Source organism: Neovison vison, chromosome 2, assembly GCF_020171115.1.
Source record: "Neovison vison isolate M4711 chromosome 2, ASM_NN_V1, whole genome shotgun sequence".
Classification (NCBI taxonomy): Eukaryota; Metazoa; Chordata; class Mammalia; order Carnivora; family Mustelidae; genus Neogale; species Neogale vison.
The window spans coordinates 107,010,183-107,137,598 of record NC_058092.1 but is presented as its reverse complement, the minus strand read 5'-3'; the positions used below and the strand labels follow the sequence as shown (position 1 = coordinate 107,137,598).

Sequence of the window (127,416 nt, the reverse complement as noted above, 5' to 3'; positions counted from 1 at the left end):
ATGAAATAATATGGTATCTGGGATCTGCCTCAAAATGATACAGGACAGACAGTCTTAAGTTTGGTAATTGATCGAGTTGGATAACGAGTACCTTGCCCTCTCTGTATATGTTTTAATTTCTCAATTATTGAGAATTAAAAATTCAGGGATACCTGGGTGGCTCAATCTGTTGAGCGCCTGTCTTTGGTTCCTGTCACAGTCCTAGGGTCCTGGGATCAAGCCCCACATCAGACCCTCTGCTCAGGGGGGAGTGTACTTCTTCCTCTGTGCGCTCTCTCTCAATAAAAAAATAAAATATTTTTTAAAAAGAATTAAAAATATATTTTAAATAAAAAGTTGCTATTTACCATCCCTGCATGAATATCTTGAAGTCTTTTGTTTTGTATTTGTATATGAAAAGGGAATTATGATAGTTATTGTCATATTACCCACTAAAACATTTGCACCACATTCTTCTGCCACTAACAGTGTATAAGACTACCCCATTTCTCTAGCCCTAACCAGCACAGGGCATTAGCAAACCTCTACATTTGACCAATTATAAATCTCACAGTCCCCTCGGAATCTCACGGTCCTCTCTGAGCACCGTGTGGCTGTTATCAGCCTGGAAAGCCTGATGGGGCCATTTCTACATTCAGGGAAGTCCCATTGCAGTGACTGGATACTCATTTGAGGATCAAGGTGCCATTGGCCCCACACGGTACTTGAATAGGCATACAGCCTGTGGTCCCTGAGATGGGTTTTCCTGTTTTCAATGCCATTCGGCTCCTTTCTGTCTCCCAGCAGACCACCTGGTATCTAACAAATACTCAACAAATTACTGAATGAAAAAATGACATAATGAGATCATATCTAGCAATGCTTAGGAGTCAGGAAAGAGGAATGGTCCTAGAGAGACTGTCTTACAGAACTTAATACTATCACTATCAATAGATACTTAAAAACTTTTACACAATTAGTAAATACAGATTTCCCATCACCCATGTGAATGATGAAATGTAGTCTCCCCAGGCACAGGGACAGTCTCCCAGTTTAGGGTCACTTACTGAGAACTAAACAGAGCTGGCCCTCAGGCTTACCCTCTTTGCAGTAAATTCTGATTGGCCATATTGTGAGCTATGCGGTCCCCAAACCACGCTGCAAAGCCAAATATGGCATAAGAATTACTGATAAAGTTTTACTTTTTTTGTTTCTTTTTTTTTTTTAAAGATTTTATTTATTTATTTGACAGAGAGAGATCACAAGCAGGCAGAGAGGCAGGCAGAGAGAGAGGAGGAAGCAGGCTCCCTGCTGAGCAGAGAGCCCGATGCGGGCCTCGATCCCAGGACCCTGAGATCATGACCTGAGCCGAAGGCAGCGGCTTAACCCACTGAGCCACCCAGGCGCCCACTTTTTTTGTTTCTTTTATTTTCTTGTGAAAGCCCAACTGAGGCAGTGAGGGAGACCACTGGAGGTTTATGAGCAGGTGGGTGATGAAATCAGCTCTGTGCTTGGAAGGCTGTGCTAGCTGTGGAACCTGGAATGGATGTGAGAGGTGTGAGCCCAGGAGAGGGGAAGTGTAACCCTAACACTTTCTCCCACTCGAACAGAATATATTTGTGTATAGGTCTCGTGCCCCATCTGAGATCCTTCCCAATTGAGGGCAAAAAGTTTATTGTTCATCTGTGGAACTATTACGATAGAAAATGGGAGTGTATTACAAAGTGGAAGAACTGGAATCCAGCTATCCATCAGCAAGTGAACTGAGGGTGCCTGGGTGGCTCAGTTGGTTAAGCATCTGCCTTGGGCTCAGGTCTTGGTGCCAGGGTCTCGGGATCAAGCCCCTCATTGGGCTCCCTCCCTGCTCAGCGGGGAATCTGATTCTCCATCTGCCCCTCTCCCTGCTCATGCTCTCTCTCTGTTTCAGAAGTAAATAAATAAAATCTCTTAAAAAAAAAAAAAAAAGAAATTTGAGTGAAAGAAGCCAGACACAAAGGATACACGCTGTAGGATTCTAGTTACATAAAACTTTAGAAGTCCAACTATCTCTAATAGCAGTGGATATTATATATAATAACCAGTGGTTGCCTGAGGGCAGGGATGGGGGCAAAGTAGGTCATTGGTGAAGAGGGAAGAGAGAAGAATTATGAAGGGAGACTAGGAAATTCTGGGGGTGGGGTGATGCATATGTTCGTTATTTTCAGTGTAGTGATGTTTTCATTGGTATATAATGTATGTATGTCACAACTTAGCAAATTATACTTTAAACATGCAGTTTATTGAATGCCAATTATAACTCAATAATGTTTAAAAAAAAAAAGTACAGGTGGATATGGTAGAAAAATGAAGGAAGGAAGGTAGAAAAAAGAAGGTGTCCCTTGGGCTGGAAGATAGAGCTTTGGCTTGAAAGAATGCTCTGGCCAAGCCAGAAGGAAGGGGCAGTCCAGTCCAGACCTGAGCAAAATAGTCTTAGTGGAAGGTGAGCAGACCCTTTTCAGTAGAGCAGAAAACCTCCCTAACCTCACAGGGGACCAGTAGGAAACAGAGCTATAAAAGCAGAGAGAGGTGGATTCTGGAGAGTTTTGAACATTAAGGTTTTTTGTTGTTTTGTTTTGTTTGTTTTCTCGTTTTGTTTTGTGTTTTAGGGGCCGGTGGAGAGGAGCAGAGGGACAGGGAGACAGAGGAGAATCTTAAGCAGGCTCTGTGCTGGGCATCCCGGGCTCGATCTCACAACCCTGACATCAATGACCTGAGCAGAAATCAAGAGTCAGATCCTTAACAAACTGAGCCACCCAGGCACCTTGAATATCAAGCTTTTCTTTTTTTTAGATTTTTATTTATTTATTTGACAGAGAGAGAGAGAGAGAGAGAGATCACAAGTAGGCAGAGAGAGAGGGGAAGCAGGCTCCCTGCCAAGTAGAGAGCCCGATGCGGGACTCAATCCCAGGACCCTGAGATCATGACCTGAGTCGAAGGCGGAGGCTTAACCCACTGAGCCACCCAGGCACCCCGAATATCAACCTTTTTAAAAAGCATACATTGGACTGCAGTTCCATCACTCACTTCCCCACTGATCCAGGACAAGTTCACTTCTCTGAGACTCTGTTTCCTCCAACTATAAAATAAGGATGATAATAGCGGAACCTACTTTCACAGTGGTTGTGAAGATGAAATGAGGCAACGCAGGTAAAGCCCTCGGCTGAGGACCCTGGAAACAGTTAAGCACTCAATAAGTAGAAGTAATTAGTATTATAACAATGACTGTTATTAACCCTAATATAAGCAAATGTATACAGATGTTTGACAGGAGGAAAAAGTGATCAAACAAGATCTTTAGGATTAAACTCACCATCCCTAAATTAGCTCCCCTCCAGAGTTAAAATTCCAAATTCAAAATTCACCTTTTCCCCCTTCCCCGCTCTACAACTTCCTTCCTAATAAACACTATGCCCAGATGGAGCCTGAAACCAGTGACCAAGACTCTCTCATACTAGTAAAGGGATTCCAGCAGGTAAGTAAGTTGAGGTATGGCCTCTGGGTTGGAGACCCAGAACCCCCCAGTCCCAACCCCAGGGATTTCAGCCACCACCACTGTCACCACCATAGATTTATACACAGAATGCATCCTTAAGAGAATAAAGCAGGTGATATTCCTTTTAATTTTCATTTTAAAGCCTAAACAGTCCCCTTCCCCCACACCAAACTCCAGGGAGGGGTCCAAGGCGTCTGGAGATTGATCTTACTTTCTCAAATCCCTTAAACCCTGAACTAGGAGTTTATTCTCTGGAGCATCTGAAGAGAAGCCTCTCTGTGCCTCAGTTTCCTCGTCTATAAAATGGGAGATAATAATGTGACTATTTCATGAGGTTCTTGTGAGGGTTAATTATGTATAAAGGCCTAGACCTGTTGTCTGGTCCATGGTAAGTGCTCTATAGATGTTAAACATTTTTAAGGACTTCATTTCTTCTGTCTTGTTTATAATGCTTCTTATTTGCGGTAATGTCTTTTTAAGTGACTAGGCCTCATAACAAGCTACTTCAGCCCAAGTGCACCTCTTGGGTAGAAGTAAGTTTGGCCAATGGCTTATAAATCCACCAAGTCAGAGGCAAACAGCTTTTCCACAGACCCAGCGGTAGTTTTATCTAACTTCATTTAATGAGAGAATATATCGCAGATAAAAGGAATCCAGGCAAGCTTTTAAATTAATGGGTAATTTTATTAATAACAGCATCTACACATATTTGAAAACACATGTAGGAAACATAAGATTAATTCAGTTTACGATAATGTTTGGAGTCCACTTGGATTTGTGAAACCCTGAGGATCAACTCCAGGACCCCTTAGCCAAAAGTAGAGTTGAATAATTGATCAGACCATCAGTGTCTTCATCAGCAAAAATCAAGGCTTGGACAGAAGGAGTGAACATTCTGTAATTACACGAAATAAAACTAAAATGCAATTGTCTGCGCATTTAAGGATACAAAGGTGAACAATGTTAACTGCATGACCAGTGAACCAATTCCTTTGCTTTTCTCAACCTCCTTTGTAAAAAGGGGTTATTTGGCCTTGATGCTCTTGCAGGGTCTATCTTTACAGGGTTTCCTGATAAGTGAGAAGATGAGTATAAATTGAAAGCTCATCTTCCATGGGGAACAGAGTATCAGGATGGAGATGGTGGGTGTCAGAAAAGGAGATGGGAAAAGGATCTTTCCAGTGACCAAGACTCTGAATTTAATGAAAATCCAAAAGAGGATACACTACCAGAAGCATAATGGGAAAACCACCACAACCACCATTTTGGTGCAGAAGAAGAATCTTAACCTAGGCCTCCTCAGAGCTAATGCCCTGAAGGGACCCTGGACTGACTTGCCAAAGAGCTCCAAAAACATTTCTGCTTTCATCTTCACATTTATCGAATGTGATAAATGAACGGCACACATCATCCACGGAAGCGATTAAGAAAGGGATGGGGTGGGAAAATTAATTTGACAAATATTAATTAAGAATTTAAGTGTCCACCATGTGCCAGGCAGACTGTCGCTGATAATTTAGCAGAAAACCAGACCAACAAAGTCTCTGCTAAGGGCTTAAGGAGAAAAACCATAACTAAGAAAATAAACGAACCGGACAATTTCTGACAGCTGCTAGGAGGAAGAGAAAACAATGAGATCAGATGATAGGCAGGAACGAGACGCAAATTCCTGAGTGGGACGTGGAAAGGTCTCTGAGAGGTGACTTTTTGAGCCCAGCCCTAAATGACCAGCGCCTTACAGTGACGCAAGGCCGGGGCGTTCCGAGACTAGAGCATTAAATGCAAAAACGATCCACAAACCGAGAAATAATTGGGATGTCAAAGCCCCAAAGTAAGCGTCGGAAACCAGAATCTACGAATTCCGGGGAGGGCGCGCGATTTTGAATATTCATCTCGTCCAATCAGGGAAAGGCTAAGACCCAGCAGCGAAGGCTCCACCCTCAGTGCCCAGACAGCTGGTATCCACCGGAGGCCACACCGCAGGGCAGAAGTGGTGACTGGACGCCCGGAGCTGCCAAACGCTCAGAATTCTTCAAGGCTCTGACGCAATGTTCTCGGGACCTGGGTTTAGTTGTCCTGGGGCCCTCCTTAAAAGTGAAGATGACCGAAACCACTCATTTCGTTTTAGAACACCGATGGAACGTACACCCAACAGAGTCACCAGGACACAATAGTCTGGGGATGGAAGTTGAGAAGCAGACTTCCATATTCTAACTCGAAAAGGACTTGTAATAAAACTAAGCACAGTTGCGGGGTTAAGACGCGCCCCAGATTAAAAAGCAAAGCCAGTCACGCGCCAAGGATCTCGAGTAGGAAAAGCTTAAAAAGCTACGTGTACCATCTTCCAGGATCTTTCACAAGTAGCGTAACTTACTTTGTGGGAGCAAGTGAGGGGAAAATAAGTGAACAAAGCTCTTTTCTGGTGATTAGGTGGGTGGCTCTGAAAAGAGCCTTTGGAGTCAAGCGGCCGGCGACTCATACGAGCGCCGTGTCCCGGCAGGGACTCACTTAGAGCTGGTGTACTTGGTGACCGCCTTGGTGCCCTCGGACACGGCGTGCTTGGCCAACTCGCCGGGCAGCAGCAGGCGCACGGCCGTCTGGATCTCCCGCGACGTGATGGTGGAGCGCTTGTTGTAATGCGCCAGGCGGGAGGCCTCGCCGGCGATGCGCTCGAAGATGTCGTTGACGAAGGAGTTCATGATGCCCATGGCCTTGGACGAGATGCCGGTATCCGGGTGCACCTGCTTGAGCACCTTGTACACGTAGATGGAGTAACTCTCTTTGCGGCTGCGCTTGCGCTTCTTGCCGTCCTTCTTCTGGGCTTTAGTGACAGCCTTTTTCGAGCCCTTCTTGGGCGCGGGAGCGGATTTGGCCGGCTCAGGCATTATAAAACACCACTCGCGTTAGCAACGAAAAGAAGTGCGAGAATGGGCGGGCCTGATCCTTTTATAACCACCGTATGCAAATTAGGGCTCCAAAAGCCCTTAGTTTCTATTGGACCTTGTAGGAACCTTGTGTTATCAGCAATAACTACGTAACAACACCTACTCTTGCCCTCATTGGTCAGTTCTGGAGCCAATTTAGGACCAATGAAAAGCTCGTTCATGACCCCACCCCTAGCAAAGCTTATAAAGGCTTTTCAATCGGAGACCTTTCAATTTTGTTTTGTTGTGAGGTTCCGTGGTTCGGGTGTTTTAGCCTACAGTCAGTAATGTCTGGTCGTGGCAAGCAAGGAGGCAAGGCCCGCGCCAAGGCCAAGTCGCGGTCGTCTCGCGCCGGCCTGCAGTTCCCGGTGGGCCGAGTGCACCGGCTGCTGCGCAAGGGCAACTACGCCGAGCGGGTGGGGGCCGGCGCGCCGGTGTACATGGCGGCGGTGCTGGAGTACCTGACGGCGGAGATCCTGGAGCTGGCGGGGAACGCGGCCCGAGACAACAAGAAGACGCGCATCATCCCGCGCCACCTCCAGCTGGCCATCCGCAACGACGAGGAGCTCAACAAGCTGTTGGGCAAAGTCACCATCGCCCAGGGCGGCGTCCTGCCCAACATCCAGGCCGTTCTCTTACCAAAAAAAACTGAAAGCCACAAAGCCAAAAGTAAATAAAACCCTCACAAGCCAAAGACCAAAGGCTCTTTTTAGAGCCACCCAAGTTTTCAAAAAAAGAGCTAATGCGCTATTTCGTTATCAGCCCCTCCGTTGACGTTTTGGTGGCTCTTAAAAGAGCCTTTGGGGTTAGTGGGGATGGTCTCGACCTTCCTAATTATTTGTTCTTGCCAGGCTTGTGACTCTCCGTTTTCTTGGGCAACAAAACCGCCTGGATATTGGGCAGGACGCCGCCCTGAGCAATGGTGACACCCCCAAGTAACTTGTTGAGCTCTTCGTCATTTCTCACGGCTAGCTGCAAATGGCGAGGGATGATGCGCGTCTTCTTGTTGTCTCGGGCCGCGTTCCCCGCCAGCTCCAGGATCTCCGCCGTCAGGTACTCCAGCACCGCGGCCAGGTACACCGGCGCGCCGGCCCCCACCCGCTCGGCGTAGTTGCCCTTGCGCAGCAGCCGGTGCACTCGGCCCACCGGGAACTGCAGGCCGGCGCGAGACGACCGTGATTTGGCCTTGGCGCGAGCTTTGCCTCCCTGCTTTCCGCGTCCTGACATTACGGCCAAAATTGCAGTCTCAGCTTCTTATTCAAGGAGAAGGAAGTGGAAAGGATAACCAATTTGGTGTAATTTATAAGAGCTACCGGGAGGGGTGAAGGGAAGTAGCCCAGTGAAACAGCCAATAGGAAGGCGGAAAGCAGCTTCTTCGTTTGCATCCTGCACTACGAGGAAATGACGGATTTCGTAAGTACCTACCAATCGCGGGGAGCCACATTAAAGCCCCTTATTTGCATGCCAGGATTTTTAAAGAAAGAAGGCTTTCGGACCAAACGCTGTTTTGTTCTGTGTTTTACTGAATGGGCATTTTCTTGTTTCCAATTTAGAGAAGGGCGGGGGTCGTTTTCTCCGCCCCCCCCCCACAGTTAGAGCTAGAAGAACAATCATAAGAAGGACCCACAGTGTCTCCAGAGAGCCTTCAGCAAATTGCTCCCACTCAAGGATACGGATTCTGAAGCTGATTATCCCCCTGAGCTTTAAGTTACCCTCCAAGTCTCGCCTTTTTTGTCTGCACAACCAGACTTCCAAAAGAATATGTTACTAAGGCCGTCCGCTTTCTCTGCAATGGAATCGTGGCCTTTGGTGTGGTTTTGCCTCCCCCCCCCCCCCCCAGCCGCCTACGCTCTTCGGAATCCACGTAACCAAGGACGGGACGACATCTGTCTTCCTGCTCTTGACCTCCAGGAGGCAACCGATACCGCCTTGAAACTTGCTTCCTTGGCTTTCAAAATGTCTTCCGATTTCCCTCCTCCTGCTCCTTTTTCTCTGCCCGTCCCTACAATCCGGTGTCCGTCTGGGCTCTGCCTCCTACCCAACACCTCCCTCCACCCTTCACTCTTCCCGGGGAGTCTTCCCACTTCCATGCTTTCAATTATAGACATCCAGATTTGTTCCGGAAGCTCAGACCCTGACCCCAAACTGCTTACCGGGTACTTCAGCCCATTTGTCCCAACAGTTCCAACTATCCAAAAGGCCCCAGTCGCCTCTGTTTGCTCTTTCTCTGAATACAACCTAAGCCAGAGTCTACCTTTATGTGCATCTCAACAGCATATCCGGTCACTTCCCTAACGTCTCTTCAGCCTTTTCTCCGTGCTCTTGTCTGCCTCCCCATTGCTCTCTTAGACTTCAGCAACAGCCCAGCAGATTTGTTTTCCTTCTAGAGAAATCTTTACTGAGAATCTTGTTTCCTTCTCCTCAGCTTCCCACCCTGGAGTGTTCTACACCTCTTACACCATTTGCACCCTAGAATGCTACAAAGAATAGACAGGGCGCCTGGGTGGCTCAGTGGGTTAAGTCTCTGCTTTCGGCTCAGGTCATGATCTCAGGGTCCTGGGATCGAGTTCCACATGGGGCTCCCTGCTTGGCAGAGAGCCTGCTTCCTCCTTTCTCTCTTTGCCTGCCTCTCTGCCCTGCCTACTTGTGATCTCTCTCTGTCAAATAAATAAATAAAATCTTTTAAAAAAAAATACACTTAAACCCTCCTCCTTGAGCCCTTTTCAGATGTTCTCTCTTTCATCCTCGCCTTTATTGAACTGACCTTTATCAAGTACGGTCTACCTGCAAGGCAAAGGGGATAAAGATAGCTGAAACTGGAAAATAGAGGAAATTTAAACTCTGTGCTATTTGTAGAGGTTATCTCTGGTAAGAATACTGGTGTAGATTTGTGAAACACCCATGTCCAATCAAAGGTTTTTTCAATAGCAGAATGTACCCGAAGGTGATTCTAAACCCATCAGCTGTATCACAGTAGAAGATGCATGTGTTAATAGAAAGAGGTGGTCCACACAGAGTCTCAACAGGGCAATTAGAGTAGGAATGTGTTGTTCTTCCAGCACTAAGAATGTATATTTATATGTCTGCTAGACACAAAGGTTTAGGCTATTACAGAAGGGTCTTTGGGAAAAGCTCAGCGTTTTCTCACAACCTGGGTGAAATAGTTCTGACTGTCTCTCTTAGCTCAGATTCTAGGTTCAATTAACCACGTTCCGATTATTCTACTTCAAGATACAAATATGAGACTGAGAAGGGGTGAGCCAGTTATGAGAAGATATTTCACTGGAGGGTAATGACTTTGCATTCTAGACTATTCCTAAGTTTCTTGTGTTGTTTTGGTAGTGTAAGTTCTCTCCCCAGTGAGCCAGTACCCTCTGGAAGTTCTGATCGTGTCAACTTTTCAGACCTATAGAGTCTGAACCCAGAGAGTGGGACCCCACCACAACTCTGGCACCTTGAGAGGCCCTGCTTGAGGGGGCAGCTGACCTCCCCCTCTCTTTGACCTCTGGTCTCATTTTTACTTCTATGGCAGTGACCCGCTGCTATTAGGAAAGGTGAAGGGCAAAGAGATTTACACGGAATCTTATTATGTGATAAGCTCTACGCTAGGGGCTACCTGTGACAATTGTTTGTGTCACAGATAAGGAAAGTGAGACTCCGAGAAGTTAAAGCGCTTGCTGAAGGGGACACAGCCATTTACTGAGACGTGATCTGAACTTGGGTCTGCCTGACTCAAAACCTGTGCTCTTCAGGGCGTTCACGCGGCCTCACTCACTAGGTGTCCAGCTGCAGGAGGCCACTTCACTTACACAGCCACCCTTTCTTCCTCTATTAAACAAAGGAAGAGAATGAGAGAAATTAGATTTAGTACATGAGATTCCATCCAGCTATAAAACCTTGTTAGAGAAGTCTAGATAGGCCAGTATCCTACAAATTATACGAGACTCAATTACTGTCTATCGCTCCCCAGAGCTCTTTGCCCAGCGCTCTCACTAGAGCTAGTAAAACAAGAAATAGAGCAGGCCATCCGTAAAAGTAGTGCAGCAGCACAAACAGGCTGGCTCTTAGTTCCTTCAACAAAAAGGCAACTGGGATTTTTATTCTTAAGATTTTTTTTTTTTAAGATTTATTTATTTGAGAGAGAGAGAGAGAAAGCACAAGCAGGGAGGAGAGGGAGAAACAGGCTCCCAAGCAGGCAACTGGTATTTTTAGACAGGGAACTGAGTTCCTTTCCAGGCAATCTAGTTAATCAAATATTTACTTTGTCTTCTGGCTCCATTCCACCATGTTCCTCTTCCTTCCCCTCTACAGCCGCCTTGCTCAGCACTACCCTCAGCCTCCTGCATACTGAGCCGCACACCATTCGAGCAAGGCCTGTCCGCAGTTACCTGCCATCACACGTACAGTGGCCTCTGGCTAGAATGCTTTGTCCTCCTCTTGACCTGGCAGAACCCTCCCCATCCTTCCGGGTTCAGCCCAGATACCACCTGCTCCTTCATGAGGTCTTCCCTTCCCACACACACCGCCTCAGTGTGTACCCCCTCTCTGTTCATATCCTGCTGCTGGCACTTACCACTCTGTAAGGTGCTTTGACTTTGCTCTCACTTCCTTTCTGTGACCCTCAAGGGAGAGACCATGTCTTCTTTGAATCTGCATCCTTAATTCCTTCTATACGTGGCTCTATTAAATGATTTCGGCATGAATAAATGGCATAACGCTCTTAGGGAATTAGCATCTTCTTTTCAAAAATCTTTCTCTTTACTCAACAACCACTCTCCAAATGCCAACTATAAACAGTACGTGGGGATAGCCAGAGTGATGGAAGATAGACCAAAAGCTCATCAATTACACAAAAATACATCCAACCATAATAGAGTTGTTAGAATAAATGAGAACAAACGTAAAGAACCTAGTATGGAGCCTGGAACCCGAGAGGGCCCAAAGCTGTAGTAGGAGGCTGAAAAGGTTAACATCTGAGAGCCCAAATTCTACAGCCTGACTCTGCATTGCTTTCCGGATCTGTGACTGTGGGCAAATTACCTCTCCTCTAAAGGTCTCTACTTCCTCACTGGTAGAGCAAAAGTAATAATAGTAGCTACTTCATGGGGTTAGAACAGTACCTAGCACCAACATTAACAGGGACATCCCCAAAATTCTTTGGACTGATTTATCATTTCAAAAATAAACATTAGATTTTTCAGATAACCTAGCAATTCCATTCCTGGATATACATAAACAAACAGAAATGAATGCATGCAATGAAGAGCACATACCAGAATGTGGTATATTTGTATCCTGCCATACTACACAACAGTGAGAACGAGCAAATTGCTGCCACACTATCAGAGACAATAGTGGATGAAAGAATGCAAACACAAATGAATTCATGCTACGTGGCTCTTTTTATATGAAGTTAAAAATGGGCAAAACTAATCTATGGTGATAGATGTTAGAATAATGGTTACATGTGGTGGGGTGGTATTGACTTCCCTGGAGCCTTCTAGGGTGCTGGAAATTTTCTGTATCTTGATATGGGTGTATTCATAAGGAGAATTAAACTATATTTATAAGTTCCTTATGTATAAATTATACACCAATAAGCACAAATTAAGCTTTCCAAGAACAAATATTGAAGTAATCATCATGGAGGGAAAATGAGTATTTTGCGGGACATCCCAATCCTCATGTCACAGATTAGTGTTTACTGTTTTTTTGTTTTGTTTTCTTTAATTACGCATTAGGTGGCCACCCAGGCGCCCCTCTCTTGGTGTTTAAAGCCTCTAAAAGTCTCAGTCTGGCCATGACAAACCTTCACTACATAATGGATATTATGATTATGTTTTTATTAGAATCAAAGATACTAAGCTTGCCCTATGGAGTTTGCAATTTACAAAGCTTTTACAAAGCTTTCGTTCACTTTTGCAACAGAAATAATGATGTCATCAGCCCTCTCTTCATACATTAGTTCACGTATCCATCCAATACATTTAATTGAACACCCAGGTATGCCACTACTGACCTTGACATAACATATTTAGAACATAATGACTGTAAGGGCAGGGGTGGCTCAGTTGGTTAAGCGTCCAACTCTTGATTATGGCTCAGGTCACATCTCAGGGTCCGGAGATCAAGCCCCAAGTCAGGCTTGTGCTGGGTGTGGAGCCTGCTTAATATACTCTCCCTGTGCCCTTCTGCCCCACTCTCGTGCTCTAAGAAAAAATAATAATAAAAATAATTTTTACAAAGAACATAATGATACATTTTCTCTGCCCAGATCTCTTCACATGGTTAGTTCCCCCTAGTCATTCAAATCTCTGTTTAATCACCTCCTTAGCAAGGCCTTCTTCAACCACAGCCTCCCATCATTCCCCATCAGTCACTGGATTAGCAAGCAGCAAAGGCCTGACCAAAAACAACTCCTAGAGATTCCATCTCTTTAGCAGTATTCTGATCGTTTTACTTCTCTCTAGCCCATCTCCTGCCTTCACTCAGATTCTTTCACCAGATTACTGCCAACGGCTTTTCTATTCTTCCTATCCCTCTAATACATTCTTCACACGCTAGCCAGAGCTATTTAGTAGAAAATCGGATTCTCTCTCATCATATACTCTCTCCTGACATGATTCTACCACCCCTACCCACTTCCCCACCCACCTATCCCAAGATAACCTCATTCCATCTTCAATAACCCCTGCTTCAGATACCTTCTCAGATGCTAAAATCAGTAGACAAAAACTTAATAACAAGATAACACATAGATTCAAAGTATCACCCACAGTTACAAGTGGAAAAAGAATAAATTTATAATGATGAAACCTGAAATATACCAGTTTAATAAATGATCGGAATTATCACCAGCCATGACATATCAAGTTACATGCCCACTGCTATGGTTCACTGAAAAGGGCTCAATATCACTTCTCCAGTATTCCTGCCAAAAATGTGTATCCTGAGTCTGAATCCTAGAGAAATAATAGACAAACCCAAATTGAGGGATGTTACAAAATAAATGGTCTGTACTCTCCAATAATGTCAAAGTTATAAAAGACAAAGACTAAGGAACTATTCCTGATTAACAAAAACCAAAGAGACATAGCAGCTGAATACAACATGTGACCCCAGATTGGATCCGGAACCAGAACATGTTTTTTTCATTTTATACAAAAGAAACATTAGTGGGGAAATTAACAAATTTTGAGTAAGATCTGTATATTAGATAAAAGTACGGTATCAATGTCAATTTCCAGGGTTTGACAATTCTATTGTGGCTATGTGAGAAAATGTCTTTTTTTTTTTTTTAACTAAATACACATCAGTAAATACAAGAGTTCTCCAGAGACGGGCGCCTGGGTGACTCAGTGGGTTAAGTGTCCAACTCTTGATTTCGGCTCAGGTCGTGATCTCAGGGTTGTGAAATCAAGCCCCACGATACCCCCTGCACTGGATGTGGAGTCTGCTTAAGATTCTCTCTCCCTCTCCTTCTGCCTTCCCCTCACTTAAAAAAAGCAGGGAGGAGGAGCTCTCCAGAGAAACAGACGGACAGGATATATATATATATATATATATAGAGAGAGAGAGAGAGAGAGAGAGAAGGATTTATTATAAGGAATTGGCTCACATGATTATGGAGGCTGACAAGTCCCAAGATTTGGCAGATGGGTCAGCAAGCTGAACACCTGGGAAAGCTGATGAAGGCCTGCAAACAAGGAGAACCAATGCTGCCGTTCCCATCCGAGGGTCAGTAGGCTGGAGACCCAGGAAGAGTCAATGTTTCAGTCTGAGTCCCAAAGCAGGAAAAAAGCCATAGTCCCAAGTCAAAGGCATCCAGGCAGGAAAGAACTCCTCTCTTTCTCAAAGAGGACCGCCTTTTTGTTCTATATTCAGGCCTTTGACTGATTGATGAGGCCGGTCCATATCAGGAAGGCAATCTGTTTTGCCCATTTAAATGTTAATCTCATCCCCAAAAACCCAGAATAATGTTTGACCAAATATCTGGGCACACTATAGCCCAATCAAGTTGACACATAAAATTAACCATCACAGCTGCTTAGAGGTAAGTGGGGCTTTATCTCTGAAACTTATTCTCAGATGGTTCAGAAAAAAATTATTTATGTGTAGATAAATACATAGAAATAAAGCAGACATAATGAAATGTTAATATTTGGATAATCTGAGTATCAGAGGAGGGATTATGTATTGGAGACACTCCATTTTTCACCCGTGTTGCAGAATACCTCAGTTCAGTCTGTCTCTTGTGTGTTTCTTCCCTGTGAGTCTCCTCTACTGGTCACATAAAACACGTCACTTCCAAATGTGTGGTTTTCCCCCAACACTAAACAATCTTCCACAACACCAGCTGGGTGGCCTACAATTTAATTCATTTCTGACACCATCCACCCAGGGACAGTATCACATCTCGCAGGTTACGGGGCTCAGTCCCACAGGACTATCCCCCCCCACACACACACACACACATACACTTCAGACACCAGCTGTAAGCCCAGGCTGTCTGTCACCCATCCTCCTGACCAACTGACTATAAATTAGGGTTCCAATGTTCCCCTCCTTTGGGTTCTAATAATTTGCTAGAGCAGCTTACACACCTCAAGAAAACATTTTACTTACATTTACCAGTTTATTACAAAAGGATATGATAAAGGATACAGAAGAACACCCAGGTGGAAGAGAAAGGGCGAGGTATGTGGGACGGGGCTCTCCTACAGGCTGCTCTCCCAGTACCTACATATGCTCGCCAGCCCAGAAACTGCCCAAGCTCCATACTTCTGGGATCTTATGGAAAATTTATCACATCGGCACGATGGATCATTAACTTCATCTTCAGCCCCTCTCCCTTCTCAAGAGAATGGGAGTGGGACTGGAAATTCCAAGCTTCTAATCATGACCTGGTCTTTCTGGAGACCACCCCTCAGGCAGGATCCCCCCTCAGAGTTGCCTTATTAGAACAAAAGACACTCCTATCACCCATGAAGTTGCAAGGGTTACAGGAGCACTGTGTCAGCAACTGGGGTCAAAGACCAATATTAGAACAAGAGTTGCTTCCAGTTAAGATCTTACAAGGTTTTTAGGAGTTTTATGCCAGGAACCTGGCCCAGGTACCAATATATATATATATATATTTTATTTTATTTTATATATATATTTTATATATAATTATATATATTTTAGTATCTCACAGGTATATATAGGAATTATTTGTACCACTTTGGGGATTTCTATAACTCTGAAAGTACTTCAGAAGGAAAAGTTAATAATAAAATACACACACATAGAACCATATATCCAGCTTGCTATCTTCTAGAATGCCATAAAGACACTTCAGACTCAAGCCCAAAACTGAACTGGGTGCCTAATCTTCCCCTTCTCCACCCTTCAAACCAGGTCTCCTTCCAGCATTCTGTATCCTACAGAACAAACGCCATCCAACCGGATGTACAAGCCTGATAGTCATCCTTGACACGTCCCCTCCCATAACTAACCTATCACCACATCCTGGGATTTTACCCTGCTAATATATGTATCTTGTAGTCACAATTTCTCTCCACTTTCACCTTCACCTCCACCACCACCACCATCCAAGTCATCATCATCACTCACTGAGCCCGCTACAAATAACTCTGCAGCCAGCCTCCCTGCCTTCACCCTTACCTCTCCGCCCATTCACATCATCTTTGCAAAATATAAAATTAAAGACAGCTTAATGCAATGCATGACCCTTGATTGGTTTCCCAAAAATAAAAAGTTATAAAGGACACTAATGAGACCACTGGGGAAATTTGCATGCCAGCTGTGTATGAGATAATAATATTGTATGAATGTTCAATGTCTTGCGTGTGGTAATGTTATTGTGGTTATGTAAGAAAATGTCCTTGTTTTCAGAAGAAAGATGCTCAAGTTGATAGTAGTGCAATATAAAGATTTTTGCAACTAACTCCCAAATGACTGAGCAAAAATAACAATGATTTTATTATTGTTATTATAGACATACGAAGTCAAAGAGAGACAAAGCCAGTCTGGTAAAATGTTGTCAGTGAATCTGGATGAAGCGTAAATAGGGAGCTCACTTTACTAATCTTTCAATTTTTCTGAAAGTTTTTAAAACATTTTTTAAAGGCTAGGAAAAAATATGTCATTATGTTCAATTTCTTGAGCGAGATAAAGATATTATGGTTATACAGGAGAATATACAGGTGATACATGTTGGAGTACTTGATGGTGAAATGCCTCTACTATCTGCAACTTATTTTCAAATTTGATAAGTATATTTTTAAAGTATACAGGTATATAAAAGTACTTGAATATATATTTATAAGCATATACTACACATAAATGTAAAAATATTGAAAGGTAGCTATTGCTTTGGATTCTATTTTTCTGCAGGTTTGACATTTTTCAAAATTAGAAGCTGGGGAAAATACTTGGGAATATATGGAGAAATAATCGACAAAATATTAAAGATAAAAAATAAAATACAAATTGAAAACTTACATATCACCTCGGAAAAAAGCTCATCCCGTTAAAGCCCTACTTAAAACCTTCACTAGCCTCCCACTGCTACCAGGATAAAGACAAAGCCACCTAACGAGGCCTACAAGGTCCAGTATAGTCCAGCCCCTGCCTTCTCCCAAGCACGCCTACCTACTCACTCACTCCCCATCATCATTATCTCTGCCCCTCCCCCCGCCCCCCTCCAGACTCGGACTACACCTAACTAGACCCTAAGTAACCACTCCTCCAGGGTTCTCTCTCCTGACCTTTGCGTTTGCGACTACCACAGCTTGACTCTGAGGGACTGAGACAGCGGCTTTCGAGCTGTCTCTTCTAAACCGTTCTCCTAAAATCTCCTCTCTGAAGTTTCTTCTGCGCCCCAGGTCTGGCTGACATGATCCCTTAGCACCCTGTTCTCCGTCCCATCATAGCACTTAGCACACAATATTGTAACTGCCCGCTTGCTTGTTCATCCTCAGTGCTATCGAAAATTCTCGAGGACCAGACCAGCTTTATATCCCTGTCTTCGGGACTGGTCTGCGCACAGTAATTATGTGTCCAGTAAATGTAACAGATTCCATTTTCTTGTATGTAAAGTAAAGGAGTTCAGCTCGATGGCAATAAAATGTATCAAATAACAGCAGTCCCAAATGAGCAGGAATTCCCGGATTTTTTCCAACTCTGCTTCACAACCTAAAAGCACGAGTCGCAAACGCTCCTAGACTACAATTCCCGTTAGCCCTCGGGGCATCACGTGGCGCCTGCCCATGCCTTTGCCGCGTAGCCAGGACTCCATTTCCCAGCGTGCCTCAGGACGCGACGACAGCATTTGTCCGAGAACTTCGGGAGTCCGGTCCCTGAGCCACAACTGCGGTAGCCAAGGCTGAGCGGAAGGTAGAAAGGGCCCAGCCTGGGGTTTAAAGGGGACACTGGCTCAACCACAAACCCCGAGTTGCGCGTACCCTGTGTTTGCAACCCCTGCACTCCCTGCTAAGTGTGCCTGCTAAATGTGCCTTGCACTTACTGCTAAATGTTCCTGTTCGCTGGCCCTTTCGGATCCCTCCTCATAGGCCCTCTGCTGCCGGCGGCAGGAGGCCAAATTCCCCCACGTCACACAGAGGGGAGGGTTGGTGTCTGGAGTTGAGGCGGGCACCCTGCAGGAGCGGAGTGCGGATGTGGGCGGTTTGGGGTGGGAGGCCCTGACCCTCACTGCTCTGGGCCTTGTCTCTGCGGTAGCGGATGCTGAGTGGGCAGCTGGTCCGGCGCCTGTTCTCCATGGCTGGTCGCGTCTGTTTGTCCCGGAGCAGCGCAGGACTGGGGACTATCGGTCCCGTCGAGGCAGCCATTCGCACGAAGTTGGAGCAGGCCCTGAACCCCGAGGTGCTGGAGCTGCGTAATGAGAGCGGCGGCCATGCGGTCCCACCAGGCAGCGAGACGCATTTCCGCGTGGCGGTGGTGAGCTCTCGCTTTGAGGGACTGAGCCCCTTACAACGGCACCGGCTCGTCCACGCTGCCCTGTCTGAGGAGCTGGCTGGGCCAGTCCACGCACTGGCCATACAGGCGCGGACCCCGGCCCAGTGGAAGGAAAACCCTCAACTGGACATGAGCCCCCCTTGCTTGGGTGGGAACAAGAAAACTCGGGGAACCCCTTGAGCCCCAGGAGAGGGAAGACCAGGATGCTAATGCTTTGTGAATAAACTACGGGCTTTCTTCGGGTCAATACAGTCTGGTGTTTGTAAGGGATAAGGATTTGTGGGTCCCATTTAGCCAGCATATATATATTCTCTGGAGATAGCAACTCGTTTCAGATCAGAGCTTATCCAAGGAAAGAGTAGCCTCGGGTGATCAAGGAGGGCTTCCCTGGGGGGAGGGATCTAATTGGATCTTTAAAGGAAAGTTTACTTAAACCAGAAAGGAGAGGAAAGATGTTACAAGTAGGAGGAAGAGCTCAAGCAAAGGCAGAGAAACTGAACAAGACAGTGACTTGCTTGGACAAGACAGGAGTTACAAATACATTTGAATTTCATACCAGGGAAATGTTTGGCTTTCTATCAACCTGTCCATTTCCAAAAGGATTTGCCTTTGTTTTTGAGAAAAATCCTTAACAAAACAAAAACTAAAACACACTAAGGCAGTGCAAAGATGATATTACAAAAAATGGATATAGAAGGAGAAAACTTTATATATAGTCCTTTTCTTTTCTTTTTTTTAAAGATTTTATTTATTTATCAGAGCGAGAGAGGGAGAGCGAGCGAGCACAGGCAGACAGAATGGCAGGCAGAGGCAGAGGGAGAAGCAGGCTCCCTGCTGAGCAAGGAGCCTGATGTGGGACTTGATCCCAGGACACTGGGATCATGACCTGAGCTGAAGGCAGCTGCTTAACCAACTGAGCCACCCAGGCGTCCCTATAGTCCTTTTCCTTAGGAGTCTTTTAAAGTTGTATTTCTGAGGGGAGCTGAAGTGATGTCCAGATAAACAACTTTAATGACCTCAATGTGGTAATAGATAGACTCTAGATACTAAAGAAAAAGATGAACATAAATCTTGATCATTTTGAGCTATAGTTTAGACTGCATCTGGTTGGACAATAGGAAGTCAGAGTTTTGAGGAAGGGCATACCACAGAGCATTCTGGGGCAGAGTGACCTGGCAGTGATGTGTAAGTGAATTGGCATAGGAGATGAGAGGCACAGAGATCAACCAAGAGGGAAGGTGGGACCCTGACTTCAAGGTCAGCTGTAGGCATGGAAAGGATGGAGTTTTATTAGCTACCGTTAAAAAAAAAAAAAAAAAAATCAGAAAATGGCTTGATTAGAACAGAGCACAGACATAGCCATTTGGGATTTTAAGGATTTCCTTTTTATTTTTCATCGTAATTTTTCATTTCATTTTTCACATCAACAGAGTTGAGTTTAGGGGGGTTCCCCAGGAGAGGAGAGATGGATGGGTCCCTTCAGAGGGCACAAGGGAGAAGGCTGCGTCCAGCAAATGAAGGGTGAGGAAAGGGGGTACACACTTGTACACTGGGCACTGGAGAAGGCGGTCCTTTGAGCACAGACACCAAAGAGTTAAACAGTCCCCACCTGGTTCAGTGTTACAAAATGGGGGGAGTGACCACAGGGTGGGGGCACCAGACGCAGCATGAGGAGGGTGAATTTGGATTTTCTTGTTGTTGTTTTCACTTTTTTCCTTTTAACTTTTTTTTTTTTAACATTTTACAAACAGCTAAAAACTACAACACGTCACAGCTACAGTGGGGGGGAGGGGGAGCAGGAGGGCACCAAAGAAAGCAGCCACACAGTGGGGTGAGACAAGGGCAGCTTAACTTACCGGGGCTATCATGTAGAAAGGGTGAAATGGGGAAACCGAGGCTTCTGTCCCACATTAGGGGGTCCCTGGCTTATTGCCCAACCTCTTCCCACTTCAGAGGAGTTGCTAGGAGGGCCCCTGCTTTCTGCCCCTGCCCCAGCTCCTTGTGCTTTTTGATCTGCTGGTTTGACCCCATGCCTGGTTTCTTTCCCTCCCCTGCTACCCTGCCTGTGAGGGGACAGGTTGGGGGCGGGAGGGCAGCTGTGCCGTCCCTGTCTGTGCTATTGTGGGTAGAGCCTCTCACTCCAGAGGCCTGTGCTTCTTGAGAGGAGGCGAGGAGATGGACCTCGTCAGGTGCCCTTGGTCCGGCTAGACTGCAGGACTCATCCTTGCCTGACCTGGGGCTCCTCCCTCCCAGGCCTGGCCCAGAAACAAGATTAGGGGAGGGACTATGGGAGGCAGGTAGTGTGTGTATCCACAGAGATCACTCTTGGCTTATATCTTAGGACAGTGACACCCTGCCCCATGGCACATACATACACATACGTGAAGTGTTACACACACACATTGACACACACACAGTCCTGCTGAGCTGCCTCAGAACTTAATATATAAATAAATAAGAATCAGCTAATTTCATAAAACTCAGGCTCCCTACTTGTAGCCCAAATTGGGGGGTTGGGAGTGGAGGCCAGGGGGCTGAGGTTTATTGCTACTCCCCCAGCATCTGACAGCTGTGAGAGGGCACTTGAGGCCCTTCCAACTCTGAGAAGTTCTTTTGGTCCATGGACTACACAGAGCCCCAGCCCCCAGCACAACCACATGTCCATGGTCTCACCAGGGCCCAGGTAGAAGGGATGAGGGGAAGGGCAGGAGGCCTGTTCTGGACCCCCTAGAGCCGGGAAGAGCTAGGATCCCTCACTAACACTGGGGGAGAAGGGGGAGCCCAAGCCTTCTCCTGTGCAAAGTCAACGGGGGGGTAGGAGGTGGGGAGGAGAGCTGCATCCCCAAATGGGGATGAAAGAGCCTTCCCTGTAGTTCCTGCCCACGGGGTCACACACATGCACACGCGCACGCGTACACACAAACACACGGCTAAGACACGGAACACAGGGGAGTGGGGAGTGAGGCTGCTCGGGCCGGGATGGCAGGGCAAGGAGGGAGAAGGAGCCGTTGGCCTCACAGTGTGCCTGCCACCCTCGAAAGCCTGGCGGCCCTCTCACTGCAGCACCTGCCCCCGGGTCTCAGGCAACTTCAGGGCCAGAGAGCTCCCGAGGGCAAGCGCGGCCGAGGCAAAGAGGATGGGGGCAGCCTTGGTGATTCCCACAAAGGATGTGAAGATGCTGATCCCCAGCACGGCCGCCAGTTTACAGAGGGCGTTCAGGAAGCCGAAAGCTGTGGTCCTGCTCCAAGTCCCCAGGGCAGTCCGAAGAGGAGATAACGAAGAGGCACGGGAGGATTTGTGGGGGATGGGCAAGTAGGTGGGAGGGCATTGGAGAGATGGCAGGTGGTGTCCAAGAAGGAGAGGAAGGATGGAAGGAGAGGTGAGGCATGCACATCAGGGAATAGAGATTGGGAGGCAAGGTGAAAAGAAGACCAAAAAATTTGGTTAATAGCTAAGACTTCAAGGAGCGAATACTAAAGTTAACAGCCCTTAGAGGAGAAACTCCATGGGAATGTGCATCCTTCTAACCCTAAAGATGATCTCCCATTTAGCCCACTTCCTTATCCCACCTCCCCCAAAACCGGCGGCCCTGCCCCCATGACACTCTGACTACCTCTTGTCCGAGGGGTAGAGTTCAACGGTCAACACGTCCAGCGCGTTCCAGGATGCAATGCTGACCCCCCCAAAAAGGCAGAGCAGGGCGATCATGGCTGACTCGCTGTTCCCAAAAGACAGGAAGAAGCAGGAGACACAGGACATCACGCTGGAGCCAGCTGGAGCCAGGAAAGGAGGGAACATGAACCCAGCCGCAGTGATGCCCATCCATGACCCACCCCATGCCATCAACCAGGCTCAAGGGTAGCCCAGGATGAGACTCTTCTTCCCAAAGGACTCAAAACGAAGGCTCCTCCCTCATCCCCAACCTCCCTTATAATTCTCTTTCTACTAGTAACGTCAGTAACAACCATCTCTTCAATGACAGCTATAGACCAGCGAGCCTAATCTTTACATGCATTGATCTAGTGCATCAGGCAGATACTGTCATCACCCCCATTTTGCAGACGAGACACCTGGGCTCAGAGAGGTGAAGTAACTTGCCCAAGGTAGGTGGCAGAGCTGAGATTCAAAACCCATAGCCTCCAAGCCTGCGTGCTCGCTCTTCTCCCTACTCCTTTACCCCCCCAGAGACGCTTCCACGCCAGGCCCCACCCCATCTTGCAGCCAAGACCTAAACAGAAGAGAGAACCTTCTCTGGCTAAGCTTTTCCTTCAGAATCGGGGGAGAAGCGTGTTGACAGCCTCGCCCTGGGTCCCCGGCCCCGGAGTCAGTTCTGACACACCACCACCCACCAGCCCCCTTACCAAGCATCCGGAGCCTGCCAATCTTGTCCATAAGCAGGGCAGACACGATGTTCCCGGGAAGCACAGCCAGCGTCCCCAAGAAGCTGACAAAGTACACCATGTAGGCGCCTTCGCCGGTCCCTGTCACGTCCAGCGGGCAGCCCTCCTTGTTGTGCAGGAACGTGCTGTTCACCAGACGGCTGTTCACAAACTTGTACTCAAACAGGTCTGGGGGCCAAGACCAAGGAAGGCAGGTGATCAGTGAAATGTGATAGGGAGGCTCAAGGCAGGGCTCAAGGCACTACCTTTGTGGGGTTAGTGGGGCGGGGTGGAGGGGGTAGTGGGGGGCAGGGCTCTCAAACTTGCTCAGGGCATTCATTATAAAATCAAATGAGAGCACCCTGGCAACCAGGATTGTTCCTATGGTGCAGGAAATGACCACAGTCTATGAAACGGAACAGTGGTACCGGCTGTTTCCAAGTTATCTCATTAATAATCTTTGCTTCTTAGTCATTCCTTTTGTCTGCCCTAGCTGACTTTAAGCAGTAGTGGTGCTGTGGGTCTAGGAAAAATTCCTGAGCCAGATATTAAAAATCATTATTTTTCCATTATTTTTCCTTGCAAGGTGGGAAAAACTTACCCAGTACTCCATTAGAGGTAGGATCCTCAGTCTAGCTGACAAAGCAGCAGTTCATGTTTGAGAATCACTGTTTTAAAAACTGGACTAATGTGGGGTGGGGGCTCACTGAGTTAAGCAGCAGACCCTTGATTCACCTTCAGGATAGTGGGGTTGAGCCCTTCGTGATGCTCCCTGCTTAGCAGGAACTCTGCTTAAGGCTCTTTCTCTCTCCCTCTGCCCCTCCCCGCCCCACCCCTCAAATAAATGTTTAAAAACAAAACAAAAATAAAAACAAAACAGGGTGCCAGGGTGGCTCAGTTGGTTAAGCAATTGCCCTCAGGTCAGATCATGATCCTGGAGTCCCAGGACCGAGTCCCACATCCGGATCCCTGCTCAGCAGGGAGTCTGCTTCTCCCTGTGCCCCTCCCCACCCATGCTCTTTCTCTCATTCTCTCTCTTTCAAATAAAAAAATAAAATCTCTTTTTTTTTTAAAGATTTTATTTATTATTTCTTTGACACATAGAGAGATATCATAGGTAGGCAGAGAGGCAGGCAGAGAGAGAAGGGGGGAAGCAGGCTCCCTGCTGAGCAGACAGCCCGACATGGTGCTTGATCCCAGGGCCCTGAGACCATGACCTGAGCCGAAGGCAGAGGCTTTAATCCACTGAGCCACCCAGGCGCCCCCACAAATAAATAAATAAAATCTTTAAAAAAAAAAAACAAAACACAAAAAAACAGGCACTTAAAAAAAAAAACACAAAAAAACAGACTAATGCAATGATTTCCAAACTTTTACCCACCAAATATCCCTTTTATGATTTTTTTCCTGAAGACCCTGTTGGAATGAGTTTTGCCCTCTTCAAAAGTGCATTCATAACATCACACAGTTACTTGAATTCCAGCTCAAAGGCAAAGAACTTTGATGTTTTTGCCAGGTAGTCTTAAAACTATTACAGAGAACGTTCCATTTCCGTTCGATTTTTTGAATTCTTGGTAGTAGCTCACAGGCCCACGTACCACCTTCCTGCAGGGCCCCACAGATCTCAGCTTGTGAACCCTGAGCTAGGGAATGAGCAAGGCTCCTTCTCCCCCCTTCAGGGTCCACCCAGCCCTTTGGTCTGACAGCCACCGGCCACACCACCTTACCAGTGTTATAGAACACAGTGTTGATGAACGTGCAGTTGCGGAAGAATGTGTTGCTCGAAGTGACATCCTCGAAATAACACTCCTCAAACAAGGAATCCTCAAAGGACACTGACTTCAGACGCAGCCCGATGAACCTGGAAGGCCAGGATGATGAGACATACTTTCCCCTCATCCTCATACCCTCCTCCAAGACTCATTCCTTGGAAGTGAGGAGAAACCCCAGGTATTTACCCCCCCAAACGCCCTGTCTCCGAACTCCCAGACTCATACAAGAGGTAGAAAGGACAGGGACAAAGTGACATGGAAAGCTCCCCACGTACTTGTCATTGAAGTACTGTCCCCCACGATGGATCTGATTCTCCAGCGTGAAATTAAAGGTCACGTGCTCCACACGCTCCCCAGAGAACAACTTGGTCCGGGCTGCATAGTCCACCGCCTGGAGATGGCGGATCATATCAGGAAACCAGACAGTCAGGCCGTAGTAGCTGGAGAGTCAAGGACGATGGAAATCAGACAAGGCTCAGGATTAGGACCAGAGGGTCCAGAAATGAGGGGGGAGAGAGTCAGGACCTTGCTCACCTCTCTAGCCCCATCCCTCACCCCTCCTCCCTTCACCAACTGCCCAGGGTCTGGGGGGGACTTCACATTGGTCTACTCACGTGCTCGCTTCGGCAGCACATACACATTGGTCTACTCACCCACCGCACTCTTATCTCCCATGCATCTGCTCTTCCCTCGGCCTGGAACAGTCTCCCCACCCCACCCCCAGCCTAACTTCCATCTGGTCTTCAGGACTCTGATCCCCACCGCCCCCACACACCCCCTCACCTGAATGACATGGTGAACCACACGCCCATCATCATCAGAGTGATGCGTCGATATTCGGGACCAAAACAGGAGAGGAAATTGCCCCAAACCTAGGTGGAACAGAAGAGTCAGACAGAGGCTGCACTAACATCTAGTACCCCCAGGTCCCCCCTTCTCCGACTCAACCCCTTCCCTTCAGGTCACCCACCATCCCCACACACAGGCTCCAGCCCTGCCTTCACCTCCACCTCTCCCGCTCCCTTCTGTCTCTTCACGGAACCATCCCTCGTTACCTGCCCCCCCAGGCTCAGGGCCCGGACCCCCCAGCGCTGGTACCAAGTCCCCGTGTCTGACTGGATTTCGATCAACTCATCCTCCTGATGAATCGTCTTAATGTGGGTTACCTGGGGTCAAGAGAGGGGATTAGCTATCATCTAGTCTATATTTCCCAACCCCATTCTGGTGCCTCGATTTCTCCGGGAGCAAAATGCAAGCAGGGGGCGGGGGACAGACGTGCCACGATACCCCGAGAGAAGACATCGAGGGAGGGTGTGGGGTATGGTTGGCGAGGTCAGGGAAGGTAGAGAGGGGCTGATGGGGCTGGGGCCAGAGTGCTATGGAAGATCATGGGGAGAGCTGTGGCTTACAGAGAAGACTCGCTCAGGATGGCCCTTGGCTCGCATGTTGGTGTCATGAACCTGCTTCAGCACCATCCAGGCCTCATCATGCTTCCCGTTCTAGAGCCACAGACATAGTTCCCATATCTGGGTTAGCTCCTGCCTGAGCCAGGGCCACAGGCCCCCTCCCTGTGGCTTCTCTAGTCCCAAGATACAAAAAGGCTCCCCCCACTACCTCCAACCTCTGGGCACAGACATCACCTGCTCTGAACGAGGCCCAAGAAGGGATACGGCAAAATATAATTGGACTTGGGCCATAGCAGGGGGAGTCCAGGAGACAGATACAACTACAGGTCCTAGGGATCCATGGGGACAATGAAAAGAGAACTGAAAACAAGGGAATTGATGAAGGCAAGGAGATGGTCAGAGGAAGAGCAGCTTCCTAACCTTGCTGGACCAAGATCTACTTGGAGAGGGAAGAAGTAGAGGATAGGAATATCTCTTGAACTCTAAAGTCGGGACCAGGCCCCCTGCCCACAACATCTTAAGCCACTCCTGGGTGAGGAGGTACCCTCGTTTCTCTGTGCACAGAGACCACCCCCTACAGAGATACAGCACCAGACAAAGGAAGCAAGCCAAAGTCCCCAGAAGTATGGACCCTGCGAGGGTCCCCCAAACCAAACCCACTGTGAGTGCTTGAACACAGAACCCCCTGCCTCCCCTCCCCCGGGCCACCCCCCACCCCACTCACCTCCAGGAAGAAGCGGGGGCTCTCCGGCTGTGTGGTCAGTGCACCAATGGCAAACACGGAAGGGAAGGCGCAAACAAGGACAAACACCCTCCAGCTGTGGAACTGGTAAGCGGACCCCATCTGAAAGCTCCACCCTGGCAGGGACAAGTCAGCATCAGCAGAGAGGCCTGAGGCTGGGGGGGCTCCCACCACCAGGCACCCAGGCGAAGAGGGAGACACTGGGGCACGTTCCCTGGGGGCTGCTCACCGTAGTGGGGGATGATGGCCCAGGCCATGGCAGCGGCATACACTCCACCAATCATCCAAAACATGCAGAGCCAGCTCAAATGCTCCCCACGTTTCTCCTGGGCCAGAAACTCCGAGAAATAGGAGAAGACAATGGGGATGGACCCTCCAATCCTGGAGGGCATCGCAAGAACTGAGCATTAGAAAACGGCCCGTTCCTGATCCCTTGCCCCAGCGCTCTGCATCCCTGAGCGCCTTTCATCTGCCACACCTTATTAAAAAGATTTCTCCCACAGTGCCCTGCATACTCCCTCCCCAGGAGCCAGCGAACACCCATCCTGGGGACCCTGAGAGACAGGCAGGGAGGCCTCAGGGGCAGAGGAGGCGCAAACGTTGAATCTTGAAGATGACTGCAAAGTTGCATGAGGGAAGATAATTATGGAAAAGAGGGGAAATGCCCAGAGGAGAAAGATGGGAAGAGTCTGAGGGCAGGTCTGTGGGGAGCAGGCCAAGGACAAGAGCTTGTGGCCCGGGCAATGAACACATGCTGGTACCTCAGGGAGTGTGGGAGTGTGATGGGTCAAGGCTTCCAAGTTCTGGCCGCTGTGGGTGTTAGCAAGGTCTTTTGTCAAATGCAGGAAATATGTCAGTAGGAAAAGGGATAACTCAAGGGTTTGCAGGCACCCAGGGCTAAGGCTGAGACCCACCAGGCCTCTTCATGAAGCCAGTCTCAGAATGGAATTAGAGGGTGGGTGGCAGACTGAGGAGTGGACCAGACAAGGAATGGTGTTCTGGACAGGCGGTAGATGGGTCCTGGACAGGGGGAAGTGGGCCTGAAGTTGGTAGGAGAAAGGAATTCATTCAACGCGTACAGATTGGAGGGACATCTGGTATGCCGGCACTGTGTTGGGCTCTAGAAATACAACAGCGACCATGGACCGTCCTCCTTCAGGACTCCTCCAGGGGCTTAGGAAGTGGCCACTCACCCAACCCCGGAAAGGAGGCGGCAGAAGAGGAAAGTGCCATAACCCTGGACGAAAGATGAGAAAAAGGCGAAGACGCTGTTGACCGAGAGCGAGATGAGCAGACACTGCCTCCGGCCCAGCCGATCAGCCAGACCTCCCCAGAGGAAGGCTCCCACCATCATGCCCAGGTAGACTATAAGGCCTGAAGGAGGGAAACAGAGGCAGCAGGGGTATGAGAGGACATGCTTCCTTTCTCGCACTTTGTGAGCATTAAGTGAGATAGAGCTGCAGCAGAATGGATCGAGGAGCTGGAGGACTTCTAGAATAGCTAAGTCTACCCAGAGATGAGAGCAAGTAAGAGAAGGTGAAATATGAGCGAAGATGGAAGGCCATCCCCGCAGGCCAGGGATTCAAAGGCAAGAAGGCAGACATGAGAGACCCCAAGAATTCTTTCTTTCTCGTCCCACCCCCCCAACCCCTGCTCTCTCTTGCTTGCTCTCAGCTCTTGCTCTCTGTCTCTGTCTCTCTGTCCCTGTCTCTCTCTCTCACACACACACACACCATCCCCATCTCTGGCTTGCCTGGAAGGAGCAATGGATTGTCCCACTCTCCCAAATCCTCCTAGGGTCACCTCTCCCCTCCCAGCCTTGATGCCCTCAAAGCAACAGGAGGGGTCTCTCATGTACCTGGGAAAGCAGCTCCATTCCTTCTATCCCCCCCATGAAATCCCCCACACAGAACCTGTCTTTTACTCCTCCTAGCTCTAGGGCTTCTGGACCTAAAACTCTCCTGTTTCTTACTTCTTTCCTATATTCGGAGTTGGAGCTGATCTTAAAAATCATCTACTCCAAACTCTGCATTTTAGCCATGCTTCAGCCAAGCCCCAAGGAGTGGGGATCTGCCCAAGGCCTCATGGCAACTTGGGAGCAGGGCAAGAACGAGAGATCCTTTGTGGGTGAGTCTGGGGAGTTTCCTCCCTCAGGGTTCACATCAGGAAGGGCCATTAGAGACCACTCACTGGTCCTTGAACACTCCCAAGCCTGGCCAAGAGCAAGTGTGGCCCATCTTCTCTGGCTGAAGACAGGCCTAGGATTGTTCCCCTATCCTAGTCAGCCTAAATGGACTTCCCATCTAAACTAGGAAGTTTAGACACTGATTTCTTGTTTCCCAGATCAGGGAAAGGGTCAAGTTGACAAAAGAGAAGTGTCCAAAGAAACATGGCCACCTCCTGGAGAACTAAGCAGACCACCACCCAAGCCCCAGCCCAGCACAAACGACCTCACTGTGACCCAGCCTCAAGAGGAGGGTGTGTGAGGGGAGAGTGTGCAGAGGAACTCCAAGCTCTCTGGGGACATCTTGGGACCAGGCTTCTAGGAGCCCAGTGGTAAGGACAGGGGTTCTCACGACCAGAGGTGTTTCTAGAGTTTGGGGCAGGACAGGGCTGGAGTGCCTCCCCAGTGTGTCTTACCTAGCATGCCTTTGTTGGAGTCTGACAGGCACATGTCTTTTTCAGCGCTGGGCAGCACAAAGCCCACCACAAAGACTTCGACACCATCAGCCATCAGCGCCAGGCCAAGCACGAAATAGAGTGTCCACTGGAAGCGGCCATGGCCACACTCCCGGAGGATGGCTTCATACTGCTGAGCTAGTTCTTCCCGTTCTTTCCGCCGTTGCGCCTCCCCCCGGCCGCCAGGGGGGCCCTCCCCGTCACCCAAGCCCCCCCTCCCTCCAGCCAGGGGAGCCCCATCTGCCATCCGCTCGCCTTTGCCCCCAGACTCTGCCCGGGGGATGCCCTGATATTCCCCCTCATAGATCTCATCATCCTCATCGTGGCCTTCAGTGGCATCACTGGACGCACCACCTTCCTCCTCGTCCTGGGCCCCTTCCCCGCGGTAATAGCCATCAGCAGGGGCAGGGAAGTCATCGTCATCGTCCTCCTCCTCAAAGCGGGAGTAGGATCTACGGGAATATTCATCCTGGACTCTGTCCAGGCCCTTCACCACCTTCTTGGCCGCATGCTTCTTGACCTCCTTGGCAATGTCTTTGGCCCCACGGATGAAAGCTGCCCGGTCTCTGAAGCCTTCTTCCATGATGTCTTTGGGAATACTTCACTATACCTCCTCCACTCCCTGCTCCTTATTCAGATTTTGTTCAAGGATTTGTGAAGTTAGAAAGCCTCCTTCCTCCAGGTACTTAGATGAAGTGTGTTCAAATATCTCTAGCCACGGAATGAGAAAATAGGAAAGTCTAGGAGGGGAAAAGAGGGTGAGGAGTGCTGGCCAATTCAGTTGGATACATGGGGAAGGGAGATGGGGAGCAGGGGAATAGGAAAGGAGAGGGGAGCCAGTTTGTGGGGGCTAAGACGAAGAGCCAGGATAACTCAGGAAAGTCCGCCTATTTTTCTTCTAGAAGCTTCAGGAGATCTAGAAAATATAAAAGGGGGGAAAAAGGAGGTTGTGAGGCCTAAGATGGTAAAGAAGGCCAAGATAGAGCTCCCATCAACCAGAGCCCCTCTGGGGCCACGTATTACAGATGGTCTCCTTGCTTCAAGCCCACGCTCAGTAAAAAGGGGTGATTTCCTGGACCAGCTGTGGACCATTCAGTATAAGGCCCCTTACTTTGACCTTGGAGATCAGCCCTATGAGATTTCTCTAGAGTCCGGGTCACCTAGAGCCCTCCTCCTGATCCCCTGTCCCACATAAAGATCAGATTTCTTGCTTTACCACCAACCTGCAAAGAACAAAACAGGAAATATGGGAAACCAGAATTCTTTATTCTAATCCGCTCTGGCTTTCTAACTTGGCGCAGAGCTTGGAAAGAATGTGGATAGGGACCAAGTCCTCCCAACTGTTGACTTCAGTCACCTGAAGTGAGGCTTCTGTGCTCCTCCCCTCAAGTTCTATGTTTGTAGGCCTCACAAGGAGGGGTCTTCTCAGTGGGTAAAAGATGGGTACCAGAGTTGGAGAGACTTAGGTTTGACTTTTTGGCTTCAACACTTACTAGTTAAGTGACCTCAGGCATAACTCTGAACACCCAAGCCTCAGTTTCCTCTTCCTTAAAAAGGGGAAAGAAAGGACTAAATGACACAATATGTAGAAGTTCCTTAGGATAGTACCCAGCACATACAAAGTGATGAATAAATACTAGTCATTACTCCTTGCAATGATGATAATATGGTGAGATCCTCTCCACTCCATCACGAGACCCCAGGACAAAAGCCACCTCTGAATGTTCATGGAGAAAGCTGGTTTGGGGCAAAGCACACGACAGTTATATGACCTCAGTTGAAATCCCAGCTCTGCCATTTACTTTACTGACTGCTTTTGGGAAAATTATTTAATTTCCCTCAACCTCAGTGTCCTTATATTTAAACTGGGGATAATTTTATTTTTCTGAGTCCACAAGAGAATTCAACCTCATAGTAGATATTCTACAAATATTAGTTTCCCTCCTTCCTACTAGATTAAAAAAAAAATGTGAAGGAAGCAGGAAGCAGCAAGGGAAAAACTGAAGGTTGTACTTGGAGGTTGTTGTCCAGTATCCTCCCAAAACAGAGTCCAAAGACCCCTCTGTGTTCAAATTAATTGCAGCAGATGGGCCCACATGTCTCTCTCCAGACAAACTAGGAAAGACTCAAAAAAGGGGAGACCTGGAACCTGAGGTCATGGAGAAGAGGCAATGTCTGGCTGCTGCCACTTTCCCTCAGGACATCATCCATGGGCTCCTTCCCTGGTGTGGGCAGGAATAGAAATGGCTGATCAGATCTATACTTTTCCAGCATGGGGGTCTAATGTCCATAGCTGTGACTCTTTTCTCCAGGGCCTCCCTTCCTAATCTCCCTTAATCCTTTCTGCTCCTCCTCCAGGAGTCAAGGAAAAAGGAGTCCACAAATACCGCACTGCGTAGGAGGCCAGGAGAGAATGAAGGGGGCCTTGGGCCTCCCCCCAAAAAAGACATCCTCCAGAGGGAAGCACAGGAGAAACCCCTTTCCTTCACAGAAAAGGAGGAAGCAGGATGAGATTCTGATCAGAGAACATTCCCCTAAAAATATCCTGCCTCCTGCTCCCACCCATCTAGGGCCTTCCTTAAATGTCACACATGCATACAGAAGCTTGGGTAGAAGGGGTAAGTCACACTACGTGGCTCAGAGAGAAGCACTGACAAGCAGGGCCTTAGCCCCTTGGGCCTGATGAGGGCAGTGGACCACAATGACCAAAACCAGTGACCCCTAGGTCACCTTCTTTTCTTTGTGATTCAAGTCCCCAACCATCCCCCATGCAAGAGAGGGAAATGTGGAGTCCCCTCACTGCATGTCCATTTGCTTTCATCTCCTTTGATTTCCATCTAGGATCTCCCGCAACCCCCAAACCCTGAAGGAGACAGATGGACCCATCAGGAGCCACATCCTGTGTTTGTCAACACTAGTTACCCCTGAGAAGGTACATGGAGGGTAGGTAGATAAGGCCCCCAGAACCACAGCCAGATATGATGGCTCAACAGTCAGCTCCCCCAGGGCCAATGAGCCCAGGAGGTCAGAAGGGAGAGAAAGAAGACAAATTCTTCGAGTTGGTGAGGAAGTGGTGCTATTTTTAGCCCCCAAAGCAGCACAGGGTGGCTAAGCCTGTGGGAGAGAGACAGGACTTGAAGAGGTGGAGGTTATAGGAAACAAGATTCAGGGTTACACGGCCCTTTAAGGTTAGCTGGCTCCTCCTGACCGGGAAAAAATGGGCCCAGGAGATTTTATGCAGAACGGGGGAGGGGGGCTCCCGAGCAAAGTCTTCCCTTCTGGACGATAAGGAGAGGGTCCAGAAGCTCCCACCCCGATCAAAATTCCTGACTTTGGGAGTCACCCGCATTCCCCAACCCTCCCTAGCCCAGGTGACAAGGTCATTAAGAAGCAGTCAGTTAAAACATCCACCAACCGGGGAGGTGGGGGGTAAGACAGGAGCGGGTGGGGGGGGGTTGGGGGGGGACAGGGCTGGAGCTCCCCTTCTTGTTACAGCTGGGTGACTGAGCCTCGGCTCCCACCCAAGATGCCCCAGGCTGCACCTCCCCTCCTTACATCCTATCCCAGGCTTAGGAAGATGGAGCATTCACAGTTCGGAAGGGGGAAAAGATGAAGGCACAGCGGAGGAATACGGAGACGCTGGGCGGCAGGGAGAGACCTCCACAAGCACAGGCATAGAGACCGCCTCTACCGGCATTTGCAGCAATAGCCAACCCCTTAGCACCCCCCACCCCATCTCGCCTCTGCTCTGGCGTAAGAGAGGAGCCCCTAGAATTGACTGAACCTATTCTCTGAGTGCCTCCCACCCCCCACCACCACCCTTAGTCCTGCCTCTGGGCAAGTGCCCATCTCGCTCAACACCCCTTCCCCCCTCCTCCCGCACTCGGGAGCAACGACCCAAAGCCCCCTCCATGCGCGCTTCAATCCCGGTGGTTTACCATCTTTCTACCCAGCATCTCCATTCTTCCTTTCCCTTCCCTCCCTCCTTCACCTGCCCTTCCTCCTCTGCCCCCACCTCCCCAACTCCAGGCAAGCCGACTGAGGCAGTGTCCATTCTCTGGCCCCAGCCAAGGTCACTTATCATTGCGGGGGGGGGGGGGCGGAGGGTGTGCAAGGTGAGGAGGGCATTGGACTTTGAAGGAACGCTAGCCCACCTAACAAACCCCCCACCCCGTCCATATCTGAGAGGTAGTAGCGACTTGGCTAAGGTCGAGAAAAACACCCCTACTCCATATATGTATTCTGATCCTCAGCCACTGAAATAAATATCCATTCAGACCACCACCAGCCCCCTCAACCCTAAAGTGGGGACGGTCAACCCCCCTCCCCACCCCACCCCCCACCCCCCAGCAAAGCATCGGAGGATAAAATGGCTGCAAGGCAAAGCAAGGATGCTTCTGCCCCGGGTGAGGTGGAGGTAAGAGACTGAGAGACGGGTCTCACCTGGCCGGTGCGCCCCGGGTAAGGGGAGACCCGGGTGCGGGCGGGGGTCCCGGGCGCAGGGCTGGCGGCAGCGTCGACTGCTGCTCCGGGTACCAGGGGAAGCGGCAATGCAGACCTGCCCCCCCCAATACACGCTCCGGCCCCGCCTCCGCCCGCCTCCTCCCTCCCCCCCCCACCCCCCGGCGCCACTGAGCACCGGGAGAGACCATTGTTGGGGGGGTGGGGAACGGCAGAAGAAAAAAGGAGGGGATGGCCTCAGAGCATCGGGGAGCAACGATGGAGGGGCTAAGGGGGTTGTCACAGACACAGCTGGAGAGGACACACAGCACTTCCCCAGCCCGCTCCCAATAAAAGATGAAAGGAACTAAGGAAGGAATAGTGATGTTAGGAAGACAAGTGGGCAGACAGAAAGGGAGGTGGGGAACAAGGCAGCCCCTTTCCCAGCGCCCCATTCCTAGTATGACAGGACTTGGGAATTTCAGGGCTTCTCTCTGCCTCCAAAACACCTCCCTTCTTCCCCTTCTCCACTAATCCCAGCCATACCCTTTTCCCACGACCCTCTCCCCAGTCTGGGTGCTCAGAATCCAAGTTTACCTGGCCCTTTTAGAGAAAGCAAGAATAGCAAGGTTTTTTATTCTGAACTGCCAGAGGTGAGACTCCTGGATAGATCCCTGCCATCTTTTCCCAGAAACAGAAGCAGCCCTCATTAGTTATTTCCAGTGCAGACCTCCCCGTCCTCCCTTCAGTTGGTGGCAGCAGAGGTGAGTAGGAGAAGTTGAGGGCGATTTACAGGCCTAACCAACTGGGCATTAACCCTTCTATTCATTTGCTCCAATGACTTAAGAAGGGACTCCTTTGACGCCCCATCCCATTCCTTTTACCACACGTGTACACACACACACAGTTCTGCTTTGGGGGCAGGAGATCCAAGACATACCCCTTAGTGACCAACCCTGCTTCAGAAGTGAGGGGAGCCCTGTGGTTTGGGGATATGCATACTGAATATCTATTCTAAGAGGTGAGGGCTTAGGATATTCTGGACAGAGCACTGACCAGAGGCTCCCACCTGAGTTCTCACTTCGGTAAGCTGCGGACTCTTGCTCAGGTTCTCTGCTTCTGGGAACCTCAGTTTCCTCATCTGGAAAATGGTGCGCTTGGCACCCTTTCCAATCTAGCAGTGTGTGATTCTACTTTACCAAACAAACATGGCAGTTTGAGAAGGTGGGAATATGATGGATGGAGAGGCCTAGCCGGCTGCGCCCTGAGAGAGCACTAGGAAGGATTTGCAGTGTTGAATGTACCACTAACAAGAATGTCCATCTAAAAACAAGAAACCAGTTCAAAAGTCAGAGTGTTTCAGATCAAAGAATTACAATCCAAAAAAAAAAAAAAAAAAAAGAATTACAATCCAGGGTACATTATTTCGGTTGAAACCCAAACAGTGTCCCAGTTACAGGAGGTGGACTCCAAGTTTTTATTGGGGGCAAAAGGAAGATTAGATAAGTTGCTTTTATTTTTTTTTTTAAAGATCTTATTTATTTATTTGTCAGAGAGAGAGAGAGCGCGCACAAGCTGGGGGGAAGGACAGGCAGAGGGAGAAGCAGGTTCCCCACTGAGCGGGGACTTGATCCCATGATCCCAGGACCTCAGGATCATGACCTGAGCTGGAGGTAGATGCTTAACTGGCTGAGCCGCCCAGGCGCCCCTGGACTTCAAAACTACATCTTGGAAGTACTTGACTGTGCCAGTGAAGTTTACAATCAACTGAAATACGAAGCTTAATGTAGCAGTATTAATACCATGAGAAATTTTACTGTTGCTCAGACTCATATCCAGTAATTCTCTTCTTTAAACCAAATCAGAATCAGAATGTCAACATATAAATGCACAATGACATAATTGAACAGGAATATTTTTATCTTTAATGGCATCTGGCCATCCCCAGTAAGGAGTCGTGCCAATGGGTTCAGAAAACTCTTCTTGGCTACAATTCTCCACCCCCATCTCTGTTCTATGGGCAGCTTTGCCAATACTCCCGGACTACTCTAATTCTGTTGGCTAAAGCACTCTTTCCAGGATGGTATTTAGAAAGGCGGTGCCCGCCTGGGCCTCAGGGACTCTCCCTTTACTAGGCTTCCATCGCTGACCTCTCTTCAGCTTGATACATTCTTTATTTAAATATGTTAATATTTTCAATTAGGTTACAGCCAAATCTTACTGGCAGAGAGCTGGTTCTTCTCTTTAAGGTGACTTTGCATACTCTCCACTTATCCATTACTTGCTAAAATAGAAATATTATAGTCATACAGAGAAAGATTGTATATATTTTCCAGTTCTCAGGAAAGATTTGATTATTTTTCCCAGGAACTACAGACCCATGCACCCCAAAAGCTACTCCTTCACTGTCTCTCCTTTGCTGGGTCCATTAACACAAGAGTTCCTAGGGGATAGGTCCTGGGGGATAGGTTTTTTTTTTAATTTTTAAAAAAGATTTTATTTATTTATTTGACAGAGATCACAAGTAGGCAGAAAGGCAGGCAGAGAAAGAGGTGGAAGCAGGCTCCTTGCTGAGCAGAGAACCCAATGTGGGGCTTGATCCCAAGGGATCAAGAGATCATTGACCCTGGGATCATGACCTGAGCGGAAGGCAGAGGCTTTAACCCACTGAGCCACCCAGGTGCCCCGAAAAATTTTAATGAGATTTTACCACTCCCCTTTCTTTAAATCCTCCAATAGCTTCCTACTGTACTAAGAATTAAATCCAAACTCCTAATCATGGCCTCAAAGGCCTTATAAGGTCTGGCCCCCAGCTGCCTCTCCAACCCTCTTCCTCATATCTCTGCTTCAGCCTCACTGATCTTCCTGCTGTGCCACCAACATGCCCAGTGCAGACACAGCAGAGGACCCTGGCACTTGGGGGTCCTGCCGCTAAAACTCCCTTCTCCCAGATCTTTGTCGCATCATTCAGGTCGCCACTCAAAAGTCACCTCTTCAGATGGCCCTCTTAACTCCACAGTCACTATCCTATCACCCTGCTTTATTGTTTTTTCTTACAAGATATCCCTCTCTAAAATTATTATTTTTCTTTATTTACTTTTTAAAAGTTTTGTCTTCTCCTACGTAGATTGTTGGTTCTCAGGAAGCAAGGACCTCATCTGTCATATTTACTGGCTGACTATACCCCAGTATCCATCAAGTAAACATGTAATGAAAGAACATTCCAAATAAGCTAAAGACTATTACCTTTAGTGCCAGTGATAGGTGTTGAACTAATAGATAAAGAATTTGTTTGATGGGGTGCCTGGGTGGCTCAGTCAGTTAAGCGTCTGCCTTCAGCTCAGGTCACAATCCCAGTCCCACATTGGGCTCCTTGCTCAGCAGGGAGCCTGCTTCTCCCTGCTACTCTGCCTGCTTGTGCTCTTGCTCTGATTAAAAAAAAAAAAAAAAAAAAAAAAAAAAAATATATATATATATATATATATATATATATATATATATATATATAAAAGCTTTGGGAAAAAAAAAAGAATCTGAAGGAATATAAGTTAATTGCCTACTGAGAGTTGCCCCATTTTTAGTCTCTTTTCCACAACGGCTTGTACTGGGTGGGGGAAATAAGACTATGGCCCAGGAGGTGGTGAGTGGGTATGTGGTAATGATGGTTAACCTTGTTAGAGCCTGACATGGGCAATTTTCTGACCACTTAACATTGATGAACTCACCCCACCTCCCCATTGACCCTATGAGATAATCACCATTTACAGGTGATGAGATTGAGGCCCTGAATGGCTAAGCAACTTGACCTTAATCACACAACTCAGAAGTGGCAAAACGAGGATCAGAACCCAGGCAATAGGGCGCCTGGGTGGCTCAGTGGGTTGAGCCGCTGCTTTCGGCTAAGGTCATGATCTCGGGGTCCTGGGATCGAGTCCCACATCGGGCTCTCTGCTCAGCAGGGAGCCTGCTTCCCTCTATCTCCCTCTCTGCGTGCCTCTCCATCTGCTTGTGATCTCTCTCTGTCAAATAAATAAATAAAATCTTTAAAAAAAAAAAAAAAAAAGAACCCAGGCAATATTGACTCAGCGCCCTAATGCTTTCAGAAGGCACCCACCTAAAGCATACGGTTCAATGGGTTTTAACAAAAGTCTGCACCCATGTAAGCGCCCCTTTGATCAAGATAAAGAACTTTCCCTTTATCCCCCCAAAATACCCTCTACAGTCCATATCCCCATCCCTGGCAACCATCGATCCCCTTTTGGTGACCATACATTAGATCTGTCCTTTCTAGAGTCTCATAGAAGTAGATTCATACAGTATCTAGGTGTCTGGCTTCATTGTTCTGGGTCTTAGAGCTTCCCAGGGTTTTTAACCACTGCCTTACATAAAGCTTCCTGGAATGGTTTCTTTGCCCACTTACCTACAAATTGGCTCCTTCACATTAGCAACCCCCCTGCATTCCGTCAGCCTTCTCCCCACCACACTGTAAGTACATGAGATTGTCAGGATGGGGAGAGTAGAGGGACAAAACAGGGTCAATGACGGCACCTCTAAGATACCAGAAAGTTCCAGGACAGATGCTAAAAGCACAAAAAGAGCTCCGATCCTTTAGGAATTTATAAACCGGTTAAAAGGGAATGTCTTGGGGCACCTGGGTGGCTCAGTGGGTTAAGCTGCTACCTTCGGCTCGGGTCATGATCTCAGGGTCCTGGGATCGAGCCCTACATCGGGCTCTCTGCTCGGCGGGGAGCCTGCCTCTCTCTCTGCCTGCCTCTCTGCCTACTTGTGATCTCTGCCTGTCAAATAAATAAATAAAACCTTTAAAAAAAAAAAAAAGGGAATGTCTTATAAGAAGAGTGTAAGTGGGTACCTGGGTGGCTCAGTTGGTTAAGCGTCTGCCTTCGACTCAGGTCAGGATCCCAGGGTCCTGGGATGGAGACCCGCATTAGGCTCCCTGCTTCGCGGGGAGCCTGCTTCTCCCTCTCCCTCTGCCACTCTCTCTCTTTCTCTCTCTCATGAATAAATAAATAAATAGTCTTTTAAAAAAAAAAACTGATAAGTACCAAAGGAAGAGATTCATTCATTCAGCAAGTAGTCAATAAGCATAATATAATATGACTACGAAAGTGGCTCTAGGGCTGGGGCAGATCTTGGTTCAATTACTGCATTTCTCACTTCTTAGCATGTGACCGTGGTCAAGTAACTTAATATCAGTTAGTTTCCTGATCTTCAAATGGGGGTAATAACAAAACCTAACTCAGGGGATTGTTACGAGGATTAATGGAGATAATGCAGATAAAACACTTAGGACAGTACCTGACGTATTAGTAAAAGTTCAGTAAATATTAGCTGTTATTCTTTTTACGATTATTATTGTATAGGCCAGGTACCTTTCAATATTCTCAGGAGACAGATTAATAGAATGAGATTCCTTAAGCGTTCAGTGTCATACAGGGATACTTAGATTGGGATCCATGAATTTTATGGAATTTTTGCTTCAGGGTATTGGATATATATGAAAATGTGTATTTTTCTTGGGTAGGGTCCATAGTTTTTGTTATATTCTCAAAGGACTGTCTGTGGCCCACAAAATATTAAGGACCCATGGTCTAGAGCATGCATGCATTCTCAATTGACCCCAAGGGGTCAAAAACTGGTTTGCGCAGCAGGAATCTTAGATATAACAATGGTTTGTGTTCCCCTGAAAAGGGCCCTAGTACATAAACAGATACACAGCTTATCTGTGATATTAAAATTTCATGCAGGGCTGCCTCGGTGGCTCAGTGAGTTGAGTCGCTGCCTTCAGCTCAGGTCATGATCTCAGGGTCCTGGGATCAAGTCCCGCATCAGGCTCTCTGCTGAGCAGAGAGCCTGCTTTCTCCTCTCTCTCTCTGCCTGCCTCTCTGCCTACCTGTGATCTCTCTCTGTCAAATAAATAAATAAAATCTTAAAAAAAAAAGAATTAAAAAAATTTCATGCAGGGGGGTGACCAATTTGAAAACAATGTCTCCTGGTGGGAGAGGTGGGGGGGCAATAAAAAAATTGTTGAAAAACCCTGGTTTGGTGAGTAACAAACAGATGTGTGGAGTGAAGTAAGCAAATGTAGGAACAACACTGGTTCTGCACAGAGAACCACTGAGCACTGGCATCTGTAATGGTAGGGGAGTGGGTAGTTAAACTCAATGACTGGAGGAGGCACTCCAAAATTAGCTCTGACTGAATGAAAGCTCAGAGATTCTAAGAGTGAGCGCCTGAGGAAACAGTCGTTCCGAAGAGGGAAGCAGGGAATTCAGCAAAGGCACAAATTCACTCTGTGAGGGTGGTGAATTCATCCACATGCCATCTATCTATCAGGTAACAGCTGAAAATGCCACACAGGAGCTTATATGAAAAAACAAGCAGGTAATCATCAGCACGAGGGTAACCGTCATTGATGTCCTCATGGATGATCAGTTAGAAGTCTGATGCCGTGGAGGCAGAAAGGACACAGAGGCTGAGACAAAGCCTCCCACCACCTGGGGCTGCTGGAGTGCCAGCCTGGGGAGCCTGGGGCCAGGAGCCAGCTGCTAGCTGTGCCGGGTTCCCAGCATAGCCAGGGCCTCAGCTTCTGGCCACAGCAAAGCAATTGTGTGGCAGAGCTCTGTTGGCAATGAAGAGGTCAATTTATCCCACTGGGATTTAGAAGCCTGGCATTCTTAGTCATCCACGGTGTGAAAGCCGGAACTTCCCCAAGCTTTTGACAGCTGTCCACTAGATGACCCCACTTGCCTATGTCCATTCACCTCAAAGTTAACATACCTGAAACTGAACTTACCATTTCCATCTCGCTCCCCAAAATTCTTCCTGCTGCATACCCTCATCCTGATTCCGCTCTCCGTCATTTCACAATACCCATTCTAACACCTCATCCTGCTACTTCGCCTTTTAATAAAATACCTCCCGGTGTATCCCTTCCTCTGCATCCTGGCTCCTTTCACAGCCCTCGTTTAGGACATCGTCTCTCACCCGAATTATTGCCAAATGCCCAGCTTGGCACCTTGCCCCCAGTCATCTCCCTCAAACTACCTCGTTTCTAAAATGCAAATCTGTCCTTCCCTTGCTTAAATCCCCACTGTGGCTTCCACTCATGGAGAGCAACTTCCTGCAACCTGTGTGCGTGACAGGGGTGCTCACATGGGAATTCCCTCAGCATGTTGGGCTGCTAAACAGGGCCTGGATGGCAAGAATCCCTGAGCCATTAATAGCTTCTGGCCTGAAGCTGCCTTCTCTGTCAGTGCGGTTTCAAATGTTTCTCTGCCATGTGAGAAAGGACAGAGAAGCACCGATCCGTGGGAGCCCCCCCGCCCCACCTCCGCTAGTTCCAACACTGAATCCAGTGCGTTTTCTGTTGTGCCATTCAGCAATCTCTGCTTCCACTCAGGAATATTCCATCCATCCATCTGGAATGAGCTTTCCTTTCTTCACCTGGGAAACTTCTGCCCTTCCTTTAAGATTACATGCAAATGTATCACTTTTTTCCCAGGAATTTTCTTGGACTTTCATGCTCGGTTAGATACCCTTTCTCATGCTCATAATATTTTGTTTCATAACAATCTCTTATGTGTCAGCCTACTCCCTTGGTAAAGAGCAGAACAGAACAGCCTTGCTTGGCTGTGCATTACTTAGCAGCCAGCAGCCGAGGTTGCGTTGCCATCAAGTCACGTGAACGAAAACAGTGCAAGAGAATGAGGGCCAAGCTCATCTTTTTCTACCTAGACTTCAGGAAAGTTCATGATCACATAAACCAGAAAAAGAGCTTTAGGAAGGGTGCAATATCAGGGGATTAAATGCAGCAAAGAACAGAAAGAAGGCCTTTGGATTTGGTCTAATTACTGAAAGTCTTTGAACACAGATTTAAATGGGATGGAAGTCAGGTCTGGAATGACTGGGGAGAAAAAAACAGGGATAAACCCAAATACCTTATTCCTGATGTCTAAAGGTAGACAACGTAAGAAAGTAAAGGTTTACTGAGTTCCTACAGTCCCAATTTCAACGGTTTTGCAATTATGTAAGACACTTACATATATGGCGTCAAAGGAAACCGAGTTTAACACAGTATGCTCAAAGAAATCTGGCTTCCTTCCATATCATTCCCCTCTCCTCCACCCCTGCAGTGGGATCAATTTCCATTCATTTTTATCTGTTTTTAAAATACAAACAAATGGGGGCACCCGGGTGGCTCAGTTGGTTAAGCACCTGCCTCAAACTCGGGTCACAGTCCCAGGGTCCTGGGGACCAGCCCCTCATCTGGCTCCCTGCTCAGCAGGGAGCCTGCTTCTCCCTCTCCCTCTGCTGCTCCCCCTGCTTGTGTTCTCTCTCTCGCTCGCTCTCTCTCTCTCTCAAATAAATAAATAAATTCTAAAAAATAAAATATAAATAAATGTAGAGATCACATACCACCTCTTAGATGTGGTGGCATACTACACTTTCTGTTCTGGTACTTTCTTCACCTGATGTATGCTAGAGAGCTTTCCAAAACACCATGTAGCCTTTCCTCACTCCTCTCTGCTGCTGCTACACAGATTTACCAGTTTATTCAACAAGGTCCTTACTACCGATGGATAGGAAAGTTGCTTCCAGCGTAATGTCATTACATACAGTGCTGGGATGGGTGGCTTTGCGCACGTTACCTCGTATTTTTGCCAGCACTATCCCCAGGAACTTCACTTCTGTCCTCGCGTCATGGTCACAATAACCTGTGTCATGGCTTCTGGGTCTCAGCTTACAAACTAAACGGAGCCTTTCAAAAATGTGATAAGCACCCTCACTCCTACCTTACCATTCTTCTCCCAACATACTTCCTAGAGAAAAGAGAGAAAGTTACTCTGCCAAGGAAAATAGCATGAAGCATAAACAAGGAATTTAGTTTTATTTTCTCTGTGCATTTGCAAAATACTTGGGACCAACATAGAAAAAAAAATAAAACCTCCTGTTTTAAAAAAATAATTACACCTAAGGAAAAAAAAAAGGCCTGAGAGGGATTAGTGCCTTAGCCCTACGGAGCTACAGCAACTCTGATTGGTCCAAGGAATTGAGAAGATATTGGGAAGATAGAACAGGAGGCAAGACAATGAAAAATTATTGCGGAAGAGGGCCTCGAAGTGGGCCACGAGGGGGAACTGGAGGACGGGGGGTGGGCCGGGGTGGAGGGAGGGGCCCCCGCTGGTAGCCATAGGGTGGGGGTCGTGGAGGCCCAGTGTATCCATGAGGAGGCATCAGCGGAGGAGGTCCACGCATCCCATGCGGAGGCATAGGACCTGGGTGACCTGCACAAAGGAAAAGAAAAGTCAGTCAAGGCAAGAAATAGGAAGTGTTGATGTGGGGTGAACGCACAGAGAACACCGACAGGGAGACCATGAGCAGAAATGCAAATAAAAGAAAAGGCAGGGGACAGGGCTGTGACAAGGGAGTTGTAGGACTCTGACACTTGAGGATGACGGAAGTGGCTAGAGCCTACTCACCCATGGGAGATCCGAACGGAGGCCCTCGAGGGGGCATGCCCATTGGAGGAGGTCCAGGATGAGGCATTCCAGGTGGTGGTCGCGGTGGTGGCTGCCCCCCAGAGCCTGGAGGCCCAGCATGGGGGTGTCCTAAGCCATGAGGGCCGTGGTGGGCCAGCTGCATCTGAGACATCCCTGTGAGAACAAAACAGACACAAAGAGAAAGGAGACAAAAGGAATACAGAGAGCACAGAAGATGGAGAAAGGAAAAGAACAAAATTGAGAATGAAGTCACATCAGGACGTCTCGAAGAGAAGGCTGGTATGAAGTGCCTTTATCCTCAACCCCATTCCAAGGGTACAAATAAGTCAACCACTCCCAATCAAGGGTCACCTACTCCACTTGTTCCTTCCACGATTTAAGACGCTCTAATAGTGCTGCAGAAGTCTGTAACAAGTGGAATGATTATTCCACTGACAGGATTTGGGAAGGTAGCAGTGATCCTGTCCAAGCCAAGATCTAATTCTAAAGAACGAGTAAGAATTTTTCAAGTGGACAAGAGTGGACTAGAATAACCCAGGCAGGAAATGTTAGCATGTGTAATTCACAGGGGCATCAAACAGCTAGTTATGTTCAGGGAAAACCAGTAACCCAGGAATGAAGAGCAGCATGTAGTCAGGGGGGTAACTGGCAGGCACTGATCACGAAAAGCCTAGAATGCTACGGTGACAAGTGTGGGTTTTACTCTGTAGGTCAAAGGGAGCAACAGAAGAATCTTGAGCAAGGGTGTGTAAATGTCTGTGTTTTAGAAAAATAACTCTGTGCAAGTGGATCAAAGATAAGAGAAACGGGAGGCAAAACATTAGAAAATTACTATAATAAATTCAGTGTGAAATAATGAGTACAAAGGGGCCTGAACGAGGGCATTGGCAGTGGGAGCCAATGCCAGAAATATTAGTAAGACTTGGTATCTACAGTGGGGTGATAGGAAGTAGTTAAAAATAGTTCCCAGATTTCTGGGACGCCTGGGTGGCTCAGTTGGTTAAGCGGCTGCCTTTGGCTCAGGTCATGATCCCAGCATCCTGGGATCGAATCCCACATCGGGCTCCTTGCTCGGCGGGGAGCCTGCTTCTCCCTCTGCCTCTGCTGCTCGCTCTCGTGCTCTCTCTCTCTCTCTCTGGCAAATAAATAAATAAAATCTTAAAAAAAAAAAAAAAAAAAAGTTCCCAGATTTCTGAATTAAGCATCTGAAAACAAAGAATACCAGAGGTAGAATGAGTTTGAAGGGGAGGGTAGAACAGTGGAGCTGTCAGGTAGTAGTTGACTTAAGGTCACAGACCAGGGATACGTATCTTGGAGGCATCGGTGTACAAGTAACAGCACTATGTGGAAAAGAGAACTAAATACAAAAAACCTAGCTACATGGAGAGAGAGAAAAGCCTATTAAGGTGGCTAAGATTAAGATATTAGACATAGATGAAGACTCCAGAAAAACCAAGGAACAAGATTTTCAAAAAAGGATGACATGCCCAGTTTCAGGTACACCAAAGGGCAAACCAGATAAGGAATGGAAGCACCCCCTAGATCTGGCAATCAGGTTACTGCTTTGGGGTAGAAGTCACAGGAGAGAAATTAGTAAAAGTTAAAGGGGGAAAAAAGCAAGTAGTTATAGACTCTGGGTAAATTTAAATAAGAAATGGAGACAGAGTGGTAGCTGTTAAAGTAAACAGAGAGCAGTATTTTGTTATGTTTTTATAAACTAACGTCTGAAGAAAAGTAGAGCTCTGGAACTACCTATTACTATTATGGCTGAGCAACAAGGGCAGCACCATATGCAGCAATAGAGCTCCTCCACCAGGCTCCTCCCTCCCTTCCCCAGCAAAGAACACCCACCTGGATGGGGCATCCCACCCGGTGGGAATGGGTGAGGATGTGAGTGTCCATGTCCAGGATGTCCAGCCCCTGGGGTTCCTGCTGATGGTGGGCCATGCCCTCCAGCCCCAGGAGGCATAGGTGGCGGGGGCATGGCTGGGGGTATCCCAGGTGGAAGGGCTCCAGGAGGCGGCACTGGGGGTGGGAAGGACCCAGGAGGAGGCATGCCTACAGAGGAAATGGAAGAAAAGTTAATGAAAGTAAGGAGAGAATGTCTTCAGAGAGCCTGTTCAATGCAGCCTCTTTAGGCAGGATAAGCTCTTTTCCCTTCCTCCCTGCCCTCACAAGTCAGAAGCAATACTAGACAACTCTGAACAACTTTCTTCCCCACCACAACTGTCACCCCTCACTCCTTTTCTCATCACCTGACCCCACATCCCCCTTTATCTGTTCTTTTTCCTTCCTCTTGCCCCACCCTCACCACACCCCAAACCCAAGACAAAAATATTCTGAGTAAAAGCTTTACCTGGAGGAGGAAGCCCAGACCCCAATGATGATACCACAGGATTGGGGGCTGAGGGCGGAGGGGGTGCATCTGCAAACAGCTGATGAGGACGGTCAGCCTGGGAGAGTGGGTTCTGGGCTGCCAGAAGTCGTTCAGCTGCTGAGCCATGGCGCTCACCCTTGGAGTCCTTCTTGAAGGCATAGGACACAGTGATAGGGCGGTTACAGAGATACTGCCCATTCATAGCCTCAATAGCTGCATCTGAAGCATCAAATGAGGCAAAATTAATAAAGGCATAACCTTTGGAGTTGCCTGTGTCAGGGTCCCGCATAATCTTCGGGGTTTGTAAGATGACCCCAAAAGCGCTGAAAGTATCATAAAGCAGCTTCTCATCAATCTCCGGGTCCAGATTGCCAATGAAAATGTTGGCCCCCACGTCCAGGTTCTTGTTGTGAGCTGATGCCTTGTTCACCCGTATTGGTTTCCCATAGAGTTTGATCATGTTCATGATCTTAATGGCATAGTCAGCATCTTCCTCACTCAAGAATTCCACAAAACCATACCCTGGGAAGTAGAAGGGTGGAGATTAACAACTTAAGTGAAGTGATTTAAAATGGGGTATAACTCATTCACCTCCCAAAGCACAAAGAACATGAAATAACAACCTCACTTCAACTGGAAATGGTCCCCGAAGCAAACTGTGAGCTACCCTTAAAGGAAAGAATCTGCAGGTGATTTATTCCAAAACAGATATGAAAACTGCTGGAACCCTCCAGGGGCAGTCTGTCTGGCAACGGGTAAACATTCCTCTTGTCATGTACTCACCTTGGTGCTGACCTGTGACTCTATCCTTTGGCATGTGGGTGTTGACTACCGGCCCTGCCTGGAGAAATAGCTCCCACAGCAGCGGTTCGCTAACCTTCTCATCCAGGCCCCCGACATAGACAGTGGCATCTAGAAGATAGGAGCAGATTAGGGGAGGGATGAGATAATGACAGGAAAAAAGAGGTGACAGGCGGGGGAACTGCGAGTGCACATGGGGTGTAAAAAGCAAAAAAGCAAGATTAAGCCCTTACATCTCCCTCATTCTAGAACTAGAGAACCTTAAGTCCAACTGAAGGTTCTGCTGCAAATTCTCTGTGAATTGCTTTGTTTCTGGTTTTTGTTTGCTCGTTTGTTTTTGTTTTTTTTTAAAGAGAAGGCAGAAAGAATTGGATAGAGCATCACACCTACAGGCCTCAGTCTGCACCCGGCTCCCCGCCCCCAGCAGGCACAAGGGCCGGTCTCCCGCCCTGCGGGGGGATCCGATCTCCCAACCCCGCGGAAACACTGCTGGCCCTAGTCGAGGCCTCCCAGCTCCCCTGGGCCCATTCCCGGCTGGTCCCCTCCAATCACCCTGGTTCCGCTCGGAGATCGGCCCGGCCGCCATGGCGAAAGAGCTCCCGCCGTCTCCAGGCAGCGATCCCACCCCCTGACCTTAGTCACTACTTCCACTTCCGGGGCGAAGGCGGTCTTGAGAGCGGCGGGCGGGGCCGCAACGGAGGAGGAGCCGGAAGCGGCTGCGGCCATCTTAGGAACCGCGGGGACTACGCGATTTGTGCGACCAGCTATTCCTGTCCTTGGTTTTGTTCAGAGTCGCCGCTGCGGGCGATCAGAGGGAGGAAGGCGGACCGGAAATGCCCAGACCCTCTTAACGCAATGCTAGACGTTAAAGGACCACAGTTCTCCCAAAAATGTAAATTCGACAGCTAAAACAACAAAACTGTACTTTTTAAAATACTGTGTTGGCAAAAGATCCTTCTTTCTGTTCCCGGGAGAAGGGTGTGCTGTGGAAACCTCCCCTTCCCCCATCCCAAGGATTCGGCTACCTTAGGGCATGGAGGCAGCCCTCCACTCTGGCCCGCAGTCTTTAGGAAGCGGCGGCTTCAACAGACCCTGGGCTTGAGGCGAGGATTGTGGAACGAGGATTGCGGCCTCAACAGACCCTGGGCTTGAGGGGAGAGGATTGTGGAACGTCTGAGCTGGGTTCATGTCCAAGCTCACCTAGTCCTATTGCATGAGGGGTGATGGAAACCTGAGACTCAGAGGAAGTGTGATAAAAGCCGAGGGGTGGTTGATATTAGAGCCCAGAGGCCTCAGTTTCAACCGCCAGAACACCCCGGGCCCAGCAACCAACGTCTCAGACGGTATGCTCTTTGCTGCTCTAAGAAGATGCATGTGGACTTTGCCTGGCCTATCCCCGTATTTCCTTAAGAATAATGTGGTGGGTCGCTTCCTCTCCTGGTTTATACCCAGCAGTTTCTTACCTAGGATCTTTTATTCAGACACAAGAGATAATGCCAGCAACATGTATAAATAACTGTGCTTTAATGAACTCCTTAAATAGAAATGTCACTACAAAATATACAGTTGTCAGAGACAGGGTGCCTCCCCTACCCTCGACATACCCATAGGAAAGAAAGGGAAGAAACAAACTGGGATTAAGCAGCAGGAGGAAGTGAGAATGAGTTCTGTAGACCATCTTTTTAGAACTGACAAACAGCATCTCACGTTTAACAGCTGGATATCCAAAGGGATAGAATTGCCTTGAAAAAAAACAAAGGTAATCGTATTCAGGATTGCTTTTGTTTCTTAATTCCTCAAATCCTAAGAACCATCTTGAGCAACAAAACAGGACAGGGCAAGAGTTGGGAGGTTAGCACCACCCATCTGCAATGGAAAGTTGATCAGTGAGCTTGTTGAGGGCTGGAGTGTCAAAAGCTGAGACAGCAAGAGCAGATAATAAAAATTGGAGAATTAAAAAGAACCCTCCCTCATCCCAGACCACCCTCTGCCAGGCCCATAAAAAAGACAGCAATTTCAATGGGATTGGGAGAGAATGGTATGTGAATCTCTTTTCTTGGAATGATCCTCAGGAGATGCTCTTGGTGTCCATTTCCTTAAAAGTTCCTGAAGATGGGATAGCTCATCCTGGAGGCCAGAGATTGTGGGAGCTGAGAGGCCTTTCTGGGGTGACGAGAGGCAGAGAGGAATATTATTATAGCTTTAGTTGTCTGTTTTATGAGAGCTGTCCATTACTTCTGCCATCTTTTTCTATTATTATTATTACTATTACAATTGACATACAGTATCCTGTTTCAGGTGCACATCCTAGTGATTTCTTCATACTTTTATAAGATTTTGTAAAATTATACTTTTATAAAATAGTACTTTTATGCAATTTTTATCAAAAAGTTGATCTTTTTATATATTACAATGTGATCCCCGTGATAAGTCTAGTTCACATCACCTCTGGCATCTTTAATTCTCTTTCCCCCTCCAACTATCCGCCTCTCAGCTCTATGTTCTACTTGATCTGAACCACAAGCAGTCTTTCCCATACATACACACATACTCCCAAACCTATCTACTCTGATACCAACAACAATGGTACTTCAACCTCAATCCTCCTCAGTCTCTTGGTTTTCCAGCTCCTGGACACACCTGGTTTCTCCCAGAACATTTGGTTTAGCAGTCAAGCCCCTTCTCCCACTCCTAATCCCTATTCCTGTCTTCCCTCCTCACCTGGACCTCAGGCCTTCCCCTCAGGTAGCAGCGTCTCCACAGCCTGATCTGGGGTCCCAGATATCCAGGCAGCAGCAACCCCGGGGGCAAAGGGCAAGCTCCCCAGTGTGAGGGGAGCCCCCACTCCTGATCAGCCAGGCTTTCAGAGGAGATAGCAGGTCGAGGGAGCCAACGAGAAGAGACACCCAGTAGGGAGGGGCTGTCCCGCCAAGGACAGAGCTGATTCAGGGGGGTCAGGGCCCCTCTGGAGAAGAGCCACACAGAACTGGGGGGTCCAGGAACCAGGAAGCTTGGCTAAAGGGAAAAGAGAAATCAACTGGCAACCTAGAAACCAGATGACCCCACTTTCACCAAACTGGGTCAGGAAGGAATATCTAGCTGCCGCCTGCTCACACTGCATTAGTGATCAACCTACCAGACTCCCCCCTGAGGACTCTTTTATCTACTCTCCTCATTAGGCCTCAAACTAGGCCTCAGGTCTGATTAAAGTCAATTTAAGGGAAACTTATAAAATGTGTGTAAGAAAGGGGTTACCGGGTGGCTCAGTCAGTTAAGCATCCAACTCTTGATTTCAGCGCAGGTCATGATCTCAGGGTTGTGAGATCCAGACCCACATCGGGTTCTGCGGGTGCTCAGTGGGGAGTCTACTTGAGATTCTTTCTCCCTGTACCCTCTCCCCAACCCCACCACCGCTGGCATTCACATGCTCTCTCTCTAAAATAAATAAATCTTTTAAAAAATGTGTGTCAGAGGTAGAAAAAGATGAGGACAAGAAGGACCCCCTCTGTGCTATTCTAGGATTTCTGCCTTCCTGGGGACAGTCAGGGACTCTGACAGCTACAGAAGTGTAGGGAAGCTTTCCCTGGGGCACTCAGACACCATGTCTTTCCACTTCTCCCTACCTAGTAGGATGAGCCTGTGAGAAAGTCAAGGGAACCTAGGAAGTGTAGACACCTCACCTGCTGTCTAGGGAGCCAGGAATCTGGGCAGTATTCCGGGTCATAGCCAGGATTATGGAATTGTAGTATCTGTTCACTGCTGTAACGTAAATCCCAGTCCCAGACGGAGAGTTGTGGGTTAAGAGAGTTCCCAGCAAGGGGTTGAGAGTACCCTGGGGTACAGATTTGTGTATAGGAGTTGAACTGGACAGAGAAAACAAGAAAACGGATGGTTAAGCAAAAAGTAATCCTTTTCCCAAGTCTGGAGAGAAATCGTAAAAAGCTCACCTCTTCCTCTGGGAAATCAGATGTGGGGTGAAAGTCAAGTCATGAGAATGAGCACCAACTCCCCTCTTCCCCCCGGCCCCACAAATTTCACTTTCCATAAATCAAGACTAAACAGAGGGTATTTCTCAAGAAGAAGAAAAGACAGCTCAAAAATGGAAGTCACTGACTGACCTGTCCGCTCTGCTTTCCGCGCTCCCAGGGAGTATTTCTCAAGAATGTGAGAGTGTCAGGAACTCTGGCACTGTCGTGAAGAGCAAGAAGGAAAAATTCTGAGAATTCAAACTCAGCTGGAAACTGCTGGAGGAGTTGCCAGACACAATCAAGGAAGAGAAGAAACACTGGAGCCTGAGAAGAGGGAAAGTGAGAAGTTAGAAGGGATTGTAGGGGGAGGATGACACCTAAAGGGGAGGATGACAAAATGATGAGGGACAAGGGACACAGCCAACAGGGCCACTAAGGTCAGGGAATGGAAACCTAGATTGAGGGTTCTAGGGGGTTGTGGTGCCTCATTCATCTAGGTCTCCCTTCAAGCTCAACCTAATCTCAGGATCTTTCTAACCCAATTTTACTTCCAGTGGATTATACTATATAGTTTTCTCCTTCCCTTATACCTTTAGTAATAATCTCCCCCCAGTACCCTCCCCAAATGATCTTACCTCTTCACTGGCTCCAGTTACTCCAAGTCGGGTCAGGAAGGGATGTCCAGCTGCCACCCACTCTCGCTGCACTAGTGATTGGAAGCCAAGCAGTGTTCGGGCTCCAGGGGCTGAAAGCAGCTGGACGAGTGAAGAGAGGAGGCCATTGAAATCACGATCACTGCGCTCTGGGTGACAAAGAGGGAGAAGGGACAAAGAAGGAGGGGCCAAGAAACTAGGGCAGAAGAACATGAGAAAAAGAAATGTGGCAAGAAGAAGAGAGGGACACAGAGGAGAAAAGTGTGGGTTATGGAGGATTGAGAGGTCAAACAGAAGTGAAGAGAAAATAAAGACCTTGAATGATTCAGTTCATAGACTCCACCTAGATAGCAATACCCAGCTTCAGTGTAGGATGCAGAATCATAAATCTCAAACCAGCCTCCTCATTGTCCTTCCCACCCCAACCCAGTCACCACCTACTGATGGAAGGACAGGAACAGCAGGCAAAGAACCCTGCTATTAGGGACCACAAGCTTTAGTAACACTACAGCTAGTAGTAATACTACTGCTACTGGGAGGCAGGGTAGCACTGAAGGATGAGTTAAGGCCCATGGGTAGTTCTTAACGACAGGAGAGGAGGATTGTAGTGCTAGCTGGGGACAAGGAAGACTTAAAGATCTTCCTCCCATTGGGTGGGTAAAGGAAAAAGGAAGGCCTGGAATAGGTTAACCCAAGAAACTCACCTTGGAGTACTACAGAGCGAACCCTGGATGTCACTAAGACTGAGATGTCACTGGCCTTTCGAAGACAAGACCTGAGGGGGCAGATAAGGAAGAGGAGAGAAGAATGATAAGCCTGGAAGAAAGGAGTGATAGGTCATGGGATGGAAAAGAGGCAGACTCCAAAATTCTGCCTGTTCTTCTAAGGAGCAGCAAATAAGAGTTTTCTTGGGAAATCAAAAAAGCTTATGAAAGGCCATTTAGGAATTCAAGTTAACAGAAAATTGGGGTAGGTTGAATTATATAAATTGTGGCTGGAAAATGCAGGTGTACCTGACATAATCCAGCCATCGTGTTCCTTCCAAGGCCGAGAGCCATTTCTCCTCAGCTGCAGATGAATCTGAGAGAGAGGAGAGGGGTCAGAAGGACAAAGAGATCCAGAGAACTCAGAATTTATGATTCAGGGTCTGCAGCCTGAGGTTTAAGAATAAGTTGGGTAAGGGTTACTCAGGACTGGGGATAGAAATAAACAGTAACTGTAAATGGTCATGAGGCTACTACAATTAAATTGTGGGGACAGTTGTACAACCACATAAATGTAATAAAATTCACTGAACACATAAGATGGGTGAAGGCTAGATTTTATGATATGTAAATTGTATCTCAATAAAGCTGTTAAGAAAAAATACACTAGGGATAAGAAGACAGGGAATCAGTGAGTCTGTGGGAGATGAATAGAAAACTGTGGATCTTTGGCCTGAAGGGTTGCTCATACTGTGACAGGCAAAAGGGTAAACCAGGTTAGGGTGAGCAGACCTAAGGGTGGGGGTAAGGGTCAGAGGTCATCTCACCAGGCAGGCAGAGGGCCCTCAGCTTCAAGTGGGCAAGTTGAACATCTGTAAGACTAGGCAGTTCATCCACAGCGTCCACCAGCACAACATCTGAATGCCCAGCCTGGAGCATTGACTCCACTGCTCTGGAGAGGAAGAAGTCACAAGGTAAAGGAACAAGTGTGGCCAAAACCTCCAACGATTCTTCTGCTCATCAAACCTCCCTTCACCTGATATCCTCTTTGTTAGGGTCGCTGGCTGTATAGAAGCCTCCACAGCGGAGAAGATCACTGCCCCCAGGGTGATGCCAGGACAGGCGCTGCAGATGGTGGGAGGTTAGGATCACCATGGGAGAAACTCTTAGCCCCACCCTATCCCGCACCCATCCTGACATCCCTCTACAACGACCCCCCTCTGACCTCCCATAACCATCTAATCCCCAACCACCACCCTGGTCCCCACACTGACCGGTCCACGGCCCTGACGGAAGTGGCCAAATGTTCTCCTGACCTCACTGTCCAGAGTTCGCTTTGGGACCCAGAAATAACGGGGGAGGCTATGAAATTGAGAGTTATAGTCACAGCTTGCTCAATGAGCTCATTATAATGCAGACCTGTCATTACAAGGAAGTTGCTCAGGAGGGAATTATTTCAAGGGATCCCAGGTTTAGAGATCTAGGCAGTAAGGAGGATAGCTTTATGGATCTCGTAAGAGGCTAGGGTCTGTGGGCAGTCCTAGCTTTAGAGGATCTGAGAACTGTGGGAAGATTGGGAGGGCAGCGGCAGTTGGGGTGGACTGGGGGATCACCTGGTGGCTACGTCGAACCTCTCATTGACAGTGCTGACTCTCCAGCCCTTGGCCCCCTGCTTTTTCCGCTCAGTCTCCCAGTCTTCTGATGTCTCCAAGAGGGGGATAGGTGGTTTTCTGGACCCTGAACTCTGGCCTAGGGCAGGAATGAAGCACAGAAAAGAAGGAAGAGGAACCAGACAGAGAGAGCTTCTCAGCTCTACTGTCCTCAGCCAGCCTCTGCTCTTCCCGATTCTTTACCCTTTCCTACCCTAAAGCACCTTCACTCACCAGCCTTGCTCAGGGATATCCCTGCATACTGTTGGGCTTGACTGCTCTGAGCTCTGGCTCGGACAATGGCCATGGTCACCTGTGGAGGAAAGGGCATCCCAGCCTTTTGGCTCAGACTGAAGAAGTGAAGAGGAGGACATTGGTCCCATGTGTTGCTCAACTGCCTTTGCCACCAATAGGGAACAGAGAATACCGTCCCAAGGAAGGGAGCGTCCACAAGTGGTGGGGACTAGGATTAGGAGAACACATCCAGAACCACAGAATCATGGAATGTCAATTCTGGGAGGAATTTCTGAAACCATCTCATCCTGTTTTTCAAAGGAAGAAGCTGTCACACTCCTGCTAACTGGCAGTGCCGGGTTAGAATTAAGGCCCCTTACTCTCATTACAGTATCCTCTACCCTAGCCTTTTAGCCTCTCCTTGAGGAGAGAAGCAGATAGAAGGATGAGGGGGGTCCTAGGAGATAGGGGAGTAATAGGAATGCCAAGGAAAGGATCCCAAGGTTCTAAGGGGAGGAGGAGTCTTTGGGTTGAAGGCCTCTTACCTGAAAGGCCTGAGGCTCTAGTCCTCCAGCCTCAAAAGCAACTCTGAGCAGCCGGAAGTCTCGGCCATGAATGAGAATCTCCTCAGGGATAAATTTAAGTGGGGACCCTGGATGGAGAAGCTGGACTCTGGACAAGCCACTCACTGAAACCAAGAATTAGAAAGCAGTGTAGCCATGGATCAGGGTCCCTCTACAAGGAAGTCTTCCAGCCCATCCCACTCCATCCCTGCTGCCCTCTAAGAATAGAGGAAGGATGAGGAAGGGTGAGCCCCCAGTAAGCCCCTTCACCAACACCTCACTCCCCACATCCCCCCACTCACCAGCCTCTAATCGCCCAATGTTGACCAGGACAAAATCATATTCACTGCTCAGGGGAGTCTCCTAGAGGAAGCGCATGACTGATGCTCAAGACATCTGAAATCTTGCTCATTATCCTACCTTGGCAATCCCTAACCTCCCTAGAGACAACCCCTTAAGCATAAGTCTCCCTGTCTCACTTATCTAAATCCTCCTAGACTCACCAATCCATTTTTCACTAACTGTCCTTTCCATTGGCTTAACCATCTCACCTGACTCCGTTGCCATCCACAGGGCTGGAAGGTGACCCTCAAGTTGGTGCAGATCAGGGTTCCAGGCAATTCAGGTTCCAGCCCCTTCCTTACCCCTGGGGCCCATGCTAGGATCTGCTCCCCTACATGGGAAGGGGGAGGCCAGGTTATGACTATTCCCAGTGTCACCCACACAGGTATACACTACTCCTCTGAGACAGAAGGCTGTAAAGAAGATAGATTAAGATCCTCCCCTAACTCCACTAGAACAAAGGCTTAGGAGGAGGTCATTTGTATTCTTTTACTCTAGAGCTTAGAGCAGTGCCTGGCACCGAGTAGGGAACTCAAATAACTCTTGAATAAATAAATGAGGAAAGGGAGTAACAGAGTCAGGACTGTCAAGGTCCACACTCCTAGCCAGCTCTGACAGAGAAGAGAGCAAGCCTCAGCCAGAAGCACTTTGAGCAAGTAGAGGAATACAGAGGTATCTTTGGTGAGGTTTGAAGCAAAAGTTTGAGCATGATGAAATCTGGAAGAGTCTTTGGAGACTGGAAGTACTGGAAAGGAAGTTATTACCTGGGAGGCATCCCGTGGCCAGCTGACGGCCAAGCTGACAACTCCGGGACTCCAGCATCCCAGTCCTCTGGGCGGACTTTGGTCCAGAGAGCTGTGAAGGGTGTAGGATTAATCCCCAGGCCAGTCCAATCCGGGGATCCGGGATTACCTCAGCAGCCACAGTTGGAGGCCTACACTCAGACTCTCAGGGGAAACTGAGATCAGCGGTTGTGAGGAGCTTAGGACCCAGTTGGCAGACAGTAAAGGGAGGGGCTGGTTAATGGATAATGAGACAATGAACTTGAGACTGTGAAAAAGACAGACCAAGCTCCATCAAGAAAAGTTGATATGGGACACACCCTCCTCCTCTTCTAGCTCCTTTCTTAGCTCCTCTTTTATCTCCATATCCTTCTCATTCACACCGTCCTGCCCATGGTGCCCTTCCCTCCCAAGCCCAAGTCTCCCCTCCTTACCCCCATGTCTGGCTCCGCCTTCTGGGGGGCGATGTTGAAACTCTGGCCCCGACCCCCCCACCACATTTCTCTGGCTCCATCCGGGGACGGAGCAGTGAAGGGTGGGAGACCTTGAAGATGCTCAAACCCCTTAGGGAGAGGCTGAATCTTGTAGTTGAGAAGAGGAAAGTCGGGGAGAGGCGCAGGGGACAGCACCAGGGAAAAGAGCGTTTGAGGTGCACGGAGCACGATTAGGGGTCTTTTGAAAGGTGTGTCCAACCCAGCTAGAGGAGGCTCCTCGGAAACTTCGGTCGACTCTGGAGAGGGCGGGAGAGATGCCCAGCCCCTTAAAGGGGAATACGCACAGTTTTGGAAAAGTGGAGGAGCCTGGAAAAGGAGAGGAAAAAATGGATAACTGGGGGGAAAAAACCCAGATTCTTTCCCCAACCCTAGATCCTATGCTGCTTCTGTTCACAAGCACTGGAAGGTATTTGAGGGGAGCAGTAATACCGAGTATTAACCCGGAGTAATTTGGGCTGGTTTTTGTTTTGTTTTGTTTTGTTTTTGTCTTCTTGAAGTGGGTGGTGCAGTGGGAGGAATGCAAAAGCAGTTCAGGCTTCCTTGCTGCCTCCCCTGACACACCTGTTAAAAGTAGTAGGGATTTGGGACTCAGGGGATTTTTTGCCTGGGGAGGCCCAAGAAATGAGGGAGAAGAGTTAAAGCATGTTGTATATGGTTCTCCGGGGAGCATGAAACATACCTCGTGTGGAGGGTGCCCTGAGAACTCTGGGGAGAGAAATGGAAATATCTCTTGGTCTCAGACAAGTACTGGAGGGTATGTGCAAGTTCTGGGAGTAGAGGGAGGCCCAAGGAAGAGATCTTACTCCAAAACACACACACACACACACACACACCCGTGGGAAACCAGAGCCCATTCCAGGTACATGATCCCTCCCTCCAACCCAGACATCAGATCTCCAAATTAATGATTCATGTTCTGGACCTGCAAAGCTGAGGGCTTAAAACCTCTCTCAGTTCAACAGCCCCATCCCGCCATGATCCCCCCTGCAACCCCCCCTGCAACTGGAGAAGCAGAGGTGGGTGGGGAGGACCCTAGGAGGGAAATAAAGGAATTGCAGTTAATGGCGCCTGGGTAGAAGGCTAAAGTCTGCATTTAGATGCAGAAAAAGACAGGAAATGCAATACAAAATAAGGGTTAACGAGCTGCTGTTTTATTGATGTTTGAGTCTATACAGAGGCCGCAGACCTTAGGTGGGGGCCCCAGTTTTCCAAAGTGACACTCAACTCTCCCCTCAGCACACACACCCTTCCGGCCTCAGCTGTAAAAGTTCCCTGTCTTGGCTGCTACTGTGGAAATAGTGAAGATATTGGGCCACAGGAAGTTAATTTGGAACAAAGAGTCATATACCTGCTAGGAAGGTGGCCCAGAAGCCTTATTCTAGAAGTCCTAAAAGCTCCCAAGCACCCCCAACCCCACCTACTTCCCATGGTCCTCAATCTAAGGGAAGAAATACTTCCCAAGGTCTCTTGCCATAGGAAGAGCTGTGTTCCACAATTTTAAAATCCCATTCCCCATTTTCCTTCTCCCCACCACCCTTCATTCAAGAGCCTCATTCTATTCTTCATATTTTGAGGTATAGCAGAAGCAGCAGAGGAATCTAGAGTGGGGGGGGGGATCAGGGGAATGGGGGAGGTGGAAGCCAGAAAAAAGTTGGTGACTTGGATGAGCAGGGGAATGAAAAGGGGAAGCAGCTGAGGGCTGGCTAATGGGAGGACCACCTCTCCGTATCCCCCACACCAGCAGGTTTTAAGTGGATGAAAGGATGCAGAAGCATGGGGCTAAATCAGATTTTTCCATTTTCAGGATCCTGGTCTGGTTGCAGGTCTGTGCCAAGAGTGAAGGCTGCTGGGAGGGGCAGCTGGGGGGGGGCGGAGCTGAGTGACTCACTAGATGAGTCATAGATCCAGTTATAAGCACAGAAAGAGGCCATCGTCCTCCCCACCCCTACCGCGCTGTGGTTACCGTCAGCCAGCTTCCGTTCCTCTTTCCTACCGCCCCTTACCCACGTAGCCAGTGAAGGGCGGTGGCATGGAGAAAGTCTCCATGAAGACTCATAATATTTTGTTAAGCTACTTAAGTACAGGGCCAAAACACCCTGAGATTTGCAGGCTGGGTATTGACAAAGTGAAAGAGACAGGAGTGCCTGTGTGACTCACTGAATCTGCAGTTGAAGGGCCTAGAGGGAAATAGAAATTAGAAAAATCTGGGGTGCAGGTGATTCCAGGCCGGGAAGGGCTTCCAATGCCGTCATCCCATCTGTGCCTGGGGCACTGACTGGAGAAAGACGACGACCCAGAGTCTACAGTCACTGGTGTCTGAGTAACTCAGAGACCGTTGATCTCCAAAGTGCCTTCATGGGAAAGACAAATGTGGCTGGAATCCTGGATGTGTGGCTGTTTAGAAAGGAGACCATTTGGAACCAGCTCCATTTCTTCTACTTCTGTATCACTTCCCAAATACGAAGGCATTGCTAACTTTTGTTTTATTGGTCTGGGAGCTTTAGTCTCTCTTGAGAAGAAACTGAGCCAAAAAGAGTGCTTCCCTCTAGGCCCTATACAGCACCAAGTTTCACACCATCCCCACTCCACAGAGAGACTGAATCTTTAAAAAAAAAAAAAAAAAAAAAGTTTTGATATAATCTTTTTATTTTGTAGATAGAATCCAGTATGGGGGAAAAACTTTTTATTAGACCTTGTAACTCCCAATAAAACGAGCACAGATTAAGGTAGGAATCTGGAGACCTATCCTATAGAATATCTGCTCCATCAGGGCGGGGGTGGAGAATGTAGGGTGGAAGGACAGCACTGTCTTAAAAGGGGAAAAATAAGAACCCCAAATATTTCCCCTCTCCAATAAAAACCTCAGTAGGTAGCCCAATGCCCTGGATTAAAGGAACTAAGTGCACTTATTTAAGACCAAGAGATCCCATCCCTCAGCCAGGATTACAGGATCTGCCTTCCCCTTCACCCAAATACCCCTCCTTAACCAAGGAATTCTTGCTCATTCTGGGTGCACATCATGTCCCCCTCTCCTTCCCTCTCCCCAGCACAGTAATTGCACGGGCTTGCCTCTCCCACCCCCTCATCTTCCCAAAATACCACAAACCAACCAGAGTCTGTTTTCATTTCCCAGGCATTATTTCTTCACCCTCCATCCCACACAACCCCTCAAAGAATAAAGCAAAACAGTCTTTACTCATCCCTACAGAAAAACATCCATTGACTCAGGGCCCCTCATCCTTAGAACGGAGAATTTTTTTTTTTTCTAATGCTTCAATATATAGTTACCTTCCCAAATTAAACAAAAATAATTTCATTCTGAATAAAAAGCCATAGGGCCTAAATAAAGCCCTATTCTATCATATTCACCCCTAGACAACCCCCCAGAATTTCTTTTATTTGAAAAGAGGTCAAATAAACTGGGATTGGTTAGTTTAGAAATCGAAACAAAAACAAACATGACACATGGTTTCTGTTTTTGTTCATTTGTCCTCAGTTTTTAAAAACAAAACTATTAACTAGAATCTAGTAACAAATCAAATCCAAACACAGCAGTCCAAAGGAGAATTAGAACTTTCCTGGTTTTACTCTCTGGGAAAACCCCTGGTTTGTTCCCATTCCTCTTGGTCCAGGCCAGAATCCTGTGCAGCAGACAGGCGCCGATGGGAAAGCTCGGTGAGCTGTGCCAGGTGCGAGCTGGGGCCACCTGTTGTTTGGGTGCACGTAGGGGATGGGGATGGAGGCTCAGAGGTGATGGATGGTCTCACCAGTGTTGTTCTAGCCCCAGAGTGAGGTGAGAAGGCACTCACTTCGGGCACAAAATTTAAGTGGTGCCCCAAAACTCAATAACCAATATACCATTTTAACACAGTTATTTTTTGAACATCAAAACCAATGTAAAACATCCACAGTGAACTAGCTATCAAAATTGTAAGGACAGGATTCAACCCCATACTTGCTCAGTTCAGCTTATTTCCCCTACCCTAGTCTCAATCCCATTTGAGTCTTAAGATTTTGATATTTTATTCATCATGCAGGTTTTTTTTTGCATTGTATTTTAAATACTGCATTAAAACAGTATTTATCTTAATCACTGAGATTTCAGTACCCCTTAAAGTTCTGTACCTGAGAGAAGTGCTCATCTTGGACTAGTCCCAGCCCTGTCCAGAAATATGTACATCCCCCTCCTTTGGAACTGATTTCCTTTAACCTCAGTGCTTCCTGAAAACCATTCTATTTTCAAATAAAAGCCCAAGAATTAATAGCCATAGGAAATCATTAAGTCAACAGACTATCAGATTTGAAAAATGAGTGACTTTCGAGTCTGCTGAGGAGAGAGGAACCGTTCTAAACTCTGAGCAGTTCCAATGAAGAGGATAGTCTTGACAGGATTTGTTACCAAGGGGGAAATGGGATGACAACTTTCCTGATTGGGCAGAAGCAACATATGGCAATTACAAATGTCCCCAACACACACACACACACACACACACACACACACACACAACCAGCCCACATCCAGTTTAGAGCAAATGTGGGGATGACATTCCATGAGATGGGTTAGGAGTACATACCTCAAAAGAGAAATCCACATACAGGAAAACAGCCCCAATTAACACTCTGAACACTTAAGTACACTTATTCCCCTTCTTCATAGTTACCCAGGAGTGTATACAATTGCATAGTTGATTTTTCCCCCCCTAGGGGGGGAAAAAGGAAAGAAAGAAAAAGGAAAATTGGCCCAGGATAGGTCCTCCAGTTTAAAGCTCTTAGAAGTGGTGCTGGACAGAGTGAAGGCTGTCCAGACTTGTGCTTTGTGCAAAATGCAAAGGCGCTCCCCAATTCTGTGTCCATAAGCCCATTCCCACCCTCTGGGGAAAAGGGCTGAGTCAGGGAAAGGGGGAAACCCAAAGACAGATCAGCTCATTGGGAGTAATCTGTGATCTGTGGTTACAGTTCACTAAAATATATTTCTCTACCTTTTTATAAACTGCCCCTGTGTTTCAACATCAATCCTATTATCAAAAATATGTCTTCTTACAAAGTATTTTTTGTCTTATTTTAATAAACTAACCACAGATTAAGGTCAGCTATGGCTTAACAAAAGAAGCCGGGATGTTAAGTACATTCTCCAAAAGTAGATAGGAAGGAGAAAGAATCACTTAAATAGGAAGGAAAAAAAATCATTTTTTAAAATGTTTTTGCTCACTGGGGTTCTGTTTCTTCTCCTTTAAAAGAAAAAAAAAACCAAAAAAGTTAAAATAAGTTGCTTCCTACAGAAACACAGCAGCAGAGGATGGTAGTACTCTATTTAGGTTTTTGGTTTTGTTTGAAACAGTCTGGCCAAAGGTCTGTCCTGCTCCTGGCCCTCCCAGAGTGCACTCACACCCCAGTGTGTGGTTATTGCTAAGTAGTTACAAATGATCCCCTGTGCACCCACTCACCTGGAGAAGATTCAGCCCACACAGCTGTTCTCCTCATCACTCTTCCCTTCCCTTAGGGAACTTTTTTTTTTAATAAAATTAAAGTCATTAAAAAAAAATCACAATCTTAACTTAGCTGAGCTCAGCCCTCAAAAAGGATGAGCAAAAGATACAGGGCAATCAGCAATCTCCTCTCAAACTAGAACAGATGACAGATGGCTGTTTAGAAGGAAATAAAACTTGAGAGGAAAAGGATTCCCCTTTTAAATTCTTCCCTTTCCCATCTCAATAAATGGATGTAAACTAACCCCCCTCCTAATACGCACCCGTGAGCACACATTACTGCCTTGTCTTTCCAGATCCTTCAGGAGGAAGAACTGATCCAACCCTAATTTTTACCTTAATTCAATTCAATAGCAAATCCAATTCCCCAGTTTCCCTCCACACTCCCAACTCCACAGTCATGTGCTTTTTTCCAACCTACAAGAACTTTGGTCTGTTTTCTCTTTTATTGACTGAGAACCTCCTTTGCCTGTTCCTGCCCTGGACGTCTGCCTGCCTCCCCACCCCCACACACTAAATCTTCCCCTCGTTTCCCTTGGTCTTGGGGTGTACCCAAGCAGTTATGAGACAGAAGCATTGCCTTTTCCCCTTGTACCTCCTCAGTCCCAGCAGGACTGACGAAGGACGAGCACGGCCCTCCAGGCACCGTCCAGCCCTGACCTGCTCTGCCCAGCCTGGCAGCTCTCCAGCGCGCACACACTTCAAAAGTTTCCAGCCAGGCTCCCACCATCACTGCATTTGCCCCATCCGCATGGGGGCTGGGTCTTGATGAGCTAATTCTTTGAGCTTAACTCTCTTTGTTTAGCCCCCCTTGCCCTCCAGGGCCCCCCCTCAGAACCTGTGCACCAGCAGCTCCCCACCCGGTTCACGCTCCCTCCTCCGCAGTTCTTCCCTGTAACAGCAGGAGCAGAAGTTGTTTGTCTCCGGGTGTCCATAGAAGCTGCAGTTCGGTTGTTTGCATTTGGTCTGGGTTGGAGGAAGCCCCCGAGGACCTCCAGCCCATCCATCTGGCTCAGGGGGCTCTCTGTAGCCGTTGCTATAGGAATCAGCCACGCGGAAGGAGGGTGGTAGCAGTGCACCCCTGTGCCCGTCCTTGGAGTGGCTGCCTGGCTCCAGAGACGGGATGCAGTCCTGATGGGGGTAGGGTCGCCCTGGAGGGCACTGTCTGGGGAAGGTGGCATAGGGTGGTAGGCCCCCCCCACAAGGACCTCCTGCCAGCTGCCTCCGGGGTTCCTGGCAGTGGACTCCAGCCCCAGCAGGGCGAGGGATCGTAAAGCCCCCAGGATAGCCAGCAGAGAACGCCACTGGCTTGGATTCTGCTGGGGGTGCAGGCAGCAACTCCTCTCCGCCATCTGGCTCTGGCTTCTTGGCTGGAGGAGGCCCACTCCCTGACCCCCCATTCAGGATCTTCCTCTCCACTTCCTTCTGCTTCTGCTCTGCCAGGAATCTCTCCTCAGCATCAGAAAGGTAGCGCTGGATCATCTCCTCCTGGTACTGATGACGGTGACCCATCTTCAGGGTGCCAACAAAAATAAACTTCCCCTCCCCTTGCATCGCAATCCTCATAATGCTCAAGCTCTGCATCACCTCCTGGCTATACTTGCTCCCTCCATTACCCACAGACTCAGACGTGGGCTTCTCAGACACGGCCCCATCCCCCACTGCCTCCTCCTTGCCACCCTTCCAGCTCTTCAGCGAGTTCTTCTTCTTCTTCTCCAGTGTCTCGGTGCCGCTGCTAACCCCTGACCCCGTCCCCACCCCTCCCAGCTTAGAGCCCTTGCTGTGCATCAGGCCTCCCATGTTCTTCTTGAGCTTGCTGCCCAAGGTTTTGCCGAAGCTGCCCAGTTTGTTGGCCACAGAATCGGCTCTCTTCTTGTCTTTCTCCCGACCTCGCTTTGACTTCTCTTTCCGCTTGCTGCTCTCATTGCTCGTAGAACTGCTGCCAACTGACTCCTTGTCTGAGTCCCCAGACTCAGGAGTGGACCGGGGTTCATCTCCAGCTGAGGCTGTGGGGGACTCAGGTTGTGCCAGGGGAGCCTGGAGGATGTAAGAACAGGATTAATGGTTCTAGTCCCTTGGAAAAGGACCAATAACATCAACCCTGTGCACTCCCTCTCTGGAGTGCCTGCCTAGTTCCAGTGAAGGGCGGCTGTCATGGTGGGGCAGGGTCACCCAGGAGGGCACTGTCCTTCCCCAGCTCCAGTCAGCTCTCCCATGGACCAGGGAAAGATGTACCTACTATCTAAAATGCAATCTGACTCCCTTCTGTAATAAGGAGATTAAAAAAAATGAAGCCTGACATTCTTCTAGAGCAACAGGAAACTATAAAACACATGGAGAGGAAGAACATTCCACAGATACTAGAATATTCTTTATTATAAATTTGTCTCTTTTTTTAAGTTTTTATTTATTTGGCAGAGAGAGAGTATACAAGTAGGGGGAAGCGGCAGGCAGAGGGAGAAGCAGGCAGAGGATCAAGTGGGACTTGATCCCAAGACCCTGAGATCATGACCTGAGCCAAAGGCAGAGGCTTAACCATCTGAGCTACCCAGGTACCCCATTACAGATTTCTCTATGCCTGGGATGCCTAGGTGGCTCAGATGGTTGGGTGTCTACCATTGGCTCAGGTCATGATCTCCAGGTCCTGGGACAGGTCCTGGGATCGAGCTCCCTGTCAGGCTCCCTGCTTCTCTCTCTACCTCTCCCACTGCTTGTACTCTCTCTGTCTCTCTCTCAAATAAATAAATAAAATCTTAAGAAAAAAAATTTCTCTATGCCAGAATCTGCCCCAAATTAATCTCCAGGAAGACATAACTAACCACAACCAAGCCTAACCATTCTGCAACCCCTCAACTTTTAGATATTCAGCACTTGGGTCTGGCTGTTTGCCCTGTTCCTGTGTTCCTGTTCTATGAAGAATGATGACCTTCTCAGAACCTACTGGATCAGTCTCTTAAGGAGACTTAAGCAATTCTCTCTGGTACCCGCACAGAGGTCTACATATGTAAGGCTTGGAACAAAGTAATGACGATCCAAAGTTCACCAAAAAGTCTAGAAAGCTTTTCTTGAAGAATGTGTTTTAGTATCAAAAAGCAGAGCTGGAAAGGAGCTATGGAAAATAGAGGGCACTAACAGGTAAAAAGGCAGGAAAAAGTGTCTTTTGGAACTCATCTGGTATTTTCCAGTTATTCCTAACCTTGAATGATTAGCTATCACTCAAAAGCGATTTAGAAGACCATCGCCAAATCATCTTGCTAACCAGTCACTGAAATAGAGGCCAGACAAGGGTGGGGTGGGAGAAGTCCTCACCTGTGCATCAGAGGAAACTGGGATCCACTTCACATTCATGTAGCCATGTAGCAGATGCAATTTGACCTCTAGGGACAGGATTACACTGTGAAGAAAAAGGAAGAATTAAAAACATCCCATTAGGGGCGCCTAGGTGGCTCAGTTGTTAAGTGTCTGCCTTTGGTTCAGGTCATCTCAGGGTCCTAGGATCGAGCCCACATCAGGCTCCCTGCTCAGCAGGAAGCCTGCTTCTCCTTCTGCCACTCTCCCTGCTAGTGTTCCCTCTCTGTATCTCTCTCTCTCCATCAAAGAAATAAAATCTTAAAAAAAAAAAAAATCCCATGACCTTTAAAAAACAAAGTGTGTGATCCAGTTGGGAGGATGGAAGAGAGCTACATGGCTTGGGACTCAGATAAGGTTGGGTCTGAATTATAGCTCCACCAATTAGTACTAAGCTTTATGATCTTGAGGCAAGTCACTTCATCCTCCCTGAAACTCAGCTGGGGTTGGTAATGGACATAGATAATATCTACCCTGTAGTGTTGTTGTGAAGATTAAAACAGTATTGGAAGGGACCCAGCATAATGTCTGGAAAACAGGAAATATTGACTGAACAGTAGCCACTATTGTTGTTGGTATAAATATTATTAAGACAGAACTTTTGATATTTAGGTGAGAACTTATTTTGAAAGCCATGAATTCTGAGTTTTTAAATCAAACCCTCTCCATTAGATCCCAATGTCAGGAGCCCAAAGAAGGAAACACTGGACAGGAGGTAAGAGAGGAGCTTTTATACCCATACCCTCTGTAGGAAGCCGTGGAAGGCAAAGGCCGAAGACTAAACCTGTTTTGGGAGGCCGCAGGGAGGGGGGCTGTCAGAAAGAACAAATGTTTCTTGCTATTTAAATTCAGAAAGGCAAAAATCCAAAGCAGACTAATTATTTTGGTCAATTACTTAAAAACCCCTCTCATGGACTGCCTGGTTGGCTTAGCTGACAAAGTGCACTACTCTTGATCCCGGGGTTGTGAGTTTGAGCCCCATGTTGAATGTAGAGAGTACTTAAAAAATAAAATCTTTAAAAAAATTTTAAATAAAATAAAAACCCTCTCACTTGGGCTGGGATTAAAAAGCGTGACTTGATTATCTTGATTTTCTGAGGACTGTTTTGGAGATTCTGGGATGTATCAGTAGACGACCATTCCTCATATTATAAAGAAAGAACAAGTTGCAGTCCCAGGATTTCCCTCTCTTTCATGGGGAGAAAAAGCATGTTCCAAGAATCCTAGTGCCCAACCTGTCCCCCATGTTTCCATCTTCCCAGAACTCCAGAGCTAGGATGTGACTGTCTTGCCTCTAAGCTGAGAAGAGTCTCGGGGGAAACAGATGCTGAATGTGGAAAAGACACTTCGTAGGTGGGAAGGCTACGCCTGCCTCACCTGGCCAATCGGACGTTGTCATTGTCATCTTTGCCCCACTCCCAGCCCCTTCCAGGGTCCACAGCAAAGTGCAAGGGCAGCAGCTTATGCTCTGAATCTGTAAGTGGGATCACAGCTGAGGAGAAAGAAACATGTCATCAAGGAGTCTCCTTAAGAAGAGAGGAAGGAAACTGAACACAAACTGATTTCACTAAAAAGGAGGCTGGATCGTATCACAGGTCTCAAACCGAGCTCACTCCTCAGTTTTCACATGTGAATTACACTGGCATCAAAAACAGACAGACTGGTTTTCCCTTACTAGCCAACACACAATTTAGGCCACTAATCTCCATGACTCCCCACCAGTCAGTCAACGAACACTCATGATGTTCTTGCCAGTTAATGTGGATTCAAAAAATTCAAAGTCATTACGAAGACAAACACAGCAAAGCATCACTAGAAAGGTTCTATGACCTTAATACACACACTCTTCGCTCCAGAACAGGAAGCAGCAAATACAGGCAGGCTACTGTTTTTTCCCCAAAGTTCTTTGTCAAAACGTTTTTATGTTTAATTTAAATACCCTGGAGTATCTCTGGCTTAAAAAAAACGTATCAGTGTGCACTGCCTGGGCTTGCATGTCACTTAGTTCTTCCCTCCTATACTCTCTCCCATTTCAGGTTTTCCAAGTGAAAATAAAGCACACTCAAAGACAACACCGCATTCAGCACCTTGGTCCTTGGCGTTCTCCTTCTGTTCCATGGACACAAGTGCAGAGAAGTGGGCCTGATCATAGGCGAGCACCAGAGGGGAGCGGTGACACTGGCTCGCTGGGACCTCCAAGGGCAGATAGATTCCCCCAAAGGGAATAGGAGCGAATGCTGCAGCAAACCACAAAGACTGTTATTCAGGATGTCTTCTTGCCTAGAGGGCAATCCCCATGCTCCACTCTACCCAGTGAGCTCCCCTTTCACTCACTCTAACCCCTGGTTAATCATTCTTTCTTAAGTTTCTTAAGAATCCTCATCAATTAACCCCAACTGCTTTGCATTCAATCTCTATAGAGAATTTTGCAACATGTATATCTTGTCTCTCCCCAAGGGTCCATATAGCCCCTTCCTTCCCTCCTCCCAGTGCTTAGCCCAAGGCTCTGCAAACAGAAGGTGCTCAGGGCAGGGAGGACTGACTCACCTTCCCCTCCAGAGTCCCTCAGCATGGTGTCAGCCACGACGACTATGGGCCTCCTAAGCACATGGGCAAGGACAAAGACGTGGAATTCTTCTAGGCTCTCATATACAGGCTCCTCTGAACTCTCCACCCTGGAGTTGCAGGAGGGGAGACAGTGGAAGGGGTACAGCGGAGGGGAGAGGGAGGAAAATAAAACAAGACACCCCTGAAGACCAGTCCCACAAAGAGGAATGTCCTTTCCTGGTTTTCTAATCTTAAGGCTGCCATGGACATAGCTGATTATTTTATGCTACCATGGCTATTTCTATTCCTATTTCAGAGATGAGGAAATCCAAGAAAGATTTGAAGGCCTGGGCTAAAGTAGTGTTAGGAATCTGGAAGTAATCCCTTGGTTAAAACCAATCTTGCTCAATAGCCTTCCCCAATCTGCTTTATCCTATAGCTCAGGACACAACTGTGTAGCCTCACTTGACCACTTTATCACTTCCACCACAACCGCCCACACATGCATCAAGTCCTACCAAAAAAGGGGGGGGAAAAAAAAAGGAAACAAAAATTCCTCTTCCTACGTTCCCTTACGTGAAAAAGAGCATCTCACACCTCACCATATCTACCTAGTAGCCTAATCACAAGTCTGAAATAGTTACTCTTCTTTATCTCTCATCTTAATTAATCACCTAGCTTGACCAATTCCACCTCTTCTTACCTGTCTCTTGCGTCTCTCTCCTCCCACCTGTCTGCAACCCACCACTCTTGATCACACCCGTGGCCTGTCTCCTGGATTACTACAACCACACCCAGTCTCACTGTCCTCTTCTTCATCAGCCACTCTGCTAGCAGTGTGTTCAAATACACGAATTTGCTCCTATCACCCACGTATACACAATTCAGTGGCTTCCTGCCGCCTGCAGCAACATGATTCAATATGGAGTATTTGGTACAAACGCAGATTTCTAGGCCATAGCTCAGTCCAACTCAACTGAAGTTCCTTAGGGTGGGGGCCCCCAAATCCACAACTTTAGCAAGCCTCCCAGATTATTCTTATGCACACTGAGGTCTGGATAGGTTATAATTTTTAACTTTGTGTTACAGAAAATTTCAAAAATTTAAACATTCAAAACTATAAAGAATATTATACCTAAACTCTCATGTAACCATCACCCAGCCTCAACAATTATAAAACACATGGTCAGTGTCGTTTCATCTAGACCTTGATCTATTTCACTATAAACCCCCACTCCAACCCATCAGATTATTTTGAATCAAATCCTAAACATCATATCATTTCATCCATAAATTTTTCAGTTTCTATCTCTAAAAAAAGAGAGGACTCCTATTAAAAACAACTACATAATCATTAATATCAGACTTTTTAAAAAATTTAATAATAATTAAACACATAGACATTGTTCATGTTTCCCCAACTATCTTATAAACGACCATATGTTTCCACTGGCTGATCTGTCTAAGAGTGTTTAAACTTGGGTTCTCTCTCCTTTATTATTTTCCTTGCAATATATTTATTGAGAAAACTGAGTCATGTCCTGCAGTTTCTCCAAGTCTGGACAGGACAGGGTACAACAGAACCCTCAACATGGCACACATGACTCTAGTTATCCAGTCTTGTCTAGCGCTCTAGACCATGTACCCTGTATACTGCAATGCCCAACTACTTGTAGTTCCCAGAACATAGCATGCCATTCTTACACCCTTCTGTATCCTTGCCACAGCCCCTCTCTTTCCTTCTGATAACCTCTTGGCACGAAGTTCTTTGGATGCTGAGGACTCAGTAAAGACTACTTCCTGGGGCACCTGGGTGGTTCAGTGGGTTAAAGCCTCTGCCTTCGGCCCAGGTCATGATCCCAGGGTCCTGGGATCGAGCCCTACATCAGGCTCTCTGCTCAGTGGGGAGCCTGCTTTCTCCTCTCTCTCTCTGCCTGCCTCTCTGCCTACTTGTGATCCTGTCTGTCAAATAGATAAATTAAATCTTAAAAAAAAAAAAAAAAAAAAAAGACTACTTCCTTCCTACTCCCCTGCTGAGCCACACTTACCCACCACAGTTGGCTCCATTGGTACCTAGATGCATGCGGGGTTCACTTGAGGCAAGCTTGATCAGCTCATTCCATTCCTTCTGCCATTCGTCCTCTGTGTACACCAGCCCTGACTGTGAAAGACAAGCAGGGGAGAACAAGCAGTTAAAGACCAGGTTCATGAGGCAGCAGCAATTCTAACTCACTCACACTGCCCCACTCCCTATCCTCTTAGCACTTGGCTTATAATATGTACTACAAAGTCAAGTCTCTTCTCCCTTTCCTAGTCAAGGTCCACAATTTCTCTCACAGTTCTTTTTCTTCCATTCTTTTCCAGCCCACTTCGGTCCAGCTTGTTTCTGTCCTCCAGCCTATACGCCTTACCCCACTTATACCACTTCATCTAACTGACTCTGGCAAAGGACAATGACCTTCTAATTGCCAAACTCAGCAGACTCTTTGGTTTTCATCTTTCTTAGTCTTCATGTAGCATTTCAACTCCTCATTAAACTTTTTTCTCCCTCAGCTTCTATAACTTCTCTCTCAACTCTGTCCAACCCTAACAATATTGGGTTTGTGTCAACAATATTAGCAGCCTTAGCTCCTTCTGGGTGATCTCTTCTACTGCCATAATCTCTTCTACTGCCATCTATACTCAGAATGCTAAAATCTCCCTCTCCATCCCAGGCCTCCTCTTAATTTCTATATTCACATCTAGCTGCCTACTGAAGATTGCCAACTGCCCTTGACTGCCTCAAAGTCTATACAGTTGAAACTGAACTCTTGGACGCCTGGGTGGTTCAGTGGGTTAAAGCCTCTACCTTCGGCTTGAGTCATGATCTCAGGGTCCTGGGATTGAGTCCAGCATCAGGCTCTCTGCTTGGTGGGGAGCCTGCTTCCCCCTCTCTCTCTGCCTGCCTTTCTGCCTACTTGTGATCTCTGTCTGTCAAATAAATAAATAAAATCTTTGAAAAAACCAAAAACTGAACTCTTGCAAAACCCACTCTTCTTCCTGTATTCTTGCCTTAGTGAAGAGCACTGAATATCACCCACCATCCAAGCCAGAAACAAGGGACTAACTGAAGACTCCTCTCTTTTACCCACCCCACACCTGATCTCTTAGTCAACAATTATTAAGCATGAACTACTGCAATGGTCCTTAACTGGTTTTACTACTTCCAGTCATGCATTCCACTGATCCATTTTCTACAATATTACCAAAAAGATTTTTCTAAAATTAAAATCTGATGTTTGCTTCCTGTTATAAATCATTTTAAGAATCATCATGACCTGGGGTGCCGGGTGGCTCAGTTGGTTAAGCGTCTGCCTTTAGCTCAGGTCATGATCTCAAGGTCCTGGGATCATGTCCCACATCAGGCTCTCTGCTCAGGGAGTTTGCTTTTCCCTCTGCCCCCTGCCCCACCTCATGCTCCCTCTCTCTCTCAAATAAATATAATTTTTAAAAAAGAACCATCACGACCTATTAAATATAGTTCAAAATCCTTAAGCAAAGCATACGAAGTCCACTTCCTGGCCCTACCCACCTCTCTAATACATCATTTACTTAACTGTAGTTCCCTGAATGCACTGCACTGCTTTATACTTGAGCCTCTGTCTAGCTTGTTCTTTCTGCTTGGAGCAACCCACCCCCTATCCACCTGGTGACCAATTTCACAACTGTCAGGGCAGAACTCAAGTATTTCTTTCTTTCTTTTTTTTTTTTTAAGATTTTATTTATTTATTTGACAAACAGAGATCACAAGTAGGCAGAGAGAGAGAGGAGGAAGCAGGCTCCCCGAAGAGCAGAGAGCCTGATGTGGGACTCCATCCCAGGACCCTGAGATCATGACCTGTGCCAAAGGCAGAGGCTTTAACCCACTGAGCCACCCAGGAATCCCTCAAGTATCTTTTCTATAAAGCCCTTCCTAAATCTTCCTGGTAGACCCACTCTTTCCTTTGTGCCCTCCCTCCTCAACTGCTATACAGCCTTTATCACAGTACCAAAGTAACCTATTACTTTGGTACAATTATGTATTTACATGTCCATCTCCTCCTACTACTCTTAAGGGCTGGGACCATGTTTCAGGCAATATGCTAGTGTCTACGATGTGATCAGTAATTAATAAATAGATGCTGAGCAAAACTATAATTTTTATCAAAGGAATGGGAAAAGTGGTACAAACAATTTAAAAATATCATTTGCAGGTGCCTCGTTAACGCAATAGGTAGCACATCAGTCTCATAACAATATCATTTGCCTTTAGGATGTATATGGTAATATGACAGACAAGTCTATGTTATTCATTGTATTCAGCTTACATTGGTATTTAAATGAGCTTATAAGGCTTAAACACACTCTGACAGTAGAAAGAATCACACTGAAAACGTGAGGGGCATGAGCAGCAAAATTTAAGAAGAATTAAAGAGCTGTTGTAAGCACATTTTAGTTTATGTTTTGTTTTTTTTTTTTTTTAAGATTTTATTAATTTATTTGAGAGCTAGCACATGAGCAGAGGGCAGAAGGAGAGGGCGAGCTCCCTAAGCAAGGAGCCCAAGGCCAGGCTTGATCCCAGGACCAAGGGATCACAACCTAAAGGCAGATGTTTAAGGGACTAAGCCACCCAGGCGTCCACATTTTACTTTAATAATAAAAAAAAGACAAAGCTATGTTCTCTTTGTAAAATGCTGTATCGAAGCTTTTCAATTAAATATTGAAATACACTGAAAAAAAAAAAGAAATACACTGAAATATACTGTATATTTATGTACAGTATATACTGTATATTTATATACAGTATTTACTGTACATAAATATACAGTATATACTGTATATATTGATTGGTCAGTACATACTGACTAGGCACTCTGGTCACTCTTCCTCTCACCTATTTCAGCTTCCTGTTTTCATACACAAAGCCACTAGGTGGCGTACGCTGCCAACATGAAACCTTCCCTACTGGGTTTTTTGTTGTTGTTGTTATTGTTTATTTATTTAAATAATCTCTACACCCAACATGAGGCTTAAATTCATGACCCTCCCAGGTCAAGAGCCACATGTTCTATCTACTGAGCCAGCCAGGTGCCTCCATCCTCATTGGGCTTGACCACTAATTTCAACAAAAAACAAGGCCTGGGAAATCAAAACCAATTTAGTTTGTTTGGTGTTTGGTCCTTATTAAAAGAAGACCCCCCCAGTCCCTCATGCCTCCCTCTATTCTCATGCCCAAGGTGCAGTATAATGCCATAAACAGTCTCAACTAAATCAATTCTCTAGGCTACATTTCCAGTATGGAACTTTTAATGTGCTGAGCAAAAGGAGTAAAATATTGTTCCTTTGACAGCCGCTATTCTCTATGCATGTATTTCCACTGGGGACTTTGAGGGGGAACAGGTGGCTGACCAAGAACAGAACTTGGGTATTTCTAGGTCTCCTAGCTAAATCCATAATAATCTAACCCCACCTTTAAAATTACTACAATAGCTTAAGAGCTGGAATTGGGCATGCCCATTCTCTGACTGTTGCTGTCACTTTGACTTAATAGCTGAATGCTCTCGTTTGGTCTTTTCTTGACTGTGGAGTGGTCAAATGTAAGGTTAGGGATGGTGTGAGTTAAATAGTGAAGAAGGCAAATTTTCAGCTGGCTCTAGTTTAAGCAAAAGAAGCTCTCCACAAGGTCCAGGCCAGCTCACCGGGAAGCCATGGGACCTGGCAATAATAAAGAATGCCATCTACTTGGCCTTGCCCCTGTGCATTTATTTCCCCTCAGGAACCCTCTGGAGCAGACTAACTGATCAAACACACCATTCTGAGCTTAATACCATCCCAATTTTAACAATTGGGTTCTTTGTTTTTAAGACAGAAACAGGACATGTTCCACCTTCGTATTTTAATCTTCAGGATATAAAATTCTAATAACTTAAAAGAAAAAACCTCTTAGTTCTATATAATGGCCAGTTATGACAGAGCAATAAAAGGTGACAAGAAAGACGATGGAAAGAAAGAGGGCAGTATCTGAAGAGACAGTCCCATATTTATGCTAGAGCACCCAGCTATATACATGGCAAAAAACCACCAGATACTCACAAAGAGCACAAGATAAACACAGAAGACAGAGCGAGAACCAGGAGAAAAGAGGAAGACCTGTTATCTTTATGTAAGTGGACAGTGTCATTATTAAAGTGAGGGGTCAGCAAACTCTTTTATTGCTCTGTCATAACCGTAGCTAGTAAATCTTTTAGGCTTTTTGGGCCACATGCAACTACTTGACTCTGCTGCTCTTCTAGTCTCCACAAGGCAAGCATTAAACATAAACAAACATACATAAATGAATGGGCAGGGCTGTGTTCCAATAAAACTTTTTTTTTTTTAAATAAAACTGTTGGTGGGATTTGTCCTACAGGCCATAGTTAGCTCAACCCTTGTTACGGGGATGGAAACAAACAGTCTATTGTTACTTTCTTATACAAAAGCAGTCTCAACATCTGCTAAATTTCTGAGAAGTACCATTCAAACTCAGTGTAACAGGCACATTTTTAAAATTTTTAAACAAACAGGGTATGTGAAAAGCAAGTAGTATATACAGCCAACGGAATTTTTAAGCATTTAGCATTTCTATAAGAATTGAAAACATAGGGCGCCTGGGTGGCTCAGTGGGTTAAGCCTCTGCCTTCAGCTCAGGTCATGGTCTCCGGGTCCTGGGATCAAGGCTGGCATCAGAGCCTGCCTCCCCCTTCTCTCTCTGCCTGCCTCTCTGCCTACTTGTGATCTGTCTCTGTCAAGTAAGTAAATAAAATCTTTAAAGAAAAAAATAGAATAGAAAACGTTAAGTCCCTAAAAACTGGTCTAGCATTATCATAAGCAAAACACCCCCAAACAATACAAAAATCCTGTGGACCTGTCAGATCTTATTTTGTAAAAGATTACTACTGGAGACTTGCTGAGCATCTTTCAGGTGAGAAGCACATTGTTAGCTGCCTCCTCTATGGGTCTCAGCTTCTCCATGCTAGTTCTCAGGACTCTATCAGAAAGGCATGGGCCCTGTGGTGTCTTCTGCATTTCCTACAACTTCCAGGATTACAAGGGGAGTGCCACCAATTAAGCACCAGGAGACACTGCCTGTTGGTACGCACTGAACATTTCCTATAGCCAACTCTGGAGGACAAGGTGCTCCCACCCAAACTCCCTCACCTCTTTGTTCTGCTGTGTCTGCTGCCACCTCCAGCGCCGTTTTAATGCCTCCTTCTCAGCTCCCTTCTCCATCAGTGCATACAAAGCTTTCCGCAGCATCAGGTCCCTATCGTGGAAACCCCACATGCCTGTGGCAAGGAAACATACAGCAGGATACCTTACCTTTATTAATTATGATGCACATACCCTAGTAGCAAGGATATCAGGCTTAAGGCCAGGTTCAAAGAAACCCCTGTGACTTAGGGGAGAGGTGAAAAGATGTTCCTACTCTGGAGGTTCAGAAACTTCGGGAACTTACAAGTGGGGGATACACCACATCCTACAAACTCCTGACAGAAAGCCCCTTACTAATATGCAAGTCTAATAAACTAAAATCCAGAGTAACAGCAGAAAAGATGGGTCTGGCACATGACAATCAGCATCAAAGCTAGAGGGAGGGTTGGAAAATGAGGACTTTTTTAAAATCTAAGGCAAAAAACATATTAAATTATAAATAAGTTTTATAATTAAACAAATCTCACAAAAACTGATGAAAACATCTTTTTTAAATACCAAAAGAATAAATATTAAGGAGAATAATATACACATAGAGCTTTATCCTGCTTACATACTTGCTGCTCAATACTTCTGCAGGGTAGCTCTCCAAGTGGGACCCCTGCTAAATCCTATGTTCTACATATGTTCCCTGAACAAGAGACTGAAAAGCCAGGGCAGGGCTCTCTTCCAACCCCTCCTGCATGCCCACGCCCATGCACACGCACACACACACACACACACACACACACACATGCTATACGATCACTTCTGCCTATGATCAAGGTTAGTGGATTAAATCCTGCACATGAGATCTAAATTCTGTTGCTTTCTTTCTGAGGGTGTGGAACACCATTTTCAAGACTCACCCAGAGAGGCTGCATGCAGGAGGCAGTTTCCATCCCCAGTAGTTGCCAAAGGAAGCAGCCTCTGGCAGGTAGGCTCGACACTCACCCACCAGTTCAAACGCCCTACAGAAACAGGAGGAAAAGGAGAGGAGCAGATTATCCATAAAGCCCTTCCCACTTCCCGAGCTCTCTAACAGACTCCAAACTTGCCTCCCCTAGGAAGCCAACCCAGAATGCTGCTACTCCTTCTATCTTCTTCACTTACACCTAGTCAATCAGAACCTGAAGAACATGATTGGTGAGATCAGCAGTTCTTACATGGGGACCCCTGATCTAACCAATATCCAAGGGGACATTTGGCAATATCTAGAAATATGTTTGGTTGTTACAACTGGTCGGGGGATGCTACTGGCATCTAATGGGTAGAGGCCAGAGAGATTGCTAAACAAAATATAATGTACCAGGCAGCTCACACAATAAAGAATTATCTGGTCCTAAATGTCAACAGTGCTGAGACTGAGCAAGTCTGGGTTAGATGATGGGGCCCAGGTCATAGGTTGAAATCTGTGTTGGTCACCTGGTCTGACTCTGACTCCTTCACTCTGCTCAGGAGACCAGTAAACATCATAACAATGAAGCTCAGCACAAATCCATCATCAGTAAAAGAAAAACAACCCAAAGCATGTATTCACAGGGTCACGTAGGTATCATCTGCACATATGACAGCATGTCGGCTTGTATGTAGTAGGACTTTAAAGACATGTGCAACAAGATAGCACATGAAACACCTTAGAAAATGAGCCTCGGGACGCCTGGGTGGCGCAGTTGGTTAAACGACTGCCTCCGGCTCAGGGCGTGATCCTGGAGTCCCGGGATCGAGTCCCACATCAGGCTCCCAGCTCCATGGGGAGTCTGCTTCGCTCTCTGACCTTCTCCTCGCTCATTCTCTCTCTCACTGTCTCTCTCTCAAATAAATAAAATAAAATCTTAAAAAAAAAAAAAAAAAAAAAAGAAAATGAGCCTCGATTCTGTCTAGTCATCCCTCTTCCCATTATTCACATGAGGAAAATATTTTGTGAATCACACTTCAAAGTCTCCTTGAATTACTGAAAAGTCAACAGAAAGAAAAACTGACCTATAATCTCACTAGCTAGGTAACTTGCTAACTTTTTAAAAAAGTATAGAGAGGCACACAGTTACTACAGAAGGGTGCAAAAGAAAAATGCAAGCTTCTTTCCCATGCCCCCACCTACCAGCCCCCAGCCTTTCTTCTAAGAAGTTTAACACCTGATTAGCTTTTCCCAGAATTCAAGCAGCCTCGCCCCACCATATTAACTAATTTTAACAGTAATTTAAGACAAATTTAACTGTAAAGGCAGATAAATCTTTGGGGAAAGCTCATGTAAACAAATGGGACTTTTAAATTAATCACCATTGTGCATCATCTGTAGTATTGGTTCTTTCTGGTCACAAGGGTGTTCCAGAGCCAATTATAATTTATTTCTATTTTTTTCTCCATGTATGGATTTTTGGGTACTAATTCCTGGGCCTTTCATGTGTATATCTGGTTTCCCTTCCATCATATGGGAAATTTCTGGGGTAAAGTGTCTAATTTTATGTGATACGGTGAGTGCTGTGAAATGTGAAAGCCTCACAATTCACAGACCTGTACCCCTGGGGCAAATAATACATTACATGTTAATAAAAATAATTTTTTAAAAGAAGTGTCCAATTTGTGTCCCAAAAAGAAGCACCTAGCTCAGTACATGTTGATCTGACCAACTCATGACTTTGCAGTCAGCTCCCAGACTTAAACTAGAAGCTACTGGTCAAGGCCAGCCCCTCCATGTGGCTGCCTACCAGTGCAGAGCAGAGGGAAAAGCCCATGAAAAAGAGCACTCACTGACCTGCCTGTTCCAAGGCAACCAGCATGGACTGTTCAATAAGGTCTCTCTCTATGAAGCTGCGGAAGTCTTCATTGTACACAGTGAGATCTGGAAGCTGGAAGGCACAGATGGGCATTTCCAGGGGGTGCTCACTGCTCCCCCCACCCCCACCATTGGAGGAGACATGGGACCGGGCCAGGGAAACAATGCTGGAGCTGGCGTGGGAGATGCCCCTAGACAGGCGTTTTTCTGCAATGAGAAACGGAGTTACCTTAGAACATACACAGCCCAGAGAACATTCCACTCATGTGGTGATGATTACCCCTTGACAAGGCAGGGAAAAACTGTGAGTCCAACTAGCTACCAAATTTCCCAACCCTCTTTCTAAATCCAAATGTAAGTAGGGAAATATGGAGAGTATAGTATTTTTGCAGGCACTTATATTAGCACCAAATATACATTCCTCTTTCCACCCTTTTTAAAAAATTTGCCTGAACTTCTCCCCATGACTCTGTCTTCTTTCACTTCCATTTCCCAACATAATAGGGACTCATTCATTTGGCAACTTGGTCACTGATAGGAAAAAGAGGCAATAAGGGAAATGGGGTTTCATTTTGCTAGACTGCATCAAATAATCACTCTGATAATTTTCACAGTTTTGGAGAATATAGGAAAGACTTTCCATTACAGAAAATTAATGATAAGGGTGCCTGGGTGGCTTAGTCACTTAAGCATCTGCCTTTCACTCAGGTCATGATCCCAGGGTCCTGGGATTGAGCCCTGCATCGGGCTCTCTGCTCAGCAGGAAACCTGCTTCTCCCTCTGCCTCGGCCTCTTTCTCTCTCATGAATAAATAATCATAAAAAAAATTAATGGTAAATCTTACACATCTGGAAACTTTCTTATCTACCATTAATAGCATTTATTTACATTATTTACTATAACTTCTCTGGATTCATATTTGTCAGAAATGTATAGGTACAGTCATTCTCAATATACTAGAGAAAGACAGTAATGTACACAGTGCCCCAAATTATTTTTTTTTTAAAGATTTTATTTGTTAGAGAGAGAGCACAAGCAGGGGGAGTGGCAGGCAGACAGAGAAGCAGGCTCTCCACTGAGCAAGGGGCCTGGAGCCTGGATCCAGGACTCGGTCCTGGATGCAGGACTTGATCCCCAGACCCCAGGATCCTGACCTGAGCCAAAAGCAGATGCCCAACCAATTTAGTTAGTCTGTGATCATAATCTGCCCAGTGTCACATTACAATCCATTTGCATGACTTAAATTTATATATAAAGATTATCGAAAGCTAAAAATTGTGTTGGGAAGTAGTTCTTAATCCAGTACTTGCCAGAGATGGCATGCAAAGTAAGTCAAGAGTTGTCTAAAGTTATTTTATAGTGATGTTATTTTTTAAACAATTTTTTTAGGTATTTAAAAAAGTATCATAAGCCCATGGTAAAAAAGCAAAACACTATCAAAAGATATAAAGTATTACAAAGAATCTCCCCTTTATTCAAAATTTCTGATTCCTTCCCCAGAGGCAACCTTTTGGATCCTTCTAGAATTTTTTATACACATAAAAACACACATAGCTTTGGGTGCCCAGATGGCTCAGTCAGTTAAGCGATGGACTCTTGGTTTCAGCTCAGGTTGTGATCTCCAGGTCATGAGATAGAGCCCTGCATTGGGCTCTGCACTTGGAGTGAAGTCTACTTGGGACTCTCTCTCCCTCTCCCTCTGCCCCTCCCCCTGTGCGTGCCCTCTCTCTCTCTCTCTTGCTCTCTAAAATAAATAAATAAATCTTTTTTTTTAAAAAACCCATATAGCTTTTAAAATCATTTTTAAAATGATTTATGTTTTAAAAACATAAATAAGAACATACTATATAAACTGCACTGCATCTTACCCTTCTCAATAGATTTTAGAGACTTTAAAAACAGCACATCAGGTTCTACCTAATTCTTTCCAGTGGCTGTGAGCACTCCGCAACATAAACGATTTTATTTAACTACTCCTCCACTAATGGACATTAAATATTGTTTTCAAGCTTTTAACTTTCAAGCTTTATGCTGCATATGTGTATGTGCCCACTGAGGTCTATTTATTTAAAGGAGATATATATATATATATATATATATATCTCCACGTGCACATACACATATATGATAAATTCCTAGAAATCAAATTGCTAAGTCAAAGTATACATGCATTTCAAAATTTTGATATATACTAACAAATATTAACCTCAGAGGTAGATGGCGTGATCCTCTGAATTCTACATTTATGTACTTTATCTCGACAACTAGATTGTTCTCCTTTATCCATTTCCCTCTCCGTACGTGAAAAAGGCCTTCACAGAGGGGAATACTCAAGAAACAGTGGGACAGTGCAGGGCTCCTGCACCGAAACAGACTGAGGCCACCTCTGAACAGTTTGTCTGTCAGGGGAGCGGGGAGAAGAATAGGAGCGTCTCCAAAAGATGGCTCCATTTTGGGGCGCCTGGGTGGCTCAGTGGGTTAAGCCGCTGCCTTTGGCTCGGGTCATGATCCCAGAGTCCTGGGATCGAGTCCCGCATCGGGCTCTCTGCTCAGCAGGGAGACTGTTTCCTCCTCTCTCTCTCTCTGCCTGCCTCTCTGCCTACTTGTGATCTCTCTCTGTCAAATAAATAAAATCTTAAAAAAAAAAAAAAAAAAGATGGCTCCATTTAGCAGTCCCCTCACTTCCTTTCTACTCCCGCCTACAGAAACAGCCCTCAGTTACCCCAGTACCTTGAACGATGTCATCCTGCCGCTGCAGGGTGGGTCGGGGAGGGCGGGCAGACTCTCTATCCGAAAACCCTTTCTCAGGGGTCCTGGAACCACCACTCCCTTCACTAAAGGGTGGGGGCAGGTTCCCAGCATGGACTTGACGTAGCTGTTCAAAATCACTGAGGGCAGCACTCATGTCCCAATTCTTTCCTGGCAGGAGACAAAGCAAAAAATGAAATGGGTACTCAGAGTACAGGGAAACTGGGGAAAGACATAAAACAATCACTCAAGCCACCCTCTCAAAACTAACAAGCAAAATTCATGCACATTTCCTCCATTCTCCTGTTCCTAATTTTCTTCATTAATACTTCAGTCTGCAATACCACAATTTCTTTATTTACTTGTTGTCCTTCCTAAGTCAGTTCTGTGAGCATTGAAAATCTGTGTCTCTGATCTGAAAGGGCCCACAGAGGCCACAGATAAAACAGAGGAAGCCTAAAGAAGTAGTGACTTGCCCAAATGCACAGCTAGCTTGCACCACAGAGATGTGTGACTAAAGCCCAGGTCTCTTGATTCTGAGATCCAGAGAGTGCTTAGCCTAGACATGCATGCACTATAATGTCCTATACCATACAGAACTATATACAAAGGTATAAGTACATGCATTTTTCTAAAGAAAAAGAGCTGACAGCTGTCATCAGATTACCAAAAGGAACTGTTAACTGCCCCCAAATTTAAGAATCACTACTCTACTGAAGAGAAGACCCTAAATGTCATACTGGATTTTTCTGTTGCTTTCTCCAGTTATATTATTCAGTAAATAATATATTATATGATTGTTCACATTTCTTTCTATTCTATTCCACCTGCTACTCCCTCAGTTCAATTCCTATCATCCACTGTTCCACCTCCGATCCACTCTAAAGTATCCCATGAGATAAATCTTTCCAAAGCACAGTTCTGTTCTGTTCATTTAAGTTCCAGAATCAAAACTGCTAACTGCCTGCCATTGCCTACAGAGTAAATTCTAGGCCCTTGTGTCTGACATTCAAGACTTTCTATGACCTGGCCTACTTCTCCAGCCTTTTCTCTGTGTTTCAATTTCCCTGGCTGTGAAAGTGGAGATGATTCCATGTAGGACTGTTATGAAGATCAAATGAATTAAAAGCACTGATACACAGGAAGTGTTTTTTTAAGATTTTATTTATTTATTTGACAGAGATCACAAGTAGGCAGAGAGGCAGGCAGAGAGAGAGGAGGAAGCAGGATCCCTGTGGAGCAGAGAGCCCGATGTGGGGCTTGATTCCAGGACCCTGGGATCATGACCTGAGCCAAAGGCAGAGGCTTTAACCCACTGAGCCACCCAGGCGCCCCCACATAAGGTCTTATATATGTCTTTATTGCTGTTGCTGTGATATCTTGTTATTACTCTGATTTTCCAGTTAAGCTGTATGAATCATTAATACCTGATGAATTTACTTCTGAGCCATTACATTCACCACTTGTTCCAACTCCCTTTGCTCACACCACTTCAGTGGCTCTGGCCTCTTTACTGTTCCTACAAACATGCTAAGACTGCTCCCACCTACGGCCTTTCCAACAATCTCCCCGCTGCCTGGAAGGCTCTCTTCCCAATTTATCTACACAGACAATCCCTCAACTCTTTCAGATATTTGTTCAAATGTCACATTCTTAACAAGGCTTGCCTTAACTACCCAAGTAAAAATTACAACCTGCCTCATCATTTCCCATAGCACTTCACACCTTAACACACACTTTACAATGATTTGGTTATCATGTTTATTATTTATTGATTGTTTTTCCCGCTAGAACATAAGGGCTGGGATTTTTGTTTTGTTTTGTTTTGTTCAGTACCTAGAACTTGGCACACAGTAGCTACTCAATACATATCTGTTGAAAAATGAAGGACTTTTGTCCTGACTCAACAAATAAATAAATGAATGTTTATCACACAGTTGGAAATACAGAACATGTATTGAACACTGGCTCTGTATTTGCAGTTGTGTGGTAAACTCCTTAAAATCAGCTCCTAATAGCCAACTTGTCCCAAACTGAATGTCCATCATTCTCCTTCCTAGGACTTGCTTCATCTTCTCCTTCTCTATTCCTCAAATTGGTAATGGTATCACAAGCCCTTCAGGCCAGAAAATTCCACCAGAAAATTCAGTTCCTCACTACTCAGACCCAACTACTTCTCTGCCCTCACTATCTAGTCAGTGTTTGTACTCATGAAACATCTCTCAAATCTGTTCTTTCTTGTCCATTTTTATTATTACTGTGCCCATGCAGGCCCTCAAGATTGTTCCCTGGTCTTTGGAAGAGGTTCAGCTAGTCTCTCTTCCCCTAGCATGTCCCCTTTCGAATTCGTTCTTTACACCAAAGTTAACTTTTAAAGGGAAAAGCAAGAGATAAAGACAGAAGCAGGGAGAAAATGAAGATCAGGCCCTTTGACTTCCCTTCTAAGTTCTATCTTAAATCCATCCACTTTTCTCCCTTTTGACACTACAGTAATTCAGGCCACTACCATCTCTCACCTCAACTGTAGCAACAGTCTTAACCGGGTTGATCACTTCTCTGGCCACAATCCAGTCTGTTTCACATCCTTCAGCGAAAATTCAAATCCCATCACATCCCTCCCCTGATTACAACCCTTCACCAGCTTCCGACTAAACACGGAATGACATTTAAACTCCTTACCACAGTCCACAAAGGGCCCCAAATTCTGCTTCCTGCCTTTTCTACTCATTTCCTATCACTCTTGCCTCACTCTTCCTACCCAGTGCCAAACTCTTTCACGCTGGGTCCTTGTGTAAGCTTCTCTATCAACAAACACTCTCTTCTCTGTCCCTTTAGTGTTGCTGCTGCTACTCCCACCCACCCTTCTGGGTTTAGCTCAAATGTCACTTCCTTAGAAAGGCCTTTCTGCACCTAAATTAGGTTTATCTCTTACACTCGTATAGTACCTTCAACCTTTCCTTCATAGCACAGAAATGTATGCACATGTGTGTGTGAGAGAAAGAGATTACACAAATATTAACTGTAACATAAATGTTAAGAGCCAGCCTCTGAAATCAGATCGGCTGAGCTCAAATCCCACTTAACTTCTCTGAACCCCAGTTTTTAAAACTATGAAAGTGGGATAATAAAACTTATATTGTAGAGTGACTGTAAGAATAAAATAATATATCTCAAGTACTTCACACATACAGCATTCAAAAACACGTTACTAGAGGAAGAGGAAGCATTTGAGCTGAATCCTGAATGATCAGGAGAATAATGAAGGAAGGAACACTGCAGACTTAGAAAACAACTTAATATGACCAGGGAAAGGTGACAAGTTGGGCCAGGCAGAAGCATAAGGAGGAGAAGGTAGTAGGAAATAAAACCAAAAATGCCAGTCAAGGGCAGAGTCCTACTGGATTAGCAAACTGGAGTCTAAACCCAGATCTTCCATTTCTCTTCAGGCTTAGCGATCTGTGTCATTATATATTTCCATCCTCAAAAAACATCTGTTAATTATGACACCAAACAATTCTACTGACCTGATTCCAAGCCTTAAAGGCCTTAAAATCAGAATGTTCACACTTAGTGTACATACAGATTTAAGAAAACAAAGGTAGCAAAATAAAAACATTAACTTAATTCACTCTACACAGAGTCACCTATACAAATTAGAGAAGGAGGGCGCCTGGGTGGCTCAGTGGGTTAAGCCGCTGCCTTCGGCTCAGGTCATGATCTCAGGGTCCTGGGATCGAGTCCCGCATCGGGCTCTCTGCTCAGCAGGGAGCCTGCTTCCTCCTCTCTCTCTCTGCCTGCCTCTCTGCCTACTTGTAATCTCTCTCTGTCAAATAAATAAATAAAATCTTTAAAAAAAAAAAAAAAAAACAAATTAGAGAAGGAAAGAAACAAAGCCACAAATGATCCTAAAGTCATTTATATGTAAAGAAAAAGACTTACAGATACAGAATTGTACTTTTAGTGGATTAATATAAAATTTCACTTGCATTACCTGAGCATACATTCACAGTGGAGAAAGCTACACCAAAAATTCAAGGTGAAAGGGGATTTCTGCATTTTAAAATTATGGTGAGTCACACATTAGGTGGATTATTAGAAGCAACTTAAATGTAAGGCCTGCCATACACAAAGTATCTTTCTGATCACCTTTAAATGTTCCAAGTCATCCTAACAATAAACATTGTATTTTACTTTCTCTCTTCTCATCTTTCCCCTCATGACTCCTTACCTTCCAGGAGATCTCGGGCCAGCCCAGGCTCTGCGCCTGTGGAACGGACAAAATCTGACAAGACAGCATCCATGTCCAGGGTCATGTGATCATTAAGTACTTTCAGGCAGCTGAGGTAGGGTGGACATAGATCAAAATTCAGCCCTCCACCTGAGGAGAAAATAAACACATAAGGCTCAAATTACACTGAAATAGGATGATCATAGCCCAATTTCAGCAGCTTCCTTACCAAATGGATAAACGATCCTGGTTCATTCATTTCAGCTGAATTTATTATGAAGAGCAACATTTAGTTTCCTAAATGTTGCTCTTCATAATTAATTATTAATTAATTAATTAATTAATGCTCTTCCTCATTAATTTTTTTTAAGATTTTATTTATTTATTTGACAGAGATCACAAGTAGGCAGAGAGGCAGGCAGAGAGGGGGAAGCAGGCTCCCTGCTGAGCAGAGAGCCCAATGAGGGCTCAATCCCAGGACCCTGGGATCATAACCTGAGCAGAAGGCAGAGGCTTTAACCCACTGGGCCTCCCAGTGACCCCCCTCATTAATTTCTTAACTACTAAATTAATCACAGACCTAATGTCATTCTGAGTATAATGCTTTTCTTCTACCTCTCTAGAGTATTCCGTTTCCATCCATCAGTTTGCTTATCTAAGCTAATGGAAGAAAGCAGCAGACTACCACCCTGAAGAACTCCCCACCTTGTTTATTTCCTTGCCGGCACTTGATTTAACCTGAAATTATTTTAATAGATTGCTGTCTAGGCTCCCCCTCTAATACGTCAGTTTCTTGAAAGTTCAATGCTTGTGTGTCTTGTTCATTACTGTGTCCTCAGCATGTAACACTTGGCACAGTAAATATGTGCTGAATGAATGGATAAATGAACAAATGAATACTATACACTGAAAAACTTTAGAGTTGACTAGTGTTCTGAGGCTAGCTGAGGACATGGAAGAAGCAAGCTGATTAAGCTTAAACTACTCAAAATAAAATAAGCTTTTACACAAAGCAGAGTGGAGATCTCCAAGGTACACGAAAGTTAATTTTTGCCCACTAATTTCATGAACCCAGGAAATATGCCTTTCTCCACTGCGGACAAGTGAGCCAAGTAAGTTCACCTGAAAAAGATCTCTTCTTTCAGACTTGACTTTGGCAGAAACTCTGTCCCTGACCTGATAGCCTGGCACCAATCCACATTCCTCTAAAGTTAGCAGTCCCAGCTGAGGAAGCAATAACAGAGTGAAGAACAATCTCTGACCAATTCTACCACATTAGATGGGTTCTCTGGAAAAGAGGGCCTGATCCCAAAGCAACTATAACACACCTGCCCCGTCACAACCACCAATCCCTCGCCTTTTAAAGAAGACCAAAAGTAGAATTCTCAAAGGTAAAAGGTGACTCAGGTGACTGCAGAAACAGCTCCTCCTAAACAACCTGAAGTCTAAGGGTGACTCAGATCCCTTTTCTTCAGACCTCCTCCAATCCCACGACACAGCTTGTTTGGTGGTATGATCAGATCCTGATTTTCTGCATTCCTTAGAAATAGTAAGCAAATAAAGAGCAATGATTTGTGGGTCATAAAACCAGGAAGTCACTAATCTGAGTGCAGGGACGTGTTTTAGTCATATCTGTAGCCCCGACACCTAGCACCTAGCACAGCACCTACAACACTGCAGGCAGTCAATAAATGCCTGATGAGTAAATGATTAAATGACTAAGTGAACCTCCACACCAGCCAGCACCAAACCAATCCATTTTCAGTTTAACTTGGCAAATGAGAAATTCTAGGGTCCTTCGGACTTCCTATCACCCCTCAATTTCTAAGAGTCTTCCATGGTCCCAATCCATTTCTCCATTTCAGAAACTCTTTTCTTTTCTTTCTTTTTTTTAAAGATTTTATTTATTTATTTGACAGACAGAGATCACAAGTAGGCTGAGGCAGGCAGAGAAAGAGAGGAGGAAGCAGGCTCCCCGCCCAGCAGAAAGCCCAATGCAGAGCTCGATCCCAGCACCCTGGGATCATAACCTGAGCTGAAGGCAGAGGCTTCAACCCACTGAGCCACCCAGGCGCCCCCAGAAACTCTCTTTTCTGAAGAGACATCTGTACTGTCACTAGTTCCACCATCCCTGTATCGTAAGATTTTTTTTTTTTTTAAGATTTTATTTATTTGACAGAGAGAAATCACAAGTAGGCAGAGAGGCAGGCAGAGAGAGAGAGGGGAGAAAGCAGGTTCCCTGCGGAGCAGAGAGCCCGACGCGGGGCTCGATCCCAGAACCCTAGGATCATGACCTGAGCCGAAGGCAGAGGCATTAACCCACTGAGCCACCCAGGCGCCCCCGTAAGATTTTTACCTACACCTATATACGTTAGCCTGGTGGCTTTGGTCCAATTACTTACAGGGTTTCAGGTGCCTCTTGTTTATCCTAGACTTGTATTCGATGACCTCTCAGATCCTTCCCAGGTTTAAAAAATGAACTTCTCCTGTTCACTATAGCCTCATAAACCATGACCCTGACATTCTCTTTTAGTCTGTGTATTATCTATATCTAATTTCCTTCCATTTCAATATCCCAATTGTCAGAAAATGCTGCCAATACATGGGAACTTTTGGCCTAACAACCTCAAATTCAAAATGTCAAGTTATAAAATAAACTAGTTCTTTACATTTTATACTTAAGAATTAAATTCCTTCAGAATTCATAAATGAATGGTTTCTCCCTCCCCTAATATAAGCAAGAACTTCTTCTCCAAGCCCATTTCGGTCACTTCTTAGAGGTCACAGGAGATGGCTGCAGCCCAAATAACTTGAAAGTATGACTAATCCAAGACCAAGAGCATAGCTTCAAAATGAATTTCAATCTTCTCTCTTTAAAAAAAAAATATTCAAAGGAACTCAGTAAAGCCACTTTAATAACTTTCTGGAAAGACTGTGGGAGATATACAGTAAGCAGACAAATAGCAATCAGAAAAAAGATGCTCAGCAGAAGAGAGAAGAGTTGATTAAGCCATGGGCATGTAGGCAATTTCCCAGCCAGACACAGGCCAATAAAAAAACCATCAATGTCACGGCATCACAGACCTCATTTGCCAATACAGTAGGTCTTTCTTCAAAAAATTATTTTTGAGAAGTAATTCAGAGATCCAAAACTATCTAGAATGACTTGCCAAAAAATTCAAAGCACTAAACCAAACTTCTTGGCAGCACATTCATTCTTCTATCTGATGCCTCCAGGTGCAGGCCACAGGCTCCACCCGAACCCCACCCAGCAGGTGAGGACAGTGGCTTCTGTTACGTCACCACCAACACTTGGCTGGCACTTCTCAAAATCCAAACGGGAAATAGTCACAACATGGACTAAAACACTCAGTCCTTGGCTCTGTCTCAGCACACAGGAAGAAAAAAAAAGAAAATACTGGCTTTTAAACTTTCAAACAAAACAGAGGAGACACTCAAACATCTGTTGATTGAATGGTGTTTAAACAAATCTCAACTGGGGGCAAAACCCTCCAGTCCTCCAACTGGATGAGACATTAGTGATTACTTAATTCAGTGTCTGCCCCCAAGCAGAAATCCTTCTTTTACATCTCTTGACAGAGAAATCACCCAGTCTTCACATAGATACAAGCCTTGATGGAGGACTCATTCCTTTGCCACCATGTCCGTCTTACTTTGAACAGACCTAATCGTTAGAAAATACTTTTCTAAATTAAATCACCAGCCCACCCCCCTCTGTAACTTCCACATAATGGCCTGTGTTCTCTTCTCCAGAACAATAAAACCACACCCAAGAATGATGGCATTTGCATAGACAAGGATTAGAGAAAGCATTTTGTCACATAAAAATGTGTTAACAGAGAAACAAATAAGGCTTGAAAAGTCAGATGCGTTGTCCAAAGTCTGAACCCAGATATTTTGGACACATGCTCTACTATACCACACTGCCTCCAAAGGCACTAGGGCATTACCCCAAAACAGGACTGATTCTTACCCACTGAATCCTTTCACATAGGAAAGGGCTGTGCCTATCTCTTATACGCATTAAAGACTTAGACGCCTGCCTTATATTGCCCTCATTTTAAATCCTACCATTTTCCTCAGCAAATTCAACACCCACCTACACCATCCATCCAATGTTTCTGCTGTAAGAGTTTCATAATCTCACCAAATGCAAAGACCTTCATCTCCACTCCAGCACCTCAGTCCTGGACTCTGCCATCTCCTAAACTACTACACCTCTATATTTTCATCTCACGATGGTGAGCTGGAAAACAGTGACAACTGAGGGGAAAAAAGTGGATTAGATGCCACTTTGTCCCTTCTTGCCTAACTAAATGTGAGCCCGCTAACTGGTCACTTATTTTCCAGTAAAAAACTAGTTCCACTATTCTTCTATTTCATCTGCCCGACCTGATGCCTCCCACACTCAACTTCTCTGCTACTACCTGGGCCTACTGAGCAAGGTAAGATCAAATAATCATGCAGAGGAACCCAACTACAAATAAATGGCAGTCAGTCTCATTACTTTCCATGGGACACTGCTGCCTTCTGCTTAACTTGGGGACAAGTCAACCAATGTTCTCAGCTACTAGGCCACACCTCCAGTATTCTCCTACTCAATTCTTATCACTCCCTAACTCCTGATGCATGACCTTGCCTTCAACTTCATAAAAAAAAATATGAAACAAAGCAAGAGGAGTTCCTTTAGGTTGACTCCCCTGTTCCTACCTGCCAGCTGTTCTTCTCCTCTACCCTGTAAAACTCCCTAAAATCAACATTCACATGTTACTTTCTCATCTAGATGCAGTGCTCATCCTACCAAAATGGGCTTCTATTGAAGAAGAATGGCACTGACTTACAATAAGATCACAATTCTCCTTACTGTTTATCTAAAATGATCTCTTTGTAGCACATGAGACTTATCACTCTTCTGCCTCTCTGGCTCCGTGTCTTGGTCACCTTTGCGAACTCCTCTTCCTAACCAATGGTTAGTGCACTGAAGGTTCTACCTCAGGCCTTCCATCTTCTTAATTCATATCATCTCCTTGAGAATTTCATTCATGCCCCTGAACACCAAATGCTGATGACTTCAAAATGTATTCACAGCCCCAAACTCTCCAGCTCACCTAGGAATCCCATATGCACTTCAAACTCAGCATGTTAAAAGCATGAGCTCATTCTCTCATCTCTGCCCTTCCCCCTTTCAAACTACCCCTCTTCCAGTGTTGCCTATTCTAGCAAAAGGTACCATCATCCGTCCTCTTAGCCAAGTCACAAAAGCCGGGGAGCCACCCTGGAATTCTCTTTTACCTTATCCTCATTCACAAACAGTCCTTTATGAAGGACTACTCATTTCACCTTTAAAATTTCTTAAATCCATCCCACACTCTTCGTAAGCTACAAATATTTTATTCTCTCAGGTTTTTATAACCTGGACTCCAGGAAATAGCTTCCTAATTTCTCCCTCTTCCTCTCTCCAGGCATTGGATGCTGTGGAGGCTGATCAATCTAAAATGCAAATAGGCCTTATAGCTCCAGACTCTAAATTCTTCAATGACTAAAGCATCAGATGCCTTCACAATCTGGCTCTGCCTAACTCTCCAGCCTCATCCACCTGCCACCATTCCCCCTTCTGTCCTGGTAATTCCCCAGGTACACCATGTGCTCACATTTCAGTTCCTTTGCCCTTGCTGTTCCCGCTGCCTGGAATGACTTTTGGTCTAGCAAGTGATTTCTTACCTCTTCTATGAAACTACCCTGAGTACCACCTCATTTGCAAAACTTTCTCTGGGTTCCCAACTTAAATTGCTCTCTTCCTCCTTGCTGCTGCACCTGCTATTACACCTCTGTGATTTTATTTACACACCACAGAGTACTTGTGTCTATTTACACATTTATCTCCCCCACTAAACCATGAGCAATTTGAGGGCAGGAATTTTGTCTTGTTCATCCTGTATCCCTAAAACCCAAGCACCACTCAGTTTTTGTTCAAGTAAACTGAACTGTATTTGTATAGCACCCCACCATGCGCGCGCGCACACACACACACCCCAGTATCGATGATGATCAGATAATCAGTGTTGTAGACAGGCAGGTCTCAAACAGTGGCTCATCTCAAAGACATTTGCTTAAGATTGTTATATGACATTATTTGCAACAAGTTTCTTTTCCTAAACATTAACTCAGACTAACATTACAATCAGTCTGCATGCTCTGCATGCCCAACTATTTAGTAACGGAGAAAGATGACCCAAAATTAAATACTGATTATGGATAACTATTATAATAATAGTTAAAATGCCTGAGAAACTACTGACCCTACATTTTCTCGTCTACTACATCCCCAAGCGTCCACATTCTCACACTATACCCTCTCCCAGTCCTAGTGATGCACTACAGCTGTGCCTGAGTCCCCTCCAACTCCTCCCAAAACTCACTGGAAAACCACAATATTCAACACTGTCAAGAATTTTCAAAGGTCAGAGACTCCTCCATGTCTATGATGTCAGTCCCAAGGAATCCAGACAGGGAGAAGGAGGAGGGACAAAAACCCTTAGAAATTTCACACAATTCCTGATTAGGTGGGAGGGAAAAATGAAAGACTCTCTTGGCAGATTGTTCTTAATTAAAATGGGTCCTTACAAGTGAAAGAAGCAAAATATAACCTTCTTTTAAAAAAAGAGAGAGAATATGACCAAATTCCATACCAAAGAGACCTATGCAGACCTATGTTACAACTGAGAGACAGAAAGATGGGTCTAAAAGGAAAAAAAAGAAGTGACAGGAAGTAATATGTGTTAAAGCTTCAGATATTATTTCATTTTAACTTCCAAGTAACTCTAAGAGATTTGTTTGTATCATCAACCCTACCTCACCAGATGAGATTGCTAAAGCTCACAAAGGTTAAGTAATTCACCTGAGATTACAAATGGAAAAAGCCGCAGAGCCAGGATTTTCACAAACCCAGCCTACTGGACCCCAGAGGCCAGACCCTTGCACCACAGCACCCCTAGTCCAGGGAGGCAAATGGCAAAAGCACATGCCATCCACCCACGTGCCAGTCTACCCTCCCAGCTGTAACTGCTTTCAACACAGAGACAGAGAGACAGTGAGAACTGGCTCTGGATTTGGACAGATTCAGGTTCAAATACCAGTCTACCTACTAAGGGCTGAACTATGGGTAAAGAATATAACCACTTGGTGCCTCCATTTCTTCACGTATCAAATGGAGAAAATATCTGCATTTCAGACCTTTTGTTAGCATTAACTAACTGAAGATACATGAGGGCAGTGCCTGGCACAAAGTAAACCCTCAAAAAAGGTCAATTGCCTTTCTTCTGCCTAACTCCCTCGACATACTCCACCTCGCTCCACTAGTACCCAGTACAGCCCCTGTACCTTTCCTCCGAAAGCACTCTCTACTCACCCCCAACAAACCCTCCGGGCCCACAGCCATTGCAAAGGTACCATCAACACATGCACACAGGACCCAGTCAATCATTTCCATTCCAGTGTCTTTCAAATTCGTTAAGCCTCCAAGAAAATGTTGCAAAAGGACTTCTTGGGCTGTACTTTCTACCAGATGGTCCCTCAAAAATAAGAGCAAAAGAAAACTGTCTGTCCTCTCCTCGATGTACAGACACAGCTAAATAGCCCATTCATTCCCAAATTTCCAGTAATAGCAAATTGACACATATTTACTAAAATTCTAATGCCTTAATCTACCAACCCTACCTCCTCCGCACATTTATCCCTTACTACACTACTCATTCCAGATTCAAAGATTTTATAATATTCTCTTAATCTCATGCATGTTGTCTATTTCTTGGGATAAAATGTTCACATCTCCTCCTACATACTCTGCACAATTTCTGGGTTGTTTTCTACCTCCACGACACTATATGCTCAAGGAAGAGCCACTTACTCTCCCTAAATCAAACTTAAGAGAAAAACTGAACCCCAAAAACTCAATCATATAATTTACCATTCCAAAACAATTTATTAGCTTACTATATGCTATTGTGGATACAACCCAGTAAGGACTCAAGAACTGGCTTCATGGTTTTATAACTACCACTAGTATGTGCATGTGTCAGAACAAGATTTAACTATTTTTTCAAGAATTTCCAGTTTAGGGGTGCCTGGGTGGCTCAGTGGGTTAAGCCTCTGCCTTCGGCTCAGGTCATGATCTCAGGGTCCTGGGATTGAGTCCCGCATCAGGCTCTCTGCTAGGCAGAGAGCCTGCTTCCTCCTCTCTCTCTGCCTGCCTCTCTACCTACTTGTGATCTCAGTCTGTCAAATAAATAAAATCTAAAAAAAAAAAAAAAAAATTCCAGTTTGTTTGTTTGTTTTAATCAGGCCTACCAATAGCAAAATGAATCTCTAATGGACAAATCCATTAACAGCGAAATCCTGATATAAAAATCAGGGAGAAGTTCACAGAGAACTCCTTATGAACTGGCATTTGTCTTCTCAGTGTTACTGACAAAAGGCTCCTTGGATTACAATTACTTGGGAAATTTAATAATTCGGAAGATGTGTACAACAGAAGTGACCTTTAAAAAAATAAGGGTAGAGAGAGTCAGAGAGAAAGTCTATTATTATAAAATTGGCACAACAACAGTAACTTGAATAGAAACAAAAGTCATGTTAATGTTTATTTTTTTAGATCCAAACCAGTATTTCTATTTGCCACATACAACGAATTTTTTCTCTTTCAGTGAGGGTCAAAGATAGTTCAAGGTTTGAGTCTTAGTACACTCAACTTTTAAAAGAACAGTCTGTAAAAATAAAAGTTCTACTTAAGCCCTTATAAAGATTCTGATTACTAAACTTTTGACATGGGAGAAAAAAATAAATACTACAGATCAACAGAGGCTAGTCTAATAGTGAAACACATTCTCTGAATCAACCAACATTCCCTAGTTGAAGACAATCTTCTCTCCCCTTCTTGATTCTTAAATACTTGTCATTTCATTGTCAATTAGAGAACTTCTACTCAAGGAAATAGCAGAAGGAAAAAAAAATTCTAATTATGAACTATCTACAATTAGTTATCTATAGGAAATTAATTCATTGTGTAAACTCCTTCTGGTAAATTAACTTCCTTCAGTACACAACTACTGATTTTTTAAGAGCCCCAAACAATTAGAAAAAGAAATCTGTCTTTTATAAAATTATATAACTCCTTTCAAAGAAAGCTATCTTATTACTATTATTATGTTTAAATTTCTCCATCTGCAAGTTTCATCTATCCTGGCCATATCTAGACCTCACTTGAACTCCTCTAGGCCCTGTATGTGCAAAATTCACTTCCTATTATCATATACTGCCTTGTAATATTAGTTGGCCTTCCTGATACTAGCATCTTATCTCTCCAATCTGATTATCTGTCATTCAATCAAAATTTACTGGGTCCACCATGTACCAGGCACTGCCCTAGGGCCTTAGGGATACAAATGAAGAGAAGCCAAGAGTCCTACCTTTGGGGCACTCCAGTCTGCTGGGAGAAATCTAAACATGTTATTCATGCCCAGTGGGGTAGGAAGAGGTATAAGAACTAGTTTACCTGGATGGGTTAGGAAGATTTCTCAAACTAGATCTTAAAGGATGTGTAAGAGATCATCAAGATGAAAATCAAGATACATTCTAAAAAGAATTAAGATCCTTGAGGTTGGCACCTTTCTTATATACTTAAAAAAATTCTAAACAGGCCTAAAAAATTGCTTGGCACATAGTAGATGTGTAACAAATATTTGTCATTCTAAATTATTCAAGCTAGTCCATGTGTATGGATGACTGAGAGCTAATCTATATCTAAAATAGGCTTGTGAATTATTTACTGGTTTCAAATGTCATCATTCACCCCCTGGATACACATAATCAAGGTCTATGCAAATACATCTGTACACCTGTCCAGTAAAAATAGCTTCTTTTGTTGTAATTTCTATTTTTAAAGCACTTTCACAAATAAGGCCTCATTTAATAAGAATTCTAAAAATTAAATACTCTTTTTGAGATTTCTAACCCCCTCTTTTCTTTTTTTCTTTTTTTTAAGATTTTATTTATTTATTTGTGAGAGAGAGAGTGAGAGAGTGAGCACAGGCAGGCAAAGGCAGAGGGAGAAGCAGGCTCCCTGCTGAGCAAGGAGCCCAATGTGGGACTCGATCCCAGGATGCTGGGATCATGACCTGAGTGGAAGGCAGCTGCTTAACCAACTGAGCCACCCAGGCGCCCCTCTAACCCCCTCTTTTCTGATGGAAAATACATACATACAGAAGCTTACAAAGCTTAAATGATCCCCAGGTAGCAAGGAGCTTGGACCTAGGTATCCTGAATTGAAATACAGGGTTTATTATTAGTTCTACAGGGACTTATGACAAAATCAATTTGCTCTACACATGCAAACTCCACAGAATAAGAAATTATTATTTTGCTTTTAAAAAAATACTATCCATATTCATCCACACTACTAACCCCATCCTCTCCACCAACTCCACCAATACAAATACATTTCTATTTCTAGGTTAGAGTTAAGAATTAGAAAATCCAGCCCAGGATATCTTGAGACCCAAATAATTTTGGGTCTCCTTCATCTGTAATAGGTTGTGCCATTGGTGGTAATAATTTTTATTTGTTTTTAAAGAGTTTATTTATTTGTCAGAGAGAGAGAACACAAGCAGGGGGAGCGGCAGGTAGAGCAGAGGGAGAAGCAAGCTCCCCGCTGAACAAGAAGGCCAATGCAGAAGTTGTGGGACTCGATCCTAGGACTCTGGGATCATGACCTGATCTGAAAGCAGATGCTTAACCGACTGAGCCACCCGGGCATCCCAACAGTAACCGAACCTTGGGTGCCTGGGTGGCTCAGTTATAAGCATTTGACTCTTGATTTCTTAGGTTCAGGTCTTGATCTCAGGTTGAGACACCCAGCACGGAGCCTGCTTAAGACTCTCTCTCTCTTCTCTCTGCACCACTCCACCCCCACCACCGTGCACTCTCTCTTAAGAAACAAACAAACAAACAAACAAACAAAAAAACCTTTTAAACCACTTTCAGTGCAGAGTCTACTTGTCCCTCTCCTTCCCCATTTGCTCCCCTCCCTGTGCTCTCTTCTCACAAATAAATAAAATTTAAAATAAATAAAAGCAACCATGCCTCTTATATTTAAGCACATAAAATTAGTTATAAGAATATAATATAATCTGACTTCTAGTCTATCTGGGAACATAGACTGGGAACAATTCTATTTTTACATTTCGGTCTAATGTGGAACAAGCCTGGTGGTGAGGTGCAGAAAGTCAGCCTATTTTCCTTGTTTGGTACTTTGGAATTATAGACATTATCTGGAATTATGGAGAATTGTATGTAGAACCAGGAGATTACTTCATTCCACACCCTCAAATTGCAGAGGAGAATCCTGGGAACCAGGTGAGTGAGATTAAGTGGCTTGCCCAAAGTCACAGGGCTAACGAGTGCTAGAACTGCATAACAGAACATAAATCTGTTGACTACTATTCTTTTTTTTCCTCTCTAGAGATTTATTTATTTTAAAGAGAACGAGAGAGCTTGTGCGTGCACAAGAGTGGGGCGAGGGGCAGAAAGGGAGAGGATCTTTAAGCAGAACTTCATCTTCTCCCAATTAAACATGGAATCCAAAGCAGGGCTTAATCCCTTGACCCATGAGACCATGACCTGAGCTAAAAACAAGAGTCAGATACTTAATGGACTGAGCCACCCAGGCACCCCTCTTGACTCCAATTCTAGCAATCTTTACCTGACTTGACATGTATCGATGACTTTCAGTTCTCCGTGTGATCTACTTTGTGGATTTATCTATGAAAACTTCCTTTCTTCCTGCCACCCAGATAAATCTCTTACTTCTACAGATGTGTACCCAAGAAAAAGATGCATAATTAGGAAATTTAATCACTTAAGCAAACCATATTAAGGGAAATCATCTATACAGATGGTCATGAAGGCATGCTAAAATCAAATCCCCATTTTTGTTTGACTCATCACCACCAAAGATATAAACTGGATTTGGAAATATTCTTCTAGCACTATACTCGAGGTCGGAAGTTGTGTAGCAAGAGGGTAGGATAAAATTAAGTGTGACAAAGGGATAGATTTTTATTTTTCTTTTCTATTGATAGTCTGAAGCTATAATATAGTTCTCATATGCCATTATGGAATCACAGCAATTACTAAATTTTAAATAGAATCCAACATAAAATAAAAACCAAGAGAGAAATAAAGCATCAACTTTCAACACATGACCTCTTCCTGTCCGAAAGAGTAAATAAAATGCCGGCAGCATCAAAGCAATCACTTTCCTCACATTCACTTTGATTCATGTTGATTTGTGGGAAAGCTATATCTCTTCTTCCTCTTAGGAAGAGCCACCATCAGCACAATAGCACCTGTCATTGCAATTCCCCCCTAATGAAACCTGAACTTCCTGACTCAATCATTCAGTAAGCACTTAGTAAGGACCTACTCCAAGCCAGGCAGGCTGCTAAGTGAAGGGGAGGAATAACCCAGTAAACTGTCCCTGCTTTCTAGAAGTTCATCTAACAGGCTGATTCCAGAGAAAACCCCAAGATAGGTATTGGTTAACTTCCTTTATTTAACACAGATTACTGAGTTCCAGGCACTGGTGACAGAAAAAGATTAAGAGTCAACTTTTAAAAGTAAGAGTCTTTTCAAAATTTACTGAACAGGGCACCTGGGTGACTCAGTGGGTTAAGCCTCTGCCTTCAGCTCGGGTCATGATCTCAGGGTCCTGGGATCGAGCCACGCATAGGGCTCTCTGCTCAGTGGGGAGCCTGCTTCCCCTCTCTCTCTGCCTACTTGTGATCTCTGTCAAATAAATAAATAAAATACTTAAAAAAATTTACTGAATAACTTGCTCTTCTGAATTATTGAAATCACATGTTCTTCTCCAAGAATGCCAATCATCAGAGGTTGACTCTAAGGGATTTTGATGGTAACACCTAGCCAAATATTTTGGTCAAAGGCACTGTTTCCTTAATCTTACCACTCTAAAAGGCCATACTGTCCTAGACTGGTACATTTTATCAATATAGGATCCACAGTAACAGAATACAGTTGATCTCATCAATGAACTGGAAGGAGTTGTTTCCTATATAGACAGATGCTTCCAGTAGAATGGACTATGTCAAACATATGACAAATCCTGTTTAACTATGTTGCCACAAGAGTGTATATCTAAGTACTATAGGCAACCCTTCATGATCACATAGCCCCAGGCCGAGTTTTCAGGGCGATGAGTCTCTGCTTTTCCTTTTCCCTTCCACAAAAAGCACAGAAGGTATGAATTAGTACACAGGTCATTGTCCTCTGAGGTTTTCTCCTTGAAATTACTCCAGGAAACCAACCATCGTTAGAATGAGTCCTATCCCATTGATCTTTTTAACGTTATTTTATTTTCACATTCTCTGGTAGTGGTGGTGATGTTAACAAATGCCAGCTCTGGAGTTCACAAAATACCTTCAAATATTACATCACTGAAAAAAATGCAGAGGATAAAAGGAAACATCATAGGCCAAATATCTCAAATATCAAAAACCAAATCGAGTTTAATTGGAATTGAAAAACAAGCACTTTCAACTCTACCACAGGATCGAGAATCTATTTCTATCAAAAAAGCATAGGATTGACCTTAACAAAGCAAAATCACGAACTTCCCTTTAAATTAGGTCTAACTGATTTCAATTTGTATATGTTAAGACCACAGTTTCAGCAAGAATTTGATATAAATCTTCGATACCCCAATCCCATTTCCAAATGTTTCCCCACAGTTAAATGATCAATACATATTATTCTAAAGGAATAGTTAATGATGAGAAAGCTGCCCTAGAATGACAAGCTGACAAACTCACCATTCAAGTATCTTTAAAGATTTAACTAATATTTACTCTGTACCAATCAAGTACTAAGCACTAGGTTAGACACATCCACATGAATCACCTCATTAACCTTATGTGTCATGCACAGATAAGACTAAATCCCAATCCTTAACTGACCTAGGTCCCTAAAACCCACTAGTTCTACCACTAACTACCTCGATCCCACCTAATAAATCCCTAGAACGCAACTAGAACTCAGCTTCTCAGTCTCACAGACCTAAGCATTTTTAGTGCTTCTACTAGGTAATGCTTACCACAAAACCTGTGTGCCTATTTTTGAGCTCCTAACTCCAAAACAAACACCGTTCATCCGAGATATGGCACATGGTGATAATGGACATAATCAAAAACAAGTAACTCTCTTGGATCACACTAGCTAAAGAATAAACCTAGAATACTAACAAAACTGGATTTTTTAAAAATATTTCATTTATTTATTCGGAAGAGAGCAAAAGTGAGAGAGATCACAGAGGGAGAGGGAGCAGCAGACTCACTGCTAAGCAGAGAGCTCTGTGTGGAGCCCGACCCCAAAACCCTGAGATCATGACCCAAGCCAAAGGCAGATGCTAATTGACTGAGCTACACAGCTGCCTCATAAACTGAATTTCAGCTGTTCAGACAACATTGGATTTTTTTTTTTTTTAAGATTTTATTTATTTGAGAGAGAGAGCAAGAGAGAGAACATGAGCCGGGCCGGGAGCAGAGGGAGAGGGAGAAGCAGAATCCCGCTGAGCAAGGAGTCTAATGTGGGGCTTGATCTTAGAACTCCAGGATCATGACCTGAGCCAAAGGCAGACGCTTAACCAAGTGAGCCATCCAGGCACCCCAGACACTGGATTTTAAGTCTTCCCAACCTCAAGACTATTTTCTGGTCCTCTGAATACAGAAAGTCTTCTCTATTTGAATGAACTGCAGAAGACAAGTCTGACCCAAGAGTCCTTACTCACATACTCATCAGAGATAACTGGTAGAAAAAGGAAAAAAAATATTCCAACTGGTATGACCACTTTACAACGTTAACAACACATTACTCACCATCATGCTACAAGAAAGCACTTGCAAGTGGGCAAGGAACTTTCAGGAAGCCAAGGAAACAAACAAAACTCTCCCAGTCCTCAAAACACAAACACATCCACATGCCAAAGAAGGTTACACCGTCCAGTTTATACCCAGGTATGAGCAAGTGGAGAGGGAGTGGAGAGAAAGGAGGCGAAGTGAGAAGCATTACTGGGCAAGGAACTTTCAGGAAGCCAAGGAAACAAACAAAACTCTCCCAGTCCTCAAAACACAAACACATCCACATGCCAAAGAAGGTCACACTGTCCAGTTTATACCCAGATATGAGCAAGTGGAGAGGGAGTGGGGAGAAGGGAGGGGAAGTGAGAAGCATTATTTGGCAGGTGTGCTTGTCAGCACCAACAGATTTCTTTCTTGGACTCATGAAGAGCCTTTTATTTTTTAAATTATGTAAAGATCCCTTGATTTTTTTTTTTAACATTTTATTTGTTACAGAGAGAGAGCATACGAGTAGTGAAGAGGGGCAGAGGGAGAAGCAGACTCCCTGCTGAGCAGGGAGCCCAACACAGGGCTCTATCCCAGGACCCTGGGATCATGACCTGAGCCAAAGGTAGACATTGAAGCTTAACAGACTGAGCCGCCCGGCACCCCATGGAGAGATTTTTTAAACAAAGAAATACTGGGCGTCACACCCATCTTTATAACTTGAGATTTAAGTAATCACAGAGAACATGCAATATATATAAATGGCAGCATGTTAGAGTAGTTGCATACATTCCCTCTGAAATTCAACAGATCTGTATGTAAATCCTAGCTTTGTCACTATCTTGCTGTGTGACCTTGGACAAGTTATTTAACTTCTCTGTGCCTTAGCAGGGACCTAATCTGATAGTCACTGTGATATCCTGAGCAATTTCAACAATACTTTAGTATCTTGGCTGAATTGGTAAATATCTTTATTAACAGTAATAAATATTTTAGATGAATTAATCTGTAAATAGGTACAAGAGTATCTACCTTATTGAACAGTTATGAGTATTAAGTGAGGTGATATATAAAGTACTTAGTATAACTCATGGTAGGGTCTCACTATTAAAGAGTAAAGTTTTCTTCCCTTTACTTCCCAGCCAGGTCAGAAGTTAATAACAGAAGAGTCGTGGCAAGGATTAAAATGGGGTAAGAACTATAGAACCCAAGTGTTGGAAAATGTTTACTACTAAGGCCCTAGTCATAAAATCTAGGAATATTTCATCTTAGCAGATGAAATTAAATAAGAGACCCTTGTAGTAGGTACATAATAAATGTTAGTTGATCCAGATAACGCTATTGTGAGTCTTCAGATTATCTGTTAATACCAGATACAAGCCCTGCAGAATAGGAAAAGGGAAAGAAAAGGGAAGAAAAGGAAAACAGAAGGGAAAAGAAGTGAGACTGAGTTACATCTTAAATAAACCAGACTATGTATTTAAAAACCAAATATAAAGGATTTTTTAGAAGGCTATTAAATTCTCCAAAAACTTCCCATTAGCGAAAACACTTTATTGATTCACAGTATTTACCAACCTTTTTAGGTAATAAGATCTGTGTAACTAAACTGTTCTTAACTGCTGACACGGTAAATAAGCTTGAAAGATTTGGGTCCAAAACTCTCCTCCTCCTTTTACTCCAAAAAGACTGATGGGGCCTTTTGAGGCTACCTCACCTACAGCCTGTAACTACAGCAACCTATCTACATGCAGAGGAAAAGACATTTCACTTCAAAATTGGGAATCAGAGAATATATGCAATTAAATCCAAAATCGGAAGGAATCTTTTTCCTTGACTACGAAGAACTGAATGTGAGAAGACAGCTCTAAGGAACTCGGGTCACTGTTGCCTCATGAGCCCGACAGTATACACATTTACTTTCTGAAGATAAGGAAAACCTAAGAGAACTGAAACGGCTTGTGGGTAAACCTCATCATGATGTGCTCTTCAACTTCCCATTTCACTTCCCAGGCATCTTCCTCTGTGTTTTTAACCACTTGTCTCATCTCCTCTTAAGCAATAGGATATAATAGAGCACTGGCCAAGAGTCAAAAGAATGGGCTCTACACCAAGTTCTACTAACTTAGGACGTGTGCAAACTTAAACCGGTCATTTTAAACTATGTATTCAGTATCACCTGAGAATGTTGGGCTAGACTCAGGGCTCTTGAAAGCCTTCCACCGAAGCATCCCTTTGAAGAGCAGATGCATTAGAAACCAGCCAAACCCAGCTCCTTTACTGCTACAACCCAGATGGAGAACACACGCATTGTTATTATCTACTCTTCTATAAACGCAGTTACCAGGGGCGCTTGGGTGGCTCAGTCAGTTAAGCGTCTGCCTTTGGCTCAGGTCATGATCCCAGGGTTCTGGGATTGAGCCCCACACTGGGCTCCCTGCTCCGTGGAGAGCCTGCTTCTCCCTCTCTGCCTGCCGCTCTGCCTACTTGTACTCTCTGTCAAATAAATAAATCTTTAAAAAAAAAAGCAGTTACCAAATTCTATTTACTTTTCTTCAAATCACTGGACTCTCCTTTCTCTCTCCATTACTATCACCCCTGTAGAGACTCCTTCCCCCAGGACTATCATAACCGCTCTACCTGGTCTTCTTCCACTTTACACTGCACAGCTGAAATTCATTTTCCTAAAATACTCATTTACACATAAAGTTCTGTGCTTGGTGATTTTTCACTGTAAGTATAAACCAAATTCCTCTGCCTGAGATTTAAGGCCCTCTCCTATTTACCTGACTCTCCAACTTTATTAATCTTGTTGCTTGTCTACTTTCTCTACCCTCAAAACAAAGCAGGCATAGTTCACTGTTCTCATGCCTTAAATGCTTTCTGAATGCTCACTGTTCTCATGCCTAGCCCTCTGAACTTACCTAGTCTCCTCTCTTCTCTAAGATCTAGATTAGCCTAAGTATAAAATTTTCCCCTATCCATTCCCTCTAAACGTCTATATAATTACTGGGGCACCTGGCATGCTCAGTTGGTACACATCATGTGACCCTTGATCTCAGGGTCATGAGTTCAAGGCCCACATAGGTAACAGAGCTTACTTAAAAAAAAAAAAAAAGTAATTCTGACAACTGTACTTCTCACTTGACACTTTGTATCCATGACTTCGTATTATTATTCATCTTTTTACGCAAATAATGCAGTCTTCACAACTAATTAAGTTCTTCATGACTTTAACTCTTTGTTTACTGAAGCCTAAATTTTCAGAGAGGAAATATTCAATAAAATGTTTGCTGTTCAGAGTAACTACTACCTTGGACAAGTCAAACTTTCTGGGCCTCATTTTCCTTATCTAGAAAATGATAATATGTAAATTTCCCTTCAGTTCTAAAACACTGTATGTATATAGTAGTATATACTAGTAGATACTATCTAGTATCTATATATCTAGATATCTAGATATATCTAGTATATCTAGATATCTAGATATCTATCTAGTATCTAGATATGTATCTACTAGTATATACTATCTAGTATCTAGATATCTATCTAGATATCTACTACTACTAGATAGATATCTAGATAGATATCTAGATACTAGATAGTATATACTAGTATATACTAGATAGTATACATACTACTCCACAGTTACATTTGTTTCTCATATTTCTTTTTTTCTATATATCTATTTATGTATATGTAACTATTTCCCATTTAACACAGAATACAAATTCCCAAGGGGCCAATTCTCCTACTACTTGTTTAGTTTATTTGCTGGGTAGCACTTCCTTAGCATCTCCTTAGAGCATGTTGTCCAAATTCTGGTACACAGCAGGTATTCAGTAGAAAGGAATTTATAGTCTCAAGCTGGCAGCAAACATCAAGAGAAATTTATGTAGATGATTTTCTTATCTCAATTTCCATAATGAACTAGCATATTACAAAAAACTTCAAAGATGATGTGAGAGAGAAGGAACTTAATGTTGTTAAAACAAGAGGTCACCTTGTGCCAAATAGCTAGGAATTTATTTTAGGCAACCAAAGAAACCAGGATGCAGCAAATATTAAGTCTAACTTTCAAATTCTATTTTCAGAATTCTGAGGAGTTTGAGAAGTCTCTATCCCTAGTCATCAAAAACGGACCAAGTATTCTTCATGTCAGATAATTTCATTCTTAGTGCTGATGGAGATTTTCAGAAAATGAATAGTCTAACGCTCAGCCAAGTGAGCTCTTTGTTCAGAGAAGATGAAAGCAAATACTCACAAAGGAATTCATAAGAGCAGGTAAGTTTTTAAAATAAATAAAAACTTACTGTCTAAAACATTTTTGTTAGCAGTGTGATATTTTCCCACTGTCTTTCTCAGTTATTCACATGAAACTATCTTCACATAAAGACCAAGACTTACTAATACTAAAGGCTCAGAGTTATTAATGATTCAAAAGACGACAGTAGACCAACTCATTTTAAGTGACCCTGACTTTTCAAAGAACTATTTTAGAACACAAAACTGCTATGTTCAAAGCTGAATTCTATATATGATGTTTTCCAAACAGGTATGTGGCCTGGATATAAGTTTGATATAGTTAAGGTCCAAGGGTTAGAAAGACTTCTAAGCCATGTTTTGAAGGATGAGAAGAAACAGCCTCTTTAAATTTTTATACCTATCCCCATTTTCCATTCCTGTTCCCCAATCCTATTCCACAGTATCTGCTAACTCCCACTATCTCTTTGTTGTTTCACTCTCAACTACCCCCACCCCCACCCCACCCCACACCCCAAGGTCCCCTTAACCTAAGACTGCTTAGAGAACCATAAAGTAAGAGGCTGGTGCCAGGAGCTAGGGCTCATACCATCTTCCCTGTTAAGCCTCCAAATAAAATCAAGAGTCAGGTAATAAAATCAGGTAATTTTCTCTTCCATAGTTTTTCCCCACCACCGATCTCCCTTATCAAGACTTAGAGAAGATACGGGGGTGGCAGAAAGTGCGGGCTGGGGGTTCAACTCAAAGAAACTGAACGCTCCTTAAAGCCAACTCAATCCATTATATGCAGCTACTGACAGCAAAAGTTTTCATTACAGGCTTATCTCCCACAGTGTACTCTGGCCTACAATCCTCACACAGTCCCCGACAACCTTCTCCAGTATCTACTAAATATGTGCTGAGAAATACAAACATTTTACAAAAAACTTGAAGCTTTAGATAACTACAAAAAAAAAAAAAAAAACTGGTTACAAATTAAAGTTCAGAAATACATTTTAGAATTATAAATGGATTTGGGATTATCCACCTTGAAAAGGTCCATGATAATGTTCTGCAGAACGCCAAGAGAAAATCAAGACTGGATGTATATGGTTTAACCATACAAAACTGCAAATACAAAAATATTTGACTGCTTTTGCCTACAAAACTGCAGTTTCATATAGTTCCACTTAATATTTAATTTCTACTTGGCAAGTGAGGGAAGAGCTTCTGTGAGGCCGAAATAATGTTATATTGGGACTGTGCCTTCTAGAATGAAAATATTCTGCTGAGATACAATCTGGTTTCAATAAAAAAAGCAAGTGTTAAACAGATACATACATATATACATACATATGTACAAATGTGTCTATTAGGCTTTCTTCTTTAGGTACCAAAGAATTCCTGGTTCCCAGCAGTGTTTATGAAGTGAACAGAAAGGCTGTTTTTTCTCAACACCAGTATCCCATGGCCAGTGAGGGTGTCAAGACCTTGATGACAACAGCAGAATTTGATAGCTAGTGAAATGAGTCTGGCCACAGGAGAGCAGTGCCTCACAAATGCCATCAGGATCAATTCCCAGGAGTTTCCTCATTGGATGATATCACCAATCAATTCCCATTTCATTTCTCAGGGAATGTTTGCTCATCTCTTGCAAGAAGTTAGTCTTGACTACTCTCGACAATTATGTGCATTTTATTTAATTTTCATTGCTGAATGTTTCTTTATAAGCTCTATTTTAATGGGGCCATTATCATGCTCATAACATAACAGTTCATCAGTGCAAAGGATTTTTATTTTTTAATTCATTAATTAACCATTTAGTCACTATTAGTGTAAGTTATTGTGGCAAGCCCCAGGAGAGACACAGAAGATAAAAGAAATTCCAGGAGCTCATAGTGTAGTAGAAATGGCATCCGAAGGGCACAAATAACAAAAACACAAAAATATACAACTACAAACAGACAAGTATGAATAAAATGATAGAATTCAGAAGTGGGAAAGATCACATCCTGTTGGAGAAAAAAAAATCGGTGAAGTTTTTATGGACAATATCACTTAAACGGGGACTTTGATAGGTAGGATATTTTTTAACAGGACAAGTGAAAAGGGCAATGGAGGTAAGAGGCTTAAAGATTAGATGATTAAATAAATTAGATCTACATGAAGACACATCTGAAAAACAATGTTGAGGAAAAAACTGCAAAAGGATACATACAATACAATTCTGTTTATGTAAGATTTCAAAACTATATGTTGTTGGTGTATACATAATATGTAAAAAAAAAAAAGTATAAAACATGGAATTGAATGACAGATAGTAAATCAGACCAGTAGTCATTTCCCAAGAAAGAGGAAAGGGGAAAGGAAGCACAGCAGGACTTAGCTATATTTAACATTATATCTTTTTTTTTTTTTTAAAGATTTATTTATTTATTTATTTATTTGACAGACAGAGATCACAAGTAGGCAGAGAGGCAGGCAGAGAGAGAGAGGAAAGCAGGCTCTCCACTCAGCGAGAGCCCGATGCGGGACTCGATCCCAGGATATCTTAAACAGAGTTAGAGATCTAAGACAAGTATGACAAAATGTTAATATCCATTAAATTTGGGTTATGTGCTCAAAATGTTGGGATTTTTTTTCCCCTGGACTTTTCTAAATATTCAAAATATCTTATTATTCAAATTTTTAAAATTAAGAAAAGGCCAGGTGAATAAAAAAATAGTGGAATCACTAACCCAAAAATAACAGTCAGGAGGAGCAAGATGGTTCCCCCAAACTTTCAGGGAACACTTGATTAGTTCAGCTTTCAACAGAACAAGATCCTTCATATCCCTCAGAGAGTGCACAGAGGGTACTCAGAACAGGGTGGGGTGAAGTCTGACAGATATGGACAAGAAGTAAGTTCTTATTGCCATCCTAAATTAAATATCCGAGGGGAGCGACAACCACGATCCAACACAACATAAATGCCAGTGTAACCAAGTCGTCGCCTCCCCCACATACCCCCAAAAAGCCAAGGAAACTTCCAGATACATAGGAATTCTGATAAAGACTCACAGTGAGTTGTTATTCCGTGCCTCCTCTCTCCCCTCCTCTCCCCAAAACACTCACAAACAAAAACAAAATGTACCCTTGCCCACTTGAGAAAGAATTAAGAATTGGCAATTCTGCTCAAGTGGATAGTTTCCAAACTAAGGCCCATCTCTGAAGAAGATGTGGACAGAGCCCAGAGCAAAGAGTAAAGAAATCATAACTCAGTTAAGTTTTGAGGAAGACTTATCAGTGAAAGGTACCCATCCCAGGGTGCCTGGGTCGCTTAGAGGATTAAGCCGCTGCCTTCAGCTCAGTTCATGGTCTCAGGGTCCTGAAATCAGGCCGGCATCCGGCTCTCTGCTCAGCGGGCAGCCTGCTTCCCCCTCTCTCTCTGCCTGCCTCTCTGCCTACTTGTGATCTCTCTCTGTCAAATAAATTTTAAAAAACTTAAAAAAAAAAAAAAAAAGAAAAGAAAGGTACCCATCCTTCCACACCCCCTTGTGTCCCAACTTTCCTCAGGGGAGTCTAAGAATCTCTAAGATATCCTTCTATCCTGTCCTGTTCTTCTCCAGCAAAATGACTAAAACATAAAACCCAAGTTTAAAGTTAGCACTTCAAATCCAAACAATTTCCCTTCATGAAAACCCAATGAAGGGGCACCTGGCTGGCTCAGTCGGTAGAACATGCAACTCTTGATCTGGGTGTCATGAGTTCAGGCCCCAGATTGGGCCAAGTGCTTGCTTAAAAATAAATAAATAAATAATGTATATATAATTGTATATATAATGTATATATATATATATAATTGTATATAAAATGTATATATAAAATTGGAGATATATATATATCCAATAAAATTAAAAACACAGGAAAGGAAGACTTAGAATACAAGTGTAATAAACAAATCTTGTTTTTTAAGATAAATATCCTTTTTGTGAATAACCCATTTATTTCTTCTACCAAAGTTTCACTGGCACAATTTAAAATTAAGTTTTAAAGAACCTGAAGGGAACTTAGCAAGAGAGATAATTACATCTGCACATTCAGTAAAACAAATAACTTGACATTCTTCTACATCTGCATCATTAAAGATGAATAATCCTAACATCCTATTCACTCCCCTCCAGGGCACCCAACTGCCTCAGCTCAAAAGCCCTATTCCCTGAGGTACTCTCAGGGCAGATCTTCCTCATTCAGACCTGGGAAAATGCCACCATTCACTTCGGACTGGTAAAAACAACAATGGAATGGAATGTCTTCTAGCACAATGAGGTGTAGCAGGATGTAACAAACACTGGAATGGGACACGAGAGGATCAGCGAGGTGAAACGATATTTATTAATCTCCAACCACGTTATAGCCACTGGAAATGGAATTCCAGACGAAGCTATCACAAAATTACTTCTGTGACCCTGAGTAAATCTCACGTATGTCCTCTGAAAATGAATGGGAGACTAAAACAGTCCCTATAGTTCTCTGATTCCATGAGTCTACAAATACCAGCACTCAATAAGAACTGTTACTGTTAAGCATAATAAAGGTACTTAAAAAGCCTTTTGCTCTATTCCTCTCCAATGTATGCCCTACACCACTGACGAAATAATCTTTCTACAACATGAAACTTAATTCTCCACTCGATGCTTAAAAACCCTGAAATGCTCATCATACTGGAGCACAAGCTAAAGCTGTCCATTATCAGCCTTAACTACTTCTCCAGCCTTATCCCTGCCCTCCAACCCTGTCCTCCAGCCACAATCATTACTTAAAAGTTACCTGAAGAAGTCTGGCTGTTTCGTTCCTTTAAGCTTTTACTCATGTTGTTTTCTCAGCCTGGAGTGTACTTCTCCCAGTCTTCTGTAGGGTACACCCTTAACTCATCTTTCAAGACTCATCTCAAATGTCATCTCTTCTCGGAGGCACTTTCCAACCTCTGCATGGCCAAGGCAGAACTGACCTTTAGGTCCCTACCATCCCCCCTACATACTTCTATCTCAACAACAGCCACACTTCATGACATCTATATATTTATGCATCTGTCTCCTCCCCCTGGGCCCATAACTCCCTGTAGGTAGAGACCTTGTCTGACTCATCTGTTTCCTCAGTGCCTATGACAGAAAGAGACATTCAAGGGAGGTTTGCTGGCATTGGGAGGAAAGGAACAGAAAATGAGAAAGGACAAAGAAGAAGTCAATTAAGATGGCCCGAAGAGTGTAGAATAGTGTCTATCACTCTACCACTATCCCCAGTCTTTTGCTCTTTCCCTAAACTCTAGTCTTCAGAGAGCTTATTCATTCCCTTGGCTACAGCTCCCACATCCATGCTGAGGAGCCACAAAACCGCGCTTCCAAAAATATTAACCTCTGCCTCTACTCTCCACCAGCTTCAGGTTCATCTCTATCTAACAAATGGGTCAGCTTTCTCTTGGGTGTTTCATTCCTACTTCACATCCGATACCTTTCAAACTGAACTCATCAAATTCCCCTAAAAAATGAGGAATTCTTCCTAATTTCCTGATCTTAATGTCTCAGAAACCCAAGCTTAAAATGTTAAAGTCATACTTGATGGATCACTCTCCTTCATCGGCTACATCCAGTCGGCACTGACTTTAATTTTTACTTAACAATCTCTTTTTCCCTCTTTCTCTCCTTATCTCAACCCACACCCCAACTCTAGCTCAGGTTTCATCACCTATACACCTAAGGAGCCAATCTCCCTTCCCTCCCGGCCCACCTGTTTTCTACTATCATCATATTGCTATTACTATCCTCAAAAATTCACAGTGGTTCACTATTTTCTATGATTTAAAAATCTCAATTTATAAGCCTGTCTTTTAAGATCCCTCTAAAACATAGCTCCAAACCAACTAAACCAACCTGCTCAGGTCAGTCTCATCACTGCCCCAGGAACAACCAAGCCTAGTCCAGGCTTTTGCTTGATCCTTCTCAGCTCCAAAATGAAATGACTTTGTTGTTGTTGTTGTTATCTGCTTCATCTTCACCCCTTGCACTTGATACAATTTTTTTTTTTTAAGATCTGAAGTAAGTTACAATTCCTCTGTGATAGCACTCATAACTACCTGAGTGCGCTTGTCCCCAAAGACATACAATATGAGATCTATACTGTGCAATCGATAATATAATTTCTCATTTTCTTCTTTTTTTTCTTTGTCTGGCATATTAGAGGTTCAATAGGTATTCACTCCTTCCTATACTCCTTATTCCCAACTAGACTGTAAACGCCTCAAAGGCACAAAATCATTTTTCCTAATCCTCCACAGTACCTAACATAAAATTGAACTCAACACAGGTCACCAAAAATAATAGCTCAGTAATTTTTCCTATCCAAACCTATTTCTTAGAGAAATAAAAAGATGAGACAGAAACCTAAAAAACACAGTTGAAAATAATCCTGAACTAAACTATATAAATTAAGATTCCTGACTTCCACCTCTGATCTCCACTCAAAAATACTACAATCTCCTGACTCAAGAGGTAAATAATAATCCTGTGCTCGTGACATCATAAGCACATAGTTTGGTAATGACTGTGAGAAGGTAGAGGGTAGGCAGGGATGAAGGAAAGCAAGTCAACTGAAAGAACAAGGTTGGAAGAACAAGCATGTGATCCTGTGTTTATTAAATGTGAACACTGCTCCTCATTCCTTTTTTTTTTTTTTTTTTAAATTAGCCTTATTTTCAAACAACTTAATTTCAGGAGGAAAAACCTGACAGTTTTTTCAGCAGAGTCACTATCTAGAAGAGCCTCTACAAAGCCCAAGTGCTCTGAAAAAGCCACCTTCATCTTCATCGATGCAACATAACAAAATAGGATTCCTCCAGATACTGTGAGTAAACATTCACTCTGACTATAACACAGACATCATTTATAAATTGCTTAGGCATAAGGCAGACAACCTAAGTGGTCACAATGGACCTGCACAGATTTTGAAAAGAAACTGGTCTTCATTAACATACTCATATAATCCAGTCTTAATTATCCATAAATGAATTACCCAATTTACAGGATTTCTGAGGCATAATCTTTAAACCAAGTTTGACTGTTCTTCACCATCAGTATATACACTCCTCACCATCAGGTAATATAGGCTTAGAAACACAAATTCATTTCAACATCAATATGATCCTCAAAACATTAAAATAAATCTGGCTTAAGAAAATTATGCATTTTCAAACCAAGAAATTTTCATATTAAATTCTGAATTACTTAACATTACTGTACCCTACAACAACAGAGATAACTGGAAGTTAATGCCCTTAAAACATGATACTGTCCTTACCATAAGCTCTTGAAGATAAGGCAGCCACAGCCTACAGGCCCACAGTACAATGTGAGACAGGCACAAACAGAGCTCAGCATAGTGAGTAAAGTGTGAAGACAAAAACTTCTACAAGAATCCTCTGTCTCCTGGATGATCCCTTTAGGCCAAGATGGTCCAGAAGAGAAACCGAAGAGTTACAATGTACCGGTGCCTGCCTGACTCTCTGCCCCTGAGTTCCTGGACCAGAAGGCCCAACACTTTTTAAATTCATCCTTTGTTCAAGGACCTACAATGACTCTATTGACCCTACCATGAACACCCAACAGAGTCTGGCCTCTGAGTCCCCTCCACCCTCTTGCCTGCTCTACCCATGATTTGACCACCCACATTCTCTCCAGTCCCTCTCATTTATTACCCCGACAAACACAACTTAGTCATTCATATCACCACCACACACTGTACATTCTATACTTTTTGCCTGGAAGATCTTTTAGTTTCTTTTACTCTTAACACAGAAGAGCTATTTCATTTACTTGAACGCTCACACATATTTCATAGATAAGGATGGACAAGTAAATTGTCCAAGATCACACAGTCCAGACTTGAACCAAGTTCTACCTCCATTGGCCATGCCTCTTTATGACTCTAAACCACAGCCTCCAAGTCCATTTCAAATTTTGCTGATTCAGAAATCTTCCCTAATTAATTTCACAGATTCTCTTACTTCTAGTTTTCTAGCCTTTACATATTCCATTTGTAGCACATTAATCTTGGTTCTGTTTATATGTTGTGTCCTAAATGTTAAAGCTTGTAACAACATGCCTTCCCATTTATATATACCACCTTCCACAACCCCACCCCTGTCCCAAAGGCAAGGACACTTGTCTTTATATCCTTTCTATCTTCCCAAAGCCTGTCACTGGAGCTTGGAGACAGCTTAATCCATAAGAATGCTCAATCATTATTCAGCAAGGATTCCTTACTTAAAAACAAAACGAAACAAAACAAAAGCCCAGAGGCACCTGTGTAGCTCAATCAGTTGACCATTTGACTCTTGGTTTTAGCTCAGGTCATGATCTCAGGGTCATGTGTGACCTGTGTGAGACTCTGCACTCGTGTCAGACTCGGCACTCAGTATGGAATCAGCTTGAGATTCTCTCTCCCTCCCCCACTGCCATGCCCACTTGTGCTCGTGCTTGCGGGTGCTCTCTCTCTCTCAAAATCTTTTTTAAAAAAAAACTTTCTTCTCTCATATTAAAAAATCAACTGAGTTCAGGCATTCACACAACTGTCCTGCATCTATATTCCAGTTACACAGATTTTAATTATCTGAATTTATCAGGGGCTGTTGAGATTTCACAGTTCCTAAGTTTCCATAGGAAGACACTGCTGAAGCCACAATTTGAAGCACTTTCTCAAAATTTTTCCTTGATGGGATGAATGTTTGGGTAAAAGAGGGAGCCTCACAAGGATCTGCCAGGATCCTTGGCATGCTTGAGCATGCTTGAGAAGCTCGAAAACTTTACAACTGGCCCACAGTGCCCCCATAACAATCCGAAATTTTATTTTTAATACTGTTACTCCATCATATGGTTATATATATTGAATCTCGAAACCCCAAACAACGATTTCTGAGAAATGGGAATAGTGGCAGACTATTAGGCTGCCCTAGGCTTATTCCTACTTATTCAACTGCTTCAATTCCCACCCCACCAGCCACCAAATAATAAATGTAAGAGGAAGCTGATATAAATAGACATAAATATACTTTCTGCCTGGGGACACTGCTCTTTTCTTATACTCCTAACAAAGAATAACTATTTAATTTGCTTGAATGCTCATACATATTTTATAAATAAGGATGGAGAAGTAAATTGTCCAAGGTCACGTAGTAAATGCCATAATCAAGATTTGAACCAAGTTCTATCTAACTTCATAGGCCATGCCTCTTTATGACTCTAATCCACAGCCTCCAATTCCATTTCAAATTTTGCTGATTCCAGAATCTTCCCTAATTTAGCTCATTGATAGAACTAGAATTTCCCAGGCATCACTAATATCAGCATCAACCGGGGCACCTGGGTGGCTCAGTGGGTTAAAGCCTCTGCCTTTGGCTCAGGTCATGATCCCAGGGTCTTGGGACTGAGCCCCATATCGGGCTCTCTGCTCAGCAGGGAGCCTGCTTCCTCCTCCTCCTCCTCCTCCTCTCTCTCTCTCTCTCTCTGCCTGCCCTCTCTGCCTACTTGTGATCTTTGTCTGTCAAATAAATAAATAAAATCTTAAAAAAAAAAAATCAGCATCCACCGACTCAGAAATTAAAACAATTATTAATAGTCAACAGACTCAGGGAAGGTGATTCTGATTTTTAAAAATTTGATCTTACCCTCCAAATTCAATCTTTTGTCAACAGGGGTCCCCAAAAGTAAGAGATTAAGGAAGTATTTCCAAGTTGTTGGTGACCTAACTCCACCAAGTCCAACTAAAATTACCATTCATTACTGTTCAGCCTGCCTTATACAAGTCAGCAGACAGCCCTTTCCCTGGCAAAAGTTTACATTTTTTTTTCCACAAGGGAGTCTCTGGCATTAAATGAAAGGGATAAGTCAAGTCAGGCAACAACAAAAAATTAGCAATAGTTTGGGAATTATCTTCCTTCCATCTTTCCTTCCTGCTTGAATGCTTAATGCCCAAAGTGGATATCTGTTCAATTCTAAATTATTCATGTTAATGGATAATTATCGGCAGAAAGGTGCTGATAATCCGAAATGGAAAAAAAAAAAGAAAGATAATCTATTCCAGTTTTGGAAGATCTTTTCAGCATATTTACCTTCTCAATTATTCCTAGCATGAGCTAATATTTGTATTCATTTGTGATCACTAAGTACATAGTAACTGGCCACTTATTCAGGGAGGTGCTCTGAGGCATGCGGGGTAAAGAGTGGAAATTAGAACAAGACTGGCATTCACACTCCAGATAAGCAACATCAATTTCACTTATTTTACAGTTCTGATCAGCCTTCAAAATATCAATAGACTAGCACAGCAGGTTGGTTCCTAAACTTGAAAAGAACTGTTCAGAAAAACAATGAGGACAAAGAGTATAATTGTTTGCCTATAATGTATTCATTTGTAAATTATGCACAGCAAATGTTTAATTATAAGTCCGATTCTCCCTAGTCACCCAGTATTCCTGCTGTCTTCTCCACCCCACAAGAAACGCAGTCTCGTTCACTAGGAAAGAAATTTTCTAAATGTTTTTTAAAAACTTCTTTTTGGACTAGCCTCACGACTACCTCTTCTTGCCCTTTTCCACCTTGGAAACAGATTCTGAAAGACAAAGAGATCCAACCTCCTCAAGGACCTCCTAAACATATAGAGGACAAGCCAAAGACTGAAAAATTACCAACTTCTGGTTGTTCTAAAAAGCATTTTACATTTAAAAAAAAAAAGCATTTTACATAGTTATAAAAATGAGGAAAATAATAAATTCTCATATAAAAATATGAGTAAAATAACAAATTCTGCTAATTCTTGCTTTTGCATTTACGAAAGGAAACCCCCTAAAGAGTGTGGGGGGAGACTCTCTTACATATAATTTCACCAGTCTACTTCTTTCAACTTAATTTCCTATCCGTTTTGCGCCCAGAGGAACCACCCAGGTTAGACAGACTACCTAGACGAGAGACAGGGAGCGGGCGGGCGGGGAGACGGAGAAAGAGTCAGAGACTCAGGGAGACTCAGAGACTCGGAGCTCTGGTCCTTGTGAGCCGACAAGCTAAAAATACGCCGGCCCAGTAAACAAATCCCATTACATCCCCACCGGAGCCACACCGTTAACCTAGTAATTATGAGAAGAGGAGTGAGATCACGCAGCCCCCGGCTTACTCATCATCAGCTTCTAAAGTTTCCATCGGCTCATGGCAACTTTTCTTTTTTCTAAAGTTCATAAGCCTGCCCTAGAATCAATCGATCTCTCTCTCTCTCTCTCTCTCTCTCTCACACACACACACACACACACACATTCTTTTTTCGCTCCCTTCCTCCATTACTGGACGCACCTCAGTTTGGCTATCTACAGGGGAGAACAAGCTTGTTTTCTTTTCGTTGCACTTTTATACTCAGACTTTACAATGAACTTTATCTTACTATAGGGATAGGACAGGGGCCCCGCACTCTTAACCACCTTAAAACTCCACCATCCCTCCCCGAAAGTCTCGCTGACAAGGGGGCGACCGTCCAAACTGCCCAGCACAGCTCAGGAAGAGAAGCCAGGAACCGGGGTGGGAGCGAGGAACACGGGACGCAGGTGAAAGGGAGAAGTAACGGGGAAAAGGTTGGGACGAAGCAAGGCACAGTCGGGGCGAGGAGGGGGTGCCGGGAGGCGGTGGCTCCGGGTGAAATATAATCAGAAAGGAGAAGGGGGACAGTGGAGATCAGAGGGTCGGAGTTTGGGAGTCTCAAGAGACGGGAGGGGCGGGAGCAGACGGGGAGGAGGGTGACAGGGCAGGGGGCTCCGTTACCCTCGCGACTCCCGGGGCAAGGCCCTAGGCCGGGGCGGAGCGCGGGGCCCGGCCGCCTCTCCTCATTCCTCGGCTGTGACCCCGGGGTCCGGCTGGCCCCTCCCCCGACGACGATGGAGGCGGAGGCGGTGGCGGAGACTGCGACCGCGGCTGTTGCTCCGCACAGGATCAGGAGCTGGAGCCAGACGGCACTGATCAGGACTGGCCTCCCCCAGTGGTTTTTTGCCTGCTCCACACCCCGTCGCCACTCCGACTCCGGCGGCTGGTTCAGGATCGGTGGCTTTCGGCCGTCCGGCCGGAAACTAGCGCCAGTTTCCGGCCGGAGCGGGTTGGTGGTGACACCCAATCCGCCCCCAGGCCTCCTCCTGCCCGGCCCCGCCCCGCCCCGCCCCGCCCCATAGCAGCCCCGCCTTTAGCGCCGCTCCCCTGGCTCTGGCCAGTTTGGCGCCTGCCCCGCGCGTGACCCCGTGTTTTCCTGGCCAGTGTTTTTGAGGCCTCTGATCTGGAGAGTTCTTGAAGCGGTGCTGGAGGGGTCCAGAGACTCTTGAGACTTTGGGTCAGAGTCAGTTGGGTACAACCCTTTGGGAAGAAGCAGAAAGAGGCGGGTAATTCTGGAAAAGTGAGACGGGTGAAAATACTTTCGAAGTAGAAGACTGAAATTCTAGTTACTCTTCGCGGTCATTCTGGACTGACCAGAGGAAAATTAACAGTGCTTCTTCCAGAGCAAGTCTCCACCCAGCTTTGCAGTCGTCTTCCGTCACATGTGAAATGAACATACCCTTCTCTTTTAACACTCAAGTACTTACTTACTTGCACAATGATGACATGTATGCCTCAGCCCAATAGAAAAAAGTTAAGTATCGCTGTTTTATTAGTGCGTTTTAACAGCATCATAGCATAATTCAATTCAAATATTTCTTGAGTCCCTACTATGTGCAAGGTACTGTGCTCATTGATATTGGGGGACACAGAAATGAATAAGACATAATTCCAGGCATCAAGGATCTCACACTTTAGGGGTGCCTGGGTGGCTCAGTGGGTTAAAGCCTCTGCCTTCGGCTCAGGTCATGATCTCAGGGTCCTGGGAGCCTGCTTCCCCACTCTCTCTCTGCCTGGCTCTCTGCCTACTTGTGCTCTCTCTGTGTGTGTCAAATAAATTTTAAAAATATTAAAAAAAAAAAAAAGGATCTTACACTTTAGTAAAATACATGAAACTATATTATATAACACAGCTCACACGTGTGCTCTGTGAGGAACAATGGGCTAGGGCATAAACTTCAGCATATAGCAGACCTTCCATATTTATTGAATAAACAAATAAATATTAGGAGAATGTGAACTAAGAAGAGCCATTTAATCAATACCTCTTTGTGACAAACACAAAATGGGGCCAGCCCCTGCTATAGCCTGACTAAAGAAATCCTGAATTTTAATTTAGATTCCTAGCATTGTGGCACCTGATCTGCATATTCAAAATGCTTATTGTCTAAATTGTGCCCATTAGGCCTCCTTAAGAACACATACTGTACCACAGTCAACTTTTCCCCTTAATACTTCCTGAGGTCCTTAGTCTCTAAATGGCAAGGGTGGAGCATAGACATTTTGGAATTACCCCGCTCAGGACTAGAAAATGGACGTCTGAAACAGGAAACTGCCTAGACGGGTAGCTATATCTCCTGGGGACACCCAAGGTTTAGAGTTGATTTAGGGCTGTGCCAAGGCCGAGAAGGTCAGAGTGTCTTGCAGGAGGCACACCCAGGACCAACAGCACAAGCTGGCAAGCAGAGCCATTTGACCTGGGCTTCAGCTATGGGGGGGACTGCAAATTTGGGCTACTGTTCCATGGCAAATTTGAGGAAGAGGGTAGAATAAGACTTGGTCATCTAAGTTGGTTCTAAGTGAACTCCATTGATCACAACCATCCCTTGCTAGCTAAATCTGAGGTAGGAGGACAGGTCCACAGATGAGGAGCCTCAAAAATCTATATTTTCTTATTTCACCAAAGCCCTCCCAGGACGAGGTAATGCTGATCTGTTGACTATGTCTTTCCAGTCTTAAATCCACTACCACCACCTTATTAGAACCAGGTACAGAGTTCAAAGACACTCTCCAGCCTCGTTACTACAAGGCAGACTTTTACTTTTGGCAGTGACCACAAAAAGTTTCCATATTTGAAAGCAGGGCCAAACTCAATTAAGTAACCACAAATTTACAGTCTTGCCTGGAAATTTAGGGGCCAGGAAGTGATGGGGTTGCAGTTGCTTTGTGCCTGTTTCTTGCTCTTACCATCCATCACTCATTGTTGTTTGTGCAATTGCTCAATGGGCCGCTTGTTTTGGGTCAGCCCAGGCTATGTGGGTAGCAGTGTGGTCAGCCAGGCTGGGAGCCAAGCCACCTGGATTCTGGTCCCAGCTCAGCCAGCCCCTAAGCCATTAAGTGACTCCCTTCCTATTCCTATGTGTCAATTTCTCTGCCTAGAAACTGGGGACCTCTTCTGTAGTGATCTGCAGCCATTTGAGCTGTCACATGCTCAGAAGCAGCTCTCTGATGTTGTCAGCTGCCAGAACATAGCTGATTGTTTTTTGCTGCCAGGTAAAAGAACAGTTAAAATAAAAGCAACCAAGCAAGCAGCAGAGAAAATTCTACAAGTGTACCAAGCCACATACCCTCATCTGCCATTTAGTACTAATTTCTCTTCCAGTCTAAGGCCTATTTTTGTTTACTCATCTTAGCAATTGGAAGGGATGCTCCAAGGAGTTCCCTGAACTTCCACTTCACTTTAAGCAAGAGCAGAAAAAACAGAAAAACTAAAAGGAGCATTGCACCAGAAAAACTAAAAGGAGCAACTATTTCAATACTAGCTAATGGATAGAGTGGGGGAAATGTTCAGAGAAAGCTATTTTGTAGCCAACCAGGAAAAAAAAAGAAATTGTTTGCATTTATATGCTCTTGTGGTGGGACAGAACACCAAACCAAAATAACTTCCTTTCCACTACCACCACTATAATTAAAACCAGTGGTCCAGTGGAGTTTTAAAACAGCATATTGTACGTGCCTAAGAACCTCAGACTGACTGAGAATTTGGGAGACTGAAAACCAGGAATCTAAATATTTTTAAAATACACACAGTTCGGGACACCTGGGTGGCTCAATCAATTGAGCATCCAGCTCTGAATTTTGGCTAAGGTCGTGATCTCAAGGTTGTGGGATAGAGCCTCACATCTGGCTCTGCTCAGTGGGGCATCTGCTTGAGATTCTGTTCCTCTCCCTGTTTCTGCCCCTCTCCCTGCTCATGCGCTCTCTCTCCTCTCAAATAAGTAAATCTTTAGTAATAAGTAAATAAATAAATATATCCACAGTTCTTTTTCTTTTCTAGGTATAATTGTCATACCACATTGTATCAGCTTCTACTGTACAGCATAATGAGACAGTATTTGTGTATGTTGTGAAATGCTCACCACAATAAGGCTAGTAGACATCCATTATCATAGTTACAATTTTTTCTTGTGATGAGAACTTTTAGACTTACTCTTTTAACAACTTTCAAATATGCAATACAGTAGTATTATTAACTGCAGTTGCCATCCTTTGCATTACTTCCCCGGGACTTACTTATTTTATAACTGCAAGTTGTATCTTTTGACCCCTTTCACTGGTTGAGCACCCCCACCCCACTCCTCTCCTCTGGCAACCACCAATCTGTTCTCTGTATCTATAAGCTCAAGCTCAGCCTTTTTGTTCTGTTGCTTTGTTTTGTTTGTTTGGGTTTGTATGTTGTTGTTTTGGGTTTTTTTTTTTTAGATTTCACCTATTAGTGAAATCATACAGTATCTCTCTTTGTCTGACTTATTTCACTTAGCATAGTACCCTCAAAGTCCATCTATGTTGTCACAAATGGCAAGATTCCATGTTTTTATGGCTGAATAATGTTCCTATATATATGTTATATATATATATATAAACATGTTTGTGTAAGTATATATATATATATATGTATGTCGGTATACCACAATTTCTTTATCCATTCAGCTATTGATGGACACTTAGGCTGTTTCCATGTCTTGGTTATGGTAAATAATGCTGCAGTGAACATGGGGTGCATACATCTTTTTGAATTAGTGGTTTCATTTTCTTTGTATAAATACCCAAAAATAGAATTGCTGGATCATCTGATAGTTCTATTTATAATTCTTAAAGGAAACTCCATCCTGTTTTCCATATTGGCTCCACCAATTCTAATTCCTACGAACAGTGCACAAGGGTTCCCTTTTCTCCACATCCTCACCAACACTTGTTATTTCTTCTTTTTGATGATGACCATCAAAGCATGTGTGAGGGGATAGTTCATTGTGGTTTTGATTTGCATTTGCCTCATGATTACTGATGTTGAGCACTTATTCATGTGTCTGGGGGCCATCTGCATGTCTTCTTTGGAAAAAATGTTCAAATCCTCTGCCCATTTATTTTTTTTATTTTTTTAAAGATTTTATTTATTTATTTGACAGAGATCACAAGTAGGCAGAAATGTAGGCAGAGAGAGAGGAGGAAGCAGGCTCCCTGATGAGTGGAGAGCCTGATGTGGGGCTCGATCCCAGGACTCTGGGATCATGACCTGAGCCGAAGGCAGAGGCTTTAACCCACTGAGCCACCCAGGCGCACACCTCTGCCCATTTATTAATCAGATTGGTTTTTTGCTATTAAATTGTGTAAGTTCATCATGTATTTTGGACATTAACCCATTATTGGATAGATGATTTTGATTTCCTTTGCTCTTTGCATAAGTTTTTAGTTTGATGTAGTCCCTCTTGTTTATTTTTGCTTTTGGACTCAGAGCCAAAAAATCAAGACAGATGTCACCTATGTTTTCTTGTAGGAGTTTTAGGGTTTCAGGTCTTAAATTCAAGTCCTTACCCCATTTTGAGTTTATTTGTGTGTGTAGTGTAAGATATTTTGTGTATTGTAGTTTAGCTTCATCCTTTTGCACATGGCTGTACAGCTTTCCCAACATTTATTGAAGAGACTATCCTTGCCCCCACTGCAAGTCATATAATATGTGGGTGTCTTTCTGGGCTCACTATTATGTTGCATTGATCTATGTGTCTGGTTTTATGTCAATATCTTACTTTTTTATTTTAATAGTTTTGTAATATAGTTTAAAGTCAAGGAGCATGATGCCTCTAGGATTGTTCTTCTTTCTCAAGTTTACTTTAACACCTCAGGGTCTTTCGTGGTTCCATACACATTTTAGGATTGTTGAAAAGTGTCATCGGAGTTTTGATAGGGATTGCACTGAATCTACGGATTGCTTTGGATAGAATAGACATTTTAACAATATTAATTCTTCCACTCCCTGAGCATGGACTATTTTTCTATATCTTCTTCAGTTTCTTTCACTGATGTCTTATAGTTTTCAGTGTACAAGTTTTTCACCTCCTTGACTAAATTTATTCCTAGTATTTTATTTTCTGATGCAATTGTAAATGGGGTTTTCTTACTTTCTTTTTTGATACGTTGTAAGTTAGTGTATAGAAATGCAACAGATTTTTATATATTGACTTTGTATCTTACAACTTTATTGAATTCCTTTATTAGTTCTAATATACCTGGTTCTTATAAAGCTAAACACATTTCTACCCTATTACCCAACAATTCCATTCCTGGGTATTTACCCAATGGAAATGAAAACATATGTACACAAAAAGCTTATACATGAATATTCAAAAACTGCTTTATTCACAATTGACCCAAACTGAAAATATCCTAAATGTCTACCAGCAGAAAAATAGACAAATAAATTGATCAAACAATGGGACACATATCTTAAAAATGAACTCCCTTTAAACACAACATGGATAAATCTCAAAATCATTCATTGAGCAAAAGAAGCTATTTATATGAGGTTTGAGAAGAGACAAAGGTAATCTTGAAAATAGAAATTAAACCATGGTGGCTTGGTTGCTTAATTAAGCCACTGCGTTTGTCCCAGGTAGATCCTGGAGTTCCGGGATCAAGTCCCACATAGGGCTCCCAACTCTGTGGGGAGTCTGCTACTCCCTCTGACCTTCTTGATGGGGTCCGTGATCAAAGGAGCGAGACTGATACAAAGCGAAGGTCAAGCAAAACTTTATTTTGCGCCAGCACGGAGAATAGAACCGACTGACCAGGGATGTCTCTTAAGGAGAGAGCGACCACCCCCAGCTTCACAGACTAGCTTTTATAGAGCAAAGGCCATGTGGTTGAGCCTGGCCAATGAGATTGTCTCCACCTGGCCTGACTCATCCTTGTATTCTGGGCTCTGTTACCTCCACCTGACCTGACCCATCCTTGTATTTGGGCTCTGTTAGCAAGGACTGGTCGACCATATTTTACTGGTTTCCCAGACTTGCTTTTAAGTAAGTTCCTCAGGGAAGGGGTGGGGGACAGGGTCAGTTTAAGTTTTACTGCACAAAACAACAAAATGGCTGTTTAAGGGAGATGAAGTCACTCTGGCTAAGTAGGCCCCTACACTTCTCGCCTCTCATGCTCTCTTTCTCTCTCTTAAATAAATAAATAAATTCTTAAAACAAAAAAACCCATGGTTGCCTATGGCAGAGGGTTGGGGGGAGTAGGAGGGCATGAAGAAACTTTCTAGGGTGATGGAAATCTTCTCTGTCTTAATGGGGTAGCTGTTACACATGTACCTCAAATTGTATACTGAAGCTCTGTGCATTTCACTGTGTGAATTTTACCTCAATTTTAAAAAGAGAAAACAAATATCCTGGGTTCCTTTGTAACACTTAACCAAGTTATAAATTCACATTTACTTGTGGATTATTTTACTGATATTTGCTTCATCCATTAGATTGTGAAGCTCCACAAGTTCATCATTTTGTTTATAGTTCCTAACACAGTGCTTGACCCATGCTGCACATTCATTAAGTATCGAATGAATGAATGAATTGACAGTTGAGAACCACTGATTTGGTAGCACATATCAGACTCTTTTAACAGAGTCACATCCAGGGATGCCTCAGGGGCTTAACTGGTTGGCCAGATCCAACTGGATCTCACCTCAGGTCTATATCTTCAAGCCCCACATTGGACTCCACTCTGCGTGTGCAGCCTAGTTTTAAAAAAGAGTCGCAGCCAGACTCATAATAGTATAACTGAGTCTCTATATTCATAGGACCTCTGTGTCTTTGTGTACTATTGCGAAATTATGCTTCCTAAAATACTCCATTGATATTTTCTCTCTTTTCAAAAGCTGCAGCATCCTGTTCTTTACTTAACCAATGTCTGTGCCCCTTTTTCCTCCTTGCTTATAGAACCCTGATTACATTCAAGTGGCCACCCTTCTGTACATGACCACAGGCTACTGAAGAGATTGGCTCCAGTGCAGAGGCAGAGGCTGCATGGAAAGGAGATGGGTGAAACACTGAGAGATCTGAGCCAATTATGAGGTTTCAATCCCCTTGTCAGTGCTTGGTTTAGGCATATGATAAAGTTCTGACCAATGTGAGGTTCAGGGAAATGTGCTTGACTTCTTTGCTCTTACAAAGAGATAGAGAGAAATTAAAAAAGACTCTCTGCTGCTATTGACTGTTGTTGGATCTGGAACTGTTGTCCTGGTCAGGGGACAAGACGACATACTAAGGATGGCCGAGCAAAAAGATGAAAAGAACCTGGGTCTTGGGTGAACTGCTGAATTAGCCAACCCTGAGGGGTCCTCCTTGGAATTCTTATTATATGACATAATACATCTTCCTTATTGCTTAAGCCATTTTGAATTCAGTTTTTCTATTATCTGTAACCAAAAGCATCTCAACTAATAAAAACCCATCAACAACTCTTTAATATCTATAGGATAAAGTCAGAAATCCTTAGTCTGCCCTGTTAGATCCTATATAATCTGACCCCAGCCTAGTCCTAACTCCAGAATGTGGCTTGCCAATTTGTGTTCTACATTCTTCACCACCAGCGGTATGCTGGTAAATACTAACAAGCAGCTTTCCAGGAGGAAAGAATTCCGACTTTTAGCATTTACCAACTTCCATGCTGTAAATACGCCTATCCATTACAATTCATGCTACTACATCACTGAACATGAACTTGGAAAAGTTCATACTACCATACTACCATCCAGCTTTCTCTCCTCTGGCCATAAATGTTCTCCCCAGAATTCAAGGCCCAACCTGTATCATTTCCTTTTAAAGACTTCCTGTAAAATCCCAAACTATGAATGTATTTACCAATTGGAATCTACCAGTTGCCTTGAATTGTTTTTCACAGGTATTTTCTAATAAGCCAACTATTTAATCAACTAATTGAAAAAACCTAGGAATAATAAAACAGCAAGAGAGAAGAGTTCAGTGAACCATTTTTGTTCCTGCAGCTTCTAAGAGGTTCCTAGCACTAAGCTTTAGGGGAGCTCTGGTAGAAAGTCCGGGCCACCAGGACTTATGAGCACTAAAGATTGCAGGAGGTACTTTGTTGTAAATAGAACTTATCAGCTCTCAATTATTGCAAGTGCTGGTTCCCGGGAGAACCATGTTAGGACATTATCTAAAGGGCTCTTGGCAAGGTTGGGCGTGTTCCTATTCTGGTCCCGACAAATCCCCTGAGGGTGTGAGAATGGGCTTCTTTGGCCATCAGAGGCCTAGCAACAGGTGGGTGAGGAAGAAAAGCCTGTTCCTGAGGCTTTGCAGACAGCAAGTGCAACCTTAACCTGATTGGAACGCCCGCCAGGTGGGTCAGCCTCATCCGTATCTCACAGGCAACACACCCTCCGATTTGGAGGAAATGCAAATAATTAGACTGCGAACATTGGCTGAGGCAATGAGAAGAGGCAGGGCAATGGAGTGACTAAGTCGCTGTGTCCCCTGACTAGGTCAGCCCTGGGAGATAGGCCAAATTCAGACTACTGGAAACTGACAGAACATTCAGGAGATAGAAGATGTGAAACTGCACTGAACTGCCCTTTTTTGTGTGACTAATGGTGCATGTTGAACTCTCTAGGTACTACACACAAAGAATGTTTACTAAATTATAAATATATGCTTTTCCCCTGTATCAGAGAGCTCCAGGATTGAGTGACTATATCAAACTGGCTTCTACTAGAATCTTTCTCAGTAATATACCCTTTCCAGGTTACTGAAATGATGAGCATTAGTTCCCACATTACTTATGGTCTGTGGACAAGCCTGGGCATCATAGCAGCTCCTCACAGAGAAGTAAACAGATGATAGTTTTTTTCAGCTGGAAAATAATCTGGAATTGAAAAATATCATTGGGGCACCTGGTTGGCTCAGATGGTTAAGCATCTGCCTTTGGCTCAGGTCATGATCTCAGGTTCCTGTTATCACGCCCCACGTCAGGCTCCCTGCTTAGCAGGAGCCTGCTTCTCCCTGTCCAACCCACTTGCGCTCTCTCTCTCTCTCTCACTATTTGTCACTATCTGTCTCTCTCTCTCAAATGAATAAATAAAATTTTTTTTAAAAAAGGAGAAGAAAAATGTCATCATTACTTAGGTTACCTCAGGTTACACTTGCCCCAGTGTGTTAGGGAATCTTCCCATTTGAAGAAGAGATGAGACCCTAAGGTCAGAAGAAATGGGTAGAACAAGACCAAGAACTAGGGAGGGATCTATGGATGAGTAAAGTACTACAGGAGTACCTAAGAGAAAAGTGTCAAACCTGAGGGACATTTAAAAAGGAGGCATCGACTACGGGAAGAGAAAGGAAGGCAAACTAAAGGGCTGACTAACGAGACCCAGTTAGATGAAGGTTGCCAGGTATTAATGTTGGACCTGTCACAAATTCTAAGTGGGCTAGCTCCCCACAGGTGGTGCCCCTCTCCCCCTCCCTCAGGCCGGAGATCACACACAGCTGGCAGCTCTGCTCTTACTTGCCAGTAAATGATACTGAATATAGCACCAGACCACTTGCCTCCTTGTCTAGATCCTCTACAGGAGCAACAAAACTCAATGAAAGGGGAATTAATACAATTCAGTGAATTCTGTCCCTATTTTTAAGTGCCCACCATGCACAAGGCATACAAAGATATAATCATCGCCCTCAGGGAGCTTTCATGAGCTAGACTAGGCTTTAGTAATCCAAATCCTTCTGTGCCTGACACATGTCCTTCACCTTATCCAAGAAGGAAGATGGAAGGTGATACAGACTCAACAAGACAATGTGGCCTTTGACTACAGACATTCATTCCTGAAAGAAGCTGTAAGAGCTGATTATTGCTACCCGTACAGTAACTTTGTCATTGATTTCCTGCTTCCTCCAAGGCTTGATCTTTAGTTTCCTCTTCCTCTCCTTCTCTAGATGAAAAGTATTTACAGGCCCTCCTGCAGCAAACAGCTTCTAACACCGAGAAAGAGTGGATGAAAGTCACTTAGCACAGAAAACACAACCCAGGGAGTTGATGTTGCTCTGGCCTATTCCAGGTGTTATCCTCACCACTGGACAAACACAAAGCTCAGATTATACTGCAGATTCGGCTCGTTACTAGTGTCCCTCCCTAAACCTAGGCTAGTTGTTTTGGGTTTTTTTTAAATGTCTGAATCCATTGTCAATACCTCTACACTGAGTCATTACCTTTTCTCCACAACCACAATCTTAGCTCATTACCTCTGACCTCAACTACTGTAAAATAACTCCCCAGCTGTTCTCTTGCCTACAATCTCTCTCTTCTCTTACCACTCCTCATGCCTTGCCTAAAACTAAGGTCTAGTTGGGGCACCTGGGAAGCTCAGTTGGTCAAACTCAGGTCTTGATCTCAGAATCGTGAGTTCAGCTCCATGTTGGGTGTAGAACCTTCTCAAAAAAAAAAAAAAAAAAAAATAAGGGATGCCTGGTGACTCAGTTGGTTGGGTGTCTGCCTTCGGGTCAGGTTTGATCCCAGGGTTCTGGGATACAGCTCCCTGCTCAGTGGGGAATCTGCTTCTCCCTCTACCTCTCCTGCTTCCTGTGTTTGTGCTCTCTCTCTCTTGCTAATAGATAAATGAAAATCTTATAAATAAATAAATAAAACCAAGGTCTAGTCAATCATTCCCCTGCTCAAAAGCCTTCAATTGTCCTTGAAGAGAAATTGATCTACTGCCAATAGGAATAATTATTGTAATAATTATTGTAATAATTATTCCTATTTTAAGTATCTGATCATATGAAAAAAATTGTAATTAAAATTACACTTATTATAATACACTTATAATAGTATTATTATTATTTTAAATGTAGTTGGTACTAAACATAACTGAGGAACTAAAAGAATTTAGAGAGATTATAGATTTCTTTGGTACCACTGTGTAAACTGAGAAAGAAAACATTGTCATTTAAAACCAAAACTGACTATAGATGCTTTTAAAGGAGATGATATAATTCATAGGACAAAGAAAACATTTCTCTCACTGCCTCCTTTCCCTCACAGAACTGGAAAAAGGGAGTGGTGGCCATTGCAAGCCTCTGTCATTTCTTCTGAGTCTCAGGATGGGAACTGAAACAGATAATCCATAATTCAGAAGGACACATTAATGCATCTTGGGCTGTAATAAAATAAGGAAAATCAAATTATAAAAGGGAAGCCCCATGGTCAGGAAAATGAGGAGTCTAACGGAAAACAAAGGACCAAGCAATACGAAAATATAGAACTTCCCCATTGCCTCCAAGTCTTCAACAAAGCCGAACACATAAGCTAATAACCTATGTGAAGAGTATTTTCTGGGGAAAATGAAAAGCAGTTGTTCTGCATCTTGGAGCGATGTGATGCAAAACAGCAATCCCACGGTAGGGACCATGAAACGATAGACCCATTGAACCAATCAGGAACAAGGAAAAGCACAAGCCTCGCCCCCCAGCCCCAGAATCCCTGGTGGGGGACGGGGGTGGGGGTGCAGGGTGGTGGAGCTTAACCCTGCAGAAGGACGGGCTTTGGGCAGTTTCCTTTTCATCTCTCCGGAACCTTCACACCGTCGTGGGCTACAGTTTACTGAGAGGTGTGTATTCCCTTTTTAGTCTCTCTCCCTGTGAGTTTGACAGGGGCTTTCTGTGGTGCTCTGTGCCCACCAAATACATACTCATGTGATGATGGTCTTGACATTCATTTTTCCTTTTCCTTTTAT

General features: G+C 44.6%; 8 protein-coding genes across 10 annotated transcripts; 2 read left to right on the top strand and 6 right to left on the bottom strand.

The window, feature by feature from the left end:
- Positions 1-5,931: 5,931 nt before the first annotated feature.
- Positions 5,932-6,413, bottom strand: LOC122900465 (histone H2B type 2-E). The gene has a single exon (XM_044239157.1). The coding sequence runs from the start codon at positions 6,394-6,396 to the stop codon at positions 6,016-6,018; it is 381 nt and encodes a 126-aa protein (XP_044095092.1). The 5' UTR covers positions 6,397-6,413; the 3' UTR covers positions 5,932-6,015.
- Positions 6,414-6,696: 283 nt separating this feature from the next.
- LOC122898829 (histone H2A type 2-C) lies at positions 6,697-7,112 on the top strand. The gene has a single exon (XM_044236510.1). The coding sequence runs from the start codon at positions 6,723-6,725 to the stop codon at positions 7,110-7,112; it is 390 nt and encodes a 129-aa protein (XP_044092445.1). The 5' UTR covers positions 6,697-6,722.
- A 157-nt stretch (positions 7,113-7,269) lies between these two features.
- On the bottom strand, positions 7,270-7,733 carry LOC122900464 (histone H2A type 2-B). The gene has a single exon (XM_044239156.1). The coding sequence runs from the start codon at positions 7,660-7,662 to the stop codon at positions 7,270-7,272; it is 393 nt and encodes a 130-aa protein (XP_044095091.1). The 5' UTR covers positions 7,663-7,733.
- Positions 7,734-17,748: 10,015 nt separating this feature from the next.
- Positions 17,749-18,661, top strand: BOLA1 (bolA family member 1). Its single transcript, XM_044236509.1, has 2 exons — positions 17,749-17,835; positions 18,178-18,661. Exon 2 carries the CDS (start codon positions 18,181-18,183, stop codon positions 18,592-18,594), a length of 414 nt encoding a protein of 137 aa, XP_044092444.1. The 5' UTR covers positions 17,749-17,835; positions 18,178-18,180; the 3' UTR covers positions 18,595-18,661.
- Positions 18,662-20,680: 2,019 nt separating this feature from the next.
- SV2A (synaptic vesicle glycoprotein 2A) lies at positions 20,681-34,446 on the bottom strand. Of its 2 annotated transcripts, none has more exons than XM_044239155.1 (13): positions 34,430-34,446; positions 29,354-30,308; positions 27,907-28,087; positions 26,943-27,094; positions 26,696-26,829; positions 25,975-26,064; positions 25,621-25,731; positions 25,349-25,437; positions 24,841-25,005; positions 24,521-24,654; positions 22,776-22,982; positions 22,028-22,187; positions 20,681-21,652 (listed from the first exon to the last, which is right to left on the bottom strand). In XM_044239155.1, exons 2-13 carry the CDS (start codon positions 29,973-29,975, stop codon positions 21,469-21,471), a joined length of 2,229 nt encoding a protein of 742 aa, XP_044095090.1. In that variant the 5' UTR covers positions 29,976-30,308; positions 34,430-34,446; the 3' UTR covers positions 20,681-21,468. The 2 variants fall into 2 exon arrangements, with proteins under 2 accessions (XP_044095090.1, XP_044095089.1); XM_044239154.1 differs by lacking the exon at positions 34,430-34,446 and adding an exon at positions 33,836-33,947.
- Positions 34,447-42,721: 8,275 nt separating this feature from the next.
- SF3B4 (splicing factor 3b subunit 4) lies at positions 42,722-47,186 on the bottom strand. Its single transcript, XM_044239153.1, has 6 exons — positions 47,084-47,186; positions 46,514-46,642; positions 45,710-46,252; positions 45,205-45,411; positions 43,333-43,506; positions 42,722-43,137 (listed from the first exon to the last, which is right to left on the bottom strand). Exons 1-6 carry the CDS (start codon positions 47,115-47,117, stop codon positions 42,950-42,952), a joined length of 1,275 nt encoding a protein of 424 aa, XP_044095088.1. The 5' UTR covers positions 47,118-47,186; the 3' UTR covers positions 42,722-42,949.
- Positions 47,187-48,038: 852 nt separating this feature from the next.
- Positions 48,039-56,167, bottom strand: MTMR11 (myotubularin related protein 11). Its single transcript, XM_044239152.1, has 17 exons — positions 55,861-56,167; positions 55,409-55,499; positions 54,854-54,975; positions 54,605-54,665; positions 54,285-54,427; positions 53,740-53,818; positions 53,470-53,605; positions 53,131-53,218; positions 52,893-52,981; positions 52,684-52,808; positions 52,166-52,232; positions 51,857-51,927; positions 51,135-51,301; positions 50,650-50,823; positions 50,212-50,394; positions 49,253-49,546; positions 48,039-48,694 (listed from the first exon to the last, which is right to left on the bottom strand). Exons 1-17 carry the CDS (start codon positions 55,924-55,926, stop codon positions 48,548-48,550), a joined length of 2,103 nt encoding a protein of 700 aa, XP_044095087.1. The 5' UTR covers positions 55,927-56,167; the 3' UTR covers positions 48,039-48,547.
- A 2,381-nt stretch (positions 56,168-58,548) lies between these two features.
- On the bottom strand, positions 58,549-115,581 carry OTUD7B (OTU deubiquitinase 7B). Of its 2 annotated transcripts, XM_044239151.1 has the most exons (12): positions 115,311-115,581; positions 84,302-84,451; positions 80,056-80,244; positions 77,305-77,532; positions 75,419-75,520; positions 74,517-74,644; positions 69,350-69,462; positions 67,302-67,429; positions 66,842-66,991; positions 66,132-66,246; positions 64,716-64,800; positions 58,549-63,443 (listed from the first exon to the last, which is right to left on the bottom strand). In XM_044239151.1, exons 2-12 carry the CDS (start codon positions 84,384-84,386, stop codon positions 62,238-62,240), a joined length of 2,529 nt encoding a protein of 842 aa, XP_044095086.1. In that variant the 5' UTR covers positions 84,387-84,451; positions 115,311-115,581; the 3' UTR covers positions 58,549-62,237. The 2 variants fall into 2 exon arrangements, with proteins under 2 accessions (XP_044095086.1, XP_044095085.1); XM_044239150.1 differs by lacking the exon at positions 115,311-115,581 and having other exon boundaries at positions 80,056-80,239; positions 84,302-84,446.
- Positions 115,582-127,416: the final 11,835 nt, after the last annotated feature.

Excerpts from the sequence above, each read along its gene's own strand:
- LOC122900465 (XM_044239157.1), bottom strand. The coding sequence starts at position 6,396 with ATGCCTGAGCCGGCCAAATCCGCTCCCGCGCCCAAGAAGGGCTCGAAA.
- LOC122898829 (XM_044236510.1), top strand. The coding sequence starts at position 6,723 with ATGTCTGGTCGTGGCAAGCAAGGAGGCAAGGCCCGCGCCAAGGCCAAG.
- LOC122900464 (XM_044239156.1), bottom strand. The coding sequence starts at position 7,662 with ATGTCAGGACGCGGAAAGCAGGGAGGCAAAGCTCGCGCCAAGGCCAAA.
- BOLA1 (XM_044236509.1), top strand. The coding sequence starts at position 18,181 with ATGCTGAGTGGGCAGCTGGTCCGGCGCCTGTTCTCCATGGCTGGTCGC.
- SV2A (XM_044239155.1), bottom strand. The coding sequence starts at position 29,975 with ATGGAAGAAGGCTTCAGAGACCGGGCAGCTTTCATCCGTGGGGCCAAA. Across the intron at positions 25,438-25,620 it reads CCCTGAGCCTGGGGGGGCAG|GTTTGGGGCAATTTCCTCTC; the intron begins GTAACGAGGGAT and ends TGTTCCACCTAG. Across the intron at positions 22,983-24,520 it reads CACTGTGTTCTATAACACTG|ACCTGTTTGAGTACAAGTTT; the intron begins GTAAGGTGGTGT and ends CTTGGCCCCCAG.
- SF3B4 (XM_044239153.1), bottom strand. The coding sequence starts at position 47,117 with ATGGCGGCCGGGCCGATCTCCGAGCGGAACCAGG. Across the intron at positions 45,412-45,709 it reads GTCTGGGCTTCCTCCTCCAG|GCATGCCTCCTCCTGGGTCC; the intron begins GTAAAGCTTTTA and ends TTTCCTCTGTAG. Across the intron at positions 43,138-43,332 it reads TCCGTTCGGATCTCCCATGG|GTCACCCAGGTCCTATGCCT; the intron begins GTGAGTAGGCTC and ends TCCTTTGTGCAG.
- MTMR11 (XM_044239152.1), bottom strand. The coding sequence starts at position 55,926 with ATGTGGTGGGGGGGTCGGGGCCAGAGTTTCAACATCGCCCCCCAGAAG. Across the intron at positions 52,809-52,892 it reads CCTAACAAAGAGGATATCAG|AGCAGTGGAGTCAATGCTCC; the intron begins GTGAAGGGAGGT and ends CTTCCTCTCCAG. Across the intron at positions 52,233-52,683 it reads GAGGGCCCTCTGCCTGCCTG|ATTCATCTGCAGCTGAGGAG; the intron begins GTGAGATGACCT and ends CCTCTCTCTCAG.
- OTUD7B (XM_044239151.1), bottom strand. The coding sequence starts at position 84,386 with ATGACCCTGGACATGGATGCTGTCTTGTCAGATTTTGTCCGTTCCACA. Across the intron at positions 69,463-74,516 it reads AGACACAGCAGAACAAAGAG|TCAGGGCTGGTGTACACAGA; the intron begins GTGAGGGAGTTT and ends TGTCTTTCACAG. Across the intron at positions 64,801-66,131 it reads GACAACGTCCGATTGGCCAG|TGTAATCCTGTCCCTAGAGG; the intron begins GTGAGGCAGGCG and ends TTTTCTTCACAG.